We start from the raw sequence: 144,179 nt of genomic DNA, 5'->3' as shown, positions 1-144,179 counted from the left end.
GACTGGACAATCACTCCAAAACAAATAGAGCTTGTGGGGTCGATTGAGGCCCTTCTGTATTGTATTAAATTCTCACCTACTTTATCCTTCACTGGAATATTAGTGTCTAGACCACCAGACTCTCCAGCAATACACCTTCCTGACTTATATGATAATATTGCAGATCTCTCTCTGAAATACGTCAATCTTACGGTACGTGCGGACTGCAATGTACATTTGGACAATGAAAAGTGCCCTCTCGCCTCCAAAATGACAAATACTCTCAAAGGGTTAAACCTAATACAAAAAGTTACATTACCCACACAAAAGGCTGGACACATATTAGATCTAATCTTTACTAATGATCTATCTCTAGAGTACCCCTTCAGCTAATCTGGTCAGACCATCGACTCATACATTTCAATTTGACCCGTATCTTCAGCCCTAAACAAGGGGACCTCACCTATGGGACCAGAAGGAACTGGAATAATCTTGAAGTGGAATCATTAGAGGGAGAACTATTGAACACCCCTCCTAACAGGCGACCCTAGCTAGGATAATTCTAGTCTCTCTACTGGGTTACATCAGAACTGGATAATCTTATCCCTTAAAAGCCAGTAAATTGTGCTAGTAAGGAACCTTCTGCCCCCTGGTTCTCCACAGAACTTCAGACATGCAAAAGTGCATGTAAAAAATTTGAGCGTACATGGAGAAAACACTACGATATTGCAGCAAAAAATACATATAAAATAGAGCTAAAGAAATTTACAAAACTCAAACATCATGATATTAGGAATTATATTGCAGAACATATTAAATCCTCCAATAACTCGACTACAGAGATTCTCAACCTAGTGCAAGGATTTGTCAAACCTCGGGCATTAAATAGCTCGGTCACCTACTCTCTTTGAAGACCTAGCCAGCTATTTCCAGGGGTAAACCCAGGCAATTTATAGTTCCTTCAGCAAAACACACAAGGTGATAGACGGAATGTTGCACTTGGCAAAACATTCACCCCCAGTCATAGATCTGGGTTTAATCGATCGTTATTTTGCTCACCACGCCACCCCAGTTCAGACATAGCCATATGCAAATCAGTCTTGACCCTGTGCCTCATGGGAATAGTCTAGACCGAACTGCCAAGCCATGTCTTCCCTGTACCAGAATCAAGAATCCTAGGACCGGTTTCTGGCTATCAGCTGTTATCAGCTAGGATAGCTTGACTCTAGTGGCATAGTCAGCACGGGACCCATGTCTGGGCATACCCTTCCCACATAGGGCGAACAGCTAAACACACAAGGTGATTGCCGGAATGTTGCACATTGGCAAAACATTCACCCCTAGTCGACAGTAAGGAGCTTTTCTTGAACTTTTCTTTTTGAATCGTAGATCTAAAACTTTTATAGCTGACGCATACTCGTCGATATCGTTACCTTCACCCATAACAGGTGCAACAGGAAGATGTTTAAAAAATGTCTACCTTCAGTACCAAGAGAATAGCGTTACATGGCATATTTCTTTTTTTGAGTAAACACATCACCTTCAATAGCTTCCAAATAAGCTTCAAAACCCTCCTTCCATTGCTCCCCTTCAACTAAAGGTAAACCAGGAGATGAAAGAAAAGGAGCAGGAGGATTCAAAGATTGTTGCATGTTGAAAACAATCATTATGCATGTACATGTGCAAAAGTATTGCTAAAATTACAGTAAAACGTAAGAAATGTTACCTAATTGGAAATTGTAAATAAATAACATGTAATAATTTAATTTTTAAATGATGTTACAAGAACTGTGCTTGTTGAAATTGTATAATAGCTGTACTCAAAACATTCTAAAGAAGTTTTTTACATAAGGCCCGTGGCTATCGCTGTATTTGTGTAGTGCTGTTTTGCCGATAGTCTTGTACATAAGAGGTGTGCCTATCGCCGTATGTGCAATGTTGTTAGATCCAGAAAGAATGCCTGGGTGGAAATGAAGGGCTCCTTACATTAAAGGCGTGCCTAGCGCCATAATACAGATTTGAAACAAAGTCTCGATGTAGAATAAGTCAGCCTTAATATGGCGGAATGGGCGCACACAATGTGCCTTTCAATGACTATGGACGTTGGTGAACACGTGATGATGAGCAGTTCAAATGGGTTCCAATGACGAAAGCAAATGGAGGTCGGAGCGTTTCAATGACGCTCCGTTAAATTAAAATGTCTTTCTTTTTAGGCAAGGCAAGCGGAACTCACCGTGATACCAATATCGAAATGCTCATCGATAGAAGAAAGCAGAGCTCTGGAGTGGGTCTGGACAGCGGTGATGAAGCGAGCCAAAATCGAGCCGAAATCCACTCAAACAGAACTCACTGCTGGCATGGAAGAGGCCCTTCCGGTCCGGTTACACGGTCATCGCCAATAAAAAGATATTGTTGGAAATGAAGAGATGCTTTGCTGGTAGGATTTACTTTATTCCTTCATAAGCATATAAGTACAACCAGCAAGGCAGCCGGGAAACACCCAACTGACGCTGCCGCACATGAAAACAATTCCACATACCAGATTTGAAGACCCAACACTATTTTTCCCAGTCATTGGGGCCCACTCAGACAGGCACAGGAGGGGACATGGCTCGGACAAAAGATGACCATTTGGCAGAATATAGCACTTTACAACGCAGATTTTACACCACAATGCAATCACAACACGGTTGTTACAACGACTGCGTTGTTACAACGCAGTGCCGTTACAATGCAAGTTGTTACAATGATTTGCACTTGATCGAGCGCTGAAATTAGGAATAGTATAATTTACTATTCCAACTCCAGTGTGTGCAACAGTAGGGAATGTGTTGGAATAGTAAATGAGACTATTCCTTAGTCTAGGGTCATATCTAGCGCAAGTCGTTGTAACAACCTGCGCTGTAATGGCCTTGCGTTATCACAACGCAGTCATTGTAACAACCACGTTTTGAATGTATTGCAGTGTAAAATCTGCAATGTGAAGGTTGTTTGCCGTTCCGGCATCGCTCAAAGACTTTAAAAATGAGCTTAGGCAAGAGCTAAAGTCTGATCTCACCTCATGATAAGACACCCTAAGATGTAACAAAGGCTTTTTTGTCATCCCTTCAGACTGAAGTAAACTTAGTAGGGGCAAGAGCCCTAGATCTTGAAATGGAAAGACTTGAACTCGAACAAAGGATAACTCTATTGTATACAGATACAGAACATGTATGCTCCCAGCTGCAAAATGCAAACCTCAAGAGTGAGAATTTGAAGAATCACTCCAGATGTGATAATATTCACATACAAGGCTCGGCAGAGGGGATGGAAAGCCAGATCTAGAGGCATGTTCTCAAATATCATGGGTGCCGCACTGGGAAACGAGGCAAGGTATGCCTGCTGTATAGTTCTCTTATGCCGAGGAGGTATCTGGAACTTAGACAAAAGGAGAGGCTCACATAATCAACATGGAACTGTTTTAAGTGCCTGGCCTGGACATTGGTTTTGATCTAGGCGACCTATCTGAGGTACTAAAGTGTGCGGACCACTTTCACCAGTAGAGGCTACTCAAGTGGGATGTATTGCGCTCTTATTTGCCCTATTTAGTGCCTGCCCTCAAAAGCTTCTGAGATGCTGATATGCAGTGTGTGCAGGGCGTCTACGGAACTGGACCACAATCCCCACATTTATGTTTCAGCAGATAAGTGTATTGAATGTTGAGGGGCTACAGCTCCTAAGTTTGTTAAAAAAAATCTTTTTAGTTTTCTGACTGCATGTTCAGAGGTAATGAGAGGGACGTGGGGAGAGATTTGTGGGGGGGTCCTGATGGCCGTGGGAGAGTTGATTCTGAGGGTTCCTGGGGATTTGCGGGGTAATGTAATCCTGAGCAGGGAAGGTTCAGAGTACATGGCGGGGCTGAAAGTTAAATTATCTCATGGCGGTTACACTAGGTACAAGGGATATCAACGGCCTCGATTTCATGCACAAAAGATGCAAATTCTGAAAATATATTGTGAATCACTGGTTCGGGATAGTGGCCCTAGAGAAAAATTTAAAATGCACTGAGGATCATAGACTACGACATAGATCCTATGAATTGATTTACAGATCATCTGCAATTTCTGAACGCAATGGGGTAGCCCTGTTATTTCACTCTTATTTTAAATTTCAAACTCTGGAGTTTAAATCTGACAAGGAGGGGAGGATGCTAATGGTTAAAGGGATCCCTCATAGACATACATGTACTATTGCCACAATTTATACTCCAAACTCAACTCAGAAAGCGTTCCTCCTCTCCTTTCTTAATCAACTGGCAGGATTTTCAGAAGGTGAAATTATTGTTTTGGGAGACTTTAATTTCATTTGGGATCCATCTCTGAATAGTATCCACCCCCAGAGGGTACACACTGGTATCTTCTCTCATCAGGTGAAGCAGGAATTAACACAGCTGGGGCTGGTGGAGGCTTTGCACACATTCAATCTCACCACTGCAGCTTTCACTGTGTTTCATACAAATAAAACGTATTTCAGAATAGACCATATCGTTGTAAGCCAAGCATTGCAGTCGACCAAAACAACCACTAAGGTCCACCCAATCTCAATTTCTCATTATGCATGCTTAAAATCCCATAAGTTTGGCCTGGTGTGACGTCCCCTTTCCGAGTTCCTTGATACATGATCGTACATTTCGAGATGTTCTTAGAACAACAATTAGGCAGCATTTTCAAACCAACCACCCCAAGACAGTAATTACGCAATATATTGGGATTCCTTTCAATCGATCAATCAATCATGGGTTTGTTAAGTGTGACTACTCACCTGTAAGGGTCTTAAGGTGCTGGGGTGGAGGGGAGGTTGGAGTTCTGGACTTTTTTGGTTCCGTCCAGAGGTGTCAGGGAACAACACCCAAAGACCCCGGAGTTCCACCTGTCTTGGTGCACAAATAAACAGAAACACGGGCTTCTCGATGGTGGCGTCAAAGACCAAAGGTTTATTACTGCAGGGACACAGAAGTCACAGAAACTACGCATGGGCAGTATCTAGGAGCCTGTTCGATTTCTACAAAGAGGGTTGCTCCTTATATACTAAATTTTAAGCTGGAGGCAAATTCTTTACATGTAATACATTCCCAAAACCTTTGTGCCCTAAACAATAAATATTTGGCGTTGCACAGGAACCGTCGATAATATCTGATGCCAAACATCTACGAAGAGGGGTTCCCACTAGTTCATCACAATCCCTTGTCAATATTGCATTCAAGAGCCGGACCGCCTCATCGTAAATTTCGTTGCCTCCCCCTAATAAAGATTCAGAAAGAAAGGAACGGAGCCAGGTGTGGAAGATAGAAAAGTGGGATAAGGGATGTTTGTGGGTTGTAAATGGGCAAGGCTACCGGCTTCGGCCGCCTAATCATGATCGGGACAATGGACACGAGAACCAGTTCAGTAGGGCTGGCCTCGGGCAGAGGAGGCAGCCTTTGTCGAGTCATGCAGCTACAGCGTGTTCTGGTTTAAGCTGCATGTGTCATGAAAGAGGTGAAACTCCGGCTAAGGCTACGTGTCCTTAATTGAAATGAAGTGATCAGAGGTTATTGCGTATGTGAGGGCAAGAAACACAAAATGGCCGCCATGATCTAAGATGGATGCCATGGGTAAATCAGAAATGTGTTTGTTACAGGAGTACTCTTGCTCGTAGCATAGCGAAAACACCAGGATATGCTAAATGGATCATTTGCGGTTCGCTGATACCAATATTATGTATTTCCGACAATATTGAAAACACGGGTTCAAATCGTCACGGAACCTCAGACCCTCCTTTTGCCCTTACATAGGCAATTACTCAGTCTATGTCAGAATCTAGTTCTATGCTCATCAGGTCAGTGACATGTTGTTGTATCATCATCCTTTCTCGTGCCTTTTCTCCAAACGCAGGTGGTTTTCTAAGACAAGTTGCAGCACAAAGACTACACAGAGCAGGACCACACTGGATAATCAGGCAGCATGAGAATAGGAATACTAAGATGACACCAATGACCATCAGAACCTTCCATCCCCACGCGGATATCAGAGTCCAAAACCACTTCATGAAGGACCAGTTTCCCTTGTCTACATGAATAGAGTCGGAAATCTTGTGTAGCTTCGAGATCGCCTCATAGACTGTTGGAGCATTATTAGGAATAAAGACACAGCAGCTCGATTGGATCATTCTGCATACCCCACCCGTATCTGCAAGTATTACGTCTAGAACCATACGGTTCTGTAACGTCATGAGTCTATCCGCCTGAAGCTCAGCTGTCAAATTGCTAAGGGCACCAGCAGTTTCGGTGATAGTAGATTCAACTTCCCTTGTTAGTATGTTTCTACTATTGGCCATAGGCCCCCAGAACGGAAGGAAGCCTTTGAAGAAGTCTCCAGCTTCCTGACCAGCGGTATCTTCCTTGCTGAAAACGCCTCTTGCTACTCTGGTCTTGTGGTAGTCAGATGAAGCAGTGTATGTTGGAGGCAATAATCGAGCAATATAACATGAACCTGAAAAGTCAGCAGGTAACCATGTATACGCTCTGTCTAGACAGATGAAGTAAGTACCCCTAGCAGTAAGAAAGGCAGGGGAAGAGTTAGCCGGAAACACGTAAGTCTCTACGCACTCACTCCTCCCTAGCTGAGCTCTCGGATTTCTCCCATTACCTTGCAAACAGACTTGACCTCGGTGTGGTACGACCCAGATTGGAGTTGAGCTTTTACGCTTGCTTTCTCCCAAACTAAGACGATACTCTGAAGAATTCCAACTTAAATATACTCGCAATTCATCTCTAGGATAAGATAGAGTATTATTGACGTCCTTTATCATGTCAATAATTCCCTGGACTAAAGCTTTGTTGGCAGAGTTTAGTGGAACGTGGTGGACGCGGTGGATAGGTTTCAAGGGCATAAGCAAAGATGGTTTGAAAGGCCTGAAATGATCCATTGTAGCTGAAAGGCAAAACCAGATAGGGAATACCTTTATCCATAGTGTGGGGTATCAAGCCACACACCCAGCAGTCTGTAGTGTTAACTACCAGTTGGTGTTGGTGCAAGAGTTGTACAAAAGTATTATTAATGAATTCTGAGCGTCGAGCTTGCTCATGTTCAGGGAACGAGTGAAAAGAGTGTATAGAAGAAACAGTAGAAGTAGCAGGATCAAGGGGAGGTACTGTAGTTACTGGCACAAAGATCAAATTTATACCAAAGACGATTCCACCCACCAACGTTATCAAAACAATTAGAAATGTAATAGCACATTGCATTAGGAAACATTTACTATGAAGAATTCTGTAAAGTCTGTTTCTGCGAACATAAATCACATTTTCTCGTTGCAGCACAGGAAGCTCCATCTTCTACAATCCGCTCGCGACCACTGATGATGTGTACGTAGATGAAAATGCCTCTATCAGCCCTGGGAGTTCCCCGAACCAACAGAAAGATCGACCTTGTGTCAGACCCCCGCAGATTCAACTAGGCACACAGCCACGACCCTACGGCTACCCAGACGGCAAGGCAATTTTAAAAACAATAAAACAATAGCAAACTTCCTGGCTGAAGGCAAAAGTTCAAAATTTCAAAATATCACAATAGGCAGTTGCCTGCTTTATTTGTCCATATTACGAGGTCGTAAATTGTATCTTTGCTTTGCAGGTACTGTTTGATCGGCAAATAGCATATCACGAGTAGTTGTTGCAGTGTTCAAGTTCGCAGATGACAGAATTTTTTCTGATGCAGAGGACGAATGTTCAGAGTTCAGAGGAGTCTTTTCAGGAGGAGAGTCAGAGTTCAGAGTGTCGGTAATCAATTCGGCATCGCTGAAAGGGATGAACTTTGGCGTTTGTTCAAATTCGGAGGCACCAATTCCCTTCTTCACCCAGTCGTCGTAAGGAAGTGGTAAAGGTACACGTTTGACATGAGATGCATGAATCCAGTGCTTGCGACCAGCTACACGAACTGCGGTTCTTGTCACAAGCAGGACTTGGAACGGGCCGACGAATTTCGGTTGAAGGTTCTTTGTCCTCGCAAAGTTTCTGACCACAACGTGGTCGCCGGGTTTCAGCTGATGCCCTGGACTCTCCGGAGGCTTTGGCAATGCATCGAAAACCTGTTGGTGAATAAGACTCAATTTAGCAGTCAAGTCGTAAAGGTAATCAATCAACATAGGATATTCTAGAGAACAAAACTCCTTTGGCCTAGGCACACCCCACACATTTGCCGGGCGGCCAAAGACAATCTCATAGGGACTAAGCCCTACTCTAGAATGTACAGTTGCTCTCGTTGATAACAAAGCCAAGGGAAGTGCGTCTGGCCAGGACAAACCCGTGGATGCCTGTATTTTAGCTAGTTTTAATTTGAGTGTGCCATTGTAACCCTCAACTAAACCAGCAGACTGGGGATGGTTTGCACTGTGAAACTTTTGTTTGATGCCCAGACCGGCACACACACTCTGCATGACTTTCCCTATGAACTCACTTCCGTTATCTGACCATACAATCCGTGGCATTCCGAACCTAGGGAAATATTCTTTGAGAAGAATTTTGGCAGTTGATAGGGCAGTATTGTCCTTTAGTGGATATGCTTCGATCCATCTGGAAAAAGCACAGACTACCACCAGGACGTATTTCAAATTATTACACCGATCCATGTGAATGAAGTCTAACTGAATCACTTCAAAGGGGCAGGAAGGAGGAGCGAAGTGACCAGCAGGAGTTGGAGTTCCCTTGCCAGGATTATGCATCAGGCATACCATACAATTTTTCACCACTCTCTCTGCACATTTACTGATCCCATCATTCTTCCAGACTGGAGCCAACATCTTACAGATTCCTTTAGAACTTATATGCGCTACTCCATGCGCCATCGTCACCACTGCAAGCACATACGCATCAGGCAACATCCAACGCTGCTGTTCTGACAAATCAATCCAACACCCACTCAAATCCAACTTGCCCGTACTTTCTCTCCATAGACGTTTTTCCTCCTCAGTTGCCTCTTTCTGAATCTCTTTCACACTTTCCATTGTATCCTCACACATTCCAGACTCAGAAATCCATCTTGCAGACGTAGCAACATACATTCTACTCATCATGTCTCTAGCTGTCTGTTTAGCACTTTCATCAGCAAAAGCATTCCCACGACCAACATCATCCGTGATTGCTTTATGAGCGCTGCACTTCACAATCGCAACTTCAGTCGGCAAGGTTAGAGATTCCAACAGGTCGTTAACTAGCTGACCATGTTGAATCTTAGTCCCATGGGACGTAATGAAACCTCTTTCTTTCCACAAACGGCCAAAACTATGGGCCACGCCAAATGCGTACTGACTATCTGTGAACACATTCACTCTCTTTCCCTTAGCTAAAACACACGCTCTTGTTAGAGCTATTAATTCTGCAGCTTGGGCAGAATTCTGACTCACTCTTGCAGTCTCCACAATCGTTCTCAAAGTCGTTACCGCATAAGCAGCAGTTACATCACCATTCTCCAATTTAAAACATGACCCATCCACATACAACGTGCCATCTGGATCTAACAATGGAGTGTCTTTTAAATCAATTCGGCCTTTTGTCTCTTCTTCCGTTCTAAAATAACAATCATGAGGCTCGGAATCACTCGACTCTTGATTAGCCGGCAACAACGTTGCTGGATTCAATACATTACATCTTTTGATCTGAATATGACTCGCTAGCAATGTCAGCTCATAACCAGATAATCTCGCACTGGTAAGGTGTTGTGTCTTGGTTCGATTCATGAGTGTATCAACAGCATGAGGAACCATAACCACCAGCATGTTGTTCATCACCAAACCAGCAGATTGTCGAATGGAAGCCGCAGCTGCCGCTGTAGCTCTCAAACAACTAGGTAACGCTCTAGCTACCGGATCCAATGTTGATGAGAAATACGCACAGGGGCGTTGTTTATCACCAGATTTCTGTGTCAGAAAACTCAACGCGCAACCTTCTCTCTCGTGAACGTATAGCGTGAATGTTTTGCTGTAATCAGGTGTACCCAATACAGGAGCTGAACACAATGCTTTTCGTAACTCAGAAAAGCTCTCCTGACATTCATCAGACCATGGCACCGGACTCGGAACATTTTTCCCAGTCAAAGCTACCAATGGTTTCGCTAAAAGAGAAAAATTTGGGATCCACTGCCTACAGTAAGAGGTAATACCTAAAAAGGCACGCACTTCTCTCTGTGTGCGGGGAACACTCATCTGCATAATTGCTTTTATTCTCTCTGGGGTCAACTTCCTTCCCTCCTTTGACAAGAGATGACCTAGGTAGGTCACTTCTTGGCAGCAGTATTGCATTTTCGAAGGTGATACCTTGTGATTCAAATTGGACAAATGATGCAATAATGAAATCGTAGCTGCTTTGCAAGTTTCCTTGTCATCGGCAGCCACTAGAAGATCGTCTACATACTGCACTAGTGCAGAGCCTGGAGGAAGGACAAAGGAATCCAACTGACTTTTTAACGCTTGACTATAAATAGATGGGCTCTCACAATAGCCTTGTGGAACGCGTTTAAATCTGAAGCTTCGACCTCCTAGACAGAAGCCGAAAATATCTCTGCTTTCTTCGGCTATCGGAATGCTGAAAAAGGCATTCTTCAAGTCGATGACTGAAAACCATGTGGCTGTAGCAGGAATCAATGTTAACAAGGCAGTGATGTCTGGAACCACAGGAAACTGCGGGACCACAATCCTATTAACTTCCCTGAGGTCGATGACAAACCTATATACTGGAGGTTTCGTAGGATCAGTTCGTTTCAAAATCGGTAATACAGGACTGTTACAAACATTTCCTCTAGTTTCTTCAACCACACCTTTCTTAATCAAATCTTGCACAATCATTAAAAGTGCACGTTCACCTTCACTAGAAATTTTATATTGAGGAATTCGTGGAAATTTGACATTTGATTTTAAAGTGACTACATATGGTGGTATTTCCAAAAGGCCTACATCGTTAGGACCAGTCGCCCAAAGAGTATCAGGGAGTGAACGCAGCTCTGGCGGGAGTGCATCCATTGACAAGTACATCGGAGAGGTGATTCTTTTACCCAATGTAAGCTGTACTCCTTCCGGAGAACAGTACAATGTCGCATATAGGCGTTTTAACAAGTCTAAACCAAGCAGATTTTCATTACAACCCGTCGTCAAAATCAAGGGTGCTTTCAATTGACACGGTCCAACAGAGATAGACAAAGGACCAGATATTGGGTTGTAAACAGGGGCGCCTGAAAAACCTACAGAAACATTTGTTAAGCCAGACAAAGGTGCGCCAGGGAGTTTCGCATGAATGATAGAACTTTTTGCGGCACCAGTATCCAACAGAAACGGTTCGACTACACCTGATGTTGCTACTGCGACATAAGGCCCACTCTGATCCACTGGAACTGATACTACTCCCTCTCTCTGTCCATGGCTGTCCTAGTACCCATTTTGCTGAAATCCCTCATCCACTTCACAATAGTCTTCAACAAGATATTGTTGAGATCTATTTTGCTGGGCAGACTGTCCATTACGTTGATCAAAGTGATTGGAAGGGCGATCATTCGTCTGTGGAGGCATAGCACCTCGCCCTCTACCTCTAGAATTTTGCACAAAACCACCACGACCTCTCTGAGCTGCTGCTGCATTATTTTACGCTAAAACTGGACACTCATTCTTATAGTGACCCTCTTTCTTACAGTATGCACATTGATTCCATTGATATTGAGGCCTAGGTGAGTTATAATCTGTCCTCTGATACGAACCTTGCTGTGTATTAGTCTGATTCGTGCGAGGCGGATACGCCTGCTGCAAAAGAACTTTAGTCTTTAAGTCTTTCGTTTTCTTTTCTGATTTCTCTTTCTCCTCTTTATCCCTATTTTCATAATACTGTGCAGTTGCAAGTATTTGCGCAGTTGTAGAGACAGCCCACGCACTCTCTGAATCCTTTAATTTATTGCATAACTCAGGTAACAAATTATGCACGAATTTATCGACCAACAGTCTCTGTCCTCCTTCTGTACTCATATCCTGACCACTGTGATCTACAAAAGTCTCTTCGAACCTCGTGAAAAAGTCGGAGACACTTTCGTCTTTCTTCTGCCTGCATGCGGACAACTTGTCCCTGTTAACGCGCAATGCTGGCATCAGAGTCTTCATCAAGTCGATTATTCTACTTGGAAGATCAGCAATTAGAGGTTCGGGTTTGGAACCACCTATTTGCTGACCATCCGCTGCAATGATAGCTGCCCAATCACCACCTAGAGCAACTGGATGATTCTCTTTACGAATCTTAGCCCAAATTGGTTGCGGAACTACATTGCCAAATAACATGTCAATGTCCGCCAAATTCATTATACAGGCCTCAACTGTCTGTGTTAATTCCTTATAGTATCCGGCAGGATTTTTACGCGGGTCTGGCAAAGCCTATTTTACTGCTAGCACTTCGGCTCGTTTCCATGGAATGTGTATCCACGCTCTCTGGAATTGCGCCGGAGCAGCTACAATACCATTGGCATTATCAGCTTCCACAGCTTCGCGCCAAATTGGAGGAACCTCCCTCATTGGATATTGGCGACTTAGCTTCATCTTACCTTTCTCTAAATCTCTTGGTGAACGAAGAGATGGATCATTTCTAAAACTTAAGATCAGTTCCATCGCTTCTTTTATATCTTGACCTACTATCATTCCTGCAGCAAACTCTTTCTGAACCTTAACTAAATCTTCTAAATTCGATTCAACATCATCTTCTTCTATTTCCTCACGTAAAAGCGAGCACATCTCATCAAAGACATACCGTTGCGTTGGCTCCTTCCATTGCATAAATGTATCTAGCACATCTCTCGTACTATATCTCCTACTCTTCGAAATCCATCTAAGAGCCGTGGAATCCAAGATTCCCCGTTCCTCAGTACTTGGGAGCTGACTGCGTCTCTGTACAGAGTCAGAAGTAGGAGCCTTAATTAAGGTTTTATAGAAAGGAGACAGAATATTAGAGACGGAATCAGTGATTCTTCGACGAACAGAGAGCGGAGTCAACATACTGGCAGATGCAGAGAACACAATAGAAGTAGGAACAGATAGCGGAACAGTAGGAGTATCGAGGAAGATAGTTTGTGGAACAGTAGGTGTAAGCGAGACAGGTATAGGTAGAGAAGTCGGCAACCCGGGAAGAGGAGGTGCCGTAGGAACATTCACATTAACCACAGGAGGTACAGGAACTTGATTCTGAGGGGCAGGAGCAGGAATACCAGGTTGTCCAGCAACCGGCAACTGAACATTCGGTACAGGTGGAGCCACAATACCCTGTGCATACGGTGGAGGTGACTGTAACAAATAAGACAACAGAGGATCGTTTTCGGGGTCCTCCAGTATCTTAGTTGTACTGGATGGCAAGGCAGGATAGCACTTGTCGATCCTCAAATTATGCTCTCTAATGGCCACCTCTACTGCCTTCTCAGATTCGTTGACTTGCAGCTGCTTAACAGCCTGCTCTAGAGTCAACTCTTCTTGCTCTTTCTGTTCCTTCTTCAATCTCTTAATCTCTCTCTGTTTGGATTCTTTTCGCCAGTAACGGAAAGAATCAAACATTGCCGGCCGGGCTTTCTTCCTAAACAATTTCGCTTCTAAATTATCAAGGATTTCAGGTTCAAAACTACCATGTAGTGGCCAACTAAGGACACCATCTTTCTCAGTGTATCGGACCCACACCTCATTATAAGAGATAGGACCCACACCATGTTTACAGTACAAGTCATATAAGGGAGTCCCAATCGGAGGAACCAGACATGAGTCCTCCAATCGTGAATCACTGTTGCAACCAAAGCACGACAACATACAATTTCTCCGACTTACCATTTTGCAATCCGGAACACAGAACAAACAAAACACAAAACAGATATGTGCACCTGAACCAAGAACTTAGGCCTACTGAAAACGAACTGATGTATCTATACCCAAACTAAACCAAATAGGTTATCGTAACCAGAACAACCAGTGATAATCTTACGAAACCAAACCAAACCAAGGACCAAAAAGGATTTTAACAACCCTCACAAAGTAACCAACGAGCAACCACTAAATACTTAACTGAGGCACTGAAGACGTCACCAAGGAGAAACCCGTCACGTTTCGCCGTACTAAGGACTGCACCTCGGGTCCAAGACAGGGCGACGGTCAAGGCAACGGCCCACTGCAGCCGTCCTGAACGGGAACCCTCGTGGAAGAGAACTTCGGGCCACTTTTGCGATATGCCGGGATCGATGAAGTGGGGCGCCTCCCTCAGGAATCTTCACACGAAGCTTCTCGAACTCTTCAGGCTTTTGGACCGGTACCGAATGACGTCGCCCCACATTGGGCGCCAATTGGAGTTCTGGACTTTTTTGGTTCCGTCCAGAGGTGTCAGGGAACAACACCCAAAGACCCCGGAGTTCCACCTGTCTTGGTGCACAAATAAACAGAAACGCGGGCTTCTCGATGGTGGCGTCAAAGACCAAAGGTTTATTACTGCAGGGACACAGAAGTCACAGAAACTACGCATGGGCAGTATCTAGGAGCCTGTTCGATTTCTACAAAGAGGGTTGCTCCTTATATACTAAATTTTAAGCTGGACGCAAATTCTTTACATGTAATACATTCCCAAAACCTTTGTGCCCTAAACAATAAATATTTGGCGTTACACAGGAACCGTCGATAATATCTGATGCCAAACATCTACGAAGAGGGGTTCCCACTAGTTCATCACAATCCCTTGTCAATATTGCATTCAAGAGCCGGACCGCCTCATCGTAAATTTCGTTGCCTCCCCCTAATAAAGATTCAGAAAGAAAGGAACGGAGCCAGGTGTGGAAGATAGAAAAGTGGGATAAGGGATGTTTGTGGGTTGTAAATGGGCAAGGCTACCGGCTTCGGCCGCCTAATCATGATCGGGACAATGGACACGAGAACCAGTTCAGTAGGGCTGGCCTCGGGCAGAGGAGGCAGCCTTTGTCGAGTCATGCAGCTACAGCGTGTTCTGGTTTAAGGTGCACGTGTCATGAAAGAGGTGAAACTCCGGCTAAGGCTACGTGTCCTTAATTGAAATGAAGTGATCAGAGGTTATTGCGTATGTGAGGGCAAGAAACACAAAATGGCCGCCATGATCTAAGATGGATGCCATGGGTAAATCAGAAATGTGTTTGTTACAGGAGTACTCTTGCTCGTAGCATAGCGAAAACACCAGGATATGCTAAATGGATCATTTGCGGTTCGCTGATACCAATATTATGTATTTCCGACAATATTGAAAACACGGGTTCAAATCGTCACGGAACCTCAAGGTGCAGGATCCTGTCCATCGAGGAGGAGGTTTATCGAAGAGCCATGTGAAGATGGGGAGTAATGTTGTCTGTCTGAGGTTGAGCGGGATTGCGTTCCAGGCTGTGGCCCTGAGGAAGGAGAAGAAGCAGCCTCCTGATCTGGACTTCCTGGTGTGGGGACCACGGCATGGGAGAGCTGGACTGATCATAGGGCCATTTGGGGTGCGTGGAATTTAGGTCGGCTGTTCAGGTATGCTAGTCCGGTGTTGTAGAGGGCTTTGTGTGCAATGGTGAGAATCTTGAAGGTGATTCTTGCCTTGATGGGGAGCCGGTGGAGTGTGCACAGGTCCTGGGAGATGTGGCAGTGTCATGGCAGGTTGAGGATTAGTCTGGCAGCATCGTTCTGGATGTTTTGTAGCATATGGGTGAGGTTTTTGTTTATTCCGGCACAGAGTGCGTTGCCGTAGTCGAGCCTGCTGGTGACGAGGGCGTGAGTGACGGTCTTTCTTTGTTTAAGGAGGATCCATTTGAAGGTCTTGCAAAGGAGGCGAGGGTGTGGAAGCAGAAGGATGCAACAGAGTTGATCTGGAGGACCATTTTGAGTTCCGGGTCCAGGATGATTCGGAGGTTGCGTGTGTGGTCTGTGAGGGTGGGCGGGCTTCCGAGTGCAGGGGGCCACCAAGTGTCGTTCCAGGTGTTGGGGTGTGAGCCCATGATGAGTGCTGCTGTTTTGTTTGTGTTGAGTTATATACAGCTGCTCTTCATCCATTTGGCGACTGCTTCCATGGCTTATTGCAAGTTGTGCTTGGCTGCGTTGGGTTCTTTAGACAGGGAGAGGATGAGTTGGGTATTGTCTGCGTATGAAACAATGTTGAGTCCATGGGTTCTGACTATGGGGGTGAGCAGAACCATGTAGACATTGAACAGCATGGGGCTGAGGGAGGATCCTTGGGGGACTCCGCTGGTGGTCGGTGGAGAGTTCAAGAGGAAGGGAGGTAGTCAGACTCGCTGTGTTCTACCGGAGAGGAATGAACAGATCCAGTCGAGGGCCTTGTCCCAGATCCCTGCTTTGTGAAGTTTGTGTGTTAGGGTGCTGTGAGAGACGGTATCAAAGGGCACTGATAGGTCAAGGAAGATGAGGGCTGCTGTCTCTTTTCTGTCCAGGAGGGAGTGGATGTCTTTTGTTGAGGCAAGGAGGGCAGTTTTGGTGCTGTGGTTCTTTAAGAAGCCTGATTGGGAGTTGAGGATCTTCAATGATATGGCGATTTGGCTGTTGATCACTTTCTTGATGACTTTCGCTGGGAACGGGAGCAGGGAGATTGGTATGTAGTTCTTGAGGTCGGTGGGGCCCACCGAGGGCTTCTTCAGGAGAGGGTTGATGTCGGCTTGCTGCCAGTCATATCAATCAATGCATTTATATAGCACACTACTCACCCGGAGGGTCTCAAGGCGCTTGGGGAGTAGGGGTCCGCTACTGCTCGAACAGCCAGGTCTTGAGCTGCTTCCTGAAGGCGAGGTGGTCTTGGGTCAGGCGGAGGTGGGTCGGGAGGGAGTTCCAAGTCTTGGCAGCCAGGAAGGAGAAGGACCTTCCTCCTGTGGTGGCTCTTCGGATGCGGGGGACGGCGGCGAGGGCGTGGCTGGTCGATCGAAGCTGGCATGTGGGAGTGTAGAAGTTGAGGCGGCTGTTGAGGTATCTTGGGCCTTGGTTGTGTAGGGATTTGTGTGCGTGGGTGAGGAGACGGAAGGTGATTCTCTTGTTGACCCGGAGCCAGTGCAGGTCTCTCAGGTGTCCAGAGATGCGGCTGTGTCGGGGGATGTCGAGGATGAGTCTTGCTGAGGCATTCTGGATCCGCTGGAGTCTCTTCTGGAGCTTGGCGGTGGTTCCGGCGTAGAGGGCGTTGCTGTAGTCCAGTCGGCTGGTGACGAGGGCCTGGGTGACCGTCTTCCTGGTCTCGGTGGGGATCCACCTGAAGATCTTACATAGCATGCGTAGGATGTTGAAGCACGACGAGGAGACGGCGTTGACATGTCTGGTCATGGAGAGGGAGGAGTCCAGAACGAAGCCCAGGTTGCGTGCGTGGTCTGTTGGTTTGGGTGCGATTCCCAGGGCGGGGGGCCACCAGGAGTCGTCCCAGGCGGAGGGTGACGATCCCAGGATGAGGACTTCCGTCTTGTCTGAGTTCAGTTTCAGGCGGCTGTTCATCATCCACTCGGCTACATCTTTCATCCCTTCGTGTAGGTTGGTTCTGGCGGTGGCGGGGTCGTTGGTGAGGGAGAGGATCAGCTGGGTGTCGTCGGCGTAGGAGATGATGTTGAGGTTGTGTTGGCGTGCGATGGCCGCAAGGGGGCTCATGTAGATATTGAAGAGGGTGGGGCTGAGCAAGGAGCTTTCAGGAACGCCGCAGATGACTTCAGTGGCTTCTGATCTGAACGGGGGGAGGCGGACTCTCTGTGTCCTTCCGGCGAGGAAGGAGATAATCCATTCTAGTGCCTTCTCCTGGATTCCGACGTTGCTGAGGCGCTGCACTAGGGTGCGGTGGCAGACAGTGTTGAATGCTGCGGAGAGGTCCAGGAGGATGAGGGCCGCTGTTTCTCCGTTGTCGAGCAGGGCTCGGATGTCATCGGTGGCTGCGATGAGGGCGGTCTCGGTGCTGTGGTTGGCCCGGAAGCCAGACTGCGAGAGGTCAAGGGATCCGTTTGTCTCGAGGAAGGCGGCCAGCCTTCATAGGGGAAGGAGGTGTTTGCGAGGGAGCAGCGAAGCATGAGTGCGATAGTGTTGGTGGCTCTGTTGAAGATGTGGTGGGTGCAGGGGTCTATGGGGGCCCTGGAGTGGATTGTCTTCATCGTCTTCCATGTGTCTTCGGTGGTAAGGGCTGTCCCAGCTGTCAATCATTGGCTTCAAGGTGTCTTTGGTGGTTGGTGAGGGTTCTATGTGTTGGCTGTCTTTGTCATAATTGTCGTAGATGTTCTTGATTTTGTGGTGAAAGAAGGTGCTGAGATTATCACAGAGGTCGTGTGAGGGAGGGATGTCTGTAGACTCTCTAATGGCTTGGGTGAACTCCTTGAGGATGCTGAAGAGTTCTTTGCTGTGGTGCACGTGTGTGGAGATTCTGTCTTTGATTGCTTTCTTTCTTGTATTTCTGATGAGTTGGTGGTGGCCGTTGGTTGTTCCTCTGAATTTATTGTGGGTTTCTGTAGACTTGGAGTTCCTCCAGGTCTTTTCGAGGTAGTAGCACATGTGAGTCCGGATTCTCGGAATTCGGTGGTAAACTAGCTGGCTTTCCTCTCATGTGTGTTGTTCTTCTTGAGGGGGGGTATGGTGTTAGCGCAGTCGGAGATCCATCTGTGCAGGGTTCGGGCTGCAGCTTTGGGGTCATTGTCGTCCATGATGGTCGGGGTGGAGTTGCCGAGTGAAGAGGTGAGTTGGTCGTCTGTGGTTTTGGTCCAATTTCTTCGTGAGAGCAGGTGCTGCGTTCTGTGGATGGTGGGTGTTCTGATGGTAAAGTGGATGCAGCAATGGTCTTTCCACAGGAGTTTGGTGGTGTGGCTGAAAGTGATGGAGTTTCCTGTTGTGAAAATGGGGTCGAGGGTGTGTCCTGCTGAGTGCATGGGTTCAGTCATGATCTGGCGGAGTCCTATCTTGTAGAGGTTGTCCAGGAGGGATGTGGTGTTGGGTTCTTGTTGGTTGTCCAATTGGAAGTTGAGGTTTCCCAGCATGTGTAGTTGGTCGATACAATGTCCTGCGGGGTGCTGTTGTCCGTGATGGAGTTGGTGAATGGACCGCTTGGGTTGATAGATGAGGGTTTCCCGGAGGGCGGTGCTGGGGCTGGCTTTTATCTTGAATTGTAGGTGTTCCATCAGGTATATGGGCTTGTCTGGAAGTGTGCCCAGCTGGAGGGTGTATTTGTGGACGAAGGAGATTTCCCCCCCACGGGACACGGGTGGGGTCCTTCCGGGTGATCTTGTATCCTTAGTTAATGGCGATGGCAATGTCAGGTCCCGCGGTGGTGTTGGTCCAGGTTTCAGTGAAGAATGTGACGTCCATGGTGGTTCTGTCAAGGAGGTCCCAGATTTCAGTGGCTTGTTTATAGAGGGATCGGACGTTGAGGAGGATGCATTCCAGGTTCTTTGGTGCAGGTGTGTTCTTGCAGGTGGGTTGTGCTGGATCTATAGTCTTGGCGGTGCAGCAGGAGTGGCAGCGGAAGGATCCGTGGGTGACGGCTGGTGATGCTAGCTTGCAGTTGTTGCGGCCTTGGTTGAGTGCATAGAGTGCCGCTGAGTTCTAGCTTTGGCGGGTTGAAGGTCCAGGGTTTCTTTTGCTGGTCACATTCGGGATGTGGATGGGCACAGACTGGCTTGACTTCGGTGTGCCATTGGCGCATCAGCTGCGCGCGACCATCATTAAGTAGGGGTCATGGAAGGCTGGACAGCTGGGAGGCAGAAGCGGGGAGGGGTCATTTGTTTGGGCTGGTTGTGCTGGGGGAGGGACCGCAGGGGCAGCAGCATGGGGAAAAACAGCAGCGAGGTACCCAGTAAAAGGAGCAAAAACAGTGCAAAAGTTGAAAATCGATCAATAAATCAATCACAACACTTGTAAAGCGCACTACACACCCGTGAGGGTCTCAAGGCACTAGGGGTGTGGGGGATCCTGCTAGTGATCAAAGAGCCAGGTCTTGAAGAGTCTCCTGAATGCCAGTAGGTCCTGGGTCTGTCGTAGGTTGATGGGAAGGGTGTTCCAGGTCTTGGCGGCGAGGTGGGAGAAGGATCTGCCGCTGGTGGTCGTTCCTCGGATGCGGGAGACTGTGTGGAGGGCGAGGCTGGAGGAGCGGAGCTGGCTGGTGGGGGTGTAGAAGTTGAGTCGAGTGTTGAGGTATGTTGGGCGGGTCTTGTGGAGAGCTTTGAGTGCGTAGATGAGGAGCTTGAAGGTTATTCTCTTGTAGATGGGGAGCCAGTGCAGGTCTCTCAGGTAGGGTGTGATGTGGCTGTGGCGGGGGATGTCGAGGATCAGTCGTGCTGACACAATCTGGATGCGTTGCAATCAAGAACGCCTCAGCGAATATTAAAAATGATAGAAAAGTGATAGGAAGAGAGTAGAAGGGTGAAAAACAAAGGTGAAAGTAAATAGGATAAATAATGAAGGAGGCAGAATAAACAGAGTGAAAGAAGGAGTGAGAGGTCCACTGGACCACCAGGGATGAGGCACAGGTATAGCCTGCAGATGGAGGAGGGCCTCAAACACCAACACTCGAGAGTGTAGGGGATCAAGAAGGCCTCACTTGATGGTGGAGCTGCGAGGGTGGTAGAGCAATTTCACTGACAGGGAGTAAGGCAGTAGTATGAGGGAAATGAAAATCTCTTATAACTACTCTGATGAAGGAAAATAACAAAGAATAAATATCACTAGAGGACGAGCTGCTCTAAGCTAAACTAGCCCATAGGGAATCACCCACACTTCTTCAAAACAAGATAACGGCACTTAGGGGAAAGCTAACAGCTGTATATTCCAGTAGAGCAGAACTCACACTGCTATGCCTCAAACAAAATAGGTATGAGAGGGGAAACAAGGTGGGCTCTCATTTGGCCAGACAGTTGGGGGTGAAGCAGGAAAAAGATTATATATTCGGGATGCGGAGAGGGCTTTGATTTATAGCAACGGAGGGAAGGCGGGGGTTTTTAAAGGGTTCAATAAGACTTTATTCTCTAGGGATAACCAGCTATATGAAGTCATGTTGGATCTGGCATACTCTTATCAATCAGGTTTTATCAAGGGGAGGCAGACTCATGACAATCTGGGACAAGTCGTCCAATTGTTGGAAAAGGTTGAAAGGAGGAACACACCTGCAGTGTTGTTGGAGTTAGACACCGAAAAGGCATTTGACCGAGTAGACTGTCCATTTCTCTTTTTCTCTATACCAACCCTCGTTTAAGTGTAATGATCAATGGGATGGTTTCCATTTTTTCCAGTTGGAGAGCGGAACACAACCGAGGTGTCCCCTCTTAGTTTTGCATTAATTATCGAACCTTTAGCTGCAATGATAAGGGTCTCCCTTCTGATCAAGGGGATACCTTTTGGGTCAGTCAATCTTAAGATTTCATTATTCATTGATGCTGTGCTCCTGATGCTCATCTTCCTACAGACTTCATTACTAGCTCCACAAAGTGAACTTCAGGAGTTAGAACTGTTGACGGGATTCACAGTAAATCTGTCAAAGTCTTTTTTTACAACTTTGACAGACCCTGTGGGTGAAATGGGGGACTTGGCCTCTAATGCACCCTTCAGAGTGGCAAATAAGGAGATTACATATCTAGGCAAACAGATCACACCTTGGGTCGAAGACCTTCATAAGGAAGACTACCCTCCCCTCCTTCGCCAGCTACCACAGGATCTGACGACATGGACCCCACTATACCTGACTTGGTTGGGTAGAATTAATGTTATTACGATGACTGTTTTGCCACAAGTGCTCTATCTCTATAAGAGTCCCCCTGTGGAAGTGGGCAAACAGTTCTTCACCTCCCTGTGTTCGCAGCACACTACTTTCATATGGCAGAAATGTACAGCATGTCTCTCAAATAAATTATTAATGTATCCTAGAAGTAAGGGAGTGCTTGCATTTCCAAATTTTCTGTTGTATTATAACCTCAAATCTTTAAACATTAATATCTTATTGAAGTGTTGTCATTTTGGTATCATTGTGTTTATCACATTTACTCTATTTTACTAATTTGTTTGGGATTTTATTATTTGATGTTTAGACTTTAATACTCTCTCAGTTCTGCATATTTACTTTACACATTCCCTGGGTTAAGCTTTGTCAGGCTGACCTCAGGTTACATTAGTGCTCTGAGAGCTCACTCTGACAAGAGTTGTAATTATTCCTTGAGTGAGCATTTGCCCATCTCAAATAATAATCCAGTTTTTCACAGATGGCATTTGCAGAACATCATTAATGCTGCCCCCTCTTTTCCACAGAGAGTCTCACCGGTGTCAAACTGAGATGTTTCCTTTCTGTAGAGCACACTGTACTGTTCCTGCAAAGCACTCTGTCTACTGCTCCTGTTCAGCACTCTGTTTTGTTCCTACACTCTGTACTTTTTTTATGCAACACTCTGTGCTGATCACGCACAGCACTCTGTACTGTTCCTGCACAGCATTCTATAGTGTTCCTGAATTGCACTCTGTACTGTTCCAAACACTCTGTACTGCTCCTTCACAGGAATGTGTACCGTTCCTACACAACACGTTGTTCTGTTCTAGCACAGCACCATGAACTCTTCATGCAGAGCACTCTGTACAGTTCATGCCCAGCTCTCAGTACTGTTCCTGCACAGCACTCTATACTGCTCCTGCACAACACTCTGTACTGTTCCTGCGCAGGAATTTGTACTGTTCCTATACAACACGTTGTTCTGTTCCAGCACAGCACCATGAACAGTTCATGCAGAGCACTCTGTACAGTTCATGCCCAGCGCTCAGTACTGTCCCAGCACTCTGTACTGTTCCTGCACAGCACTCTATCCTGCTCCTGCACAACACTCTGTACTGTTCCTGCGCAGGGATTTGTTCTGTTCCTACACAACACATTGTTCTGTTCCTGCACAGCACCATGAACAGTTCATGCACAGAAATCTGTACAGTTCCAGAACTCTGATTATTAAGATGAAGGAGAGTAGCGAGAGCATGAGGATCACCATAAGAAACACAAGTACCCCCCACAGGATCAGGATGACTAGGAGGAGGGAAAGGAGCAGGGATAGGACCAGGAGGAAGAGGAGGACATCTCGTAGCAACAGGATGACAAGAATGATGGAGAGGAGCAGGAGGATGACCATGAGGAAGAAGAGGACCTCCAGCAGCACCAGGATGACACGAATGAGGGAGAGGAGAAGGCGGAGAATCACAAGATAAAGGAAGAAATCCTGCAGGATCAGGTTAACTAGGATGAGGGTGAGGAGCAGGAGGAGGAAGAGAAGGAAGAGAAGGACCAGGAGGAAGTGAATGACCTTCGGAAGCATCACAGTGACTAGGATGAAGGAGAGGAGCAGGAGAAGGACCAGGATGGAGAGGAGGACCTCCAGCGGTATCAAGATAACTAGGATGAGGGTGAGGAGCAGGAGGAGGAAGAGAAGGAAGAGAAGGACCAGGAGGAAGTGAATGACCTTCGGAAGCATCACGGTGACTAGGATGAAGGAGAGGAGCAGGAGGAGGAGGAGGAGGAAGAAGAGGAGGACCAGGAGGAAGTGAATGACCTTCAGCAGCACCACAGTGACTAGGATGAAGGAAAGGAGCAGGAGAAGGACCAGGATGGAGAGGAGGACCTCCAGCGGTATCAAGATAACTAGGATGAGGGTGAGGAGCAGGAGGAGGAAGAGAAGGAAGAGAAGGACCAGGAGGAAGTGAATGACCTTCGGAAGCATCACGGTGACTAGGATGAAGGAAAGGAGCAGGAGAAGGACCAGGATGGAGAGGAGGACCTCCAGCAGTTTCAGGATGACTAGGATGAGGGAGAGGAGCAGGAGGAGGAAGAAGAAGAGGAAGACCAGGAGGAAGCAAATGACCTTCACCATGACAAATATGACTAGGAATAGGGAGAGGAGGAAGACCAGAAGGAAGAGATGGACGTGTGGCAGGACCAGGATAACTAGGATGAGGGTGAGGAGCAGGAGGAGGAAGAGAAGGAAGAGAAGGACCAGGAGGAAGTGAATGACCTTCAGCAGCACCACAGTGATTAGGATGAAGGAGAGGAGCAGGATAAGGACCAGGATGAGAAGGGCTGCTACAAATAGTATTTTGTATGTTAACAAAAGCCTCAGTTATGCCGTAGATATTGGATTCGTCCAACTCACTGGAAGACAGAAACAGGTGGAAGAAGAGCGCCAGGAGGAAGAGAAAGGCCTCCAATAGCTAGGATGAGAGAGAAGAGCAGGAGGAAGATGCAATAGATCAGGAGAAAGAGGACAGCCTCCAGCAGCACCAAGATGACTGGAATGATGGAGAAGAGTAGGAAGATGACCAGGAGAAGAGGAAGACCTCCAGCAGGATCAGGATGACTAAGATGAGGGAAAGGAGCACCGTATTTTGTGAATACAGAGCATACCTGTGTTTTTAAAATGTCATAGCTTGGCAATACCAAATTTGACCCAGCTCTGCGCTCTGATATTTTCTTGTGAATATGCCCGAATGTTTCTAAAAAAATGCCTTAAAATAGCATTATCATTATTTCTTATTTCTGCATTTTTAGAGCACCTGGTTACACCAGTTGGTGTGGCCCCGCACTGTAAGACCGCTTCACATCCCTAGAAGTCTGTATCTTCAGTTTAAGTGCTGTCATGATTCTTGTGCATGCAACCATGTTTTTATTTTTTTCTGAAAGAGTTTCTCCTATGGTTCCCCCCTAAGGGTCTGGGGGAGGGAGTTCTAGCTTTTTGTTACCAGATAGCCGAAGGATTGTGCTCCCATTTGTGCCCTCCTAATCTTTGGTACTTTCACCAAATGTGTCCCTGTGGATCTCAGTTGTCTTCCAGTGCACAGGGCCTTAAATTTGATTTGTTTCTGGATTGGTAACCAATGTAATGAATTTAGTGCCTTCTTTGAGGAATCTCTCTTTGGCAGATTTAACACAAGATGGGCTGCTGCATTCTGGACAGATTGCAGCTTTTAGAGCCCTCTTTTCTTTGCACCAAGGTACAGCAAGTTTCCATAATCTAGCCTGGAATTGCCTAGTGCATTGCATTATTACCTTTGCAAATTGTTTAACTGCTATGTTTGGTTCACCATCAGCAATATCTAACTGTGAACTAATTATGGTAATTACCTTTGGAAGGGGTGCAGAGTGACTCATTGATGACATTAGCTGTTATTTCCTTTTGTCAAACAAAGAATGTTTGGGAACATAATGAAGCACTAATGTGAGCCTTGGCTAAGGCTTTCAGTAAACCTGTTAGCCAAGGGCAAGCCTTGAGGGAGTCATCAAAAGTATCAGGGCACGGTGGATATATTCTATCAAGAAGTTATTGAGGGGACAGTTTCTTGGACGTATCTTCTAATTTTTAATGATAACTATTTACCAGAATACGTAAGGACATCAATACAAATGATAGCTTCAAAATATTCATAATCCACATATTCTCTTTAGGTTGAATCTTTATTATAGGCACAGGCCAAAATGCGTGGGGTACAGAGGGATAAAGTCATTTACTCATGTTCAGTTGATTGAAATTATTGCATTTATGGAACTTTTTAGTATCAATTCACATAGTTACTATAGCCAGCAATTTGTGAAAATAATAAATACAGTCAAAAGTGTTTCTACAAAGAGCACACCACCCTATAAACAGATTATTAATTATTTCAGTAAAAAAGTAGGTGAGAATGAGACCAAAGGTTTTCACGGTTTTCTGCAAAAGAGATAGCGTCCTAGAAAGCGCAAAGTGCAGGACAGTTAGTCCTGGTGTGTTTTTGAAACTTAAGGTGCTTAGAAAGTGGGTGCATCAGAGTACCACTCAGGGCTGATGTAACGTCCCTGCCCCGGTGGGTGAGGCCCTCGAGGATGACGAAGGAAGATGGGTGGTGCAAGATAGTCATCTTGTGGTGCGTAAAAACCATGGAGACTCAAGGACCGCTGCGTGGGGCCCTTGCTGTAGTCAGTGGAGGCCGGCTGTGACTCCTGGAGGATAGACGAGGAGCATGTAGTAATGCTAGTGTCACCCTCCAGGGGCATCGAAGAGTGTGAGACGCATGGAGTCTGTGTCTAGCTAGGGTTCTTGGTGCATTGTCAGAGAAGTACAGATCCAAGGCCTCTCTGCACTGTCTGATCCTATTGGCCCAGAACAGGGAAAGATCAAGATTCTTTGTGATAGTTACCTAGCCTACATGAAGTTACCTCTGTGTTCCAGTGCTAGTCCGGGTTGAAGTCAGAGTTTGTCACAGTAATGAGCCTCATGTAGTGGATTTTTCTGTGTGCCTTGACAGTAGGGCTGGGCCTTCTCCCGGATGTAGGATGCATCCGATGACTCAGTGGTGGTGCTGCAGCATAGAATTTCAATTTTTCTGTCTTAAAGGAGGTTTGCATTACTTGCCTTTTCACAGCTCTTTCCCAGACTGAGTATGGTATTTCTTGGATGTGCAGGTTGACAGTTGTGATGTTCACACTGCTGATTGTTAGGGTTAATTGGGTTTGTCATGAGGTGCCCTCTCCTTCAAAGATTGATTTGAGATGATGTTTTAGGGAGGGCTAGGGGGCCTGCAGGACCCTGAGGCAGTATTTTATTAGCTGCCCCTGGCACAGAAAGTCAGTGCTCCTGAGACCCTACACCAGCCTTCTTCCGGCCTGCAGGGGAGGGAACAGGAATTTAATGTATGACATTCTTGTACACAGTGATCTGGAAATTTTTAGTAGCATGTTGAGGGCTCTGGGGTGGGCTAGGTGGCCGTAGATAAGAGCTGGGATCAGATTTGTACTTAGGACTGTCAGCAGTTGGGTTTTGTCAGTGGTTGCGTAGGCATTTCAGACTGTGACTAACTTGTGTCTGAGGTGCCTTAAGAGGTCTGCCGGATTGCCCCCTTCCGTGAACCAGTAACCAAGGTAATTCTAAGTGAGTTGCCATAATTTGTAGGTCTACGAGCTGCCACCAAATTGTTTTTTTGTTATTAAATTTAGCAAAGACTGCAACCTTTAATTTTATTCTCCTGGTTGTAACTGTGACCAGCATTGAGGGCTCTCTGTAGACTGTCTCTGGTGTTGTTCATGATAGCAGTGTCATTTGCCTACTGCAAGATGGGAAGGAACACACTACCCAGCCTTGGTGTTCTTAAGCTGGCACCTTCCAGGGCAGTGCCAGAGAGTAGGCAGGGGCTTTCGTGGTCTTCTTACCTATTCCTCATGGTCGTGAGATTCTTAAGGATTTGAGCCAAACTGACTGAAGGTGTTAGTGGGTTCAGTTTGAGAAGACATGCCTTTCCTGTATGTTGTTTACACACATTTAGTTGTGCCCCCTAAGTTCACAGGACAAGAGCTCAAACCCCTGAATAAGTCTCAAAGCTCCCAGCTCCCTACACTTCAAGCATCAGTCACTCAAAACTAAACACAAGGAAATGGGCTTTACAGAGTTTAAAGTTTGTCTCTTAAATAATGCAGTTCACAAAATTGGGTCCCCGTCTAAAAGTCTTTTGCAAGTTCACGCAGGAAACAGAGTGGCACAGAAACAACACACATCTCAACAGACGTAAGGCAGCTTTCAAACCTCCTCAGATCCCATAGAGAGGCTCCCATATATGTCAATGATTGACAAATATTGACCATTTGTTGTCTATAACTGACCTCAATGGGTTCAACAGCAAGAGCCATAGCAGTCCTATGTTACTCTTCTGTGGGGTTACACTTACTGCCTCAAATACTTTAGAGCTTTTTGTGTAGAAGGATCCCACAGAAGACTCATGTGCAGATTCATCCTCCAAGAAACTAATGTGATCTCATTACTTCATGACCCACATATTCACAATTGCCTACTTCTGGCAGCCAATAATTATACGAGTCCATTGCTTCATGTCGTACTTCTTCATCATTGTCTAATGCAGGTAGACAATCATCAGAGAGTCCACCACTTCATGAGCTACATCTTCACCATTGCCTAACGCGGGCAGCCAATAATTATATGAGTCACCCCTTCATGAGCTACATCTTCACCATTGCCTAACGCAGGCAGCCAATAATTATATGAGTCACCACTTCATGAGCTACATCTTCACCATTGCCTAACGCAGGCAGCCAATAATTATATGAGTCACCACTTCATGAGCTACATCTTCACCATTGCCTAACGCGGGCAGCCAATAATTATATGAGTCACCACTTCATGAGCTACATCTTCACCATTGCCTAACACTGGCAGCCAATAAATATATGAGTCACCACTTCATGAGCTACATCTTCACCATTGCCTAACGCAGGCAGCCAATAATTATATGAGTCACCACTTCATGAGCTACATCTTCACCATTGCCTAACACTGGCAGCCAATAATTATATGAGTCACCACTTCATGAGCTACATCTTCACCAGTGCCTAACACGGGCCGTCAATAATTATATGAGTCACCACTTCATGAGCTACATCTTCACCATTGCCTAACGTGGGCAGCCAATAAATATATGAGTCACCACTTCATGAGCTACATCTTCACCAGTGCCTAACACGGGCCGTCAATAATTATATGAGTCACCACTTCTTGAGCTACATCTTCACCATTGCCTAACACTGGCAGCCAATAAATATATGAGTCACCACTTCATGAGCTACATCTTCACCATTGCCTAACGCAGGCAGCCAATAATTATATGAGTCACCACTTCATGAGCTACATCTTCACCATTGCCTAACACTGGCAGCCAATAATTATATGAGTCACCACTTCATGAGCTACATCTTCACCAGTGCCTAACACGGGCCGTCAATAATTATATGAGTCACCACTTCATGAGCTACATCTTCACCATTGCCTAACACTGGCAGCCAATAATTATATGAGTCACCACTTCATGTCGTACTTCTTCATCATTGTCTAATGCTGGCAGCCAATGATCAGGAGAGTCCACCCCTTCATGTCCTACATCTTCATCAGCACGTAATGCTGGCAGCCAATGATCAGCAGAGTCCACCACTTCATTTCCTACTTTTTCACTGTTGCCGAATGCTGGCAGACAATAATCAGACGAGTCCATCACTTCTTGTCCTACATCTTCACTGTTGTCTATTGCTAGCAGCCAATATTTAGGAGAGCCCTAATCCTACATCTCTACTATTGCCTAACACTGTCAAAGAATATTCAGCTTGCCTAATGCTGACAAGCAATAATCAGGAGAGTTCATATTTTTTGTTCACAAACTTTTACAAACATGATTAAAATGTCATGACATTATTCAAATTTATACGTTTAGGCCTCATTATTAGTTTGGCGGAACCTCTTTGGGCAACTACATGTTTTAGTATGTTCAGGTAAGGCATTATTGTAGCCTCAATTTACTGACCTAATAACTCTGGGTTCCTGGGATGATTTACACCCTGTGGTCTATACGTACGATTGATGATACAATTGACGTCCAGATCAAGCATCTTTCCCTACTTCAGCTGGTAGGAGAGGACATAGCTGAATGAGGTTTCCATTATGAGGATGTTCAACACTGGTGCAGTGACCAAGTGGTGAGCCCTGATGAATCTGCCAATAAATGTGTATGGCAGTGAAACATATTGGCTGTGGGTATTGGTATACGATGTTAAGCTACCAGCCTTTTTAGTTCACCAGTACACACCATAACTAATAATAAATCTGTAATTTTGGTGTGACTGTTGATTTTAATCACTTTTTCTGTTCCATACCAAGGAAGTGCTTTCTTGGATAGTTTTGTCTTGCACCTGTCTTCTTTGCACAATACACGAAGGGTTTTGCTTGTGGACACTTTATTTTCGAAGAGGAATGGTGACCGATGATGAGAAAGGGGCAAGAAACTGGTAAACATCTGCCAAGGGCCCCGAGGGTGTTCTCCCGTGAGGTGCCTTCCTCTTCACCACATATTTTCTATTGCTGTTTCGCTTTAAGTGTGGGATCACTTACTGTCTTAGTTGGTTATGTCAAGTTGAAAGCAGATTTGGACTCTCCCTTCCTTTTTTTAAGGTTAAAACAATATTTTGTTTTGGATGAATAGGCATTGTTGAAGACAAACACTGAACTCAATGTTGAGTAGGCTAGTGACTAGGGACCCAATTAAATGTCTCCCAGCACAGAAATATGCCTCATTAGATGAACACTAATCCGTGTCCAGGATACTGGGATCTTTTTGTATTGTTGCTCCGATCCTTGACCCAGTCCTGAGGCGGAAGCCGGGAGCTGGAGGTACTCGAACTACTGCATATTTGTTAGTTTTTAAAAAAATTTGTGTGGTGTCACTTTCTTGTGTTAAAAACTCTGTTGCTTTTAATTCACAAATATCGCTGTCTGCACGCAGCCGATTTCAACGCTGTCGCGCATTTCTTCACCCCCCAGCCGCCGCCATCAGCCCAGGCGTGCGAGCCAAGCCACGCCCACTTTCTAGGCCACGCCCATCTAGTCGCCTATAAATACGCTGACAACAAGCGTCCACTCACCGATCCTTGACCCAGTCCTGAGGCGGAAGCCGGGAGCTGGAGGTACTCGAACTACTGCATATTTGTTAGTTTTTAAAAACATTTGTGTGGTGTCACTTTCTTGTGTTAAAAACTCTGTTGCTTTTAATTCACAAATATCGCTGTCTGCACGCAGCCGATTTCAACGCTGTCGCGCATTTCTTCACCCCCCAGCCGCCGCCATCAGCCCAGGCGTGCGAGCCAAGCCACGCCCACTTTCTAGGCCACGCCCATCTAGTCGCCTATAAATACGCTGACAACAAGCGTCCACTCACCGATCCTTGACCCAGTCCTGAGGCGGAAGCCGGGAGCTGGAGGTACTCGAGCTACTGCATATTTGTTAGTTTTTAAAAACATTTGTGTGGTGTCACTTTCTTGTGTTAAAAACTCTGTTGCTTTTAATTCACAAATATCGCCGTCTGCACGCAGCCGATTTCAACGCTGTCGCGCATTTCTTCACCCCCCAGCCGCCGCCATCAGCCCAGGCGTGCGAGCCAAGCCACGCCCACTTTCTAGGCCACGCCCATCTAGTCGCCTATAAATACGCTGACAACAAGCGTCCACTCACCGATCCTTGACCCAGTCCTGAGGCGGAAGCCGGGAGCTGGAGGTACTCGAACTACTGCATATTTGTTTGTTTTTAAAAACATTTGTGTGGTGTCACTTTCTTGTGTTAAAAACTCTGTTGCTTTTAATTCACAAATATCGCCGTCTGCACGCAGCCGATTTCAACGCTGTCGCGCATTTCTTCACCCCCCAGCCGCCCCCATCAGCCCAGGCGTGCGAGCCAAGCCACGCCCACCTTCTAGGCCACGCCCATCTAGTCGCCTATAAATACGCTGACAACAAGCGTCCACTCACCGATCCTTGACCCAGTCCTGAGGCGGAAGCCGGGAGCTGGAGGTACTCGAACTACTGCATATTTGTTAGTTTTTAAAAACATTTGTGTGGTGTCACTTTCTTGTGTTAAAAACTCTGTTGCTTTTAATTCACAAATATCGCTGTCTGCACGCAGCCGATTTCAACGCTGTTGGGCATTTCTTCACCCCCCAGCCGCCGCCATCAGCCCAGGCGTGCGAGCCAAGCCACGCCCACTTTCTAGACCACGCCCATCTAGTCGCCTATAAATACGCTGACAACAAGCGTCCACTCACCGATCCTTGACCCAGTCCTGAGGCGGAAGCCGGGAGCTGGAGGTACTCGAACTACTGCATATTTGTTAGTTTTTAAAAACATTTGTGTGGTGTCACTTTCTTGTGTTAAAAACTCTGTTGCTTTTAATTCACAAATATCGCCGTCTGCACGCAGCCGATTTCAACGCTGTCGCGCATTTCTTCACCCCCCAGCCGCCCCCATCAGCCCAGGCGTGCGAGCCAAGCCACGCCCACCTTCTAGGCCACGCCCATCTAGTCGCCTATAAATACGCTGACAACAAGCGTCCACTCACCGATCCTTGACCCAGTCCTGAGGCGGAAGCCGGGAGCTGGAGGTACTCGAACTACTGCATATTTGTTAGTTTTTAAAAACATTTGTGTGGTGTCACTTTCTTGTGTTAAAAACTCTGTTGCTTTTAATTCACAAATATCGCCGTCTGCACGCAGCCGATTTCAACGCTGTCGCGCATTTCTTCACCCCCCAGCCGCCGCCATCAGCCCAGGCGTGCGAGCCAAGCCACGCCCACTTTCTAGGCCACGCCCTTTCTCCCTCTGCAGATATGTGCATGCACAGGAAGCGCAGCGGACGAGCGCAGCGGGAGCGCCGTTTGCACGCCGAAGGCGCGCCTAAGGCAAGCCCGTCTGTGCCCGTCTGCGCCAAGACCGCGCCAGGCGCAGGAAATGCTGCCCAAACTCCCACCCTCAGGTACCTCCCTGAAGACCTCTACCGTTTACAGGCTTCCAGACATTGTCCCTGTATATTCGACCCAGCTAAGCTGAAGGGCGCTATCAGCTGTACAAACTGCCACTGGACGACCACTAATCATCCAGCCGACAGACCCACCTCCCTATCACAACCCAAGGCCGACAGAACGCCATTCAAAGGAGGCCTGATCAATGCACGATCTATGTGCAAACATAATCAAGATATATGTGACCTCATTCGCGATTCTGATCTGGACTGCCTAATGATAACCGAAACTTGGTTGACAGAAGACAGCAATCCGGATATTGCTACCTTCCTACCTCAAGGTTTCTCTTTCTTTAGACAAGATAGACCGAAAGGCAGAGGTGGAGGGGTTGCCATTATACTTAGGAACTCCTTTCCCTGCCATACCTTCAATCTAGATCCCCTGAAAGGTACAGAGGGCCTAGGTTTTCAATTAAATTGAACAATCAAACCTCCTTTTCCGGTGGTCTCATCTATCGCCCGCCTGGGAATGCCACTGAATTTCTTGATTCATTATGCGACTCCCTGGGAAACTTCCTTCTCCGATACCCACATTTCACCCTATTAGGGGACTTCAACCTACACCTCGAGTCCAAATCTGATGCTCAAGCCATCAATTTCTCTCAAACACTAGAAATGTTTAACATCCAACATCTGGTCACCCTTTCTACCCACCTCCTGGGTCATACCCTGGACGGTGTGTGTACCAACCTATCCTCTCTAACCATCCTGCCCCCTCTTCCGCAAATTTGGTCGGATCACAGCTTTATCCCGTTTCACATCCATAGCGTGCGTTCCCCTTCCCGCAATAACACTAACCCCCACCCCACTAATTCCGTCAATTGGAAAAAAGTCCAAGAAAGCTTTACTCTTAAGCCTATGAATCCATCCCAAATCCCCACCCTGTCTGGAAACGTCGAAAACGACGCCGACCTCTTCTACAACTGGCTCAATCAGGAAATGAAAATGAGAAACCCTCCCAAACGCCAAGGCGCCTCTCATAAAAAATCCAAAACTAATGCCCCTTGGTTCACCTCCGATCTTGCTATCTCTCACCTACTCTGTAAGAAAGCAGAGCGAAAATGGCGCAAGTCTTATGACGATGACAACCGTCTCTCCTATATTCAAATTAGGAAAACCTATTTCTCAAAAATCAAATCCGCCAAAAAATCCTACTATGTGAACGCCATCAAAGAATCCCAGCAGAAACAAAAGACTCTGTTCACTATAGTAAAGTCATTTACTCAGCCCAAAGCACTTCAACCAGAAATACCGCCTTCACAAGACTTATGCGACAAAATCTCCGACTACTTCGAAGACAAAATTGTCTCCATCCAGAGCAATTTCCCCCCTTTTTGTACTTCCTCACTTACCCCCCCCGCCCCCGGAATCTCTCCCTGGCAACTTGAAAAGTTTTTCCCCTGCAACACTGGCACAAACCAGAGAAGTCATCCTGGCCTGCAAATCGGGCTCCCCGTCTGACCCCTGTCCCCCCAAAATTCTTCACCAACTTATTGAGGTGTTAAACCCTACAATCAACGACATAGTCAACTCGTCGCTTAGGACAGGTATCGTCCCCTCACGATGGAAGAAAGGAACTGTCAAGCCCCTCATGAAAAAGGCCAATAAATCACCGTCTGACCTGACTAATCTTCGCCTGATCTCACTACTCCCAGCCTTGGGAAAAGTAACAGAACAACTGGTCTATAGAGAACTTAGACAATACCTGGAAGCAAATAATATACTTCACCCACAGCAGTCGGGTTTCCGTCCCAAACACTCGACGGAGACAGCGCTGATAGAACTATCAGACACGATCAAACTGCTCCAAGATCAGCGAAAAAACTCAATCCTCATTCTTCTAGACCTGACCGCGGCGTTCGACACCATTTCCCACTCCATTCTTATCAGTAGATTGATGGACATAGGGATATCAGACTCCGCTTTATCTTGGCTAAAATCCTTCCTTGCTGACCGATCACAGACCGTCGCCTTAGGCCCTTTCCACTCTAAAGAGAAAATGATCACCTCAGGCGTCCCTCAGGGCTCAATCCTCAGTCCCCTCCTTTTCAACATCTACCTCATTCTTCTCCTGTCCTTGATCGAATCTTTTGGAATTCCAGTAACCTCCTACGCCGATGACACACAACTCATCGTGCCCCTGGATGGGAACTCGAACAACTCTGAGCTCAACCTTAAGAATTGCCTAACGGAGGTCTTCCAATGGATGAACACTAACCATCTAAAGTGTAACTCCAACAAAACGGAGATACTCCCGATTGGTAAAAACACCTCCTTTTGCCCATCCCTTTGGTGGCCTGACGACTCAGTCGCTCCCCCTCAAACTGTGACTATGGCTAGGAATCTAGGGGTCACATTCGGCTCAGACCTCTCCTTCGATCAACATGCTAAGATCGTTGCCGGCAAATGTTTCGGAATTATAAGATCTCTAAGAAAGTTCTTCGACTTTCTCCCTCTCGACGCCAGGAAGACCGTGACAGTAGCCCTCATAATTTCACGATTGGACTACTGCAACGGCCTTCTTGCTGGAGCAAAAAAGAGCACTTTAGCGAAACTTCAGAGCGTGCTCAACACTGCCGCTCGATTGGTACTCAAACTGCCCCGTAGATCATCTATCTCCGCAGCTCTTCGATCCTTACATTGGCTGCCTCTCCACAAGAGAGTTCTCTTTAAAATCTTGATCATCGCCTTCAGAGCTTTTAATAAAACCGGCCCTAAATACCTGTACAGACGTTTTCCCCACTACACCCCCAGTCGATCCCTCCGCTCGTCCCTGGACAATCTCATCCTCCCCGCAAAGTATAATCTTAAGACTAAAGGAGGCAAAACCTTAAGCTTCCTAGCCACCAAAGCATGGAACAACCTGCCCAAAAATCTTAGGCAACAAACCATTGAAAAACCGTTCAGAAAGCTCCTGAAAACATGGATCTTCAACCTCTTCGATGACTTCGCCAAGGCTGCCATCTAACCCCCCTCTGTTTCCGAACTGGTTATCTAGGATTCTCAGCGCCAAGATGCTCCCTCCGGAGCGAACGTTGCGCTCTATAAATACCCCCACAAATACAAAAATACAAATAGAACTCTGGAACCATCAATACTAGACCTGAGACTAGTGAGGAGCCCCTGCCTGGCTTTACACTTCACTATAGGAGGAGCTTTAAAACTCTCCAGCTGCTGAAGACAACATTGGGTTCTCGGCCACCCCCTCCTCCAGACCAAGCAGGGCCAAGAAAACAGCCCCAGCAGTACTGTAAGGGATCCTTGTTACAGTTGATTACACAGAAAGACTTTGTCATTCATATAACGCTGAACAATGCTCCGGGTGCCTGACCTTAGCTTCTCCTTCATTCCACTCCTGTCCCCCTTACAACCCCCTACACACACTCAAAGGACCTCACATGTATGTTCCACATGCTCCGAGCAGGTAGAAAATGTTGGTGTTACGATCAAGTCCCACATGCTAATTTCATACTCCTTTGGCTTCAGCTAAGAATAGCATGGTGTAGAAATTGAAGAAATTGATGTACATGAACAGCACTCATTTCCCTTCTTCTCCCACTCCTCTCCCTGTGAGCACCATGAATACCATAAACTATTGACCGTATCACTCTGCCAGTAAGAGCCCATACCTATATGCATATGCACAGCCATTCTAGGCACCATGGCCTTTTTACCCATTGGAATCCCCGGCTTCCCTCCTGCGCGTATCTTACACCCCCTCTCTCTCATGCATAGGCCATGAAACCCTCTCCCTCTGCGCGACCCTGCTGTGAAAGGCAACTCTCCTGCTTGACCCGCACAAAACCCCCCATTCCCACTTGAAGAGGCATCCTTCGCCTTAGCTGACATAGCCCTCCCCAGCTGCACCTGATTGCCCCCGCTCTCTCATGTACGGGTCATAAGATCTCTCTCTCTTGCTCTCTCTATGTGACTCTGTCCCCGTGTCCACCCTGGCTCCCCCTCCCTTCTCCTCACATGAGCAGGCCATAAACCTTCTTCTTCTGCAAGACCCTGTCCTTGAGAACCACGACCGCGCCTGACCAACACCTCCTTTCCTTCCATGAATGCCCCTCTGTTGACAAGCCTTCCCTCCGCGCTCGATTGTCCACGCAGCATGAATGCCACTCCTTTGATGACCCCCTTTCCCCGAGCCCGGCTGACCACACATGTCCGAGGCCATCGCCTAAGCCAGGAGATACCATTTACTGCCCTTATTGTATGAAGTCACTCCTCTTCAAAGGACTCACTATTGATCCTGGCCACCCCACCCCCTGGCTATGATTAGGCGCGCACATCCTAAACTGTTGATGAGACACTCAGCTGCGTGATTGCCCTCCCCTCTTATCAGCAGGTCAAGGGTCCCTATTGTGAACACATGTGGGGTGGGATTGACACGAGGATTAAAGGGTTATCTTTCCTTCGTTTCACAATGCTGTGACTGTAATGCCAAGTGTTTTGTAAGGTATAAAAGGTTGAGTCTCAGCTCACTTGTTAGAGCACCTCCTGAAAGACACCGTGTTTCGTGTCCGAAATGACTGGCTCTCCTCATGAGAATTAAACTCTGTTCTTGATTCCTGCTTCCAGCGCCCGTCTCTTTATTTGGTAACTATTCAACATGGGAACTAAGAGGCGGTTTGCGCCAGCAGCCTGGGCATCGATAGAATTATGGGCTCATTTTCCACAATTGGCGTCCCAACGCGGGGTCCATCAGTGACATAAGGTTCGGTAAGAAAGATCCAGACGAAGAAGCGAACATCTAAAATGATCGGAGTATACCTGCCTTGAGAGGGCCCTAGCCCGGCTGCCGATCAAAAGAACTTCGCCAATTCTGAACGGACCTCTCTTGAGTGACCTATTGTCCTGACTGGAATCCCACAGGAATGCTACATGGAGTAAGAGAACGATCGGGCGCTGGAGGAGGAAGTCGAAGAACTGTCCGTATGGTCCGGTCCGGGTAAGATTAAGTAGGGTGTTTTTACGCCTGATTGGTAGGATGGTTTTATCCATCTGATTGATTGATTGATTGTATTGGAACCGGTATGTGTATACTGGCATCGTTGGTAATGGTTCATTTAGCTTTGAATGCTACTTGAAATATTGGTTCTCTTATTGAGAACGAGACATTCTCTGTTTGCAAACAGCGACGAATAGGAACGTCGTCCCTCTTTGCAGATAGAGAAGGGTAGGTAATGCAGACTTTTGTCCCCGTTGTAATCCGTCATGCCTACTTTTCTCCCCACTGATTGTTTTGAAGTCGATTAATAATCGATTGTTGCTCTTTGAGATCTTCCCTGTCCACAAACAGAGACGAATAGGAATATTCTGTTTCCTTTATGGATAGCGAAGGGCAGGTAATGCAGACATTTGTCCCCATTGTAATCCGTCATGCCTGTTTTTCTCCCCATTGATTGGTTGGTTGCCTGGACATTGTTGTTCCAGGAATTGTTTCGTTTGAGGTATTTTCTATTTGCAAACAACGTGGAATAGAAATATTCTGTCTAGTCTTTGCAAGTAGTAAAGGGTAGGTTATGCCCCTTTGTGAATTCGTCAGTCCTACCCACTCCCCACTGGTTGGTTATTGGGGGGTAGCTCGCATGGTCCGCCCAGGAGACTACCCTTATGGAGGACATATGCTCTCCACTCATGGGCCATTTAGTAGAAATAGACCGACTGGTCCGTCCAGGAGGCTACCCTAGTAAGTGGAAGTACATCGCTCGGTCTGTCCAGGATGATACCCTAATGAAGGAATATATGTTCCCCTTTTTGATCGATAATCTCGTTCCACCCCGGACCATTTATTGGAGGGAACTCGTCTGGTCCGTCCAGAAGTACCCCCTAGTGAAAAGGACACATAAAAATATGAAGTGATCACCGTTCCCTACTAACAGGAAAACTTTAGCTCGAAACACGCTAAAGAAGAGAACGAAAAATAAAAAAAGAAATCAGGCTAAGTCAGTAACCCCCTGATGAGCTTTTGACTTCACTAAAAATAAGAAACATTAGAAATAGTTCGTAATAAGAAATATAAAATGGCGAAAAAGTTTGACAGCAAAGACAACCACGAGGTAGCTAGGTTTCACTGCCTATTCCTGCTCCCAACATGTCTGCCTCATTGCCCACCACGCCCAAATAACGGTCACACGAAATAGAAACAAATTCAATAGGTACCTACCCCCATTCCCGGAAGCTCCCGAAGTGCAACAGGTCCGCGGTCACGCCCATCCGGAAGGCGAGGCCTCGAGGCACGAGGGGCTCGCCTGGCCACGGTCGGTAGGAGATGATGTTGGGCAGGCGGTCCAAAGAATGACAAGGACCTCTCCATCTCTTCTCTTCTGCCGCCCTGCGGGCCGCGGGGAGAGAGGGGGCTGTCTTGCCTCGGCCACCGACCACCCCTCTCTCTCACCCGATCCGGCTTTCGTCGAAGGCCGAAGCCAAGGCGAGGATGACGGCATTTCTTTGTGCTATAATGGCCGCAACTACACCCAACGCCTGATAGTTGCAAGTAGTCCCGCCACATGCCATCGCCTGCATAGTGACAAGTAGTCCCGCCACATGTCCACCCCTGGACAGTTCCAGGTAATCCCGCCACATGTCAAGAGAAAAGGGGGGGGGCTGTCTTGCCTCAGCCGCCGACCACCCCCCCCATCTTCAATGGCTGGCACGGCCAATATCGAAGCGACGGAGCCGAGGAACGGCGCGGGGTCGCTGGAAGGGGGAGGCGGCGCGAACGAGCCTCCCCCACCTCCCTCCAGGTGGAGGCTTCCAGCGACACCCCAATGCTCTTACTTAAAGAGGGTCAACATCAAAAAGCGGTCTTCTGCCCAGGACGGGCACACGCTCCATGCCTTCTCTCCTCAACCTTGAAGATTCTATAAGAACCGGGGGGCACCCTGATCCCTCCGCATGGGCGCCCCCGCCCCCTTCACTGGGAACCACGACATCGGTGCAACTCCTGCCGGCGCCAGCCTCGGATTGGAAATGGCTAAAATGCAGCCACGGCACAGACTTGTTCAGTTCCGGAGGAACACCAGAATGACCCGGTAGGAAAATTGTTGCCGCCCTCCCCACTCTTTGACTAATGGTCCATATTTGTTAGACTGTTAACCACATAGCACAAAACTTTTTGAACTGCCAACGGAAGGTTCTGGGCCAACCATGCGAGACTAGAGACATTCTGACTGTGCTGGAACTCGCCTGACCCCACCCAAAATGGCGCCAATACACGAAACGGAACTTTCGAACTCCCTGTTCACCCGGATTGCTCGAATATTGATGCTCTAAGATATGTATGTATTTTTGGATAATGAAAATTGATAAGATGGATAGTGATTATGTGCTTATAGAGGAAAAGCAATGCCGATATTGATCACGTGTTTGGACAATGAACTGATTTAGGGTGGGTACCGATTATGAATGGGAACAATGAATTGGTGTAATTTAGACAGCGAGCGAGCATCTGGATAATGAATTAATTTATTTTTTGACTGAATACTCGACATGCATCATGCTTGCTCTGTGGTAAAGCTCGATACGATTTTATTGCACTGCCGCACTTTATGCAATGAACTGCCATCAACTTCTTTCTTCCTATGTACAGTTCCAATCTGCTCCGTGGCTGGTCCACGGGATTATAGGCCTGTATTTATACCTCAACACCTTTTTTTTATTAAAAGTATTTTGAAAACGAAAGCATAGTTGTAGCGGTTGCATTAATGAGTTTTGAATGTATTACTACTGTGAGCAACGAGAAAGTATGATGAAGGCTGAAGGTTAAAAAGGACCCGATATTTAGCAGCCACACTATGTGTCACAGGCAGCCGGAAAAGTGTTTTAGAAGCCTTAAAGCGACACCACAGAAATGCCACCTGACCGCCACCCTTGTACCCGACCAAAAGGGGTTACGACCAAGTAACTCATGTAGATACGCAGATCGTCAATGATCATCTATCTGACATTACTGGTCCCTCTGGGCTTAAACGCCGAGATGGTAAAGAAATGCAGTACGTGGAGATAGGTCGAGTATGTGGTAGGTAAAAACATTTACGGACTACTGCATGCTGATGTACTTTGAATGCTGCCCCCCCACCCCTTCTTTTCCCTCCCTTCTGCAGGTCACGTCAGAACGTCGGCTGAAATATGGGAAAGCGATGGTCGAACCACCGACGAAAAAGGGAAGGAGGGAATATGTGCATAGTCCTCATAACGATAAGTTCCTAAAAAGACGTAGATTTGACATGACTGTATCTCCCCAGAACATAGTGACTGGGAGGATGGACTGACATAGAAACTGGACAGGTACTGAATGACGAAAAAAAATTGACTAGAAATGACGCGTTAAATAATGTAACTGGACGTTTGACTAGGTAGGGAAAGGACAAAGAAAAATATACGGGTAAGGGTTACCACGGCACCACCCGTCTGGGAAGTTAGAAATGTTGCTGGTGTTCAAAATGCACTGCCCCCTTTTTCACACTCTTATAGATGTAGCCAAGCTGTCCGACTGTTCTCCCGATCAATACTTGCCGTTGCCTCAGCCTGGAGAACTTCCCACCAAAGGAAGGAACTGAAAAATGGTTTAAGATCCAACCATGGGTAAATAGCACGACCAGGCTAATTTCTGACCGACCAACTGAGGTGTAAGTATTGGCAATTGAGAACGCTGGCCGACATAACTAGCGAGAAGGAAAAGGAGGGAAGGGTAGAAAGAGCTAAGCACATAGATAAATAGGATAGTAAAGATACGTAGGATATAATATGGATTTTGTTGGCCACCTGTTGTTTCCTGTCCTGTCGTGAATGTCTTATATATGTGTAATGCATGTGCCGTCTTCCCTGTCTGAGTTTGTGTGTGTGTAATGTACGGATTTATGTCTTCCCTCTGTCTGTATTTGCGTGTTACCTGACCTTTGCTGTTCTGTGTTGTGAGCGCACTAAATGACCTATTTTCGTACACGTCTCTCTCTCTCTCTCTCTCTCTCTCTCTCTCACCACCCCCTTATCTCTCTCTCTCTCTCTCTCTCTCTACATGTCATACGTGTACCGAATGGCTCGTTTAGATTGCGGACGACTCTCAATCTCTATGAGAGTCTCCCTATTTTCTCTCCCTCTTTTTGGTAAAATTGTGCCCCACCGGCACCAGTCTGATTTGATACATATTGAACGCGAAGGTGTTCAGCGAAATTGACCGAAACTAAAATGATTGTATCTCGCCATATTACTGCCTCTCCTTTCTGCAAAATGAATGAACTTGAATTGGCTGAGAAGGAAAGGACAGGTAAGACGACTAAAAGTCCCCCAAATCTGGCCATTTATAGGGGAACTGTATGTCAATGGCACCTTATTTTTCCGTTCATCAGAGACGAACGCCAACGTCTAGATTGACCCCCAATGCCCAGATTGCCCCACCCCTTTGCACCCAAGCGCGAGCGCCCGAAGTATCCCCTCCCCATTTGACAGGCCCCAGCTGCTGTCCCGGATATAAACATGATGACCACGAGTAGCTGTTGACCCTCGAGAAAAAAAAAAATTGTTTTGCCTGACTCTCGATGATGGCATATGATGTAATGCACAGTTGATGGGAATCTCATTTATCCTCACTTGAGTTATAAATAGGACGATGAATAGACCTGCCATAAACTCAGTAGGAATACTGACACATGCACTGCCTGGTAATGAACCTCTGACTGTGACCAGTGAGCGTATCTCCCAAATGCGTAGAATTGAGGGAGGAATTCACATGCGTAGATATCTTCTTCTGCCATTTCTCTAAAACCTTGTCTTGTACCTATTCAAAGATTCACGATCACCGAAGGAGATGGGTCAGATGTGACGTACAGCCTGACTGCAGATCTTGAGACACGTACGACCTCGACCAAAGGTGGAGCTGCAGAGCAACAAGGTACGGGACGAGACCGCAATTTCAACGTGGAAAATGAAAAATGACGGGCCGCCTTGAAGCCCTCCGTCTGCTAACCCACGTGTGCCTGGAGTCTCCGTCCCCCTTCCTTGGGCCCGATTGATGGGCCTGCCTGCTTGTTATCCTTTGCTCCCTTGGTCCCTTTTGTGTGTCCCAGGAACTCTGACCCAACTCCGCTCTCTCTCTCTCCTATCGACTATTTGAACCACACTCACCCTCTATTCCACGTGACTTTTTGCCAAAGGAAAGAACTGCATTTATATGGGAATAGGGTGTTGCCACGGAAAATATGGGTGCCGAGCATAAGGCACCGCTGAACGGATTGTTTAGGGAACAGGACTGTGGTCTAACAGCAGAGGACTGACCGCACCCTGCAACGCGTAAGGATAGAACCGAGCTGGACCTATAGCTCCACCGCCGGTGCTCAACAGCGCCAACGAAAGTACCCGGATTAGAGCCTACCAGTGATGGCTCGCTGATAAAAAGACACTGTGACGAAGAGATCTTGTGTATTGAACTGAATTCCGCTCTCAACTACCTGGTCAAAACTGTTCATTGGTCACATTTTTAAGTTAGAAAGATTTATGCTATGTAGTGCGTTTAATTGCTAGGAACACAACGAAATGCAATTTCCTATGTGCTGTATTCTGCCCATCACCTCAGCTGTCTATGATTGTACGCCAAATGTTAGTATCGACAAAATGCTAATTCATCAACGATGCTTGTCTGCCTGTAACCCCATCAATTACAAAAACGACTGCTGTAATGTAAAAGGGGCGACTGTAGAAATTGAAGAAATTGATGTACATGAACAGCACTCATTTTCCTTCTTCTCCCACTCTTCTCCCTGTGAGCACCATGAATACCATAAACTATTGACCGTATCACTCTGCCAGTAAGAGCCCATACCTATATGCATATGCACAGCCATTCTAGGCACCATGGCCTTTTTACCCATTGGAATCCCCGGCTTCCCTCCTGCGCGTATCTTACACCCCCTCTCTCTCATGCATAGGCCATGAAACCCTCTCCCTCTGCGCGACCCTGCTGTGAAAGGCAACTCTCCTGCTTGACCCGCACAAAATCCCCCATTCCCTCTTGAAGAGGCATCCTTCGCCTTAGCTGACATAGCCCTCCCCAGCTGCACCTGATTGCCCCCGCTCTCTCATGTACGGGTCATAAGATCTCTCTCTCTTGCTCTCTCTATGTGACTCTGTCCCCGTGTCCACCCTGGCTCCCCCTCCCTTCTCCTCACATGAGCAGGCCATAAACCTTCTTCTTCTGCAAGACCCTGTCCTTGAGAACCACGACCGCGCCTGACCAACACCTCCTTTCCTTCCACGAATGCCCCTCTGTTGACAAGCCTTCCCTCCGCGCTCGATTGTCCACGCAGCATGAATGCCACTCCTTTGATGACCCCCTTTCCCCGAGCCCGGCTGACCACACATGTCCGAGGCCATCGCCTAAGCCAGGAGATACCATTTACTGCCCTTATTGTATGAAGTCACGCCTCTTCAAAGGACTCACTATTGATCCTGGCCACCCCACCCCCTGGCTATGATTAGGCGCGCACATCCTAAACTGTTGATGAGACACTCAGCTGCGTGATTGCCCTCCCCTCTTATCAGCAGGTCAAGGGTCCCTATTGTGAACACATGTGGGGTGGGATTGACACGAGGATTAAAGGGTTATCTTTCCTTCGTTTCACAATGCTGTGACTGTAATGCCAAGTGTTTTGTAAGGTATAAAAGGTTGAGTCTCAGCTCACTTGTTAGAGCACCTCCTGAAAGACACCGTGTTTCGTGTCCGAAATGACTGGCTCTCCTCATGAGAATTAAACTCTGTTCTTGATTCCTGCTTCCAGCGCCCGTCTCTTTATTTGGTAACTATTCAACATGGGAACTAAGAGGCGGTTTGCGCCAGCAGCCTGGGCATCGATAGAATTATGGGCTCATTTTCCACAATGGTACAAGCGCTGCATTTCCACGCAGTAATATTGATTTCACATGCACATTTACCACTGCGCTAGTACCATGCATCTTGTATTCAATCCCTAAGAAGTAACACGTATAAGGCCCACATATGTGTCAGATGTATCTCAAGAGAAATGGGCAAAACAGCTGTAGGATGTTGAGCTGTTCTGTGGAAACAAATTACTAATGCAAATAATACCAGTTGCACATTAGAAAGGAAATTATATGGGACATGAGGCTATCAGCCAATGTACATGAAGAAAGGGCAGAGAGGACACAGCTTGGCATGCAATGAAGTACCTCAGCTGCACAAGAATCCTTCTGAGTATTGTTGAAGGGAGAACCAATCATGAACTGTGATGAAGCTAGTGTGTCTCCAGGTGTAGCCCCTATTGTGAGAGAAAGGAGACTTAGGGGTAGAGGAGAATTTTACAGTATCATTAACAGAGAAGAGGTTCCCAGGATGACCTGGAGGACTAGTAGAAGGCTGTAAGAGGAAAAGAAGGAAACAAGATGGAAAAGCAATTGCACAACCACAATGTACCTAGATTGACCAGGTGAGCATAGAAAAGCAGGTTTAAGAGTGAAACACCACTACTGAGGGGAGTTATGGAATGGCCATGATGAAGGATCTAACAAATATTAAAACAACCGAAACGTTAAAAGTGAGGTATTCTCAGGTGAGAAAGAATTGAACTTTGATTTAGGACTGATGTATGTGCTGGACCAAACTCATCATATAACATCCCTCTACTCACCACACGATTAATTACGATGGAGCATTCATAGTGTAGTTTCCCCCTACTACAAAAGAACAAATAACAGTGCTGTAGTACTCAGATAGGACAGGAGCGACATCAGCAAAGAGGGCACAGATGCAGATCAATCACCAAGCATATTGAAAAAGCACAAACAAGACTTTAATTACTTCTAACAAAATTGAACATATAAAGTAAACCTATATTGTCAGCCACACATGTCTAAAGAGGGTCATCAGATAGCAACTTGGTGACATTCTCCAAAAAAAACAAAAGAAGAAAACACACAAAACTATCTTCCTAACAAATACTTTTAATGAAACACATTTTGTTCCTGCTTAGTAACCAGAAAGAAACGCTCTCTAGGTATTTTAGCACTCTGCATCTCGGATGGAAAAGCCTTAGGTTTCCTTTAAATGGTTTACCTATGACATATATGTTATGTTATGTTATGTTATAAACCGTTTTGTAGCGCGCTCTGCTACTTGTGAGTATCCTGGCGTGGGGAAGGGATCAATCCTGGCGCGGGGAAGGGATCAGGGCATTAATGAGGTAACTTACAACAACAATTAAAGGTCACAATGCTGCTAGAAGCCCTCATCTGAGAAGCGCTTTTAGGATGTATTTACCCAAGATGTGTGCATTACATTAGCTCACAAACTCTGTTTTGCAGAAGGGCTGTCTCAGGAGCACACCAATCACAGTGAGGGTCATCAGTTTTTTTACCTTATGGGCAGTTTAGGTAGCCCCTGACCGCCCCTTTCTGCAGTATAAAAAGCCCTGTCCTCAGCAGTGGATGAGTAGAAGACAAGCTCAGCTGCTCCAGCCCACACTCTGCCACCCAACCTACTCCAGTGCACCATGAGGACTCTCCTCACAGCCACGGTGGTGATCTACGCACTCATTGCTGGAGGTAAGAGGACTCATTCATTCATTCATTCATGTCCCCCACAGTCGTCCAGGAGCTCCACACGGACAAAGTAATGATTCAGTGCTGTTTGAGAAACTCATGAGACAGCCAAAAAGGTAGGGTTTCCCTCTCACCCCTTTAGGAACCTTTAAACCTGTACCTCTCATTTATACCCACTTCAAGGTAATGGTGAGTCCTGCCTTTGGCATCCAAAAGGCTCTTTTCCAATTTAAAGCCCCATCCTTTATATTATGTGAGAAGAGAGTCTTTACTCTTGATATGTGCTATGGCTGAGCTCCCACAGAGTCAAACTAGTCTAGCTCCTAGAAGGGAACTGGTTTCAGTGAGGACACTCAGCTTACACTTGTTACTCTGGATTTATCAAACACCCAAGGATCATACACGTTGGCCATGCATGGCTTGATAAATCACATTTCAAGGGTTGAAAAAGCAACACAACCCTTGATAAATATGTGCCCTGGCCCTTAATGCCAGGATACCGTCGCTGGAGACCCCCAGCACTGCATAGACTTGCATGTCCCTTCCTTGTCCACCAGGGAGGGTCTTTCCTGGATGGCACCTCAGACTGATCTGAGCCTGGGTCAGTGGTGTCTAGTTAACATTAAGTTTTGTGGGGGTGTTCCCCCTTCATGTGTGCGCCTCAGATTTTGAATATCATGCAGGTGTTGTAGTTTGTCTTGTTGGTGATTTGTAGTTGGTGGGAGCTCGGTAAAGCTGTTAATTGTCAACAATTCCCAGTGTAGGATCTATTAGGAATCTCTGTCTTATGCTAGGTGACCGGTCAAGTATATTGTCCAATCCCCATGGGTAGCATTTGTGGACTGCTTAACAGTTGTTTACCCATCACCCTCTTTTCTCTTCCACTCAGACACAATATTTCCCCCCTGCTTCTTTGCTATCTCTTCCATGCTGCCTAACTCCATTCTCACTTGTGAGGTTGGATGGGAAGAATTCATATTTAAAGAGCAAACATCTCCATGGCTTGAAATCTTTTCAGACTTCTCTCCACCATATATATTTGGACAGGCCTAACCTGACAGCATCTATTTGGGGAAATAGTGGGGGTGCATTAATTATCGCACAACTCGTTATTCTAGAGAAAAATGTACAACCCAGTATGTAATTATTGCCACAGGCAGCGTGCTATTTATGACTCCTTAAATAATTTAAGGCTCCAAGGGTCCAATCTACAGCACATTCAAAAATCTGTTCCTAACAATGGGCAAACAAATGTAGAATTCGATGCATTATGCATCAAACTCCCTATATCCGGGTGTTTCTCATTCATTTTTCACCTGTCATATTTCGGCAGGTTTGCGGTGCTGAATTACAGTGAAGTGTGTGGGCTTTGAAAGTCAGGGCCAACTCTAGGACAGTGCGACTGGTGGTACGGTACGAGGTGCTAATTGCAGGTGGAAATGGGGAGATAGGTCCTGGGACGTAGGGTCAGCTGGACCATATAGTACTTGAGGGAAAAACAGAGTGCTGGCCCTACCACTACTTTCTACAAGCTCTTGAATTCGAGCGACAAATCAGGCTTATTTCCAGATTTGTACGGTATCATTTATTTATACCTTTTACTTTTGCTTTACTTTGTTATTTTATCAAACAAATCAAATTGCATGAAAAAGATACCACATTAACATTTACAATTAGGACATTAACATAACACATTAACACAACAATTCGTTATATACACATATATACAAATTGCACCATTTCTATGCAGCAAATTCAAAATCTTTGCATTTGTGATTCAACAAATCATAATTCCACAATGCTTGTAAAGGATAAAGTCGCTTTCAACAAGGAGGCAGAAACAAAATGAATGACAAAAAATCAGTGAGAAGAGTAAATCTCTGACTATGTGAATTATTCAAAATTCTAGTCAGTCCAATCATTTGGTTTGTTCCTTCCTATTAAGAATCAATTGCCTCCTTTATTGCCGACGCGTTTCAAACTCGCTAATTCATTTGGCGAGTTCTCATCAGGGCTTTATCTCTTGAAGTCTGCAAATTAGGTACAAAAGAATCTTCTTGAATTTTTTAGAGCTTGCAACTAGAGAGAAAAAGACAAGTGAACCCCGGAAACTTGCTACAAATCAGGGTAAAGTTATGCATTTTTCCAATCAAGAAAGATGGTGCAATAGATAAGGATTTCCAAGATCATTTAGATATTAAGTTTTCTTCTCTTTTGTTCCTAATTTGCAGACTTTAAGAGATAAAGCCCTGATGAGAACTCGCCAAATGAATTAGCGAGTTTGAAACGCATCGGCAATAAAGGAGGCAATTGATTCTTAATAGGAAGGAACAAACCAAATGATTGGACTGACTAGAATTTTGATTAATTAGCAATGGTGCAATCTGTATATATGTGTATATAACGAATTGTTGTGTTAATGTCTCATGTTAATCTCCTAACTGTGAATGTTAATGTGGTATCTTTTTCATGCAATTTGATTTGTTTGATAAAATAACAAAGTAAAGAAAAAGTAAAAGGTATAAATAAATGATACCGTACAAATCTGGAAATAAGCCTGATTTGTCGCTCGAATTCAAGATCTTGTAGAAAGTAGTGGCAGGGCCAGCACTCTGTTTTTCCCTCCAATTTCAGGTGGAGGCACCGTGGGCAACATTTAATAATTTTTGGCATAGAGCAGCGCCGCAAGCCGTCCTGCAGCGCTCTCCTATGTCTCAAGAAAAGGGCAGGAATGCACTGTATCAATGAGAAATTATGCATTTGTGTTCTCTTTTACTCTGCAGTTGCAGAAATGGCTGTTGAGCAACAACGCAGGCACCCTTGCACAATAGTGAATGGGTGTCTGCATTGGAATCAGGTTGATTTTGTGCAAAAAGGGACACCTTCCTTCACAAATACAACTGTTGTGCCACCCTTGGAGAGGCCTAGGCATGCAGTCCCAGGTTTACAGCATGTTATCAACCTGGGAATATGTGAAAAGCCAGGGGTGTTATGTGGAAACACCCCTGAAAACTACCATGGCATGACTCCCTATCGCTGTGTGAGGTAACGCACTCAATATCTATGAGGCCATGAAAAGCCACGCAGTGTGGTTTTTGGTGGCTTCGTAGATATGGCTCTGCATGTGCGCTGCCGTAGCTTCATTAAAAGTGACGTTCCAGTGGCACGCGGGGCTTGTAAACAAGCCCCTGTGTCTTTCATTGTCCTAATGTTGGGAAAAGGGTTCATTTGGGTAGACATCAATTCTTTTTATAATAGAGAACTTCCAACCATGATGTTGATTTTTAAATTCTGAGGTTGTGCTTCTCCAGACCAAGCACTCTTAAACTATACTGTCTGCCTTGTAGTCCTCTGAATCATGTAACATTTCCTATAGACTGAGTGAAACACATAGGATTCATTGTCTCTGTGTAGTGTGTATGTGAGATAAAGTGCTCTGAAACCCTCCAATGGTATGAACGGCACTATAATACTAACACAATTAATCTGAGAGTGATTATGGAGACTTGAGGGGCTCTGTTAAAGGGTGGTAGTGAGTTAATCTGGGCAGAGGTGGTTACTGGGGGAGTCAACAAACAATGGCACCCTGGGGGGCACTGGCGCTAAAGCCAGCCCTTTTGAAAGTCTGGGACTCTTAACTTTACTACACCAGTTGTACTTGTGTACCCATTGGGACCAGGGCTTTCAGCTATGATCCCAAACCCATCAGTTGCCTTAGTGACAGGGAATGAGGCATGGTCCAATGAGGTGATCACTGATACCTGCTGCTTTGGAAGAACAATGGTTCAGGGTAGGCCTCAAGGGGTCCTTGGTAGAAAAAAGAACAGGGAGCGAATACTTAATAAATCGCTTGGGAGCAGAGGTAGTAGGTACAAGTAGGAGTATTTTATTTTACTCTTTTCTCAAGGATATACATAAATAGTCATACTCTTTTTCAGGTGCTCAAGTGAATAGTGTGGTGCAGGAAGTGACATAAGTGATCAAAGTGAACGGACTGTCACACAACAACAACAAGGATAAAAACACAACAATTATATACAAATAGAACTAGTGAAATTCTTATAGTTTCAGGAGGCTCATCTGTCCTGATGAAGATCTAAAAGCTATATAGATCGAAACGCCGTCGACCTACCCAAGGAATTTCACTAGTTCTATTGTTCTTCCAAAGCATCTTGTTACCCCAGGTTCTACTGTATGGGGTCCCCTTGTTTCTAACAAACATCACTGATACCTGCTGACACCTCTTTTCTACATCTGTGATTTATTGTTGAATTGTTACAGTTTACAAAATGTAAGAGTTTCTACTTTGGAACAAAATAGTTTGTAAATGCTCTTTTTTAAGATATGTTTTATGTTACAATAAAAAAACTTTATGTACAGAAATCTAGAAAAATCTAGAAAAAATGATGTTAATTATATACATAATTTACATCTGTCTAGCATCGGCAGATGTAACATCATTAAAATGTTATTTTTCCCTAAATTTTTATATCTTTTACGTGCAATCCCGCTTGAATTTACAACCAATTGTCTAAAAAAAATTAAAGATCTATTTTCCTGATTTATCTGGGCATCCGCTAAGCCAACAAGGGCATATAAATATCTTTCTTTACCTAGGAAAAGGGGAGGACTGGCTCTACCAAGTATAAGACTCTATTATTGGGCCACTTTACTTCTATACAATTTAGTTCTAATACAAGAGAAGCCAAAAGTTAGCGCGTTTGAAGAAGTACCGACCCCCTTATAATAATAATAATAATAATCCACATTTGAAAGCGCAAACAATCACCCGTAAGGTTCTCTTGGCGCTGGGGGCCATCGGGAAGATTAAGCAAGCTATTGCCCAGAGTCACATGCTGGGCTAATCTGTGGTTGGGGATCGAACCGTAATCCCCAGATTCCAGCATCAGTTGACCCGCCTGCGGTGCCACACCTCCGCCCTTGAATTTCTAATGGGGGTGGAAGCGTGGGGCTGGGCTTGGTGATTATGAAATGACAGCCACTGTAAGAAAGTTAGCTTGAAAACTGTACAAGGGCGGCTTAGAATCTGGAAGTCAGTTTTAAAACTAATCAGTATGGGTCGGTTCAATTACTATACACCACTCTGCAATAATCCCAATTTCGCAGACATTTTTAAAGACCCAATCATTCAATGATGGTGCGACGCAGGGCTGACCAAGCTCAGAGCTTTTTTCTCTCCAATAGGTCTGGCCTCTTTCGATAATCCCAACGAATGGTTTGAGCTGGATCGGAGGGATTTTTACAAATTCCTCCAAATTAGAGATTTTTTTACATAAGAAAGGACACAAGGGGTAGGGAGGCCAATCCGATTTGCTAATAACTATATCATTGATAAATTGAGAAGGAATGGAGACCCATCTATACAAGTAGTTTACAATCTTTTTAACTCACGAATGAAAGATGATATGGGTGAGTCGAAACTGGAGTCTCAGAAAACCAAGGGGCATATTAACAAGGGTTTTATCTCAGCTTTTTTGGCTTTAAAAGCCAAAGAAGGGGAGATTAAAATATCGCCCTATCAACAACAGGGTGCTAACATGTAAAATTGCATGTTAGCACTCTTTTTCACTACGCTTCCCTTTGCTTCTCTAATGAGATGTAAAGTGGGCAACCCAGAGCAAAATAATAGGAGAAATGTCGCTAAGCGACATTTCTCCTGTTATCAAGCTTCACGCTAACCCTGTTAAAGACAAAAAAAGCAGCGCTAACCACGGTTAACGCTGCTTTTCTATGTCTGCTAATTTTCAGATTTAGCCATGTAATCCAATGGGTGGTGGGATACATGGCTAAATCCACCATGGGCTATCAACAAGGATATCCCTATCCTTGTAGTTTTATTGCTGCATTAACAGCGATAATCTCCCAAAATGCTACAATCGCTGGATTTTTTAACACCCAGGCGGTTAGCGTTGTTAATAACGCGGTAACCAAGCGATATTATCCAGCAATAGCGGGCCCCTATTTTTTCGCTCAGCCAAATTAGCACGGAATATTTTAATCCTGGCTCAATACTACAAAACATTCTTCTCGCTTAAATACACCCCTAAAAGAATTGCCAAATGGGAGACGGGGAGTGGAACCTTTTGCTCCTGGTGTGCCTTATTTCAGCCAGACCTGATTCACATCTTTTCCTCCTGCGATGACTTTAGTAAACTCAAATTAGAGATTACCAACTTTTTTAAGGAGTCGACTGTGTCCTCTCTCCAAACTTGAAACGACTTGTGGTAGCACTCAGGGGAAGCTTGGAGAAGAACTAGTGTTCATCGGCTTGGCAATCCTCTATTTATGTCTGGCATACCCCGGGTTCCTGCAATGTCTCTCTCTTTTATTAGCAAACTATAATCGGGAAAAAGCCAAGAAGGGGGCTATGCCCCCGAACAAAGGGCCTAAACATCTGGGCACCATTGACAAGATTGATTGAGAAGAATGGGCCAATTATTAAGTGGAAAACAAGGAAGAATCCAAACTAAGGATAACAGATCGAGACCAACTCCCACGGGGTGGGTAGAGTGGGGGTTGGGTGGGTGGGTTTTTGTGAGGAGGGCTTAACAAGGAAGGGTTAAAAGGGGGAGAGTAATGCATAATTGTGATTTTCCTTGTTCTTTTTCTTTTCGGCTTCCCTCTGACTATGAATCTTAATTGTTCTGTATATTATCATTTACATTTCATTCTTAAGAAAAAAAATCTAGATAATGAGGACTATATTTCATTTCAGTGAATTGCCTACTTTGTGAGAAGTGTTTCTTTGTGGGCACCTCCACCTGCTCCGGCATTTACAGTCTTTGCCCCGCTGACGTCACTCACTGCGTTCAAGGTCTCGAGAACTCTACAATAGGTAAGTGTCAAGAGCCAAAGAGTGGGTGTGTGAAATGTAGATGCTGGGGCACCCGTAATGCCGTGCACAGCTCTGCTGCAATATTCTGTGTGATCTTCAGCATGCTCTGCTGCTTATCCGTGTCACCTCTGATGGTGATTGGTTAATATGCACTCTGTGGCTGATCTCTCCTTTACTGCCCACAGTTTCGCATTACCCCAGGGTGAGGTATTTACCGCAAACGGTAAATCCCTCCTATGCAGAGTTTTCAGCAAGAAAAGGAGGCATACCATCAGTAGTCCTCAACAAGCCACCATCCATGTGATGGCCGCCGTTCCTAATGGGTCTTGAGTTGTGACCTACCTCATTAATATTAATGCAAAAGGTCTCTTTGTGACCCATTAGGTATCGCTAAATAAAAAATACATTGTTCATACATTAGGAATCGCGATTAACCAATAAACATTGGAAGAAAAAAACATCATTTGCATCTCATCCCCTCCCACCCTCCAGCATCAGCTCGGCTACTCCTCCCCCAGGAAACATGCAGCTCTGCCAATGCATCTCATCCCTTCCTTACAGCACCTGCGCTATTCCACCAATGGGACACACGCAACTCTGTCCATGCATCTCATCCCTTCCTTACAACACCTTTGCTATTCCACCACTGTGACACACGCAGCTCTGTCCATGCATCTCATCCCTTCCTTACAACACCTGCGCTATTCCACCACTGTGACACACGCAGCTCTGTCCATGCATCTCATCCCTTCCCTACAGCTGCAGCTCCACCACTCCTCCACCAAGACATACGAAGCTCTGTCCACACATCTCATCCCTTCCTCAAAGCACCTGCGCTATTTCACCACCGGGACACACGCAGCTTTGTCAAGGCATCTCATTCCTTCCTCACAGCACCTGCGCTATTTCACCACTGGGACACACGCAACTCTGTCAATGCATCTCATCCCTTCCTCACAGCACCTGTGCTATTCCACCACTGTGACACACGCAGCTCTGTCCATGCATCTCATCCCTTCCCTCCAGCTGCAGCTCTGCTGCTCCACCACCAGGACACACACAGAGCTCTGTCCATGCATCTCATCCCTGCCTTGCAGCTGCAGATCTGATGCTCCACCATCAGGACACACACAGCTCTGTCCATGCATCTCATCCCTTCTCTACAACTGCAGCTCTGCTACTCCTCCACCAGGACACTCGCAGCTCTGCCAATGCATCACATCCCTTCCTTAAAGCACCTGCTCTATTCCACCACTGGGACACACGCAGCTCTGTCAATGCATCTCATCCCTTGCCTACAGCAGCAGCCCTGCTACTCCACCACTGGGACACCCGTAGCTCTATCCATGCATTTCATCCCCTCCTTACAGCACCTGCGCTATTCCACCACCGGGACACATGCAGCTCTGTCAATGCATCTCATCCCTTCCTTACAGCACCTGCGCTATTCCATCACCGGGACACAAGCAGCTCTGTCATTGCATCTCATCCCTTCCTTACAGCACCTGCTCTGTTCCACCACTGGGACACAGACAGCTCTTTCCATGCATTGCATCCCTTCGCTACAACTGCAGCTCTGCAACTCCTCAACCATGAAACACGCAGCTCTGCCAATGCATCTCATCCCTTCCTTACAGCACTTGCTCTATTCCACCACTGGGACACACGCAGCTCTTTCAATGCATCTCATCCCTTCCTTACAGCAGCTGCGCTCTTCTACCATCGGGACACACGCAGCTCTGTCAATGCATCTCATCCCTTCCTTACAACACCTGTGCTATTCCACCACCGGGACACACTCAGCTCTGTCAATGCATCTAATCCCTTCCTTACAGCACCTGCGCTATTCCACCACCGGGACACACGCAGCTCTGTCATTTCATCTCACCCCTTCCTTACAACACCTGCGCTATTCCACCACCGGGACACACGCAGCTCTGTCATTTCATCTCACCCCTTCCTAACAACACCTGCGCTATTCCACCACCAGGACACACACAGCTCTGTCCATGCATCTCATTCCTGCCTTGCAGTTGTAGGTCTGCTACCCCCACAAAGGGACACACGCAGCTCTGTCAGTGCATCTCATCCTTTCCCCACAGCATCTCATCCCTTCCCTGTAACAGCAGCTTTGCTGCTACACCACTGGGACATCTGAAGCTCTCTTAATGCATCTCATCCCTTTGCTCCAGCTGCAGCTCTGCTACTCCACCACCAGGACGCCTGCAGCTCTGTCCATGCATCTCATCCATGCCTTGCAGCTGCAGCTCTGCTGCTTCACCACCAGGACACACACAGCTCTGTCCATGCATCTCATCCCTGCCTTGCAGCTGCAGCTCTGCTATTCCTCCACCAGGACACACACAGCTCTGTCCAGGCATCTCATCCCTGCCTTGAAGCTGCAGCTCTGCTATTCCTCCACCAGGGCACACACAGCTCTGTCCATGCATCTCATCCCTGCCTTGCAGCTGCAAATCTGCTGCTCCACCACCAGGACACACACAGCTCTGTCCACGCATCTCATCCCTGCCTTGCAGCTGCGGCTCTGCTACTCCTCCACCAGGACACAGACAACTCTGTCCATGCATCTCATCCCTGCCTTGCAGCTGCGGCTCTGCTACTCCTCCACCAGGACACAGACAACTCTGTCCATGCATCTCATCCCTGCCTTGCAGCTGCGGCTCTGTTACTCCACCACCAGTACACACACAGCTCTGTCCATGCATCTCATCCATGCCTTGCAGCTGCAACTCTGCTGCTCCACCACCAGGACACCTGCAGCTCTGTCCATGCATCTCATCCATGCCTTGCAGCTGCAACTGTGCTGCTCCACCACCAGGACACACACAGCTCTGTCCATGCATCTCATCCCTGCCTTGCAGCTGCAGCTCTGCTGCTCCACCACCAGGACACCTGCAGCTCTGTCCATGCATCTCATCCATGCTTTGCAGCTGTAGCTCTGCTGCTCCACCACCAGGACACATACAGCTCTGTCCCTGCATCTCACCTCTGCCTTGCAGCTGCAACTCTGCTGTTCCACCACCAGGACACATGCAGCTCTGTCCATGCATCTCATCCCTGCCTTGCAGCTGCAACTCTGCTGCTCCACCACCAGGACACATGCAGCTCTGTCAATGCATCTCATCCCTGCATTGCAGCAACTCTGCTGCTCCACCACCCGGACACACACAGCTCTGTTAATACATCTCATCCCTGCCTTGCAGCTGCAACTCTGCTGCTCCACCACTGGTAAACACACAGCTCTCTCTACGAATCTCATCCCTGCCTTGCAGCTGCAGCTCTGCTATTCCTCCACCAGGACACACACAGCTCTGTCCAGGCATCTCATCCCTGCCTTGCAGCTGCAGCTCTGCTGCCCTACCACCAGGACACACACAGCTCTGTCCATGCATCTCATCCCTGCCTTGCAGCTGCAGCTCTGCTATTCCTCCACCAGGACACACACAGCTCTGTCCAGGCATCTCATCGCTGTCTTGCAGCTGCAGCTCTGCTGCCCTACCACCAGGACACACACAGCTCTGTCCATGCATCTCATCCCTGCCTTGCAGCTGCAACTCTGCTGCTCCACCACTGGTAAACACACAGCTCTCTCTACGAATCTCATCCCTGCCTTGCAGCTGCAGCTCTGCTATTCCTCCACCAGGACACACACAGCTCTGTCCATGCATCTCATCCCTGCCTTGCAGCTGCAGCTCTGCTATTCCTCCACAAGGATACACACAGCTCTGTCCATGCATCTCATCAATGCCTTGCAGCTGTAGCTCTGCTGCTCCACCACCAGGGCATACACAGCTCTGTCCATGCATCTCATCCCTGCATTGCAGTTGCAACTCTGCTGCTCCAACACCAGGACACACACAGCTCTGTCAATGCATCTCATCCCTTCTCTACAGCTCTGCTACTCCTCCACCAGGGCACACGCAGCTGTGCCAATGCATCTCATCCCTGCCTTGCATTTGCACTGCTGCTCCACCACCAGGACACACACAGCTCTGTCCATGCATCTCATCCCTGCCTTGCAGCTGCAACTCTGCTGCTCCACCACTGGGAAACACACAGCTCTCTCTACGAATCTCATCCCTGCCTTGCAGCTGCAGCTTTTCTGCTCCACGACCAGGACACACACAGCTCTGTTCAGGCATATCATCCCTGCCTTGCAGCTGCAGCTCTGCTTCCCTACCACCAGGACACACACAGCTCTGTCTATGCAGCTCATCCATGCCTTGCAGCTGCAGCTAACAGTCAAACTAACACCAACTGGTCACCGCTCACCGCACTGACCACTTCCGCCATCATGTTTTCCATCTACTCCAGGATGCCCACCAACCCCTGCACCCACCACCTCTACAACCTCACAACGAACCCAATCAGCAAAAACCTCACCAGCATCCTCAACACATCCATCTCCATAGCAATCTCCCTGGTCAGATGGAAGCATGCAGATGTCAGATCCCTCTGAAGGAAAGCCTCCAGTGACCCCAACATTCTCAAACAATTATCTTCTGCTCTCCCTGCCCCCCGTTCTGGCTAAAGTTTTTGAGAAAGCCATCAACCAGCATCTCACAAAATTCCTAAAACAAAACCACTTACTAGATACCTCCAAATCAGGATATCTTAATTACCACAGCACTAAGAATGAACTGATTGCTGCCTCAGATGACAGCAGAACACTCCTCAGCGGTAGAGCAATGGTGGACCTGATCCTCACTGACTTCTTCGCTGCATTCAACATAGTATCTACCAGCATCATCAACAACAAATTTGAAAACATAGGCATACACCAAGACTCCCTCAAGTGGATCACCTCCTTCCTCCCAGGATGCACACTGAGTATCTGACTGCCTCCCTTCACCGCCGCACTCAAAAACATCATATGTGGCATACCACAAGGATCATCCCACAGCCCCACCCTGTTGAACATCTACAGGGCCACCTTGCCCATGTCGTCGGACCCCACGGGCTCAACATAATCTCCTACGCAGACAATACTCAACTGATCCTCTCGCCCACCGAGAATGCCATCAACTCCAAAACCAACTTACGCAAAACGCAAAGACCAACAAAGCCTAATGGATGAGAGCCAAGTGCCTCCAACTTAACTCCCACAAAACTGTAGTTCGGATCTTCGGGAAGGACACTTCTACATGGGACCACAGCTAGTGGAGTGCTGAAATTGGACCCACACCGATGACTACGCATGCAACCTCTGCATCATCCACGACAGCCAACTGACTATGAAATAACAAGTTAGCGCAGTTGACTCCTCCTGCTACCACACTCTTAGCATGCTCTGCAAAAGCTCCAGATGGAACCCAACCAACACCAAAAAGACTGTCACTCATGCCTTGTCACCAGCCATATCGGCTACGGCAATGCCCTCTACACCGGCATCTCTTTCAAACTCCTCAGAAAATGTCAGACCATACAGGCCACAGTGACCAGACTTATCCAGGACCTCCCCAAATTAGCCCACATTGTCCCCCAATTGAGAGAGCTCCACTGGCTCCCCACCCAGGAAATATGCTAGTTTAAGATCCACATGAACACCTACAAAGTCCTCCATGACCTTAGACCAGCCATCAATTAAACTTTCAGCAACCCACCAGACACCTACGCTTCTCTTCACTCACCCTCACAGTCACACAACCTCTCCATCTGCCACATCCACAGTGGTGGCTTTTTCTTCTCCTACATCACAGCCAAGACCTGGAACAACCTTTCCCTCCAGCTCCGTATGCTCCCCTTTGCTAACAGACTACCGAAAAAGACTCCAAAACCTGGCTCTTCGACTGAGACACAGAGCCCAGATACCCCAGGGGTGACAGTGTTGCGCTTTATAAATGCTGACTGATTGAATTATTGATTTATTTTCATTCTAAGTGTAGCATAAAGTGTGTGTGCCTTAAAGTGCTTTAGAAATAACTTTTAAACATAAAAACAATGAGTAGATAAATATGTATTGAGTTTTATTCTGTGAATTATTGAGTTTTGAGTTTCCGACCCATGAAACCTTCTAGAACGAGCCTTGGACTGTTCTCAGAGTGAGGAAGGGCAGTGCTTGCTTTTTGATTTGGGGCAAAAATAGTTCAAGGAATTCTCCAAGGACCTCTTGAAGCCACTGGTTTAATATCCTAAGGCCACAGAGATACTCCCATAACATTCTGAGAGAATAAACAAATGTTTTACCCAAAAAATTTGATTAATTGAAAATATTAATAATGTGTGTAGGAGAGTAGGGTCTGCTATCCCATGGTCACCCCAAATTTTTTCTTTTTGCTTCACTGGTTTATGACTTAATGTGGCTGTGGGCCTGCTAATCAGACCCACAGCCTGCTGTTCTCTCTCTAAATTAATGCCAATGCACTCTAGGTGCATTAAGAATTGGAACTGGTTCACCTTATAGGCCCCTGTGACAGTGTACCATAGGTACCCAGGGCATAGGTGTATCCAAGGCCTACCAGGGGCTACAGCATGTATTGTGCCACCCCTGGCCTGGCCTCCATATTTGACACAACTGGCTAATCACTCAGCTGGGGTAAGTTGGTGTAATCACCTCTTACTTAGGTATAGTATCCCTATATCTAACCCTAACTGGACACATGTTAACCTATAAGCCACTCCTATGGAAGGCCTCAGCAATCCTGGAGGCAGAGTTCTTAGTTTCATGTGAGATGACGCTCTGGCACAAGCCGAGCCCGTCTGCAGCTTTCGGGAACAACTCCCTTAGCTGTTCCGGGATATTGCCATACCATATACTCTTAGGTGCATTAAAATCCTCGCGGTTATATGCTAACTTTGGTTTGGCTTTATCAAAACATGTCGAGTAAGGTGTTATACAATTTGGAATACTATCCCCTCGACAGTCCTGTTGACGGGGATAGGATTCCACACTTCTAGAGGGACAAAACATGTACATAAGCTGAACCCCGGTTAAAGTTAACCCGAGCCTCAGCATCACAAAATGTATGCTGCCACCACAGACACAAGTCTGACCTCCTGCTGCTGGGAGTCCTTCCAGCGAGGGAGGCTTGGACAAAGGGTTTCCTGCCTTGGGAGGTGCGAGCATCACCCCAGACAGGACTTTGTGTATTGGGTAGGACAGGGCTGAATAGATTGAGACATGCCTGGGGCACACAAGGTGTTCCTGTGCATAAGCCAGTCCAAACCGGTGCTGGGGCTTTCCAGCCCCAGTCCTGGCGCGGAGCTGGACAAAGAAAAGGGGTAGTAACCACCCCCCTTCCTGGTCCCACCCAGAGGAGGGACCTAGCAGGTGATCCACCCCTCAGATTGGGAATAAGAGTGGGAGCAGTGCCACAGCACCTCAGTTTATCCTGAAATCAACTTGAAACAAAGAAGAAGACTGGACTTCGACATTCTGCTGGACAGAAGACTGAAGAGTATCTCCCTTTTGGCCTAGGAGTGGCCACCCTGTGAACACAGGGACCATCCAGCAACTTGACGTCTGCTTTGCCGCTGCCTCCTGCCGGGGCCCGAGCCCAAAGCCCAACGAGACCCAAACTCCCAGACATCACAGAGCTTGATCCACAGTCCCTGCAAAGAAGAGACCCATGGAGGCACCGAGAGATGTGGGACCGGACATCTCAAAAGACCCCTGAGAAGCTGACTGCGTAGCACCCGAGGCACCCTCAATGCTGTGCTTTAGGGTGTGAGAAGCCCCACCACCGAGCAGCATTTGCACTGAAGATCAGCCCCCCAGCATCTCCATGATCTACGTGGGGCCCTTTTGCACTTTGCCACTCAACGCGCCATCCCGGCCACTTGCCACGTGGCTAGCAGCCATCTTGGCGACAGAACCTACAATCAACACTGCGGGTATGGTTGCTCCAGACCTGCCCTCGCTCCCCTGAAAAGGAGCACACGCTCTGACCTTGCTGGTCCGAGTGATAAGCTTTCTTCACTTCCTGCATGGCTTGCATTAGCCAAGGCCTGTTTGCTCCAATCAAGTTGCCGAAACCGCCATCAGCTAGAACCTTTGTGGGACAGCTCGTGATCGACTCCTGGACGTCCTCGACCTCTTCGTGTCCACATGGCTGCAGAGACAAGCTACACCTCATTGCCTGTTTGCACCCGACATCGCCTGGTTCTATCCTGGTTCCACGGTAGTCACTGGCTAGTGACTTTGAACATTGTTCCCTCTGCTTTCAGGTCTTCACCACTTCAGATCCACCCTTGGATCCACTGGAACTCTCCTCGACGACCCGCCTGCAGCATCTTCATCTTCAGGCACCATCGACCTGCGTGACGAAACCCGACACTACTTTGCACCTGTGCTCCCGCTTCCTGTGGGTGAGGTAACTCAGCAACGTCGGTGTTCCTACACTGGTACACACCTCTAGTGTCTAGGTCTTAAGTTTTGTCCTTCTAGGCCACTCGCAAGGTTCCTTAAACATTAACTTTATAACTTTTACGCACAATTGACATTGCATTGGTGCATGCGTGTGCTTTAAGCGCTGCACCCAAGACCCGCGGGCCTTTCCCGACTTCTTCACTGTTAGTCCCGAACAGCTCCAGCGATTCCCCAGGCCCTAGGCCTATTTCCTTTCAGCTAGATGGTTCTTATACCACTATTTTAGGATATGGTTTAGGTGGCCCCTAGGGCTCATTCATATTGTACAATTTTTGTATATTTAAACTGTATTTTGTTGTAACGCATTTGCTTCTGTGCTCATAAAGAGTATAGGGGATATTTGTAGTAAATAAATATATATATATTTTCAATATATATCTGTGTAGTGTCCTTTCATTTGGTATTCAAGGGGATTGTGTTTGGTAAAACAGCTTGCTTCACATGCCTTTACAGAGTTTAGCCTAAGACTGCTTTGTCCACGTTACCCTTAGGATAGCTGGTCTATAAGGATGACTTACAACCAATCATCATAAGGGTTGCTTGGCATGGTACAAGGTGATCACTAGAACTAGTGAGCATCATATACCAGGCCAACTTCTCACAATGTGCATCAATGTTTGTACTTTGAAAATAAGCATATAAGAGACCTGCATGAAATTCTAAAATACTGGTAACATCAGATCAGCCATGCATGTCCAGATCGAATCCGGCAGATTAAATCTTTTTGCTAATTGAAATATATATGTTTTCTAACAGGGAGCAAGAACACTCTAACTGCATTTAAGGATTGTGGTACTCCCTCTAGTAGAACTGCCTGTGGTAAAACCCTCTCCTTCAGGGCATCCATGACTGTGGTTCGGATAAGTAGAACATGCTGCGACTCTGACTACTGCAATGGTGGAGATATACAAGGTACGTATAGGCTGAGGCGTCGACTACCATAACACTGCAGCTATACAGGGTACGTACAGGCTGAGACTCCGACTACCATACCACTACAAACATACAGGGTACCTATAGGCAGAGACTCCAACTATCACAACGCTGCATATATACAGGGTACATACAGGCTGAGACTCCGACTACCACAGCTTGCATAGATACGGGGTATTTAAAGCCTAAGACTCCAACTACCATTAAACTGCAGACATACAGGGTAGTTACTGGATAAAAAGCATTTATTAGGAGTAAAACCAAGAAAACAGATACTTTTTACAGATCTAATTTTTAAACTTCAATTAAGTATAAAATGAACTATTGTATTTTGGACTTTTAAATTAAATTGAATATTGGAAATCAGTTTTTATATATGTACTTTTACGGACAATTTGTATTTGATCGAATAAAGGATTTTAACTAGGATTATGACTACGGGGTATGTACAGGCTGAGGCTCCTACTACTATAACATTGCAGATATACAGGGTATGTACAGACTGAGACTCCTACTACTATAACATTGCAGATATACAGGGTATGTACAGACTGAGGCTCCTACTACTATAACATTGCAGATATACAGGGTATGTACAGACTGAGACTCCGCCTACCATAAAACTACAGGTATACAGGGTGAGAATAAGAAGAGACTGTAGCTATCACAACACTGCACATATACAGGGTACGTAAGGGCTGAGACTCTCACTATCATAACACTTCAGATATACAGGGTACGTACAGGCTGAGACTCCGGCTATCATAACACTGCAGATATATAGGGGACGTAGAAGCTGAGACTCCGCCTACCATAAAACTACAGGTATACAGGGTGAAAATAAGCAGAGACTGTAGCTATCACAACGCGCAGATATACAAGGGACGTAGAAGCTGAGACTCTGACAATCATAACACTGCAGATATACAGGGTACGTACAGGCTGAGACTCTGAGTATCATAATGCTGCAGACATCATGGTATGTACATGTAAGACTCCAAATATCATAATGCTGCAGACAACAACACATGTACAGGCTGAGTCTCCGACTACCATAAAACTGTGGACATACAGGGTATGTACAGGCTGAGACGCTGACTGGTTTGGATCAGTAGCACATGCTGCAACGTTTACTTCTGCAATTGTGGAGATATACAGGATACATACAGGCTGAGGCTCTGACTACCATAACACTACAGATATACAGGGTGAGTGTAGACAGAGACTCTAGCTATCACAACGCTGCAGATATCCAGGGTACGTACAGGCTGAGACTCCAATTTCTATAACACTGCAGATATACAGGGTACGTACAGGCTGAGACTCCCATTATCATAATGCTGCAGACATACAGGATATGTACAGGCTGAGGCTCTGTTGCATTCTTTATTTATTTAAATTATGTTTTCTATGTCTATCTTTGTTCTCTGGTTGCTGGAGCCTGGAATGCATGATGCGTGCCTGCATCTGACATGCTGGGTTCCAGATTGTATATTTAACTGTTTTATTCAAGATCTACCTTGTAACAGACGTGCTGTGCTTCTTCTGTTCATCCTAAAATAAATACTTGGTTTTATTTATTTATTGAGCATCTATCTTTTTAATATTGGCGATGGGAATTCTGCTAAATTTATTTGGACGGACAAACAAGATCTTGCTTTTAAGCAGATTAAGAATGAGATGGTCAACGCTCCTACTCTAAAATCGTTCTGCATTAATGAAAAATGCATTACTACTGTGGATGCTAGTCTGTATGGGATTGGAGGAGTTCTGAGTCAGTGTTCGGGTAAAGATGAGTGGTGTGTGGCATTTGCATCCAGGACTTTGTCTTCCACAGAAAGAAGGTGCTCAGTCATTGAAAAAGAGCTGCTAGCTTGCATTTGGGCTGTGGAACATTTTAGAAATTATGTGTGGGGAAATAGGTTCATTTTGAGGACATGCCACAAACCATTGGTGGGTATTTTATCTCCTGGTGGTGGATGGAACTCTACTGCATGGATAGCCCGGTTATCTTCACGTCTTCAAGAATAGGATTTTGAAATTGTTTATGTACCTCAGAAGAGTAATGTCACGGCGGATTTTCTTTCGAGATTACCCTGTAACGACTATCGTGTTTCAAGTATTGAACAAGATGTTGATGTTGTCGCTTCCATTGGTGATTGTGTTTCTCAAGAATTTTTAACTTTTAAGTGAAGTAGAGTGGTTTGAAGAATTGAGTAAGGATGTTGTGTGCCAGCAGATTTTTGACTATGTGAGGGAAGAATGGCTGAATATTAAATGTATTTCTGCAGATTTGGATTCTTTTTGTCAAGTTGCTTCTGAAATTGAAGAGTTTGGTGGTCTTTTGTTTAAAGCTGGTAAGATAATTCCTCCTTGTTCATTACAGGAGAAAATTTTGTTATTATCTCACCAAGGTCATATAGGTATGTCCTCTATGAAACGACTAGTTAGGGAAAAGTTTTGGTGGCCTGGTATTGATAAAATGATTGACAGAATGGTGAGGGATTGTTCACATGGTATTAGTAGTGATAAGATGCTTCATCTATCCTCTGCTCCTCTTAAGCCTGTGAGTTGGCCTATTTTTCCTTGGCAGAAGGTAGCATTTGATATCTCGGGCCCTTTTGGACATTTGCCGCTAAATGCCCGTTATGCTTTGGTTTTGGTTGATTACCACTCGAAATGGCCCGAAGTAAAGTTTGTTGGTAATGCCTCATCACAAGTAATTATTGTTTTCTTGAAGGAGATTTTTGCTATGGAAAGTTTCCCAGAAACATTTATCACTGATAATGGTACGCAACTTAATTCTTCTGACATTGAAGAATTCCTTAAGAGTTGTGGTATTAAACATCATACTACGTCCTTATATGAGCCTAGGGAAAACGGCCAGGTTGAACGTTTCAACCGAGTTCTTAAGGTTTGTATTAGCAGTGTGAATTCTTCTGGTGGTGATTGGTTGGAAGCAGCCAGGAAAAGGTTGTGGACATATCGCATCACACCTCATTCTGTCACTGGTGTGAGTCTTTTCAGACTCCTTAAGGGAAGAGAGCCCTCCTCTGATATTTGTCCCTGGTGGATTAAGAAGAAAAACAAAAATAGTTCTGTTGTTGAACTTGAATGTGTTGCCAAACGTGTTGAAGATAAACAACAGAAAATTAAGATCTCGTTTGATTCAAAAATGAATGTCAAAGTTCATGATTTTGTGGTAGGAGAATGGGTGAGGATTAAAAAACCTGGTTTTCTTGCCAAAGATTTTTCTAAATGTATTTCTCCCATTAAGGTGGTTAAGGTTTTTAAAAATAGTGTGGTCACTCAAGATGGAATACTTTGGAATGTTCGTAGAGTCGCTAAGTCTCCTGATACTTACAAGCCGTTTAATTCTCAGATCTCTTGTCCTGATAATAACCTGGGAAGATTGGTACACAATTACAAAAAATGTCCTCAAAACTTGGTACAAAATGAGTTATCGATTGCCTCTAGAGTTAAAGTTAGTGTTAGACCCAAAGAATACCCAGTAGATATTTAAGTACATTTTTTTGTTTAGGGATAAGGTGTGTTGCATTCTTTATTTATTTAAATTATGTTTTCTATGTCTATCTTTGTTCTCTGGTTGCTGGAGCCTGGAATGTATGCGTGCCTGCATCTTACATGCTGGGTTCCAGATTGTATATTTAACTGTGCTTCTTCTGTTCATCCTAAAATAAACACTTGGTTTTATTAATGTATTGAGCATCTATCTTTTTAATAGGCTCCCACTACTATAGCATTGCAGATATACAGGTTATGTACAGGCTGATACTCCACCTACCATAACACTGCTGATAAACAGGGTACATACAGGCTGAGACTCCAACTATCATAATGCTGCAGATATACAGGGTATGTACAAGCTGAGCCACCTACTACTATAACATTGCAGATATACAGGGTATGTACAAACTGAGACTCTAACTACCATAAAACTGCAGGTATACAGGGTGAGAATAGGCAGAGACTGTAGCTATCACAATGCTGCAGATATACAGGGTACGTAATGGGTGAGACTCCGACCATCATAACACTGCAGATATACAGGGTATGTACAGGCTGATACTCCAAATACTATAACACAGCAGATAAACAGGGTACGTACAGGCTGAGACTCTAACTATCATAATGCTGCAGATATACAGGGTATGTTCAGGTCAAGGCGCTACTACTATACATTCCAGATATACAGGGTACGTACACACCGAGACTCCGACTACTATAACACTGCAGAAATACATGGTATGTACAGCCTGAGACTCCAACTGCATAAAACTGCTGACATACAGGGTATGTACAGGCTGAGGCTCCTACTGCTATAACATTGCAGATATAGAGGATATGTATAGACTGAGACTCCGACTACCATACTACTGCAGATATACAGGGTGAGTATAGGCTGAGGCTCTGACTATCAAAACACTGCAGATATACAGGGTACATAAAGACTGAGGCTCCAACTATCAAAACACTGCAGATATACAGGGTACATAAAGACTGAGGTTCCAACTATCATAACACTGCAGATATACAGGGTACGTAGAGGCTGAGGCTCTGACTATCAAAATGCTGCAGATATACAGGGTACGTAAAGGGTGAGACTCCGACCATCATAACAATTCAGATATACAGGGTACGTACAGGCTGAGACTCTGACTATCATACTGCTGCATACGTCATAGTATGTACATTTGAGACTTCAAATATAATAATGCTGCAGTCAACATCATATGTACAGGCTGAGACTTCGACTACCATAAAACTGTGGATATACAGGGTTTACAGGCTGAGGCGCTGACTGGTTTGGATTAGTGGCACATGCTGCAACAATGACTACTGCAATGGTGGAGATATACAGGATATGTACAGGCTGAGCCTCCGACTACCATAATGGGGCGGACATACAGGGTACATATAGGCAGAGACTCCAAATATCCCAACGCTGTGCATGTACATGTTGCATAGAGGCTGAGAATCTGCCTACCATAACGCTGCAGTCATACAGGGAATGTACAACCTGAGACTGACTACCACAACATCATGGACATTCAGAATATGTGAAAGCAGAGACTCCAACTCCCATAACGCTGCAGATATGCAGGGTATGTACAGGCTCCAACTCCGACCACCATAAAGCTGCAGACATGACATACTGGGTGCATACAACTAAGACTTCAACTACCAGAATGCTGCTGATATACAGGTAATGTACAGACTGAGAGTCTGACTGCCACAACACTGTGAATATACAGTGTGCTTGCAGGCTGAGACTCTGACTACTACAATGCCACAGATATGCAAGATATGTACGGACTGAGGATCTGACTACCTTAATGCTGAAGACATACAGGGTATGTACAGGCGGAGACACCGACTACCATAATGTTGCAGACATACAGGGTATGTGCGGGATGAGAATCTGACTGTCACAACGCTGCGGACATACAGGGTACGTACAGGCTGAGACTCCAACTACCATAAAACTGCATATATATAGGGTATGTACTGCCTGAGGCTCTGACTACCTTAATGCTGCAGACATACAGGGTATGTACAGGCTCAGACACTCACTACCATAACATTGCAGATGTATGGGGTACGTACAGGCTGAGACTCCGACTACCATAACACTGCAGATATAAAGGGTACGCATAGACCGATACTCTGACTAACATAATGCTGCGGACATACAGGGTATGTACAGGCTGAGATTCTGACTACCATACTCTTGCGGACATAAAGGGCCGTACGGGGATGTGAATATGACTGTCAAAATGCTGTGGACAAACAGGGTATGTACCACCTGGGACACCGACCTCCATAACACTGCAGCTTTACAGGGTGCATAAGGCTGAGACACTGACTAGCATAACACTGCAACTTTACATGGTGCGTACAGGCTGAGACTCTGACTACAAAAAAACACTGCAGACATATAGGGTATGCGCAAGTTGAGACTCTGACTACCACAACATCATGGACCTGCAGGGTACTTACAGGGTAATGTAGTGATAATACATGGTACGTACTGTCTGCCACTCTGACTGCTACTACTTTAATGTAAGAATGATACATGGTTCATACAGACTACAAGTTTGACTACTACTAATTTAATGTAGGGATTATACAAGGTATGTTCAGTCTACCACTCTGATTACCACTACTTTAACGTTAGGACAATACATGTTACGTGCAGTCTTCGACTCTGACTACAAGTACTTTATTGTAGGGATAATACATGGTAGGTACAGCCTGTAACATTGACTAAAACAACATTAATGCAGGGATTACACATGTTATGTGCAGGCTACAACTCTGACAACCACTACATTAATGCACTGATGATACATGGTACATACAGTCTATGACTGACTACTACTACATTAATGTAGGGATGAACATGGTATGTACAGTCTACAACTCTGTCTGTTACTACTGTGAATGTAGGGATGAAACATGGTACATACAGTTTACAACTCTGACTACTAATACTTTAGTATAGTGATGATCATGATACATGGTACGTATAGTCTGCAACTCTGGCTACGACTACATTAATGTAGGATGATACATGGTACGTTAGTCTACAACTCTAACTACTACTACTACCTTAATGTAGGGATGATACAAGGTACGTACCGTCTTCGACTCTGACTACTAGTACATTAATGAAGGAATGATACATGGCACGTAAAGTCTTCAGCTGATTACTGTAATGGTGGGGATGCAGCAAATGATTACCTGGTTGCACAGGGTATTTACAGTCTGTGCCTGAGACTAGTCTCAAGAAGGGGATGTACATGGCCTACAAGTGATGTTTGTAGTTATCGAGTAGCAGACGGTACCTACAAATGATGTTTGTAGTTATCAAGTAGCAGACGGTAGATGCAGTCGACGTCTCTGACTATCGCAGCAGTGAGATTATGCAGTGTTCATAATATATGCGACTCCAGCTGCTGTACTGGATGCACTGTGCAGGATACCGTTAGTCTGCATCTGACGTTTGTACTTGTGGTTTTAAGTAGGATCTACAGTATGCGACTCTAACTACTGTGACAGCGGAGTTAGGCAGGGTAGGTACTGTCTGTGACTCCGTCTTAGAAGACGGAGATCTCACTGCAATGTCAGTTGTTACTTCATAGGTTATTACATTGGGAACCATTTCATTGCAGTCGTTACATCAGCAGTATTTGCACACTGCATAATTTATGGTGGAAAGGATTTGAAAAGTTTCCAAACTTTCTTCTACTGCCCAAATAACCAGAGGAGAACACTTCAGAGCCCCTAGAACCTCAGGGGAGGCCCCTACAGACTCTTAGTGTGCTGTCAGAGGAGTCATCCCTGCACATTCAGATCAACCAGTCAATCAAAGTGATCTATTGTGTAGATCCTGGGAGCAATATCACATCTCATTAAGGTCATTAAGGTCAAGCCTTTGACAGCTGCTGGAGGGTTAATGCTCTTTAGCTTCCAGGAGCTCATTAGCTTCCAGGAGCTTCAGTCTGGTAAAAGGTAACATTCTAAAAGTTCATAAATATGTAGCTAAGATCCAACTTCATCATTGAATTGGGTGTTTAATAATTGTTAAAAAAGAGGTATGTTATGTTAATATTACTTCTTATAGCTCACGTCTCACCTGGGGGAATCTCGGCTCTGTTGCAGATCCTGACAAGAAATGTTTACCTGGAAGATTAGAATGGGTAGGCTTTTAGTAATTTCCTAAATTTACAGTATGTAGGAGTCTCTCACAGAGTTAAAGGGAGTTTGTTCCACTATCCTGGGGCGAGATAGGAGAAGGCCTTTCCCCCAGTGCGTGTTTGATGGATTCGGGGCACACACAGTGGAGCTTGGTTGCTGCACCTGAGATTTCCGCTGGGGACTGAAGCTGTTAGCTTACTTGGAGATACAGCGGCCTTTGCCTTGTAAGGCATTGTACGTGAGGTAACAGATTTTGAAGCAGGGGCACTTCTTCACTGGTACCCAGTGCAGTACTTTCAGCAAAGGTGCTGAGGGAGTTCCTGCAGGACGGTTTATTAAAAGTCTGGCCGCAGTCTTCTGGACCACCTTGAGCTTGGAGAGCAGTGTTTTACTAGCTTCTGCCAAGAGAGCATTTCCATAATCCAGTCTTCTTAACACCAAGGCCTGTACCAGTGTTTTACGGACATTCGTGGGGAAAATTGGGCCAATTTTGAGCAGAAGTTGCAGATTGTAGTAGCATGCGCTCGTAGTTGCTGCAATCTGATCTTTCATCATTAAGGCTTGATCTAACTTTATTCCCAGATTGCTTACAATTTGTTTGGGCACAGGGGTGGCACCAAATTTGTGGGGCCACCAATCGTCTGACCAGATGTCTGGAGCTTTTCCAAGTAGAATAATATCCATCTTTTCTGGGTTTAACTAGAGACAGTTCTCCGTCATCCAGTTGGAGATTGCTAACATTCCAGAAGCAATACCTTTTATAATATTTACAGGTCTTGGCCTATAGCAAACATCAACGTGGTGCCATCAGCGTATGATATGATCCCAAAGCCAAAGTGCTCTCAAGCATGAGCCCTGTGGTACACCCTTCTCCAAGCGAATTTTGCATGAAGAATATGGGGCCAGGATGACCGTCTGCTGTCTATATGACAGGAAATGCTGAAGCCAGCTTGGTGCCAGCCCCTGCACAATGATTGCCTGCAGCCTTTTCAAGAGCCTTGAATGAGAGATGGTATCAAAGGCTGCCAACAGATCTAATAGTGTCAGTACCACGGTCTGCCTGCATACAGCCCCTGGTTCAGCGAATCTGTCACCGCCAGGAGTACAGTCTCTGTACATTACCCAGGATGAAAACCCCATTGTGAGGGATCGAGGATGTGATTGAGTTCAAGGTAGGGTCCCACCTGCTTATTTATTAGGCCTTTAAGTTGTTTTCCCAGAAGTGGTAGCAGGGATATTGGGCAGTAGTTGCTGAGAGATTGTTGGTCCAGCGTTGCTTTTTTTTAATATTGGCCGTACGCATGTGTGCAGGGAATGTCTTTTTGCTTCTCTTCGGTTAAGATGGTGGTCTCTATGTCCTGCAGAGGAGCAGTAGGAAGTTTTGAGTAGATGTGGGATATCTATTCCTGAAATAAATTAGCCAGAGAGTCACAGAGCTCCTTGGATTCCACAGGAGATTTTCTGCATGCTTGAGGGGAGATAAAATCATGTACTATACCGAAAAAGCCTTGTAGATGATAATATTGTGATGGGATCGAGCAGAACTTGTTTGTACTGTTCCTTATAATGGGGCTCTTTCCTTTTACTCCAGCGTCTCTCTAGTTCTGGCGTGACCCACAGGGCTGAAGGTCGTCGATAGGTGCAGCCGTGATTCTTAAAGGGAATCATTGCTTCCAGTAGAATTATTGTTCTAGCTGTTCCCAAACTCAAGTTAAACGAATTAGCAGCATATTAACAAGCCCCGATCGTGACCAGAACGTCAATTGTTTTGACGTTGTGATGGCGATTCGGAGTTTGCTGTTTTTATTTGTGCAGCATTGTGCAATACACATAATGACAGCAAAACACCAATGATTTTTTATGTGCAGGTAGCTACCTGCTGTCCTGTGTTTCCTGCTGTCCCTGTGGTACCTGCTGTCCCTGTCCCTGCTCTAACCAGTACAGGTCCCTGCCCGGCACCCAGGACCACTCCTCCCCATGATCCACCAGAGAACCCTACAGCTCCTGACACTGACACTTCTCCTGCAACACAACTTAGATCCCACACCACTCATGCCCACGAGACAAATACACTGCAACTGCTCAACTCCTGTTCACTCTGCAATCACACCACCTAAATCTGGGACACTAGCACCATCCTCTCCATGGATGTCTTCTTCATCACCCAAATGTGGATCAACCACTTCTCAATGCCTGACATCATGACCGCCACTCCTGAAGCTCCTCAACCTCTCCATGGCATTCAACTAAGCATGGGCGGAAAATCCGTTCCACTCGCGGATTTCGCGGATTTTCGGTAAATTCGCAATCCGCGAGATTCGCGAATTTCCCGCAAAATCCGCGAACGGAACGGATTGGATCAAAAGTTCAAGCTGACTTTTTTAACTCTTTTAGAATGGCGCCGGCAAGCTGCCAGAGCCATTCTAAAATAGTTACAAAAGTCAGCTTCAACAGGAAGCTCTAATAGATAAAGTAAAGCAGGTGCTGCTCAAATTCAGTTACACAACCATTAATCACCCCAAACTTGGGGTGATTAATGATTGTGTAACTTAATTTGACCTTCAACTGGAGCACCTGCTTTACTTTATCTATTAGTGCTTCCTGTTGAAGCTATTTCTAGCTATTTTAGAATGGCGCTGGCAGCTTGCCGGCGCCATTCTAAGTGGGGCTGAGGGCAGAAGGGCACAAAAGTGGGACAGAGGGCAGAAGGGGACAAAAAATGAGTGGGGCAGAGGGCAGAAGGGCACAGAAACGAGTGGTACAGAGGGCAGATGGGCATAAAAAACGAGAGGGTGACAGTGAATAAGCAGGCAAAAAAAAACCCCGCAAAATTGCAAAGCGCCTCGCGAACACCCGCGAACACGCAAAAACAAAAAAATCCGCAAATTCACACGAATTTGCTAATTTTGCGGATTGCCAATTTGCAAATCCGCAAAGTCACGAATTGCCAATTTGCAAAATTCGCCCATGCTTACATTCAACACAGTCTCCCACAACACTCTCATCAACAGACTCTGCAACATAATCTCCTACATAGACAACACTCAATTGAGCATCTGGCTCATTGAGGACCCCTCCAACACCAAAACCAATTTCTGCAACATCATGAGCCATGTAAACAAATGGATGAGAGACAAATGCCTCCAACTAAACTCCGCCAAAACTGAAGTACTGATTTTTAGGAAGAACACCTCCACGTGGGACCACAGCTGATGACCTGCAGGACTCAGACCCATGCCCACACTGACCGACCATGCATACAACCTCAGCATCATCCTTAACAGCCAACTCCTCATGAAAAGACAAGTTCCAGCTCCTCACAAGACTTCCTACCATACAGAGCATGGCAGCCAGACTCATCTGGGACCTCCCCAAGCGAACTAGCATCACCTCCCACATGAGAGACCTTCACCTGCACCCCATCCACAAAAGATACTAGTTCAAGATCCTCACACACACATACAGAGCCCTCCACGACATATTACCGGCCTACCTCTAGACACCTGTGCTCTTCTTCGCTTGCCCTCGCTAGCCTTCTGTATCCATCGCAGCAACAGCTTTATTGCTTCCAAGACTTGGAAAGATCTTCACCCCCTCTCCACCCTAGCTCTATACAGCCCCCTCACTGGCAGATTTCAGAAAGAGACTCAAGATCTGGCACTTCAACAGAGACACAGAGCCCAGACAGCACTAATGGTGACAATGATGCACTTGATAAATGAAGTTTAGCTGATTGATTGATTGATTGATTGCTTTTATTGATTTTTCAGAGGTATAAAGTGCACAGTGTTTGTCTTCTCATTTGTTCCACTCTCTGTTGTTTTAGCACCCGCTGTTGACGAAAGCCCCAATGGATATAAATGTAGAGACTGCTCCAATGACAAGTCCGCAGATGCCTGCACAACCGAAAAGGAGATTCTGTGCACCGGGCAGGAGAAAGCATGTGCCTTCCTCTCTGGTACAGGGGCCATTCCAGGTGACTTATACAGTTTTTTCTCATTTTGAGTTTTCAAAGCCACTAAATGTCCAAACCAAGTAGCATTTTGTAAAATTGAAAGGCATGTCCAGTTCTCACAAAATATGGATAATAGATGGTTTTCAAGAAAAATCCATTCCTTCTGGAAGGCTGGAAAAATCTAGCTATGTTGTCATTCTCATAAATACTGGTTGAACATTGCAAAATAAGTAAGGATGGCCCCAACTTGCGTAAATCAATGTAGCGTAATCATGCCGAAAATACCAGAGAATTCTACGATTAACGCTATTTCTTAGCACACATATGCCTCCTTATGGACAAAATTGGTGTGAGATTGGTGTGAGATTTTGGTGCAAGAGATAGTGCATAACAGAATGTAACAGAATACAAATAGCGAGTGCAAACTGCGGCTCATGCTCACTAAACGTGCCCTTGCGGTAGAATGGTTCCTCAGCTGAATTCTGGATTTTACAGTTCTCTTCTTAGTCAATATGTCCCACTAGCATTCAAAAAGAGGATGCATTTTGTGCTAAGAAATAACACTAAATGTGTTCTTGTACTTGGATTTCCCCCCAACTTACTCCAGCCATTTAGCTCTATTTGCTTAGTGCAAAATGCACCCTATTTGACTTGCTCTTTTTGGCGGGTTCACCCCTGAACTTTTTGCCATTAAGCTCTGACATGGTGGTAGTGGTTTTAGGCCTCTGGGCACTTTAGCACTGTGGCCTAGTCTAAAGTGCGTGCTCTCTCTGACTGCGTGTGGTGAGATAGACCTGCCCTCCCGTAGGAATGCATAGGGAATATGTGTGTTCATGGTAATTCCTTTTGTGAGAGGAGTGCAGGGTCGAGTTTAGTAAATGCGCAGATTTATGGTGGAGAAATGCCACTTTTAGAAGTTGGCATTTCTGTTTGCTATGTGTCTGCCTGCCTGATGTGAATTGCATGGCTGGCTTGTGATTGACAGGAGCTGAGAGTTGTGGGTGGCTCCAGGTGGGGCTTTCCTAGTACAATGCTGGCTCCGCCCTTGTGGTGTGCCTGATCACTAAGCCCCCACCTGACAAAGGGAAAGAGGAGCTTCGAAAACAAAGTGCTGCAAAGCCCCTCTAAACCAGTTCTGACTGGTACCCCCAGGCCCTGCACTTTTACACAAAGGGAAATGCAGTATAAATTTAGGAGCTGTAACCCTATGAAGATGTTCTGAACCTGGTCCTAAACCTGCGGGGTGTGCTGCTGCTGGGGCCCAGGAGGACCTGCCAGGAGGGCTACCTCCCTGGGCCCAGCTGTCCCCATGGAACCTTTTGCCTTACTTTGTTATCCTTAAGGACTTTGTGCTTTTAGCTCTAGCGCCTGAGAGTGCTTTATCTTCATTTGCCCTACCAAAGAAAAGGAGCCTGGGGGCTGCGCAGCTCTGAGCTGCAGCCCGTGGTGATGGAATCCCCATAATAGGAATTCCCCTGTTATGCTTTTTATTTCTTGGGGTGCCCACCCTGCTTATAATTTGATTCAAATGCGGGTGCCCACCCCGCCTCATATTTTAATTTAGGAGGGAGCCTACCACTCATTGTCTGCCTTATATTTTAATAATGAAGCGGGAGCCCACCCCGCGTTTCACAGCCGCAGCCCTAGCCATTGTGGAAGCATTCTCCGGGCCGCTCTCAGAGCAGCCTGGAAGTCAGGCAACCTTGTCTGGGATGTGGGCAGGGCCTGTTCACGAAGCAGAAGAGCCTTGCAGCCGGAAGACCCAGGCGGGAGCCCACGCTGTGCTGAGAGGTGCCAAGAGGAAGTCTGCAGCCTTGCAGGCTCCAGGTTCATCCCAGCAGGGGGTCATGGAAAATAGAGAGACACCATAGGCATGTTGTGGAACATTTTAGGACCCTATTGTAATTTTCTCTATTCATGCCCATATATAGGTATAATTCACTGTATCCTTATATAGGCATAAGAATCATAACCATATTTAGACATAGCTCATGCAGTCCAAATACGGCAGGGCTACTTCCACTAGTTCCGAAAATCTACATTGATTTCTTGGAAAACTCAGCCAGAGCAGCTATGGACTTTCCCTTGCTCGAATACTGACTTGTCCAAGAACTCCTGGAGTTTTCAAAGAACTGAGAGTCTTTAATGACGTTATTATGTCCACCTTTACGTCAAACTCGGCAACTTCAGGGTATAAATATACCCACACTTACCTTAGAAAACACACAGTGGTTTGGAGCAGTTCGACTATCTACTTGCCCAAAGCGCCCTGCTACTGCATGTGCCAAAGGAAGCTGACCCTCCAGCAGAGAAATCCAGCTCCAGTGTTTCCAAGCTACCCTTGCGGGTTGTTGGGAAAACCAGCTCCAGTGTTTCCAAGCTACCTTTGCGGGTTGTTGGGAAATTGAGTCCTGAGCCTAACTTCTTCATTCCAAATTAAGGTACAGAGCTGATTAGACCCTAAGAGAAAACTTGGACAGATTCTTGGCAAAATCTTAATATATTTACTCCACACCTCACTTACTTCTTCCCTCATACTAAGCTTAGGTTAGGTACATTGGGGCAGGTTTATCTTAGAAGCACCAGTTGAGTATTTTTAACCTCTGTTATTTATGTATGTATTTATCTATGGTTTAGGAACCATACAATGCTCTTACAGTATTATTTAATTCTACTCTTTCTACTGTATGCATTATATTTTGCAACCAGTTTTACGATTGTAGCAGTTCACTTCTTATGCTTGAGAAAGAAGACTGTTCAATAAATCCTTTTTATTGAAAACGTCAGTCTATCTATTTTCTCTGCACCTCTGGTGAAACGAAGCATGCACGATTGACTGAGTGAAATATCTATCTATTGTTTCCACAACTCTGATGATCAGTTTTATCTTGGGGAAACAAAGTTGTCATGTTTATGTGGTTGTCAGAAACTAATCCCTTCTTGTGAACTCGAGAAAGTTTCTAGTGACCTCTGAGCTAGCTGGCACTCACAATTAAGTCTAATATATTCGCTAGAGACCTAGTAGACATAAGTCCTATGTCACATCTATAGGATATATTATCCCAATGTGCAGAGCCTATTGGTAATATAGGAACTACACTACAGGCATACACAAGCCCAACCCACCTGCGTAGATGCAGCCAGATGCAACGCAGGGCTCCTCTGAGCACGGGGGAGCCATGCGCGCTGCAGCATTGAACCCTTCCCCCATAGACCAGTGAGTAGGGGCTTCTCCGTGATGTGTGCCTGTTCGGGGCACACGCGCCAGTGTGGTCCATAGGGGGCACGATTTGTTTAAAGCTCCCATGCGCTCCAAGAGCGGCTATTCGTGGTAGGGGCCCAAGTGGGGGTCCCAAGGATAAGAAGGGTCCGTGCCTCTACATGCTGGTTATTTGTACAGCTGCCCACCTGCTAGGGGGCAGCTTCACATATGGGGGCTAGTTTTGGTTCAAAAGTCCTGGAGTGGGGCCTTAGAGGACATGTGTACCGCCAGTGATATGCCTCCAATGTTTGGGGGTAATTGTAGTTAGAGAAAGCCCCAGTGGGGGCCTGGAAGGCACAGTGATGCTAGGCCCCTGTACTTTGGTCATTTACAGCTGCTGCGCTCTAGCGCGGGCAGCGGCACCATTTTGTGCAAATTTGTCAGAGGCACATTGTGTGCCCGGGCCCACGTTCAGATTCACAGCTGCGCAGCACTTAGTGCCAGCTGCTACATTTAGGTGTGCGAAGTGCGCACCCTTGACTTCTGCTGCATTGGCAGCTCACCCTGACTTTTGAACATAGGGCATTTGACCCCTTTTAAGATGGCCAGTTGGCCAGGGGGACTGTTAGGTTTGTAGGGCACCAGGCCCTATTGTGGTTTATGTGGTACTAGGAAATTAGATTCATGTAGTATGGTTTCCGCACCCTGCTTGGTGCCTCTAAATGTGGGTTTTATGATTATGAGGTTGTTTGCGTATTATGGTTTATGCTAGTGAGATTATGTTCCACTGAGATTATTTCCTAATGTGAGTTATGCTTAGGAGGTTAGGGTCTTATGCGTTTAGACTTCTGAAATTATTGCATAATGTGTTTATGCTAGTGGGGTTGGCGCAGAATGTAATTTGCGCCTAATAAGATATTATGCATAATGTAGTGTATGATACCGGCTGATGCTAAGTACAGTGGTTACCAGTGATTACTGGTTGTACGTTTGTGATAGGCTTTACTTTTATGAAGTTCACTCTGTGATCATTCTGACAGTGGTCCAGTGGGCCCTGTCAGGTGTATATAATCCCTTGCAGATGTGACCTAGTGCCAGGTGGCACAATGTATATTATGTGAGTACTATTCTATTGTGTTATGAGAATTCAAAGGCTATTTTTGAAATACCCTTGTGGGGAGTTCCTTTTGTAGTGTGCCTGGGATGTTATTGCTGTGTGCGTGTGCTAGACCGCCGAGCATTCATTTTAACAAGTAGCATTATTTTAGAGAAGCGCCGAGTGTGTGCTGCCTGACAATACATTATTGCCTGCAATTGTGCTGTGTTTTTGCATCGCGCTCGCCTCCATTGTGCCCTTGTGTTGTTTAGCTATTGCCTGTTTACTGCTGCCATTTTGTTTGTTGTTGACTCCACCCCGCCTCCCTGCAGACCCTCCCTCGCCCCTCCCCTTCCGCTATCCACATATGTCAGTAACATTTGCGCGCAGCGTTTACGCGCAGCGACCGCGCCCAACCCGTGCTGAAGGTGCGCCAAAGGTAAGCCCGTCTACGCCCGTCCGCGCCTGGACCGCGCCCAGCGCCAGACCCCCTGCCCCCCGTCCCTCTCAGCCCCCCCGCATTACCTACGACGCCTCCACCCTCCTAGCCCTTAACCCCGGTCGCGCCCCCAACTGCGTCCAAGCTGCTCCTGGACACACCCATGGACCTTTCTCCTGCTACTCCTGCAAATTCATCGGCACCGACAACATCTCCGCTACGACCACACCACAGACTCCTAACCCCAACCACCTACAGTGCATCCTCCTCAACACCCGCTCGGTCCACAGGCACGCCATTGACCTTTGGAACCTACTAGACACCATCTCTCCAGACGTCGCCTTCCTAACAGAAACATGGATGAACGCTTCCTCCGCCCCAGACATCACCATTGCCATCCCCGAAGACTATAAGATCACACGCAAGGACCGCACTGACCACACAGGAGGTGGAATCGCTATCGTCCATAAGAAATCTATCCGCATCTCAACCAGTTCCGACGCCAACCTCATTAACTCCGAACACCTTCACTTCCAGATCCACATCGACCCCAAGACCACACTCAGAGGCACCCTCCTCTACAGACCACCAGGACCCGCGCAAAATTCAGTGAAGACATCACTGACTTCATCACTCCTCACGCGCTCCCCTCCAAAGACTACATCCTTCTGGGAGACCTCAACTTTCACCTTGAAAAGATCAACGACCGCAATACCACCACCCTCTTGGACAATCTCGCCAACCTCGGACTTAAACAACTGGTCACTTCCCCCACCCACATCGCAGGTCACACACTCGACCCCATCTTCACCTCCAGCAATCATGTCTCCTTCAGCCACACTACGGATCTCCTCTGGACTGACCACAGCTGCGTTCACTTCACCTACAACAAACCCAAACCCACCAACCACCTCCAACCAACTCTGCAAAGAAACTGGAACAAAATCACCACGGACCAGATCTCCGCATCGCTCCTTCTAAACACCCCAGCCCACTCTTCTAACGCTAACGAAGCCGCCGCCAACCTCACCCTATGGTTATCCAACACCGCCGACACCTTAGCACCACTGAAGAAACGTCAAAGCAAACCTGGCAGCAAAAAGGCCTCATGGTTCAACGATGATCTTAAGAAGTCCAAGAAACTCTGCCGCTCCCTTGAAAAGGCATGGAAAAAAGACCCAACCACTAGCACCAAGGACGCCTTCAAAAACGCTACCCGCACTCACCACCAACTAATCCGAAAGGCCAAGAAAACTGCATTCAAGGATCGACTTGACAACAACGCCCACAACAGCAAGGAACTTTTCAACATCGTCAAGGAATTTTCCAACCCCTCGGCCAACTCCAACGACATCACCCCCTCTCAAGCCCTCTGCGACTCCCTAGCCTCATTCTTCCACAACAAAATTGCGGACATCCACAACAGCTTCGACAACGAACCCGGAAACCAACCCACCCTACCATTTGCTGAACATTCTCCCCCCGTGAACACCCTTACCGACTGGAACCCAATCTCCACTGAGGACACAATCCGCCTGATGAATTCCATCCACTCTGGATCCCCCACAGACCCATGTCCTCACCACATCTTCAACAAAGCAGACTCCGTCATAGCACCGCACCTCCGAGACGTCATCAACTGCTCCTTCAACTCCGCCACCTTCCCGGAAAGCTGGAAACACGCTGAACTCACCGCCCTTCTGAAAAAACCCACAGCGGACCCCACCGAACTCAAAAATTACCGCCCCATCTCGCTTCTTCCATTCCCGGCCAAAGTCATCGAGAAAGCCGTCAACAACCAGCTCGCCGCCTTCCTCGAAGCCAACAAATCCCTCGACTCCTCACAATCTGGCTTCCGAGCAAAACACAGTACTGAGACCGCCCTCATCGCAGCCACAGACGACATTCGAACTCTACTGGACAATGGAGACACAGTCGCCCTCATCCTCCTCGACCTCTCTGCAGCATTCAACACAGTCTGCCACAGCACCCTTTTACAACGCCTCAATAACATCGGAATCCAAGGAAAAGCACTTGAATGGATCACCTCGTTCCTCACTGGAAGAACCCAGAGAGTCCGCCTCCCACCATTCAAGTCTGAGGCCACTGAAGTCATCTGTGGCGTGCCACAAGGATCCTCACTCAGCCCCACCCTCTTCAACGTATACATGAGCCCCCTCGCGGCCATCGCCCGCCAACACAACCTCAACATCATCTCCTACGCGGATGACACTCAACTGATCCTTTCTCTCACCAAGGACCCCAGCACCGCCAAATCTAACCTACACGAAGGAATGAAAGAAGTCGCCGAATGGATGAAACAAAGCCGTCTGAAACTGAACTCAGACAAAACAGAAGTCCTCATCTTAGGTACTTCCCCCTCTGCATGGGACGACTCCTGGTGGCCGGATGCCCTCGGAAAAGCTCCCATCCCGACAGACCACGCACGGAACCTAGGCGTCATCCTGGATTCTTCACTCTCAATGAACAGACAAGTCAGCGCCGTATCCTCTTCCTGCTTCAACATTCTTCGCATGCTCAGAAAAACATTTCGCTGGATCCCCACCGAAACAAGGAAAACAGTCACCCATGCTCTGGTCACGAGCCGTCTGGACTACGGAAACACTCTCTAACCAGGCACTACCGCTAAACTCCAGAAGAAACTCCAACGAATCCAAAACGCCTCAGCCAGGATCATATTAGACATCCCACGCCACGAACACATCTCTGGTCACCTTAAAGACCTCCACTGGCTACCCGTCAATAAGAGGATCACTTTCCGACTGCTAACCCACGCACACAAATCACTCTACAACATCGGACCAGAATGCCTCAACTCACGACTGTCCTTCTACACCCCCCCCGCCAACTACGTTCTTCCAGCCAAGCCCTCGCCACTGTACCTCGCATCAACAAGACCACCATGGGAGGCAGATCCTTCTCATACCTGGCTGCTAAAACATGGAACTCACTCCCCGCTTACCTTCGCCTTACCCAGAACCACCTAGCATTCAGAAAGCAACTTAAAACGTGGATATTTGACAAGTAGCCCTCCACCCCTTTCTAAGCGCCTTGAAACCCTCTGGGTATGTAGTGCGCTATATAAGTTTCCTGACTTGACTTGACTTGACTTGACTGTGCAAATGCATTACACATGGCCTCCGGGATAAGCCTGACTGCTCTTGCCAAGCTACCAAGGGGGTAAGCAGGAGTTATCTTTGGCATTTAACTCCCTTGCCCTGACTAGAGTGGTGGTCTCTGCCTGGCTTTGACCAGAGATCCCATTTCTAACACACCCTCACATCCAAAATGGGCACAGGAATGCATTTTACACAAAGAAATTTCATAACATGCTGTGGAAAACTAGTAGGAAGTGAGAGCGAATGCTCAAGCTGGCTTAATGTGCTCTAGCGGTCGGATTCCCCTTCACCCCTATTACTCATAATAACATGATCAGGACTAATCACCAAAACACACAAGATGATGGACGGAATGTTGCACAATGGCAAAACATTTACCCCCAATCACAGATCTGGGTTTAATCCATCGTTATTTTGCTCACCAAGCCACCCCAATTCAGACATAGCCATATTCAAATCAGTCTTGACCCTGTACCTCCTGGGAATAGTCCAGCCCGAACTGCCAATCCATGTCTTCCCTGCACCAGAATCAAGCATCCTAGGACCGGTTTCTGGCTATCAGCCATCATCAGCCAGGATAGCTTGACTCCAGTGGCTTAGTGAGCACGGGACCCACGTCTGGCCATACCCTTTCTATATAGGTTGAACAGCAAAACACACAAGATGATTGACAGAATGTTGCATAATGGCAAAACATTCACCCCCAGTCACAGATCTGGATTAAATCCATCGTTATTTTGCTCATCAAGCCACCCCAGTTCAGACATGGCCATATGCAAATCAGTCTTGAGCCTGTGCCTCATGGGAACAGTTCAGCCCTATTACTCATAATAACATGAGCAGGAGTAATCACAACATTTTTGTTAATTCAATATCAAAATATTATGTGGAAATTACTCTAATTACTCCAAAGAAGTTGAAATTCCTTGGTGGCCTAAAAATACAGCACAGGCGGGTTATTGAAAAAAAATAATGCCATGCCAAAATATTGTGTCCAAAATCTCATGATATTGAAATATCGACAGTAAGGATATCATTGTCATAAATATTGATTTTAATGTAAGTAATAAAGATTTTTAAAATATCAAATTCTTTTGCAAACATTTAGTATCCTATTACTACGGAGGTCTGAAAGCTTTCCGACCCCATCTTAGCTTTCATTTCAGACCGGATAATTATGTATCAACCATCGGAATTGAAACCGGCCAGATTCCAAGGAGTTCGACGGCAATTCAGAACCTGCTCGTAATCCCAAAGGATGAAGCACAGTTTCTGGCATGGTTTGCATTCTAGCCTGTCTGACATTGAAACCATGAAGGAAAGCATATTTGGGGGCCCACAGGAGGGCCCCCTTGTGCGTGTGGCCTCCCATTGGGGCCTAAAGGGGCACCTGTGGTGCCCCCCTTTTGATACCTGCACCCCATGGCAGGCAGCTTGAGGTGCCTGCCACGGGATGCAGGGATGAACAACACCTTCCATTTCCCTATGGAAGCATGTGTTACCGCCGGTTTCCTACTGTAATGCATGCTCCTATAGGGAAATTTCAGAATGCGACTGAACAGTGTTCGGTCACTTCCTAATGAGGCGGTTGGGACCGTCAACCGGAGGTCAGTTCGACCTGTTTACGAGACGGTGTCGGGCAGACACAAGTCCGACCGACATTGTAATCTTCCCCACAGTATTTTAAAATATAATTTATGTTATGTATTTTTGAATATATTTTAAATGTATATGATGTGAAATTTTTGTATAATTTTTATTTATGTTTTTTAATATTTTTGTTACATTCTTAGGACCAAATTCCCATGTTGTTCGAAAAGCCTCCGAATCGGATTTGGTTTTTCCAGATCTGATTTGTAGCCCATGTTTACGACCGAATCGTACACAGCTCGGAAAAACTAAGTACAATGCAAAGATCGAATAGTTTCCAGACTAGAACTGCCCTGTACGTCTCATTCGTAGCCGAATCGTGCGGTGCAATGGATCCAATTACTGATCGACCGAGTATGATGCAAGATTTGAACAGCCGCTCTGCCTCGGTCTCAGCGAGATGAAGCAGCTTTCGGAAGCGTACTTCTGGGGGCTGTAGCAGGCCCCCATTTATCCAGGGCCGTCCGAATCTGTCACAGGGGGTGCCCATGTGTCCATCCTAATAGAAGCTCGCTCAATGAGGCGGTAACCAAGGGGTGTCTGCCACAGGGTGAAAGCTTTTCCCCTCCCACCCCTTTTTTGCTATGGGAGCTTGTGTACTCATATGTACGCAGGCTTCCATAGAGTTCAATGGAAGTCTGAGCGAACCGAGTCCGTACGCTTACGGACGCATCAATCTCGCTTGTTCGGACTTCCGGAGCACGTTCCGTCCCGCAAGCCCTCCGGATCTGAGTCCCACGATCCAAATGAGATCATAATCGGGCCCTTCAGTAGGTATTAAATTAAATATAATTCTTTTTGGTGATTTTTACTGCCGTAGCGGGTTGTAGGTTTATAGGGGTATAAGCTGGAAAGTAATTTCATTATAATACATTAATGATTATTTTGATCTAATAATATATATTTAATTACAATTTAATAATGTTAATAGTGCTAATATTTTTTTATGCAAATTTAATGTGCAGGTTGTGGGGCTTATAGGGGTAAAGTTTGGGAAGTAATATGTTTCTAATTAAATAATAATTTGTTAAATAATATAACATAATTAAATGATAATGAAATATGTTAATTGTATAATTATTTCTCTTTTTGGGGTTTATAGTGGGCAAATGTGAGAAGTAATATATTTTTTGTTATTTATTAATTAGTAGTTAAGAACTGTTTGTCAGCTTTTTTGGAGTAAATGTTGTGAAATAATTTATTTGTAATTAATACATAATGAGTTGTTAATTTATATTAATGAATTGAAAATTAACTATGTTAATTGTGTAGTTGATAATTTTTTTAGGTGCGTGTTGTGGGGTTTGTTGGGGTAAAGGGTGGGGAGTAAATTCATTTAAATTAATTAATAATTATTTGGTAAATACTATTAATTATTTTATTGCCAATGAATTTTTTTTAATGTGTAATTCAGTGTTTTAAAGTTTAATTTTAGGTGTGGTTTGTGGGTTTAATTAGGGTAAAGGAAGGGAAGTTAATTAATTTTAATGAATTAATATTTGGGGGTCCATTAGGATGGTCCCGTGTTGGGTAGTAGAATGCGCCCAACACTTTGGCATGCGCATCCTGCCTGTTTAGCATTTTGGCGGGCAGTGCCCTCAGCACCGCCCCCCACAATGCTAAACATGCATGTGATACATTTACATAAACAAAGCGGCAGGCACCGCGCGGTGCCTGCCGCTTTGTTTATGTAAATGCAGGGGGGTACCACAGGTACTTCCTGTGTGCACCCCCTCCCTCCTTCACTTTGGGGGCCTGCTTCGGGCCCCCAAAGTGAAGACCGCATGCCTTTCTGTGGCGGCATCGCCGCCACAGAAAGGCATCTGTCCTGGCCCATCGTAATATGGCTGGAGGTGTCTAATAGACACCGCAACCATATTAAATTAATATTTGGGGGTCCACTAGGATGGAGGGCGGACTTAGTCCGCCCTCCATCCCATCGGTGATTGGGACCACCCGCCATAAGGGCGGGGGTCCCTTGGGGGTTGGTAGGACGTGCCGGCTACTGTGGCAGGCGCGTCCTGCATGTTTAGCATTGTGGCGGGCGGTGCCCGCCACAATGCTGAACATGTATGTGACGCATTTACATAAACAAAGCGGCAGGCACCACGCGGTGCCTGCTGCTTTGTTTATGTAAATGCAGCGGGGTACCACAAGTACCCCCGTGTGTAAACTCACCCCTCCATTACTTTGGGGGCCCACAGGGGGCCCCCAAAGTGAAGACCGCATGCCTTTCCGTGGTGGCATCGCCATCACGGAAAGGCATCTGTCCTGGCCCATTGTAATTTGGCTAGTGTTGTCTAATAGACACCGTCACCATATTAAATCTTTTCTGCCCCGGCCGCAAGGCGCACAGGAGTAAAAGAGGCGGACGGGCTTTCCGTCCGGCCCAGTGCCCCCGCCATACTAATATGGCGGTTGGCATTCAGGAGAGGATGGCGGGTGGATTGCCCCCGCCAGGTCGGCGGTGGCTACTGCCAGCCTGGCGGGGGCAATCCGCCCGCCATCCTAATGGGCCCCTTAGTTTTTTATCAATAATATCTGTCTAAATGATAATTATGTTAATTGTGCAATCACATTTTTTTGTAGGGGCATACGGGGCTAATACATTAATTTAAGTATATTTTATATATTACCTACTGGTGGTCGCAAGTTGGTAGTTATAGTTAAGACCTAGTTACCATAGGAACATCACAACATTCTATTCCCAATAACTTTAGCACCGATTTAAAGAATCTTCGCAAAAAGTTTAAAACTTATGGCCTGCTCCGGTCAGCTCCTATTTTGAAAGTATTGGGGTGATTCGTCAAGGGGGGAAAGAAAAAAGGGGGGGTCCCAAAATGTGTTTTCCCCATGCAATTTTCCATAGGACACTTTAGACATGGCTACAGCCCAAACTGCTGAATGGATTTACTCCAAATTTGGCAAAAGGGTAGCTCTTGCATCAGAAAGAGCCCTTTTTTGTTAAATGGTGTAAATGCGTTCAGTAATTTTTAAAAATATTAATGGAAAAAGAAACATATATATCTTGGCAGAGCCTAACCACTCATCTCATCGTGAGATCTGATTGGCTGTCAGCACTTCACCCAAGAAGTGTTGGCAGCCATCTTCAGACCAATATACATGATAGTACCTGATTAAAAAGCTTTGAAGTGAATAGAAGGTTTTTCGTTATAAATTATTTGTTGATGGTACCATACTCAAGTTAGGAATTGTGGTGTGTTCTAAGGTTATTTTACCATGTGAAAAAGCCTTCTGCTGGGATATCATGAGGCATGTTTGAAAGAAAACTATTTTCTCATGCTTTTCCTACAGAGGTTTGGAAGGTGATCTATAAGCTAAACTGAGGTCATATTTTCTGTAAATTCACATTATCTGTCTCAGTCATTCTCAGTAAAAAATGTACCCATAAAACCCGACCTCCTACACTACACATAAAGCACTGCACTACTCTAAACCCTAAAACACTACCCACAGCATGATCCCTATACTACACAAACACCACTGCACTACCCTAAACCCAGAAATGCTACTCCCTACACTACACAAACTCCACTGCACTACCCTAATCTCTAAATTACTACCGCCAGCATGAACCCCTACACTATACAAACACCACTGTAGTACCCTCAACCCTAAACACTACCCCCAGCATGACCCCTTCACAAAACAAACACTACTGCACTGCTCTAAACCCTAAATCTACTCCCAGCACAACCCCCTACACTACCCAAACCACACTGCACTACCCTAAACCCTAAAATTCTACCCCCAGCATGACCGCCTACTCTACCCAAAGACCACCACACTACCCTAAACCCTAAAACACTACCCCCAGCACTACCCCCTACACTACACAAACACCACTGCACTACCCTAAACCCTAAAAAACTTCCCCAGCACTACCCTCTACACTACCCAAAAAACTGTACACCACCATAAACCCTAAAACTATAGCCCAGCATAACACCCTATACTAACCAAACACCACTGTACTATAATATACCCTAAGTCTACCCCAGCACAACCCCCTACACTAACCAAACACCACTGTACTGCCCTAAACCCTAAAACACCACTCCCAACATGACCCCCTACACTACCCAAACACTGCTGCACTATAATATACCCTAAGTCTACCCCAGCACAACCCCCTACACTAACCAAACACCACGGTACTGCCCTAAACCCTAAAACACCACTCCCAACATGACCCCTACACTGCACAACCACCACTGCACTACCCAAACCTAAAAACACTACCCTCATCACGACCCCCTACACTACACAAACACCACGGTTCTACCCTAAACCTTAAAACACTACCTTTCAGCATGACCCCCTACACTACACAAACACAATTGCACTACCCTAATCCCTAAAACATTATCCCCAGCACGGCCCCCTACACTATACAAAACACCACTGCACTGCCCCAAACCCTGAAACACTACCACCAGCACGACTCCATACACTACCCAAACACCACTACACTATACTAACCCCTAAATCGACCCCAGCATGACCTCCCTCAAAATAAACATCACTATACTACCCGCAGCACGAACCCCCACACTACCCAAACACCACTGCACTTCCCTATACCCTAAAACACGACCATCCTACACTACACAAACACCACCGCACTACTCTAAACCCTACAACACTATGCTCAGCATGACCCCCTACACTACACAAACTCCACTGCACTACCCTAATCTAAAACACACTACCCCTACACTACACAAACACCACTGCACTACCCTGAACTCTAAATTACTACCGCCAGCATGAACCCCTATACTACCCATACACCACCCTAAACTCGACTCACTGCCCCCAGCATGACCCCCACACTACCCAAACATCATGGCACTACCCTAAACCTCAAAACACTACCCCCAGCATGGCCCCCTACAATATACAAACACCACTGTAGTAATATCAACCCTAAAACACTACCCCCAGTGTGACCCCTTCACAACACAAACTCTACTGCAATACTCTAAACACTAAATCTACACCCAGCACAACCCCGTACACTCCCCAAACACCACTGCACAACCCTAAACCCTAACATACTACCAACAGCACAACCCCCTACTCTACCCAAACACCACAGCACTACCCCCAGCACTACCCCCTACTCTACTAAAAAACATCACAGCACTATGCTAAACCGTAAAAAACTACCCCAGCATGACTCCCCACACTACCCAAACACAACTCCACTACACTAAACCCTAAAACAATAGCACAGCACAACTCCCTACACTACAGAAACACCACTGCAATACCCTAAACCCTAAAACAATACCCCCAGCATGACGCCCTACACTACCCAAACACGACTGCACTACCCTAAACCCTAGGTCTACCCACAACACAACCCCCTACACTACCCAAGCACCACTGTACTACCCTAAACCCTAAAACACTACCCCCAGCATGATGCCCTACATTAACCAAACACCACTGCACTACCCTACACCCTAAAACACTACCCCAGCATGACCCCCTACACTACCCAAACACCACTGCACTACCTGAAACCCTGGAAAAGAAACCCCCACCCCATGCCCAATCAACCTTACCTCTCACTCCTCGTGGTTCCTCTCTCCTTGTGGTTCCTGCTTCACTTTGCCTCTGAGAGGCGGTGCACTTTGTTGTGAGGAAACAGAACAACCTTTGTTTCCTTACACAATGTGAATCGTCTACATGTTTTTTAGAACACATAGTAATTTACCATACATACCTTTATAAAGAAATTTGTTGTAAAAGCATGCATGGTAAATGACCATGCGTTCTAAAAAATGTGTGGTAATGACTTTGCGATGTACAACGCATGTGTGGTAATGAATGCATTGTAATGGTGTCGCAAAGTAAAACGGCTATTTACCGATCAAAGCTGCCCCTGTTCTTCAGTGAGTTAATTATTTTATAAATTAGGAGGAAGGAATGTGTTTTTTTTCTGGAACATTTGTTTGTATTGTGAAAGTGTCTGCGTGGCCTGGTTTCACTTCCAGTACGAGAGTGAAAGAGTCTCTTTGGATCTTAAGGAGTTCTGTTGTTGGACGGGGCCAGCGCTAATGCAAAGTGTCATCCCTGTAGTTTTGAATAGTGCCATTAGAGGTTAACGAGTGTGCATCCCACTGCAGTATGACCGCTTGTCCCATGTGCTGCCTGCAGGGTATGGGAGGCAGAAGCCAGCACTAATTCTACATTTTGGAACTATGGCATTTTAACCTTGCTTTTCCTGCCAGATACAAAAGGAAGATCCTGTATTATTCAGTGCCCTTGTTACCTTTTTTGTGGGTTTGGGTGCCTGTCTCTTTGCTGCCCCGCAATTGCACACAACTGGGCACCCCACCTCGTGTGCCATTTGCAGGGCCTCTGCCCTTGGATCACTGGTTTCAGTTTCTTGAGTGGCAACATAAACAGTTGCTCCCAAAGGACTAGCCTGAACACTTAGGTGAATATCCCCTGCACTAGCATTCCACAGAAATTCTTTCCTAGCTCTCCCACGTCGAAGAGGACGTCATAATAGCACGGCTCCGCCCGCGACACCGTATAATGTCATCGGAGCAATAAGAGGACCTTGTCTGCATGCTGACTTCAAATCCACCCATTTTTTTCATGCCACTGAGGCAAGCAGGCAGACTGAGACATTTTCACATGTATACATAGTATACTAAGTATATATATATTTACTGAAATAAACATTTGTTTTACAGACGTTATAGTTAGCTGGACATTTCACTAATACAATACCAGAAAAATTCCACTGTTATAGTTACTTCCGCTAACTATAACTCGCGCACACACAGTGCACTGCTCATGATGTCACATATTAAATCATTCATGACATGGTCATTGATATCACTGATGACATCTCAAATGATATCACTGATGACATCAGTGATTACATCATGCTGTGACTGTGTATTTCTGGAATTTTTAAATATGTTTTGTATATATGTTCCTAGGTGTATTGAAGAATAAGTGGGTGTCTAAGTGTCTGGATTGACGATTTAGTTGGTGGGTGACTGTATAAGTGAGTGATTAAATGTGTCTTACTGAATGCATGGGTTAGTGACTAAACTGTGTGAATGTCTGTATCAGTCTGTCAATTGTTGTGCAAGCTGCTGCATGGGTTGGTTAGTAACTATATGAGTGTCTATATAGGTTATTGATTGGTTGCCTGGAAGACTGAGTGTGTGTGTGGGTGCATGGGAGGTGTGTGACTATGTGCATAGATGTGTGAGTGGTTGATTCACTTGGTGTATTGGTTCAACAGTGGATGTGGAAACAACTGTATGGGTGCATGAGTGTGTGTATCAGTGTTTTGGTGAGTGAATGGATGTCTCAGTGGTACATGTCCAAGTAACTACATATGTAAAAGGTAGTGTATGTGAGAGTTGAAGTATATAAAGTACTGTACATGATAGTTGGTGATTTTGAGACTGGTTGTATAGATGAATGTGTACTTGTATCACTGATTATATAATAGAGTAAGTATGAATTAGTATCTTTGTGAATAAGTGAGGTTGTGTGTGTATAATTGTCTAGGTGAGTAAATGAGACTGTGATATATTCTTTGCATGACTAAGTAGGTTTATGAGTAACTGCATAGATGTGTGGCGGTGTGTGATTGTCTGTATAGGTGTATGAGTACACCTATAAAGACAGTGTTGTATTTATGAGGGACTGCATGTATGAGTGTTTGTATGGATGAATGAGTAGATGTGTGTGTAGACCTAGCAATCAGTGGGTTTGTATGTAGTAACAGGTATTGGTGTGTTAACAATTTTGAAAATGGTTGTCTTTATTTTACAGTGGGTGTATTAACGGTTATATTAGAGTGTGAGGAGATGCATCAGCTTTTCATGTGGATGATGTCATCAGCGATTTCATTTGAGATGTCATCAGTGAGGTGTATGAGTTATAGTCAGCTGAAGTAGCTATAACGGTGGAATTTCTCTGGTTTTGTATGAGTGAAATGTCCAGCTAACTATAAAGTCTGTAAAACATATGTTTTTTGTCAGTGAATATATATATTCACTGAAAAAAACAGAGGTTTCAGCCACGTTTTAGTTAGGAATTAGCATTTAAAAAACCTTAGAAATTCACTGAAAAAACCAAAGGTTTCACACATGTTATAGTTCGCTAGACATTTCACTCATACAAAACCATTGAAATTCCCCCGTTATAGTTAGTTCAGCTAACTATAAATAGAGTACCCTCAATCCACTGCTGATGATGTCACATATTACATCACTCATGACATGGTCAGTGACATCACTGATGACATCACTGATGACATCTCAAATGACATCACTGATGGCATCACTGATGACAACATCCAGTGACTGTATGTTTCTGTAAAGTTAAAATATCTCTTACATATTGAAGAATGAGTGGATATATAAGTGTCTGGATGAAGGATTTAGTAGGTGCATGACTGACTGTATGAGTGAGTGATTAAATGTGTCTCACTGAGTGCATGGGTTAGTGACTAAACTGTCTTAATTTGTGCATCATTATGTCTGTTGTTCTGTAAACTGTTGCATGTGTTTATAAGTAGCTATATGAGTAACTATATGGGTTATTGATTGGTTGCCCAAGTATTTGTATGGGATACTGAGTGTGTGTGTGGGTGGCTGGGAGGTGTGTGACTCTGTGCATAGATGTGTGAGCAGTTGATTCACTAGATGTATGGTTTCAAAAATGCATGTGGAAACAGCTGTATGGGCGGTTGACTGTGTGCATGAGTGTATTGGTGAGTGAATGGATATGTCAGTGCTACATGTCAAAGTAAGTACATATGTAAAACACAGTACATGTGAGAGTTGACATATATAAATAACTGTGCATAAGAGCCAGTGAATGTGTGAGTGGCTGTATGGATCATTGTGAACTTGAATCAGGGATTGTATAATAGAGTAAATATGTGTTAGTATATGTTTGAATAAGTAAAGTTTGTATAACTGTATAGTTGAGGAAATGGAGGTGTGATTGATTCTTTGCATGACTGACTAGGTGTGTGAGTAACTCCATGGATGAGTGACAGTCTGTGAGTGTCTGTTTACACTGATTGTATCTAAGGTTATATTAGAGTCTGAAGAGGTTCATCGTATTATCACATGAATGATATCATCAGTGATGTTATCAGTCATGTCAAATGAGATGTTTTCAGTGATGTCATCAGTGATGTCATTTGAGATGTCATCAGTGATGTCATCAGTGAAGTCACTAACCATGTCATGAATGATGTAATATGTGACATCATCAGCAGTGGATTGCGGGTGCGCGATATATAGTTAGCGCTTATAACTATATATGGAATTTCAATGGTTTTGTGCGAGTAAAATAAGGTATTGTAAATGCAAATCCCTAACTATATATGGCCTAAAACCAATGGTTTTTTCATTGAATTTTCAAGGTTTTGTAAATGCAAATTCCTAACTATATATCCACTATAACCTATGTTTTTTTTCTGTGAATTTCATTGGTTTTTTAATAGCAAATATGAAAAGCTTTAAAATGTCAAGTACGTGATAGATAAAAACATTTTCGTATTTATGCACGCTGATGTGCTTTGAACGCTGCACTCCCCCCCCCCTCTTTTGTCTTAGTAGTACTCTCTCTTTGCAGATACTGAAGGGTAGTTAACGCAGGCCTTTACCCCCGTTGTAATCCGTCGTGCCTGCTTGTCTCTCCATTTGATTGATTGTTGTCCAAGCATTTACTGTTTTAGAATTGGTTCTCTTTGGATCATTCTCTATTTACAAACAAGCACAAAGTCGCAATACTCTGTTTAGTCTTTGCAGATAGTGAAAAATCGTGTAAAAAAATAAAAGTAATCGAGCAAAATCAGTAGGCCACTAATTGGATCTCTTTTTGACCTCGCTAAAATAGAAATATTAGGAACAACCCTTCATGAGAAATACGAAAATAGTGAGATGAACTGAGCTCCACACCATGAGGGCTGCAAGACAACTCGGCTCCATCACCCATCCCGCACAAAATAACGACAAACCCTATGCAAATATTAAAAATATAGACAACACACCAGCAAAGAAACAGGGTAAAACATTTTATTAAAAAACTATTTACATAACGTTGGTTTATAAGATGATGTCAGTAGTGGACCGATGTGTGAATAGGTCGAAAGCAGCACAAGGCTCCAAGATCCGGATGGCAACCTCCTGGATGTTGGGTGCCATAGTTCAGAGTTCTGAGTTTGAGCCTTTTTCAATGCCTGTGCTTTGTTGAATCAAAATGGCGGCTTGACACAAAGCTGACTCAAGCGTTGCTACTGATGCTATGCAGACCAAAACTGGTTTTCAGTTTGTACATTTTTCTAGATTTTTCAATCCAAGTTTGGTTGACTTTGTAGAACGATGGCTTCAAATTTTCAACATACGGTGTGGTGGCGCTGACTGGGAGGGGGCGCTTCGCTCCTGCCCCCTCCCCAAGTAAGATTTTCATACGTGAAAGTACGTTAATGGTTTTGGTCCCTGAGTTGCTTCGATGTCACTGCCATTCTCAAATGGCATAAGTTCTGGATGTTGGGTGCCATAGTTAAGAGTTCTGAGCAGTGCTTGTAACACTGTCTGAAGCTTATTTCCACCTACTGCAGCTTCACTATTTTCAAAGTAAGTGAGTGTCGTTTGTGGACCTGACTGCATTAGAAAACAATGTGATATGTTACCTTCCTAAACAGCTTGACGGAGGCCCCTGAGGGGCGGTGTGATGGCCATGGACTCGGAGAAGACGCTTGGCTCCGACACCCTCCCCAAGTCTTATAGCACTGGTGTAGCCTGAGATCGCCCCCGACATAGGCGGCCGGCTCCCGGGGTCCGGCAGAACTTTTTGCCTTTTGATGACTCTTCAATTCTGAACCTTGTCCCACAATCCGTTTGACCTGAAGACACGCTGTAGTGGGGCGCCCCTTTACCGTTTCAGTTGCCATTCCGCCCGCTTTTGCTACACTGTGCCTCTTCCGCCATTCAGCTGTTTACCGCCCGCTCTTGCGACTACAGCGTCTCGCTCATCATGTAGTTGAGTTGCTCCCGCTCTTGCGGTGCAGCGATAGGCGGCTGCCACAGGACTCTCAAAATGGCGGCCGGCTCTTCGGTTTTGGGCCTGGTCCACTAAAATGGCCCTGGGACACCTTTGAACTCGGACGCTTCCCTGATAGGGCTTGGGTCCCATTCTCGAAAAGCATCCCCTCAGCCGTGAAGATTCTACAAAAGTCTTGGGGGCCTCCGACTCCCGCAGGCTTCTGGTGGGGAGCGGCTGCCATGATTGCTCGTGGAATGGCCACGACGGAGCTACGAGATGGTAGTGGTCTCATGCTGACGCCAGCTTTAGTCTGAAACATCCAGAAACACTGTAGACTACCAATTCGATCAGTTCCGGTAGCGCCCCAACATGACCCGGAAGAGAAGAACTTGCCCTCCCCTCTTTGACTGATGGTTCTTGTTGCCTGTCCCCTCTGTTGTCATTTAACAGAACTTTTTGGACTGCTGAAAGGGGTTGTGTTCCGAACGCTGGTTGGTGGAGACATTTTGACTATATTCTTGACCTACGTTGTCGCGTAATGCGTTATATGACACGCCGCGTTAGCGCACCCGGAAGTGATCCGAGGCGCGGCGCGCAGCGCGTAACGTAAGCATAACAGGTCATGTGACTTGTTAATAAAACTTTTCATTGGTTCATTTTACTTTTGTTAATTTAATGATGAAAAGCTTGATCATATGACCTAAAAATTACGCTTTTTATTGTTTTCGAACAATATTTTTTTTTCAAACATATGTTATAATATTCCAGGCTAATGTACTTTCCCGGAAAATTTACAACTGTCTTGCAAGTAAAATATATTTCTTTTTCGAGAAAAAGGGCGTTTCTTCCTTCCATGACGGAGCCGTTGAGTAAAAGAGATTCGGCCTGCTGTCTTAGTCGCCGATACGCCTCATTATCAGATTCTTATCGATCACTTTATGTTGCAGACATGAAAAACACAACTGCCCTTGACCATTTATCTTTACTGCGTTCCTACATATTATACCTTTTATCCGTCATGTAATTGGACTGCTTTATTTCACTTGCCTTTTACTGATTCGAAAACAGTGACTAAAAGTAAAAACTTTACCAATGTAAATACTACTACCGTGTTTTGTTTTAAAAACCTTTATTGTGAAAATGTCAGTATACAAATACGGGCCTATAACCACGTGGGCCGGCCACGGAGCAAACTGAAATCGTATATGATGAGGAGACATTTACACTGCAGAAGAACGTAACGAGCGGGCCATTAGGTTGCAAGAACAAAGGTGACTAACAGTTGCGGAATCGGTGGACGTACATTTTGTAATTAAAATACGACAGGGCCACTTACAATAACATTTTCTAGATATACATTTGCGGGCAAGGAGTTACGAGTCCCATTTATACCGGCGCCATTTTGGGCGAGGCCGGGCAGGTCCAAGATATAGTCAAAATGTCTCCACCAACCATCGGCCAGACCAGAACCCCTTTCGGCCCTTTATGCTACAAGATGGTGTCTTCCATTCAGAAAATATTGTTGGCAGCATTTTGAAAGGAAACAGAAACAGCCGTTCTCCTAGTGAGTTTCACATTGTTACATTTAGGAAGAATGTTGAAGAGTAGTATGTGGAAAATCTGAAGCCATTTTTCTACAAACTCTCAATCAGACTTGGATGGAAAAAAAAACCTGAAGAATGTACAAACTGAAAACCAATTTTTGTCTGTATAGCATCAACAGTAACGCTTGAGTCAGCTTTGTGTCAAGCCGCCATTTTCATTCAATCAATAGCGTCCCCCTGCACACATTCAGGGACCTGGTCGTGTCTTCAGATGAAACGGATTGTAGGAAAAGAAGCAGAAAGGAAAAGGAAAAAAGTTCCGCCGGACCTCGGGAGCCGGCCGCCTATGTCATGTGCGACCTTTGGCCACACCAGGGCAATAGTGAAGCTGCAGCAGGTGCAAATAAGCTTCAGACAGTCTTACAAGCACTGCTCAGAACTCTCAACTGAGGCACTCAACATCCAGGACTTGCCATTCGGATCTTGGCGCCTTGTGCTGGTTCCGACCTATTCACACATCGGTCCACTACTGACATCACCTCATAAGCCAACGGGGCACCCTACACTGACTTTCGGCGCAGCATTGTAGGATGGCCACACCAGTGCGGCAACTTGCTGGACACGACCTCGGTGCCATCCGGATCTCGGCGCGTTCGAGTCACTGTACCGCAAGAGTGACCGGAACTCAGCTGAACACGCCGTCTTTCGGCGCAGCATTGTAGGATGGCCACACCAGTGCAGCAATTTGCTGGACACCACCTTGGGCAATAGTGAAGCTGCAAAAGGTGCAAATAAGCTTCAGACAGTCTTCAGCTTACTCTGATTCTTATAATAAACATCAGATAGTCTTACAAGCACTGCTCAGAACTCTCAACTATGGCACTCAACATCCAGAACTTGCCATTCGGATCTTGGCGCCTTGTGCTGGTTCCGACCTATTCACACATCGGTCCACTACTGACATCACCTCATAAGCCAACGGGGCACCCCACGCCGACTTTCGGCGCAGCATTGTAGGATGGCCACACCAGTGCGGCAACTTGCTGGACACAACATCGGGGCCATCCAGATCTCGGCGCGTTCGACTCACTGTACCGCAAGAGTGACGCAACTCAGCTGGACACGCCATCTTTCGGCGCAGCATTGTAGGATGGCCACACCAGTGCGGCAATTTGCTGGACACCACCTCGGTGCCATCCGGATCTCGGCGCGTTCGAGTCACTGTACCGCAACAGTGACCGCAACTCAGCTGGACACGCCGTCTTTCGGCGCAGCATTGTAGGATGGCCACACCAGTGCGGCAATTTGCTGGACACCACCTCGGTGCCATCCGGATCTCGGCGCGTTCGAGTCACTGTACCGCAACAGTGACCGCAACTCAGCTGGACACGCCGTCTTTCGGCGCAGCATTGTAGGATGGCCACACCAGTGCGGCAATTTGCTGGACACCACCTCGGTGCCATCCGGATCTCGGCGCGTTGTGCTGCCTTCGGCCTATTCGCACATCGGTCCGCTACTGACGCCGCCTCACGTGCCAACGGATTTTCTACGCTTTTTGTAGCCCTATGCCGCATAACAGGTCATGTGACTTGTTTATAAAACTTTTCATTGGTTCATTTTATTTTACTTTTGGTTTCCTAAAGATGGAAGTCTTGGTCATATGACCTAAAAATAACACTTTTCATTGGTTTAGAACATTTTTTTTTCCCAAACGATGAAAGCCCCACCTTGTTTCTGGATCATTCAGACTGAAGCTGGCGTCAGCATGAGAGCACCACCATCTCGTGGCTCCGTCGTGGTCATTCCGCGAGCAATCATGGCAGCCGCTCCCCACCGGAAGCCTGCGGGAGTCGGGGGCCCCCAAGACTTTTGTAGAATCTTCGCGCCTGAGGGGACGCTTTTCGAGAATGGAGCCCAAGCCCTAACAGGCAAGCGTCCGAGTTCCAAGGTGTCCCAGGGCCATTTCAGTGGACCAGGCCCAAAACCGAGGAGCCGTCCGCCATTTTAAGAGCCATGTGGCAGCCGCCTATCGCTGCACTGCAAGAGTGGGAGCAACTCAACAACATGGTGAGCGAGACGCTGTAGCCGCAAGAGCGGGCGCAACTCAGCTAGATGGCCGCCACCTGGGGAGGCCCGTTCACGCCGCCTCCCCCACGCCCCCCCCCCCCGGGCCGCCGCACGCCAATTTTCGGAGCAGCATTGTAGGATACCAAAACCAGTGCGGCAGTTTACTGGACATCACCTGGGTGCCTGTCGTACATGTTGTGTCAGCCATGGGACACTGGACACAGTCCCATCAACATCTCAACGCGTTCTGCTGCCTTGGGACTATTCGCACAACAGACCGCTACTGACGAGGCCTCCCCCCGCACCACCCGGGACGCCCCACGCTGTTTTTCTGTGCTGCATTGTAGGATCCCAAAACCAGTGCGGCACCCAGGCGACATCACCTGGGTGCCGTCCAGAACTCTGCACGTTGTGCTGCCTTGGGACTATTCGCACAAAAGACAGCTTCTAACCATTGTTGCTTTTTGAGTTGAAAAATGTTTAAATGTTTTTAGTTTTTGGTCCGTTCATTATAGTTAAAAGTTAATAAAGTTTTATAATCTTACTTTGTTGGAGTGTTATCTATTTTTTTTAAAACGGGTGAATAGGGCCTTGAATCGGGTTATTGTCATGTGTGGGCTTTGGAAGTGTGCTGCTGCAGGATCGGACATTTCAAACTCAAATGCACGTTCTTTTTCTTACCTTTCCGAAGCATGGAGCGCAATAGCAGGCAGAGAAAGGGTGATGCACGTGTTGAACACTACCTGACCTGGCAAGTTGCTGGCAGTGCCCCCCCGCCCGCTCCTGAAAGAGGGCACACACACACCGCCGCCCCGAGTACTTCACAAATCTTTAAAAGACCATGCGCTTGTTCATGAGGCTTAAATGGTTTATCACCTCTTCTAGAACCCCTGCATCGACCCTCTGACGTTTCCTGGAAAAATTACCATGTAACACAATACCAAGCCCTGTCAGCTGAAACCCCCAAGGAATCGTGGGGCATATTATCAAGGGGGTTTATCTCCGCTTTTTTGGCTTTAAAAGCCATGAAAGCGGAGATAAAATTATCTCCCTATTACCAAGCTGTCGCTAACACCAGTTAGTGACAGCTAAAAGGAGATAGCGACCATCTTGGGCCCCGCTTTGCATGTCAGTGATACTTATCACTAATAACATGCAAAGTGGCGTGCCAAGATGTTAGCGACTGGAAACAGCCCCTAACATCGCTTTCTCCTATTACCAACTTTTGGAGATATTCGCGCTAAGCGCGAATATCTCCAAAATCTAACACCTGCCCTGAGCAGTTCTTAGCCATGTTATCCAATGGGAGGTGGATAACATGGCTAAGAGCATTTGCTCGATAATACATGAATATCGCTGACTTTTCTGCGATAATAGCAAGGTTTATCTGCGATAAAAATCGCCAATGTGCGGCGATAATTTTTGTCTCTAAACAAGTTAGAGACAAAAATTATCGCTAGTTGTTCGTAATATGCCCCCGGGTTTTTGCTTGCAGAAATCGGGAGGCGGGAGACTAGCACTGAAATCAGTAGTCACACGCCTGAATCGGGAGGGTTGGCATGTCTGAATTCTCTACAGCTGGGGCCATAAACTACATCCGCAGGGGTAGGTGATAGCCTGGGACCAGCCTGGCATCTAAAATGGCTGCCGTGCACGACAAAATTGTGGCATTGGAAAAAAGGCAAGATGGCGCAGCCGCTGGAAGAGATGTATCAACATATATCAGCCTCCTCAGCCACCCTCAGGAAACATAGGGGATTAGGATACGTCTCCCGCACCCCCTTATACCTAGTAATTTAATTAACGAAGCACAAAATGGCGAATTCCCATTTCGCTACCAGTTTGCGGCCCAGTTCGCGGCCCGTGAAGCGCTTCTACCGTGAAAAATCATTTTTTTTTTCTTTTCCCCACGGGACCCTTTAATAACCCCAACAACATTCCTAGGGGGTCAAGAGGGGGATACCTTGCCCCCTTTCATTAAATTCCCCCTTCGTTTTTCACCTCTTCTTCTCTCTCGATCCTACCGAGAGACAAGATGGCGGCCGCTCCGGACTGTCACGCAGCAAAAAAAAAAAAAGCTCACGCACAGCCGCTGGAAGAGATGTATCAACATATATCAGCCTCCTCAGCCACCCTCAGGAAACATAGGGGATTAGGATACGTCTCCCGCACCCCCTTATACCTAGTAATTTAATTAACGAAGCACAAAATGGCGAATTCCCGTTTCGCTACCAGTTTGCGGCCCAGTTCGCGGCCCGTGAAGCGCTTCTACCGTGAAAAATCATTTTTTTTTTCTTTTCCCCACAGGACCCTTTAATAACCCCAACAACATTCCTAGGGGGTCAAGAGGGGGATACCTTGCCCCCTTTCATTAAATTCCCCCTTCGTTTTTCACCTCTTCTTCTCTCTCGATCCTACCGAGAGACAAGATGGCGGCCGCTCCGGACTGTTTAGAATGTTGACAGACACCGGAGAGCCAATCAGCTTTCTGCGCGCAAAGTTCCGAAACGCGAAAAGTAAGCGGACCGGATCGCTGCCCGGAGCGCTGTTACAGATATATATCTTGATTTAAACGTTAATTTCTCAAAATCCACTGAAGCACATATATTGAGACCTAGCAAAGGCACATCGGGCTAACAGTCCCTACAATTTTGCCAAGTTTCGTGCAAATCCATTCAGCCGTTCGAGCTAAAAGTGAGTCCAACCGCCCTATGGAAAACTCAATGTAAAAAACGCGTTTTGGGACCCCCCTTTTTTCTCAGCCCCCCCTTGACGAAACCCCACCAAATTTTCAGGGGCTGCTCAGAAACAAAATGTGCCATTTTCCTGAAAATTTCAGCCGATTCCGTCCACAAACGCCAAAGTTATTAGACATAGAATTTTCAAAAATCCCATGGGGAATTAATCCTAACTATATATACCTACTGGCGATAGCCAGTAGGTAATATATATATATATATATATATGTATATATACCAAAGTGTATTGAAGAATAAGTGGGTGTATCAGTATTCGAACGGATGATTTAGTAACTGCATGACTGACTGTATAAGGGAGGTATTAAACATGTCTTAGTGAATGCATGGGTAGTGACTAATCAGTGAGAATGTCTGTATCCATTTTTAAGTTGGTGTGTAAGTGGCTGCATGGGTTGGTGTGTGGCTACAAGACTGTCTATTAGGGTTAATTCCTTGTCTGAGTATCTGTGTGGGTGGGTGTGGAGTGTGTTACTTCCTGCATGGATGTGTGAGTGGGTGATTCACTGGGTGTGTGGGTTCATCAGTGCATCTGCGAGGGGCTGTATGGGTGGATGAGTATGTGTATGGCTGTGTTGGTGAGTGAATGGAAGTCTCAGTTGGTACATGTGTCAGTAACATGATATGTGAAAGGCATTATATGTGATTCTTTGAGTTTATAAATGACTATGCGAGACTAAGTGATTGTGACATTAGCTGTATGGATGAGTGTGTACTTGTGTCAGTGATTGTAGAAGAGAGTAAGTATGGGTTAGTATCTGTATGAATAAGAGAGTTGGTGTGTGTGTATAACTGTATAATGAGTAAATCAGAGTGTGATTGATTATTTGGGTGTTTGACTAAGTGTGTGAGTAACTCTATTAGTGAGTGGTGTTGTGTGAGTATTTTCACCATGTGTATGAGTGCATATATCAGTGGCTCTATTGATGACTGACTGCATGTATGAGTGACTGTTGGCTGAGAGAATGTGTGTCTATACCTATGACTCAGTGAGTAGGTATGTAGTAACTGGTATTTGTGTGTCTATGGTTTCGAGACAGTTAATCTGTATTTTTGAGTAGCTGTATGGAAGTTTAATTTATGGTGTGACGAGGTGCATTAGATACTAAGTGGATGTTGTCATCAGTGATGTCATCAGTCATGTCATTTGAGATGTCATCAGTCATGTCATCAGTGATGTTACTGACTATGTCATGGTTATATGATATATGACACCATCAGCAGTGAATTGCGGGGGCATGAGTTATAGTTAGCTCAACTAACTATAACGGCTCAATTTCTCTGCTTTTGTATGAGCAAACTGTCCAACTAACTAAAAAGTCCCTGAAGCCTGTGTTTTTTCAGTGAATTTCTAAGGTTTTTAAAATGCTAATTCCTAACTATAAAGTCCCTAAAACCAATGTTTTTTTCAGTGAATTTCTGAGGTTTTTTAAATGCTTATTTCTAACTGTAATGAATGAATGAATGAATACTTTATTTGTGAGGTTACTTAAAACCATTACACAAATAAAAATTTTATAATGACAGTATAAAATCTACAAATCTAAAACACAATGTTAAAATTCTCTTTTGCTTTGTTAGGTAAAAACAATCAAGTAATAATCAGTCATTTATATAAAATTTTGAAGAAGTGGCCAAATGGCAACTCCAGCAGTGCCCATCAATTGTATGTGAGTGAAGTGGACAAGCTTGCCAAAGTTGGCCATGTTCTTCACTGTGTCCATCGTAGGTAGATTATGCGGAATAGATGCAGTGCCGGACAGCAGGATAAAATATGGGCCAAGGACTCACATTTGTAGTTGAAAAGGCGGCACTCCATAATAGCTGACCTTACTTTCCTGGTTGGATAGAGAACTTTAAGTGGGAGAGGATGTAATCTTGCAACTAGACTTCTACATAGGGCTTGTCTCCCCACAGTCTGCGTAAGATGAAGTTTGGGGTTTGGCAGTGTGTGGGGGAGGCTTTGGGTCTTGTGAACGCCTGTTGCCTCAAAGGACTCCACATCCAAGATGCGAGACCGTAGTCGTACTTGCTTTTTTATTGTTTTTTTAATGGTGGAATACTTCATTATGCTGGGGTCCCAGTTCTCTGTTGCGAGTTGCAGAAGGTCTTTGGCAGAGACAAGACAAGCAGACCAAGGATTGCCAGGTTGTTGAAAGATGCATTTTATGAAGCCCTTCATTGAATTCTCCGGCGCCACCATTATCTGACAGAAGTATATACTCACAGTTGTCATCTCTTCCAATTTTTGTTGATTGAGATTATATTCTAGACAAATTAAGTTGTTCCTGGTAGGCGAAATAGCTTTTTATAGGCTGTACAGTGTATTTTCTCTAGATCATTCCCAAATATCCTTAGAAAGGCCTGTTGGGCATAGTTAATGGATGGTAGTAGTTCCGCCCTGAGTGCTCTTTGCATGGCCAATGTTGTTGGACTTTCTAGGGTAGCGTGTCATTTGCAGAGGGCGTAGGTGACCCTTTTCCCATTCTACTGCAGCTTGTGGAGGTGAACTAGTGGGCAGCCTGTTTCACTAAGCCATGCCCCGAGATAATTATAATGTTGTACACAGTCCAAAGTCAGCGGACCCAACCTCCACCTGGCCCTTTTTTGGGGGGAAGTGGCCAAAAATTACTATTTTAGATTTGGTTGGGTTGGCAACAAACTTATTTTTGGTGTTGTAGACTGCGAGGGCTGTGAGTGTTTTTTGTAGGCAAATTTTGGTATGATCCAGAAGAACCAGGTTGTCAGCGTATTGCATCGGTTGGATCTTTGTGTGCCTCAGCCCGGGTGTAGCTAAAGTGGCTCCTTGCAGGGCTGCACCTATGTCGGCTGTATATAAATTGAAACGATCGGGCCAGGACACAACCCTGTTTTAGCCCCCGATCCATGGCAATTTTCTCTGTGGCAAACTCACTCGATAGTTTGACTCTTACCCAGGCTTGTGAATACAATAATCTAATTGCTTGTAGTAAAGACAGACTGATATTCCAGTGTGCCAATTTCCGCCAGAGGATGGTGCGTTCTACCCTCTCAAAAACTGCTGAGTAGTCAATAAAGTAGGCGAATGGCGGCAGGGTTTGATGGGCCAACAATTGATGGGCTAGGCATGACAGGGCAATAATGTTGTTAAATATACAAAGCCTCTGACACCATGGATCACACAAGTTATTTTCTGTTCACGTCCTATTTATTGACAGTGAATGCTCTTGTTTTTTAGCACATTATTTAAGGGTTCAAATGGGTACACATTGGGTGTGAACAACTCAATTTTGATTATCTCCTTACATCATAAAGTACATTCAATATTTACAGCAAATAGCTTACTGGCTATTAGATAAATCAACGTGAGAAAAACACAGTGACAAAATCAGTGGAAAAATTAATAGGTTCAAATATAAACAATCCACAAAGAAAAGAAAAATGAGTTCGTGTATCAACAATATCTTATTTACAATTGGTGTTTCAGGGTCCTACTGTAAATCTAAAGGAGATTGTATTGATATCCTAGGGGGATGTTATTGGTTTGTCCCTCAATGGGAAAAGTTAATTGTCCTGTATCGTGCCAGGGAAAGTCATGTATTCCAAAAGGTATTTAATGCCTAATGGTGAGATGCGTCTCTCACTGTATGTCCCAATTATTTGGTTAGATCATATGGCATATATTTCTCCTGGCACCGAAGTTGAGCCTACGCGTTTCGACCTTGGTGAAAATCTTGACAGGGTGAGAACTTTGTAAAGGTCTTCATCAGGGCTCGTAGTAGGTGAGGAGGAGCATCATGTTGCACCTACAGGAAAATTTTTGGGAGCATGTTTTAGTGGTTGGGTATAAATTATAGGACCGAATACAGTGCTTATAAGTAAGATTTACAGGTGTTGGTTATCTCAATTAAAAAATCACGTACCCAAGGGTGGGAAAGTCAGTACTGCATTCGATGAGTACAGTTGAGTTACAGAAGGCGAGGTGATGATTTCTCACACGTCAATGTGGTGAAGCTGTGTGTCCGCAGTCTTTTTTTATTTTTTACTGTGGAGAGAAGCAGGGAGAAAGAGTTCAGACCTCCGTGTTAGTGAACTGGTCTTGTGAGTTTCTCTTAGATATGAACTTGGCGCCTGTGTCAGGGTGCATACGAGCAAGCGCTATGGTCAGCCTCATCTGTTGTACGGCTGGCTTGAGACTTGTGCACTCAGTAGTTAGTTGCAAGGATGGGGTTTTAGCCTTGCTATATCTGTGGTGGGCTATGGCGTCTCGTACCTGCGGTAGTCTGAAGGGTTCTTTATCAGCGCCACAGCGTCGTCGTTGCGGGACGGATTCTCCGCAAGGTGAAGGAGCAGGGGTACATCACATTCCCGGCGTCTCCTTTCTCTGGCGTGTTGCTTCTTTCTCGGCTCTCGCTATAGAGGGTTTGCACAGCGTTCGGCAGGCGTGGAGTCTTACGTCCTGGTCAGAGATGAGAGCGGAGCTGTCATAGGCTCGTTCTCCGGCATTAAAGTCTTGACGCTCCTGATAGGGCTGTGTTATCGCGTCATGTGCACGTGATCCTGTTGCTAAGCGATCGAGACGCTTTTTGCTGCAATGGAAGCATTCGGTCATCGCGCTGAGGTTTATGTTGTGTTTAACACATAAAACTGGAAATTTCCGCTAATTCATTGAGTCCATGGTTGACAGTATCTAGATACATGATAGTCTTGGCTTCCTGTTTAAACAGGTTATCGGCTACATTTTTACCTTTCACCTGTTTCACCACAGTCCATTTCAGATCGTCTGGTCCATGTTGTTTTTCAATGAAGTGGAGACCATGGGTGCATTTTCCTTTTTGCATCGAATTCTGGAGCGATGTTGTGATATTCTTGTTTTTATGGGTTGGCTTGTTTTGCCAACATACGCAAGTCCGCAGGGGCATATGGCACAGTAAATAACGTTGCTGGTATTGCAGTTTGTAAATACCTCGTGTTTGATTTGTTTATGCCCATAGTGAAAAATAGTTCCTTCAATGGTACTATTACAGGAAATGCAGTTGCCGCATTTATGATGTCCTTTGACTGGCGGAAGGTTCAGGAGTGACTGAATTGAGCTATCTTGCCTCGGTAATGTTGTGTCAGCTCGAACCAATTTGTTTCTCACACTCTCATTCTTTTTGAGTGCGAAGATGGGTGGATCTTCAAGTGGTTTCAGGCTCCGTACTGTATTCCAATTTTTGGTGACTATTTTCTTGATTTCTGTGGTTGCTCCAGAAAAGGTTGTCACACATACAATTGGGGTGTCTTCCTTATTCTTATCTTTGGGAGTCAAAAGGGTATCTCTTGGGATATACCACGCTCTCTTCATGCTTCTCTTTAGCAATTTCTTGGGATATCCTCTTTCAATTAGTTTATGCATCAGTTCCTGGGCGTGTTGGAAGTAGTCAGGTTTCTTTGTGCAATTTCTGCGCAATCTCAAGAATTGGCTGAATGGTAGATTTTCTCGGAGATTGCGTTGGTGAAAACTGGAGAAATGCAGAAAGGTATTTCGGTCGGTCTCTATGGTGTATAATGTGGTATACATGGTGCCCTCTTCATGTTTGACCATTAGATCCAAGAAGTTTATTTGTTTTTTACTGTATGACAGGGTGAATTGGATGTTGGGATTTCGATCGTTGAGCCAGACAGCGAATTCTTTCAATGTTAGTTCTTCGCCTCGCCACAGCATGAAGACGTCGTCTATATAACGTCGCCAAACTTTTATATGTCCATCAAATGGATTGTTGTTGTGAATCCAAGTGGCTTCATATAGAGCCATGTACATTATAGCCATTTCCGGCGCGAAGGGACATCCCATGGCCGTCCCCATAGTTTGGAGGTATTGTATGTTATTGAATTTGAAAAAATTGAATTTCAGACAAGTTTCCGCTAGTTTGATTAGGAAATCGGTTGGGACATTGTGTGGCCGTTCTCTCTTTTCGAGGAAGAATTCAAGTGCTTCCAGGCCGTCTTCTTGCGGGATGTTGGAGTATAAACTCACGATGTCCATAGTGACCAGAAATTCCATTGATTCATCAAAAGGTTGGCCATCTAGAAAATTTATCGCTTCCATTGTGTCTTTAATGAAGCTTGCAGTCTGGCCAACAAGGGGTTTTAGAAACGTGTCGACGTATTTAGCCGGTCGTTCCAGTATTGAGTTCACCCCCGATATAATCGGGCGGCCAGGAGGGTTCGTTGGGTCCTTGTGGACTTTAGGTAGAATGTACATCAAGGGCGTACGTGGGTTTTTGTTTATTAGATATTCTCCCTCCTTTTTGGATAGCCATCCTTCTTTTCTGCCCAGATTGACCAGCGTTTCTAAACGATCTTTCAATTTTTCATTCCAGTTGTCATTCGTTTTTTTGTAGTATTTTTCATCCGTGAGTTGACGTAGGACCTCAGCTTCATACATTTCCCGCGGGAGGATAACAATCCCCCCGCCTTTGTCTGCCGGCTTGATAATGAGACTTTTGTTGTCTTGAAGTCCCTGTAGTGCAATTTTTTCGTCCAATGTTAGATTCCATTTGATGTATCTTTTCTTCCTTTTCTCTAACGTGTCTAGGTCACGTAGCACCTTCTTCTCGAACGTTAGTAATTCAATGGGCATCTGACTGGAATTCGGAAAAAAGGTGGAAGGATTTTTCAGTCCAGAATAGTTTCTGGTAGTTAAATCTTGCTGGTTTTCAAAGAATATTTTAAGTCTCATTTTTCTGAAGAGTTGGATGAGTTCCAATTTAGCTTGGCAAATATCTGGACGGACAGTCGGAATAAATGTGAGGCCTTTCTGTAGCACACTTTTTTCACTGTCAGACAAGGTATGGTTGGACAAATTGAAGACTGCGTTTTCGTTCGGGTTTACCATCGGTAAACTCGTCTCCTCGTTGTGATCTCCCCTTGGTATTGTTTGTTGGGGCGATTGAACCACCTGTTGCCTCTCGGGCGGCCACGAGATCTGCCTCTGCCTCTGTCGGAAAAAGGTGCCTGTTGGTAAAATTGGCGGGCTTGGTCGTCTCTGTTGCTGGTGGAGGCGTCAGCGTCACTTGAATTGGTTGATGCAGAGGAGTCTTCTGAGAATGTTAGAAATTGTCTTCTACTTCTACCCCCGTATGTGCGTAGGGCACTGGTATTCTGTTGTTGTTTGTAGTAGTCCTTATCCAGATATGGGTACGTTTTTTTCTCGGAATAGTTTGTAATGTCTTTCAATAGTTTCTGTTTTTTGAAATACAATAATCTAATTGCTTGTAGTAAAGACAGATTGATATTCCAGTGTGCCAATTTCCGCCAGAGGATGGTGCGTTCTACCCTCTCAAAAACTGCTGAGTAGTCAATAAAGTAGGCGAATGGCGGCAGGGTTTGATGGGCCAACAATTGATGGGCTAGGCATGACAGGGCAATAATGTTGTCCACAGTGGAGCCCCCTGGTATGAACCCTGTCGGAAAGTAGGGCAAGACGCCTTCATTGGCAAACCAGTCTGGGAGTTCCGCCTGAAGAGTGCTTGCCCTCAAAGTCCAACAAGGCAGTCATGCGATAGTTCTTGGGGTTGTGGTTAGGCCCTTTTAAAAATATTGGTTGCAGCAGTGGTCCCCTCCAGGAATCTGGAACATCCCCCAGGAATCTGCATTCGGCGTATAGCTGAGCAAGAGTTTCCATCCAGAAGCCAGGCAGGTGCTCCGTTATGTGAAATCATTTTTAGAATTGTGCATACTAGTCCTTTACCTGGGAAGGTTGAATTATCCAACAGTAGGGTAGATTCTGATGTAAAATTGCTGGTTCCCTCCTCTGGTGTTGTGAGGCTGATTGGAGTTATTATGTTGAAGTTGTCCGAATACAGGGTTTTCACATGGGCTACCCAAGTGCCCACATCCAGTGGCTTCTCTCTGTTAGTGACCCCGTGGGTTAGGTTGTTTAAGTATTGCCAACGTTCTTGGGATATACTCAGTGCCAGCAGCTCAAAGATATTAAGTCGTTTTGCCTCCGTGCATTCACGTTTTGATTACCAGAACAGTTTTGAATGGATTTTTGTACCTGATTTAAATTGCATTTTGGCAGACTCGGATCCGGATTTCTGATAGACTCTGAATTTGGTGTTTAATTGTTTGGCACTTTCCTTGATCGCTAGTACGTGTCCTACAGTTTGCGATGAGTCTGTGATGCTCCCCCAAAACAATGAGGCTAATTCGTAGGCGAGATAATCCCATTCGCCTATGATGTCCCCATTATTTGATCCATTTTGCCAGCCTGTCCATGCTTGTTTCCAAGAATGCAAATCCAAGAATTTCTAACTATAACGTAGGAGTTGCGTTTGCAGAGTGGTGCATAAGGGGCCTGGGCCTCCGACCAGTGCTCAGGAATTCTGCTGTGTATATCTTACAGGAGTTACCAGGAGGGCTACTTGGCCGCCAAAGTCCCTCAGGAGTAAAGTAGACTTCATCCCCCAACCAGTACTGTGCCAGGATGTTCGTTTGCCGAGTGATGGAGAGAGATGACTGTGGCCTCTGAAGACCTCTTAGCAATCAAACTATGTGGTACTTACTGGAGGTAACAAGAGGGGTAGTTGGCCCACTTTCTACGTCACTATGCAATCAGGCCTCCTGGTACCCTGCTGCCCGGGGGATGAAGTCCACTTTAGTCCTGAGGTCCTCGAGATACAAGAGGAACTCTTCGCCCCAGCAGTGATATGCCAAGAGGTGCATTTGCAGAGTGGTGTAAAAGGGGGAATGGCTCGGACAACCTCTCAGCAATCCAACTGTGTGGGGCTTACTGGAAGTACCTGGTGGCTACTTGGCCCCAGGGATCCTCAGGATTCAAGGGGACTTAATCCCCAACTAGGAGGCGCGTTTGCAGAGTGGCACAGGGTGGGGTCCGCAGTAAGATGCTCCCTTTTATTTTTTTTGTTAGAAGGGGACTGTGTGGCCCCCCTTCTCCTAATGTTTTGTGGGTCATAGGGACCCCATCCCCCAGGGACTGACCCATTTTACAATTTTTTTTTAAACAGGAAGGGTGCGTGCAGCTCTCATCTGGAGGCTTATTTCCCCCAGGGGACCCCATCCCTAGGGCATGGCCTTGTTTATTTTTTTATTTTTTCATGGAAGTGGGGCTGCATGGCCCCCCTTCCCAAGGTCACTTTTGGCCCCAGGGACCCCATCCCCCAGGGCCTTGTTTTAAAAAAATATATATATATTTTGGGAGGGGGACCGAATGACCCCCCTTCCCTAGGCCAATTCTGGTCTCAGGGACCCCATTCCCTGGGTCCTGGCCTCATGTTGCCCCCCGCAGTCCCATCCGTTGCCCCACCTCCTGCGGGAGCCGGCATTGCTTTAGGACAAGCGGAACTTCTGAAATGCAGCTCCTGTTGTCCAAAAGCAATCTTCTTTGCTTCATGGAAGTGAGAGCATGTTTCCTGCTCTCACTTCCATGAAGTAAAGCAGAGTTTGCAAGGACAGGGTGGGAGCCATGCTCCCGCCCTGTCATTGCAAACTGCAGTGTCCCAGGGGTAGGCACCCCGGGACATTGCTGAAGCCGGCCCTGGGGGTGACGGTCCCCAGGGCCAACCAGGGCTCCAGAAGGGGGGCTTGGTGCCCCCACTCCTTCTTATTTAAAGCCTGGTGAGGTGGTGTTTCCCCGGGCTGGGGGTCCAGATCGGATCCCCATATTTAAATAATTATTGCCCTGGGGAAGTGGTGGTCCCTGGGCCAGTGTGGGGGGCTTTTAATTTTAAAACATTTATTTTTTTGTTTGTTTATTAAAACTTTTATAGCGCGCTCTATTACCACGGGGTATCCTGGCGCGGTGAGTGATTTGACAACAGGAGTAATGGATCAAAACCAGAACGAACTGTTAGAGAGGGGCATTGAACAGATGAGTCTTAAGTTCCTTCACGCCCCGGGAAGGTGGCGCTCCCGGAGCTGAGGGGTGGGAGCAAGATCCCCACCCCTAGCAATTTGTATCTGAAAATTAAGCACCCGGGAGGTGGCGGTCTCCGGGTCTGAGCGGGGGCGAATGCCCCCATACATCATTAATAAAGCCCCAGGGAGGCGGCGCTCTCCCGGGCTGCAGGCGACTGCGCGGCCCCCGCACATATTATGTGCATTGCCCTTTGCAAACCCCGTGAAAATTGTTATATTAATGTTTTTTTTTGGCCCTTTGGGACCCCTTGATCAGGCCTAGGGGTCATAATGTTTCTACTCTGCCCCTTTCCATTTTTTCACCTTTTTTCTTGTGACTTGGTTCTGGCTGCTAACACTTCCTGGTTTGAAGTGTTGGCAGCCAATCAAAATCAAGCTTTTGCTCAGGATGTTTTGCAGATCCACTGCCGTCAACGGATATATAATAATTTTTAAATATGAATTTATCAGGAACCTAGAACGGATGTACACCATTTAACAAAAAGAACACTTTCTTAACCAAAAGCTACCTTTTTGCCAAATTTGGTGTTATTCTATTAAGCATTTTGAGCTGTAGCTTTGTCTAAAGTTTTAATGGAAATTAACGTGGAGAAAGCAAGTTTTGAGACTCCCCTTTTTTTTCAGCCCCTCCCTTGACTAATCCCCCGGATGCTTTCAGCACAGGAGCTGACCGGAGCGGGCCATTAGTTTTGAGAATTTCACAAAGATTCGTCAAACGGCGCCAAAGATATTGGCAAATAAAAAAAAACACTTTTCCTATTGAAAGTAAGTCTGCCAGTACAGTAGGTAATGTTTGTTATATTTTACATTAGTTAAACACTTTAAAATCATAATAGAAATTAAAATTATTAGTTCAATTACTGTTTTTGAAGTAGATATATGCAACTATGTATTCCCTATTATATTTGTGTTTAACTTTTTTTAATTATGTTTATTTATTGTATTTTTAAAATATGCATTAAATCTTTTTTATTTTTTTAATTAATGCTACTATTTAATACATATGACGATATGTTTGACGATGATATTTAAGTCACAATATTTTGGTTTGGGGATATTTTTATGTTCGATTTTCTGTCAGAAAACAGGGTCAGGGTCTTGTTTCAAATGTGTTGAGTGTGATCCTTAAAGTGGATGCAGAGTGTGCCTCCGAATCTGAGTCTCTAGAATCAGAAATACAGATGGGCAGGCATGCTCTGAATCATGTTTATAACAGGAGGGAGAGTAAGGGAATTTATGTATACAAATGTGAGGTGGGAACTCCTGGTCCCCGGAACTAATAGTAATAACAATGAAGGATGCCCCCTGAATGAGAGGAAAACAGCAATTTGCTCTCTCCTATTAGGTATGGCTAGGTAAGCACAAAGTGCCCCAAACCCGTTAACTGGACAGTAGTAGTCCTTTAAGAAGTCCCCTCACTCACCAACCTGGTTGGTGACATGCTTCATCATTGGGGTCCCACCCCATAGGCCGAATGCCTATAGGGTGTGCTACGACACCTGACTACAGTGGAGCGGGATATTGTTTATTTTTATATGTGCTAATTATAAATGAGTGAAGGTATATTAAAAAGGGTCAGTACTACTCCGTTCAAGATTTTATTCCTGAGCGTCTGAACCCTAAATAAAACAAATGTGGCACCTTTGCCCAACTAGGAAGGCTTTGGTGTCTCGATTTCGGATTACCAAAGCAAGCACCAGCATATGTGCCCCATTCCTTTTAGGACAAAGGATCAAAATATTATTCACTTGATCTTGAGAAACAATTACAATCAAGCTTTGTTAAAAATTGTTTCCAAAAGATAGAAAAAACTGAATCAACTGAAAGAAATAAAAATTTTACATAAAAGGCTCTATAGAGAAAATACTGTATTAATCTAATGTACCTATTAACAACTTAAAGTACATGAACCAGAGACATTAGATTCACATAACAGCTGTCTCTTAAAAGATAATTTTCTGTCAGCTGTCAGTTTGTAAACAAATCCAGTGCATTGGGTATTAGGAAATCTTTTCCGAGGGGAGCCCCGACATTTCAACCTCCTAGCAGCCTCCACAGGGTTTAATCTGGAACTGAGAGTTTCCATGCAACCAGGCACGGTTTCTGTCATAAAGACCTACGTCTTAACAACAGTTGACAAGGCTGTGTGCTAAAACGTACGCCATATGAAGCTGCCATTAAAAAGGAGAGTTGATTTTATTTCCACTAACGTTGAACTCTTTGCATGACCGTGCCACTGTACAGCACACATCCAAAGTGGGAAAAAGTTAGTGTTAGCAATATATTTAGTACTAAAAGGGTATCCTTCCTGTACAAAACCAATGCTAGACATGACGTAGATACGTTTGCACTATGGTGTGAAGGTTTGTGGGAGGCAAAGATTTATGCCCATTGCTAGTGAGAGAGCAGGACAGTGTCATATCTTAGTAGATATTGTGTTGTTTCTGCTCGTTCCCTCTAAAGAAACTCATTGCAGCAACTTTCTTTGCTGACGTGTGTTCCAAGACATGTTCGTAAATGTTGACCCCTTTGGGTCACGTGATCTGGAGCTCTCTAATGCCCTTTGGCCAAGTTAGAACTAAATAAATATTGAAAAAAGTATTTTTGTTAATGTGTGATAATCATCATTGAAGGCACTGGGGACATGTATCTGAGTTGACACAAGATTCCAGCTGTCTGCAGTATTTGGGCCCAAATGATAAGACAAAGGGAACTGCAGGGATCAGAGTGGGAGGGTCATCTGGAATAAGATAATGGAGAGACTTGTGGGAACAAGAGACTCTTCTAGGATTTCTATTCCAGGTTAAATGAATCATGGACTTTACAATCTTAAAGGGAGTCAAAGCACACAATGTAAAAGCTATGAATATGGTAGGGATGCTGCCGACATACTATAAGTTGTGGGAAGCCCCCAAAGGGAGGTTACTATATGGGGTGAGATAGCATACCTGGCACCATTGACACATTGTTTGGGGGTGCCCTGCCAAGGTCACTGGAGTCGGCTTTCCAAACCCCTAGTTAGAAGGACTTGGTAAATGCGTCAATCTGAATTAGGATCTAGTTTGCACTTCAACCAATACACAACCCATTGAGCAATACTGCGCAGGAAGTGATTACTGGAAATGATCATTCACACAAGATGAACTCAGGGACACAGTGGAGCTCCAACCACTATTTTGATAATGACTAATACACTCAAAGTACGAATTAGAAACATGATATGTATTTTAAAACTTTTATTTCAACGTAGTGTATGGAATGTGAAGGGAAACCATACAGAATATGAAAATTAATGCAGAAAAGCATTTTTCTCTCCAGCAAGAACAACAAGAAAATCTCTACCACTGGTTTCGAGCTCTAGAATCCTATCACCCGTTTGCTATTCCTACGAGATATGCGAAAGGTCAGAGATGGTCCACACAGCGTACTTGGGTTTTTGTTATGAAATGGCAAGTTAGTCATTCCCAAGTGCAGCTTGGGAGAGGCTGGCATATGAACAGCAATCATCTGACGGCCACTTCTCCCTGCTGTTTCCTCAGACTGAGGATGGTGCTGCAAACAAGGGGTGACGTCTGTTTTTATAGAATCTGACTGTTGATATGATCTTATAATTTGGAAACAATGAGGGGACTACTTGAGGAAGGTGACTTGGATGATTTACTTGAGCAGCAGAAAGAAGCAGCCTCCGTGGTGCACTGTCTGGTGCATTGGCGTTGATTTTGCAGCACAGGAGAAGCTTCTCGCACTAGAAATCAGCACAAGCAGCGTGTTGTACAAAAACCCTGCGGCTCATGGATCTCCAAAAACCTCACAGAGTTTGTGTTTGATTCCACAGAACTCCGCAAGAGAAACACTGCAAGGTTCACCCACCCCTACAAAGAAGCTAACAACAGATGCTTGTATCCGGTGAGTCTAGTGATCTCAGGTCTTGATTCTGGGATGAAGGAGGTGCTTAGGGTTTGTTCCAGGTAGTTCAGAGAGTGTATCAGAAGCTGAGGGTTTCAAGCCAGAGTGCCTGAGGACCTCAAATCTTGCATATGGTGAGTTTAGTGATTTTAGGTCCTGTTCCTAGACTCACCTGATGCAAACTCTCATATCCTCATGCACTCCAGCTGTAAACCCTAAGCGCCTCAGATACTCACTGAGCTACCGGGGACAAGCCTTAAGCACCTCTTGCAACCCCGAAACAAGACCTGTTCTCCCTAGACTAACCATATACAAGCTCTCAGGTCCTCAGGCACTCAGGCTGGAAATCCTAAACTTCTCAGACACTCTATGGGCTACCTGGACCAAACCCTAAGCTCCTCCTGCATTTCAGCAACAATGTCTCTGTTCTGTCATTGGCCAAAGAGGACTCTCTTAGCTTCCCAGGCTCCATATATAAGCCAAGAACTCCCCATGAAGATGAAGAACATGTTGGTTCACCCCAAAAGAACCCCTCAGCTGCTAAGTCATCTCAGAAAAACACTTGGGACTCCAGTTGTCCTAGGTGAGGGTTTGCATATCTGGGTGCAGTGTTTTCCAGATTTACCCTGCAGTTCCACAAGTTTGGCCGCTGTATGAATCTCTAATATGTAAAGTATAATGCTATGCTTGGAAGAAAGTATAATCTTGGTGATGTATTACAGCTTGCATCAACAGTTTAAGACATTGAGTGTACGTGTCCTGTAAAGGGCTACATCCTTGTCCATTCTTTATGTGTTCATCTTAATCGCAGCATTAGCCAATCACTAGATACATAAACAAACTTATGAATTGAATATGCTTTTCAGTATGGTTCTTTATTTTGTTAAACTCATGAGCAAAAAAGGGATGTGGGAGTCAAAATCTGGGCTTAAAACCAAGAATTCTGCTCTCCGTCACATGTTGCTTTTCTCTATTACCTCTTCTCTGGTTATGTTATGTGTATTTGTAAAGCACACTCTCAATTGCGAGTCTACTCCATTGATTCCCTGCATCTTTCCATTCTTCCTTCATCTTCTTTGCATCCCCCCAGGGTACTTAAAATGCAACCCCATTTGATGATGTTACTTTTATGTCCTGCTCATTTACCGCTACCCCATGTGCTCGCCCACATATATTGTCAGAATCCCTCCTATTCAGTGCCACTGGTGACTCCATCACCCAATTCCAGGCGCCCCTCCTTTTGTCCTTGGCATCAGACAGGATTGTGTAGAGGAGAATGTGCTGCTGTAGGTCTTCACCCCAAGGGTGCCCTTGTACTCACTGGTTGGAATCAAGAGCCTCTTTTAGAGGCAGTCATTAACCATGGAAAACCAGATGTCCAGGATGAGCGGACCCAGGGCTGGAACAGGGTCTGGCCAGGTACCGCCTACTGGCATTATGGATTATCCTGCATAATACTTATCTGGACCCCAAAAAGGGGCATGAGAGATGGCAACAGATACCTCAATTATGAAACACCTGTATCTAACAGTGCTGTTCACTTCTGACGGTGTCTTATCTGTTCTTCTGCAGGTGAAGCTGTTGTGAAAGAGTACAGCGTATCAGGATGCATGACCAGAAATTTCTGCAGAAAAGGCGCTTTCAACCTTCGGGGTATACAGCTGCTGGATTATGATTTTAAGTGTTCACCTGCCATCAAAGTTTGAGACTTCCTTTTTCAGCATCAACATGCCCTTGTGCCAGCCGAGTGTGTCTTATTACATCCAGTAAACATGTAAATGTATGTGCATGGCTCGTAACATGCCACCGAAGGCTTAGACATTTCCAGATTTTAGTGCTACAGACCCCCTTTAGCTACATCACTGCCCTTTTCTCCTCTGTGTCTTCTCAGAGCAGCTCCTACTGATCCGAGCTAGTTCCAGAACCATCTGAGTCGTGTCAAGGCCTTAGAAGCAAGCTAGCTGTCCTTGTTATAACACTGAAAAGACATGACATCATCTGGTTCCTAATCCCATCCCAAAGGGCATGACATCATCTGCTGCCTCCTCCCATCCCACAGGGATGGCCATTCAGTGACTACTCCCAGTGGTCTGCTCAGGAACTGTTGTTTCTTAGGCGATCTCCATGCTGCTTCTGTGGGATAGACCGTACCAGACTCTACTGGCTCCTACCGACTCCTTCAGGAGTCATCAACCACACTTGTGTTGACAAAATCCAAACATAAGGAGAAGGGTTTAACTGTTCATATCAAGTTTGCTCCAGTAGTGAGCTGGCATTCTCTGTCATAAATACTTTAAATGACAATATGTAGATTTGCATGACACTGTAAATGAATCAAAATTAATAAATATTCATTTGAACTAATGGAACTTCGACTCAGTATTTGTAGTCATTTAATAATAACTTTTTCAAAGGGTAATCCAGTTAAAAATAAATAAATTAGACCAATGGTTGCCTATTGACTGAAGATGCTGATGTCTAAGATAAAACATCGAAAGAGTGGACGCCCTGCTATTGAGTGCAACATGAAGGCTGCAAGTCTGTGAATGAACCACTCTCTGTGACGTACATGAGTCCCAGGGATATGATCAGTGACGGCTGCTCCGCTATGGCGGAGGAGCATCACCCGCTGCTCTGCCAGCAGTAGGTAAAAGAAAACTAAAATCATAACATGAACAGCCGACGTGTTTCATCCAAACAAAATGACTTCTTCACCACCACTGTTGATCTCATCCAACACGGACACTCTAACATTATATGTTAGGAGGGCTTCATCGATGCCCTGAAGAAGTCCTTTTATTTGGACGAAACACGTTAGCTGTTCATGCTAACTTGACCGTTTTTAAACTTTTTGAATGAATGAAGAATTTGAAGAATCAACTCTGAACACAGAACTGATAATTTGATATGTGTTTACTTACCTTTTAGTGGTGCACTTTTGGTCCTTACTAGAAGTTGTTAATTCCAGTATTGGATTGCAATGTGACAGTGGGTGTGCTAAATGCGTGCACACACTTCCTTGGGTACTCCCCAATATATGCATAATAAATAGGGATAGCAGGTCAGGTGCTAGTTCTTTGTAGGATTCCACTGTCAGAGTTTTTATTCTTCAGTATTGTGCACTGTATAGGAACTGTTGCACAATGCTGTGCATGAACAATTGGGAGTTCTGTTCTGGAAAGTATAGAGCGCTTTCAACAGCACAAAGTGCAGTGCATTAACAATATAGAATGCTGTGCAGGAACAGTACAGAGTGCTTTGAAGGAAAAGTGCAGAGTGCAGAAACGATACAGAGTGTTGTGCTGGAACAGTACAGAGTGCTGGAACAGTGTTGAGTTCTGTACGGAAACAGTGCAGTGCAGGAACAGCTCACCATGCTGCACAGGAGCAGTACATACTGCTGGAAGAGTATAGAGTGCTGTGCAGGAACAGTACAGAATGCTGAAACAGTATTGATTGCTGCACAGAAAGAGTTATGTGCAAGAACAGCACAGAGTGCTGCACAAGAACAGTACTGAGTGATGTAACAGTAGAGTGCTGTGCAGGAACAGTGCAGAATGCTGGAACCGTACAGAGTGCTGTGTAAGAAATGAATGGAGTGGTGCACAGGGACAGTACAGACTGCAGGTAAAGCAAGAGTGCTGCACTGGAACAATACAGAGTGCTGTTCAGGAAAAGTGCAGAGTCCTGTGCAGGAATAGGAGAGTGCTGTGCTGGAACAGTACAGAGTGCTGCACAGGAACAGTACATAGTGCTAGGACAGTACAGAGTCCTGCGCAGGAACAGTTAAGAATGCTGAAACAGTATTGAGTGCTGACCAGAAACAGTACTGTGCAGGAGCAGCACAGAATGCTGAACAAGAACAGTACAGAGTGCTGGAATAGTAGAGTGTTGCGTAGGAACCGTGCAGCGTGCTGTGCAGGAACAGTACAGAGTGCTGTGTAGGAATAGCACAGAGTGCTGGAACAGTCTATAGTTCTGTGCAGGAATGGTACAGAGTACTGGGACAGTATTGAGTACTGTGCAGGAACTGTACAGAGTGCTGTGCATGAACAGTTCAGAGTGATGTGCTGGAACAGTACAAAGTATTGTATAGGAACAGTACAGATTCCTGCGCCGGAACAGTTCAGAGTGCTTGGAACAGTACAGAGTGTTGTGCAGGAACAGTATACAGTGCTGCACAGGAACAGTGCAGAGTACCATGCAAGAACAGTACAGAGTGCTAGAACAGTGGAGAGTGCTGTGCAGGAACAATATAGAGTGCTAGAACCGTATTGAGTACTGTGTAGGAACTGTACAGAGTGCTGTGCATGAACAGCTCGAAATGCTATGCTGGAACAGTACAGAGTGCTGTGCAGGAACAGTACAGAGTGCTGGGAAGAAACAGTATACAGAGTGCTACAGAGGAACAGTACAGAGTGCAGGGTCCATACAGAGTGTTGTGTAGGAACAGTGCAGATTGCTGCTCAGGAGCAGAACAGAGTGCTGTGCACAAACAACACAGAGTGCAGGAACAGTACTGAGTACAGAATAGTAACATTATACAGAGAGCTGTGCAGAAACAGTAGATAGTGTTGGGCAGGAACAGTACAGGGTGCTTGAACAGTATAGAGTGCAGTGCAGGAACAGCATAGAGTGCTGCACAGTAACAGTACATAGTTCTGGAACAGTAGAGTGCAGGGCAGGAACAGTGTTGTGCATGGACAGTATAGAGTTGTCAGATTTCAGATTAGTCCCACCACAAAGCCACTAACCTTCAGGAACAAATCCAGCAGGGGCGATGTACAGGTCCCAATTCCCGCAGGCAAAGGGAAAGGGGAAATAGGAATAAAATAATAAAAGGTAGCGGTCCACTACTTAAAGAGCGTTTTCGATCCTCATCTGTAGAGAAGCGAACCTCCTTACTTGGAAAATCCCACAGCCACTGGAGGCACCATGCACATGGAAGAAAGGACAGCAGTTACTCCCATCAGACTCTCAGATGTGCCTAAGTAGAGCTAGAGAAGTGGTACCAACTCCCTACCACCCCAACAAAACCAATTACAAGCTGTACCATGATGAAGTGGTGTATGATAGTCAACCTGGCGTGGAATAAGCCACACTGGAATCCAAGGTACAGACGGTGCAGAGTCAAAAGACCCGAAAAGAAATAAATGTGTGGAACTCACTCTCTTCTTGAGAGTGCGCGCTTGCCTCACAAAAGAATCCTGAATCCACACCAGCAAGCCAAGCATGATTAGTCTCTCACACTATTGGTGGGATATTTATAATGCAGGGAAACATTTGATGAACAAATAGAGAAGATATTCATCAGCCAGGGCGTGAATAGATTGACTCAATACAGGGAAGGGTGACACAATCCAAGAGGGCTTTGTGGCCCAACATAGACACGTGCCAGGAAGGGTCACACGTAAGTCTACAATGGTGCAAAAATCAAGAGAAGACTGGTGCTCCTATCCTCGGAGCAGACCCGTACAAATTTAGTCATGAGTGGCTCAAGCAGGCTTACCAAGTGTGCTTCAGTTTTCCTGTCCTGTCTATGGAAGTGTCAGCAGAGACCTGGCAACAGCGAGGTGGCATCTCCCACTCCAATCGAAGATTGACAAGCACCAGTTCATCCAGAGGGAGGGGCGAAAGTGCAGAGTCCTGTGCAGGAACAGTGCAGAGTCCTGTGCAGGAACAGTACAGCGAGTTGTGCATGAACAGTACAGAGTGCAATGCAGGAAATGTACAGCGTGTTGTGTAGGATCAGTGCAGAGTCCTGTGCAGGAACAGTACAGAATACTTGGAACAGTACTGATTGTTGTGTAGGAACAGTATAGAGTGTCGCACAGAAACAATACAGAGTGCCCCATGGCATCTTGGTTCATTCAGTTCCCATGTGCACGTCTCTCCACGGAGGATCATAACAAGAGTGCAAGGCAGGAAAAGTACCACGTGTTGTGTGGAAACAGTGCAAAGTCCTGAGCAGGAAAGGAACAGAGTGCTGTGCAGGGACAGTACAGAGTGCAGGAACAGTACAGAGTGTGGTGCAGGAACAGTCCAGAGTACTATTAGGAACAGTACAGAGAGCTAAGTATGAGCAATACAGAGTGTTGCACAAAAAGAGTACAGAGTGCAGGAACAGTACAGAGTGCTGAACAGGAACATTACAGAGAGCTGTGCATGAACAGTAGAGAGTGCTATGCAGAAAAAGTATAACATGTTGTGTAGGAACAGTACAGAGTCCTGTGCAGGAACAGTACAGAGTGCTGTGCAGGGACAGTACAGAGTCCTGTGCAGGAACAGTACAGAGTGCTGTGCAGGGACAGTACAGAGTCCTGTGCAGGAACAGTACAGTGTGTTACACAGAAAAAGTACTGAGTGCAGAAACACTACAGATTGCTGAGCAGGAACAGCACAGAATGTTGTGCAGGAACTGTACAGAGTGCTTGGAACAGGAGGGTGCTGTGCAGGAACAGTATAGATTACTGCACAGGAACAGGACAGAGTGCTGACCAGGAAGACTACAAGGTGCTATGCACGAACAGTCCAGAGCACTTGAACAGTACAGAGTGCTAGAACAGTACAGAGTGCTCTACAGAAAGGAAAAGGGAAACATCTCAGTTTGCCACAGGTGGAAAAGAAGAATGTTCTACAAATACCATCTGGAAGAAACTGGATTATTATTTGATATGTGCAACTGCTCACTCAAGGAATAATTACAACTCTTGTCAGTACTAAAGTAAACTGAGCACCCCCTGCTGGAATCTATAGTACAAAGCAGGCAGGCTTAGCTTAGGGAATGGGTAAAGTAAATATACAGACCTGAAAGAGTAATGAAGTCAAAATATCAAACAATAAAATCCCAAACCGAATAAGTAAAACCGAGTAAATGTGATAAAAACAATGATACCGAAAGGACAACACTTCAATAAGATATTCATTTTTTAAGATTTGAGAAAAAATAGCCAATGCTTGCAATAATGTGGGCCATGGACACTGGGTGTTAGGCAGAGGCCAACAGCTGGGTCCAATCCTAGTCCAATTGCCACTAGTCAGCTGAGTATGCGCAAGAAAAGACCACTTGCAGCATTTGTTCTCCCTGTAGCCACAAAGAAGGTCAGCCAAGTAGCTCCTATGTCAGGGTTACAAGATGGGACAGGGCCAGTCCTTCATGACCCCTCTTAGGTCAATGACAGAAGGTCCGGTCCACTTCTGATCTTCTACAACTCCTGAAAGGTGTGCCTGGTGCTAACAAAGAAAATGAGCAGCATTCTGTCATTTCAACCCCAGGTATAGTATGTGATGTTATATATGCTTATAAATAAAAACAAAAAGGTGATGCCACATTCAAGGCCATCGTTTTATGCCCTTTGTGTGATTCTAGAGAGGGCTGACTTAAGCAAATCACCCTTGGCCCTGCTCCAATGGGAATAGTCCAGCGCGGACAACAGGGCCAGGTCCCCTCCAAATGGTAACACAAGCAACCCCAGACTCATTTCAATCTACTCAGGTCTCTCGGTGAGGTATGGCTTGAGTCTTACGGCTTGTGACCTATGGCACAGTGAGCACAGGCTCCACATCTGGGCATATAGCGGTTGCACTAGCGCGTTTACCGCAAAAACAGCAAGGCTATGGAAGGAATACTTGAGGTAATATAGGCCATAGGCAGTCACTTTGGACACATTCAAGACCATTGATTTTTGCCCACTGTGCCATTCTAGACAGACATGCGTCTTTTGTAAATCAGCCTTGGTTCTGATCAGTTCGGAACCATCCAGCCAGAACTGCCAGGCCAGGTCCCTTTCAGGTGGGAATACAGACATCCAAGAATGCTTTTGACCTTCCTAGGTCTCTCAGTGAGGTGTGGCTTGAGGTATGATGATTGGAAGCAATTCTTGAGATAATCTCAGCCACTGGTATTTGTCTGGAGCCACTTTCCCAGATCACTGCTGATTCTGCTTCAGTAGAAACAGTTCAGCCTGAACTGCCATGTCTCCTCTAGATGGGAAAAATAGCAGCCACAGACCGGTTTTGACATACATCGTCATCATGAGTGAGGTATAGCTTGAATTGCTTGTATTCCGGATCAGAGTGGACCTCGCCTGACCATTCTGGATGGACTTTTTCTATTGGAGCAGGTCCAAGGCTTATTTGCATCAAGGTCATGGCTGGGCCTAATCTCAGGTGACTTGGTGGGCAGAACAATGATGGACTAGGATGCAGTTGCAAGAATATCACCACTGGTTGAGAATAATTCAAGCATTCCAGCTATCCTTTTTAGCAATTTTTCTCCTATTTTTTTTAAGGCACAGGTACGCAAATCTTCATTGCCCCTAGAGAAGAAAATAACCCTCCACCCCTTTCAAAGAAACATAGAAAGTAAGAAACCAAATCTTTCATAAGTAAAAAATAAAGGGAGTTATTTACAACAAAATGATGCAGCTTTGCGCCGAGCTGCGTTATTTTAACAGCACAGGGATCTGTCATATATACAACAATATGACCCATCCCAGTGCCTTCCCCTGCACAGGAGCAACATTTGCTGCCATGCGCCGATGGAGGCAGCCTGCACCGTGGTGCAAGAGTGCCTGTGTTGCGTGTATGATTGTTTTTCTGCAGGAAGGGACACCTTCCTGCCCAAAAACAATCATTGATGGCGTTTCCTCTTTCTATGTGTGTTGCAGAATGCAGCACTCATACAAAGAGCAAGAAATGAGGAGAAATAAAAGTAGTAGGATTCTGACGCATTCCCAGGTTTACGAAATCTTGTAAATCTGGAAAAGCAGCGGAATCCATGTGTGTTGCGTGGGACACCCACAGCAACGCCCATGGCATTCCCCTTTCACACAAAGAGATGCGTGAAAAGGGTTCATATACGGTGGCTTTGCGTGGCCTTGTAAATTTGGACCAGCACACTGCACCGCTGGTGCATAAAAAAAAGTGAAGTTTGTAAATAAGCCCCAAAGTTTTAATTATTAGGGGAAAAGGTACTAGGATGAATGGAAGTCTATCTGTGTCTCAGACCTCGGCTGGGAATGATTGTCCCCAAATGTGGTGGTCTTGAAGTTGGGGATAGTGAGGGAGATTTAAACAAAGAGCGCATTAGGGTAAATAAAGATGGTTTCTATGGTCATGAAACAGGGCAGGAAATCACGACTAGCACCTTAAATAGTGCTCTTTTTCAAACCAGAAGCCAGTGGGGACATCTCAGAGAGGTGTGATGTGATCCCTGTGTTTGGGGCCTGTAGGGAGCCTGGTAGGCCCGTGCTGCACCAGCTGCAGTTTTCTTACACGTTTACCTAGCATCTAGCAAGATATCTCGAGTTAACTTAGGCAAGCAGTGATTGTCCCAATCAGTTAAGAGAAGTAATATGATGATCTTGTCAAAATAGGGCAGGATTTTACTAAATACAAACATTGACAGAATCAGGACCTGAATAATTTCCCCCCGGAACTCCAAGGACAGCTTTGCCTAAATCTAGATGCCAGGATTGTGGTCAACTTTGGAGGGGTAGGGTGAAAGGCCCATAACCTCTGGACAGACAGAGGGGCTCCATCTATTCAAGGTGCTTCGGGTAATGAGGAGATTTGTCATTACTGGATTCACTTTTACGAACATGGTGACTTACACCACAGCACCATGGCTAGAACATCCACCAGATGTTCACCAATGGATTAAGACCAGGAAATAAGATTAAAGGACAACCAGGTGTCGCCTAGAGACATATTGTATTGCACTCTGAGAGTGTGCAGAGGAGTATCTAATGGGATTGTCCAGATTTTGAACGAAAGAGAGAAGAGCACAGATCCTTTGGAGACACCACAGCTGATGTGGCTGGCCTGACACTTATACAACAGTGGTCAGTACCTGATCCCATGGAAAGGATTATGTCAACTTTGAGGAATTTCCTTCAAGACCATTTTCTTCCAGTTTGGAAAGGAGTAGGGAGTGGAGAATGGCTCCGTTGTCCACTCCCCTGCACTGGTCTTCCAGCACCAAGGTCAGTACCAGCTCAGTGCTGTGACCTGACCTGAATCTGGGCTGAAACGGGTCGGGATGTTATTGAATTCAAGAGAAGTTTGTAACTGGACTGATAACTAAACTATTCCAAATTTTTCCAAAGTTAGGAAAAATGAGATAGTCATTGTGATCATCAGAGGGAAGGGAAAGGGTTTTCGACCCGGCTTTCACCATTGCAGACTTTCATTGCAGAGGAAATTCCCTGGAGTTTCAGAAGTGGTCGAACAGGATATGAGATTAAAGAAGGACAAGTCTGATGAACTATTGTAGGCAGGTACATGCCAGCAGGTTAGCCTGATGGTGGGTAGTGGCAATGTTCTCTATCACAGCTGTTGGAGAGATCTCATTTTTTATAGTTCAGCTTTTTCACAGAATCAAGTTAGGTGAAGGGATGGTGGCTCTTCCTAGCTTCCTAACTGAAAACACATGGACTGTAGATTAAAAGAGGTCCCAGGAGGGTTCCACAAAATTCCACAAGCAGAAAAGGAATCCAAGATCTTTCATCACTGTAAGGAGTTCGTTTACCAGGTTTGGCGCCGGGGCAATCCAGGGTGATCGATAAACTAGTTGTGACTGTGGTATTTGTGGTTTGTGTGTCATCTGGACCAGAGACTGGCGTTTGGGGATGGCTAGCTATGTATCATTTTTCCTTTCTGATCTTCATGTTCCCAGCTTCCATTGGCCTAGCTGAGTTTAACCCACAAGTTGCACCCCGGCTTTCATTAAGGGTAGGTATTTTTACGGGCAGTTACATGGAGTTTATTGCTCACACTAAGGGCCTCATTTATGCGGTTCTGGCTTAGGGCAGCACAGCAAGTCACGCTATTGTGCTGCCCTATGTCATAGTGAAAGGGCAGGAATGCACCGTATTAATCCAATATGCTAGTTTTTTAACTATTGAACACCATTTTTGCCACAGTTTGGAGCACATTGGACAAACAATTGAATCCACAATTGTCATTGACTATGACATTGACTATCTGTCTATCTTGTGTGTTTGTTTTACTTGTCTGTGTTTCTTCCCTCTACAGGTGCAGATAACATCCTCAATCAGGATTGTTGGGTTTGGGCCATTTTTTGCCCTCCCCTTCGTTTATCTTTTTTCATTTTTTTCACTTAAATTGTGTTTTTCACTTTCACGTCCTCAAGTTAGGGTGGACGATTAGAGAGTCTACACCGCCGGGGTTACACTAGTCCTGATGAATGCCTGGTAAATTTAAACCACTTACAAGGCTGAAACATGTTGACTGACTAATAATTTGAATTAATCCAATTCATTATCTTTGGCTGTTAATTCATGCACACACAACCTTTTAATTGTGCCGTAGGGATCTACTAATAAATATTTTTTCAAGATACCCTTTAGACACGTTTTATTTGATATTTTTCACTGCACGCCCTATCACACAACCAGCTCCGCAGTCTCCTGGCGTCGTAGCACACCGAGGAGGCACTCGGCCTCCGAGGTGGGGCCCTATGATGAAGCATGACACTGACCAGGTCGGTGTGTGAGGGCTTTCTTATCCATCCAAATTGGATTGGAAAACTTGCTCCATCTCTGTGGCTTTAGAGACTCATAATAACCTCTCTTTTTTTGTTTCATATCTAAAAACCGGGGAATAAGAGAGAGTTCTTTAATCTCCCTGTCTCTCCCTTTGTTTTCTTACAATCTGAAATTATACATTAATAGATATACGGAAAATATATACCAATATGATATATATTTGAATCTAGCTAAAAATATCTCATTGAATTGAATTGAATTGAAACTGCACTTGTATAGCGCTATCTACCCGGAGGCCTCGTAGCGCTTATGACTGGAAACTTACTTAGTGCGGGCTCGGGCAGATCAGCAGGATTTAGCAAACAGGTGAGTTTTCAGGGCTTTTCTGAAGGAAAGATGATTGGTAGTTCCTCTGAGGGATAAAGGAAGGGTGTTCCAGAACTTAGCCGCGGTGTGTGAAAAGGAGCGGCCTCCCCAGCGGGCTTTCCTGACTCTGATGGAGGAGGCCAGCTGGAGGGTACAGGATCGGAGGGAGCGTGACGGAACATAGGGAGTGACCAAGGGCTGTAAAATTGCAGGGCCAAGGTGATGGAAGGCTTTTTGTAGAGTACACATAGCCTTGAATTGTACTCTAGCCGCTATGGGGAGCCAGTGAAGTTCCCTTAGGGCATTCCTTGCTGACTGCCAGCGAGGGAGGTTGTAGAGTAAATGAGCCGCACTGTTTTGGGTGACTTGGAGCTTCTGGATGACAAAGGAGGGGGCTCCCATATAGAGGACATTCCCGTAGTCCAGGCGAGATAGTATAAGAGCCTGGACCAGGATCCTCCTTGCCTGAAATGGAAGCAGAGGGAGCACCTTCCGCAGCATCCTCATCAATCCAAAACAGGTAGCTGCGGTCTTTGTGGCTTGGGCTGAGAAGTTCAGGGCTGTGTCGAGCCAAATCCCCAAGCTTTTTATTTGGGACTTGGGAACGGGAGGCGAGCCCAAACATGGTGGCCAGATGGATGCAAAGACAGAGGGAGAGGGGTTACCCAATAAGATGACATCTGTCTTCTCCCCGTTAAGTTTTAAACGGGAAGATTGCATCCATCTAGCAACAGCCTCTAGACAGGGGCCTAGGGTGTTGGACGATACCTCCGAGTGGTCTAAGGAGACCACCAGTTGGGTATCGTCCGCGTAGGTGACAATACGCACACCGATGGACAATCCTGTCTAGGGGTTCCATGTAGGCATTAAACAGGGTGGGGCACATCTCATGTGTCTATTATTTGTGTATCTTTTTGCTTTCAATCCTTTTTCCGGTGTCCTATTGACCACTTCCTGCCTCTAGTAAACAAACCGTTGACTGGCAGTAAAGAAAAGGTGGGCAAAGTCTTATTAGGTTGCACCTGAGCAGCCCTTGCACTGTGCTTTTGAAATCTCTAGTATTTAATATATCTTCAAAGGAGACTCAAATCAGTTCCCGATGCTGAATTACTGTGCTCATTTGTTTTTGTGTGGAACCTTTTTTGTTAACGTCCCATGTCCGCACACATTCACAATACTTCTCCTAAAGCTTTTCACGTCATTTAAGACCCATTCACTGTCAAAATAAGATCTCTTCCCACGGAAATGGCAGCAGCTACTAAAAATATACTGCAATGCTACCTTTTTATTGCTTTGTTGTGAAAAACAGATGATTTAGCCTTAGAACGTTTGCGGAATTTCCTATCCATCCCTCAGTACTTTTCTTTGCACTTTGTAGGCATTATTGAATTGATTTTTTCAACGCAATGTATTTGGTTATTATGATCAAATTCTAAATGTTGTAATAAACATTGAACATTAAAAATAAATCTAATATACAAGAGCTATGCTATATTTTACTACTAAACAGCCAGCCTCAAGTGCAGTTACCTTGTAGACAACAGGGTCACGATTGAAAGGGTGCAGTAGCTCAAAAGCTGTCAGTACTCCTATAAACACATAATATTGGTGTATTTGATTACTAAACAGGCAGTCACAATTGCATTTACCTTGCAGTTAAAAGGAACTTAATTTGAATGGTGCAGCAGGTGTAGTGCTGCCTGGAGCCAAAAGCTGTATGTGCCAAAAGCTCCTCTTCCACGCACACAACGCACTCCACAACACCGTACCAGCATACCTCAACAGATGACTCACCTTCTACACATCCAACCGCCAGCTCTGCTCCGCCAACCTCGTCCTCGCCATTATCCCCCGCATCCAAAGAGCGACCGCCGCCGGCAGATCGTTCTCCCATCTCGCTGCCAAGACCTGGAACACCCTCCCCATCCTCCTACTCAAGACCTTGCTATTCGAGCATTAGCAGCTCCAACCCCCAAGCGCCTTGAAAAACTCACGGGTGAGTAGTGCGCTTTACAAATGTTCTGATTGATTGATTGATAGGAACCCCATTAACCCAGATTATTGCTAAATTATACTACTAAACCAGACAATCACAAGTGCATTTGTCTATCAGGCAATAGGTTCATGATTTGAATGGTGCAGCAGATGCTGTAGCCAACAATTCAATCAGTCAAAGATCTCTAGTTCAGCCACTAGGACCATAAAAGCACATAACAAAAGAATAAAACAGTATATAAAATTTCTGTCAACATGCTTTAAAATATCTAAAAGATAAAAACCACAGATTGAATTGGTGAACAAGCACAAAGTCAGTAAGTACAAAAATACATCTCTTCAAGGGATCCGCGGACATAGTCCTAGTTTGTATAAGTGTTCCAAAAACTGCTACTTCTTTTCCTTTCTTTTATGTCCTGATAAAGTGGATAAGTTGGATTAAAATAGCAGTGCTAACCACGATAGTGCTTCAATTAAAAAAGTGGGGATATCTTAGAGTAACTTAAGAAAAAAGACACCTACATAATAGACTTGATTAAAAAAATAAGGATGTCCGGGAATAATATAGTTTTCCCATTCTTTCAAAATTTCAAGTTAACAAAAAAAGTGGCAAAATGCAATCCTATGAGGACAATCGCATGTTGCACTAGTTAGCAAGCGAGAGACCAGATACAGAGAGTTTACAGCAGTGTCAGGTATAACGTGTGGTGATTATTTATCCTTTAAAACCTAATTGTGTACAAATTAAGGAAGATGAGAAAAAGTAATCATGGCATAGTTAATAGGGAAAAGTGCCTGTCCTCTAATTAAATTCATTAATGACTGGTAATGGGCAGTTGTGGCCTACAGACTCCTTAACTTCATTTTCAAGGTAGTGCTACGAATATGCTACAAAAAATACAAAACGGGTGAGACAGAAAAGGCTATGGGCATTTGGGTGTCATACTTCAGCAGTCTGAGCGTCTCAGAACAGTGTTTGAGGCCCATAATCTTAAACAGCTGGACCAGCCAGCGGGACCTAGGCCTCCTGTAGGTGGGGCAAAAGAAAAGTATGTGCACTTTCGTCTCCTCCACGTTCGGACAATCCCGACTGCGGCTGCCCGACCACTTGGTGGTGAACGATCGGAGTGGAAGTGTCCTGTGTCTGAACTGGATGTACAATTTCTTTGCGAGGAGCGGTTGGATGTCGTCCAGGACTGGTTCTAGTGATATGCTTGTTTTATGTCCATGAACCTCTGTCATAAGCTCCCTGTGGAAGTGCTCCATAGCTGGGTCATTTTTAGCTCTTTGTAGTTTTCAATTAATGCCTTTCTTGAAGTCACAATACTAGAATCTTCGGCTGAGCTCCACACATTTTCCCTCCCCAAGGCATGGCATGTATTCCCTATGTGCGCTGACCAAGGCAATTTTCCTGCACCAAGCAAACTCATAACTTCCCTTAGTTCATCCCCATAAGGGGCAAGCTCTGGGGTGCTCCACAGACGTCGCCAGTAGAGAAGTGGTCTTAGAGCTTTTTCGTCTGCTATTGAGCAAATTTCAAGATCCAGCCTAAGGAGAATAAGAGGGGAGCTAACAGGAAGTTGTAGAAGCTGTCTAGTAAAGGAGTTATCTGTTGACGATAGGGGAGTGCTGGGGCGGTGTCCCCATAAACCTGCCCTGTACAAAGTTGCTCCTCTTGCCTGGACCTTATAAACTTCAGCTGCTGGACCTATTACCTTGTGAGAGCATTTGTTGTATACCTTTAGCATGCCCCCGATGCCTGGGCCAATTTTAGGTTAGCTTTTTTTGTTTGTGCCCCCCAGTCCATTTTCTCAGTTAAGATAATCCTGAGATATTCAGAAATCGTCACCCTTTCTAGCGCCATTCCTTCTAGAGAAGGGTTTGGGCGAGGGTGATTTTTTGCTTTGAAAATCATATATTAGTTTTGCATACCCATGGGGGATTTTATGAGTAAAAGTGTGCTGTCTGCGAACATCAAAGTGGGTATCTTGCGGTTCGCTAGCCAGGATGCGTCAATGTCTTTTTCTGCCAACAAGAATTCTAGTAAGCCATTAATAAAAAGGGAAAAAAGAGTTGGGCCAGGTCGCAGCCTTGATGTACACCTTTTTCAACTGGGAAGGGGGCTAATAGCTCTCTGTTTTTGCCATACCTTATTTGAGCATAGTTTTCTTGATGCAGACGTTTCATCTTGTGGTACAAAAGGGGGTGGTGAAAAAGGGGGCGGTGATGGACGGAACATCCAAACCAATCAAACACTCACACCCAGTCAACAGATCTAGGTCCAATCAATCACCTTTCTTTAGCCCACTCTGCCACCCCAGTTCATACATAGCCATATGCAAATCAGTCTGACCCTGTGCCTCATGGGAACAGTCCAGCCCGAACTGCCAAGCCATGCCTTCCATAGACCGGAAACATCCTGGTACCGGTTTCTGGCATTTCAGCTGTCTTCAGCCAGGCTTGCTTGAATCAAGTGACAAAGTGAGCAAGGGACTCACGTCTGAGCATACCCTGCCAACTTTGGCGAACAAAGCGGTACAAAAGGGGGTGGTGATGGACGGAGCATCCGAACCAATCAAACACTCACACCCAGTCAAAAGATCTGGGTCACATCCATCACTGTTCTTTAGCCCACTGTGCAACCCCAGTTCAGACATGGCCATATGCAAATCAGTCTGACCCTGTGCCTCATGGTCCAGCTCAAACTGCGAAGCCATACCTTTTGTACCGCAACGTTTCATCTTGTGGCACAGGTAATCTGGAGCCCGTAGATCCATTATTATCTCCCACAATGTATCCCTCTGAACTAATTCAAAAGCAGATTTAAGGTCCACAAAATGAGATAGAGGCTGCCGCCCTCTATACCCACAGTCTTCCAGAACAGAAGCTGTAGTCTGAAGATTTGATTGATGGTGGAGATCTTGGCCCTAACCCCAGCTTGGAGGGGTGAGAGTACATTGTGTTCTTCTATCCGAGCCAGTGTCCGGCCCAGAAGGGCTAGTGCATAGATTTTCAGGCTTACATCAATCAAGCTGATGGGGCGGTAGTTTGCTGGACTCAACGGGGAGCCCTTTATAGGGCTTGCCTACGCTGTGCGCATGCGCTGTTATGGAAAAAGACCTTTAGCCATGGCTTCACTTCTGCAGGCAAAAACTTGCACACGTTGCTTTGCTTTCAAAGGCAACGTGAGCCCGTTTACCGATTCCCTTTTGGGAGCCAGCAGGGGCCATCGCTTTGCCCATCTGTTTTTAATTAGTGCGCACCAGTTGCGTTAATTGGAAACAGATAGTCGCGTTCACTACTGTGGCTACTTGTTTTCCTCGTTCAATGGCTGTTGCTTCACTTTTGCGGCTGCTTGTTTTGTTTAAGGCTCATGGAAGTTGCCCTCGGTCCCAATGTGACTTCGAGGCACCGTCAATCTTATGCTGTGTCTTGTCAATTTAATTGGGGGACATTCACTGGTCCCCATCCTGTTGTAAGTGTGGGTGAATGCTTGCAAAAATATGCGATATGCATTTTGTCTTCTGGTTAAAAATACATTTTGCAAACCCTTGCATGTTTCATGTTTCCTATAACTGCATGAATGCAGCAGCGCTTAAGTAACTCAGATCCGTAGAAGGCGACCTGCGTATTGTGGAGTGTACCAATTAACTCCCACAGCACCATTTGTTGTGCGCTTAAAGCATCTTTTCCCTGTGAGTGAGGAGTAACATTTTCCATCCACACTTGTGTATGGAAATCAAGGTGGAGTCCGCAGTCGGCCAAGGCTGGTTCCACGCGGTGGGCTTCAGGCTTTTCTGCTGCGGAGCAGCGGGTGCGCTCTGCGACACTGGAACTCTGGCAGAACCACAAAGGGGCATCACACTGACAGCGTAGCAACTACAGGGGCATTCTACAGCTCGCTTTCTACACACCAGTTTTATCAAAAAGATTAAAAAAATCTGGAATTTGTACATAACACACTAGTTAGATGGCGATTGGCACTAAGGAACGTGTGTTGGCCAGTTCCTTCCACCTTCATTCCCCACGGGAAACAGCATCTAGGAAGCTAAGTGACAGAAGCTGCCGCCCATCCCAGGGCCTGGATGGAGACACAGGCAGAGGCCTGGATCCTGCCAGCAAATAAGAATCAGGAGGCAGGTTTAGACTCCAACAAACCCGATGCAATGTGCACAGGATGTAACGTGACTTTTACCACTGCTCGCCACCATGAAGCAGATGATGCACCCAGGACTCTACACTCACCCTCAGTCCAGGATGCATAGATCTGCACCTTTATGAGGGCGGGGGGGAAACAACAACATTGGTTCCTAACACCCACACAGAGCCCCCCTGCAGCCTCACTTCCTCTAACGGACAGTCCCAAACATAAGACCCCACTGACTGATGGGCTTGTTCTATTACATCGTACCGTCCGGCAACGCATTTGGCTGGCGAAATGGATTCTTGGCTTGTCCTTTAAGACGTCATCCGAGGAGCTTCCTCACTTCTCACTGCAGCGTGTGGGGATTGACAGTTCTGTCAAAGAACACTGAGAGTTAATCAGGCTGAACTTTGAGGCCAAATAAAAAGAGGTTTCTGGCACGGCCCAGAACATCTGTGTTATATTTTCGTATCTCAGTGGTGTCAGGGTGACATATGCCATTCCTCATTCATGTGGCTAACCCCACAGCCTGATTTCCGTTTTGATACCTGACATATTGCGAGTTTGCTTCATCCCCAGGTTGGCAGGCCTGTGCCCTCCTGGCCATGTTCGAGGGCATGGGGAAGGGTGCGGGAGTGGGTATGGGGGAAACTGTATGAGTTGCCAGTGAACACGTCTAGCACTGGGCAGTGGTGGGAGTGACCGAGAAGCGTGTGTTCTTTGTAATTTTGCTCTAATATCTAGGACAAGGATGCATCTCAGTGAGTTGAGCAACAAAAGGAAGTGTATGTATGTTTGTGTGTGCATATCTGTGAGTATGTGTGGGTGTGTATGTGTGCATGTGTGTGTATGTATGTGTGTGTTTGCATGTGTATATGTGTGTGTGTGTGGGCGTGTGTGTCTTTCGCTGTAGATCATAGGTTCCCATTTTTCCAGGGCCCCCTCTGCCTTTCATCCTTTTTCGTTTGGTGCCATCCTCCCTCTGACACGTCATTGCAGTACCCGCTGCCTGTGTGGGGCTCAGGCCCCTGCCACAAACCCTAGAGACTGAAAACACACAGCAGCAGTGAGTGCTGAGATGCTGAGCAGTCTATCTGGCAGCACAGTCCCAGCATGCCATCGGGGTGCCAGTGACTCTCCTTCAGCTACACTGGCTCCCAGTGAACGCACAAGTCTCCTTTAAAGCAAGGACTGTTGCCTTCTCCCAGCCTTTTATAAAAGTGGCCCAAGTTACCTTCTGAACAGGACAACCCCCCCGCCCCACATACACACCTCTCCAAAAGAGCCCTACACTCCCAGTCGGCCTATTTCCTATCCATTCCATTCACCATTAGAAGGAAAACGGCGGGTCTGCTGCTCCGTGGTGGCAGCTACACTCTGGAAGGAGCTTCCCTTCGCCCTCAGATGCATTCCGGATCACAAACAATTCCACAAACCATTGAAAAGCCGCCTGTTTAAGGGATTAGGTGCCTCCTACCCTCTCTCCTGGCTCTGCCCAGTGCTGCGTCACACTCATAGTATCCAGGCACTCTACAAATCCTGTCATACATTCAATCATTGGGGTGCTATAGAAATGGTTGTTACTGAGGTATGTAAAGGTACTGACAGGAACAATACCCTTCACTATTTCAGCTTCCATCAAGAATCTACACTTCAGAAATTCACTACAGTTGATTCCAAACAATATCGTGGAACCCGCCCCTGTTTGCAATGAGGCAACTGCAATAACATCATGAGAGGCAACCAAATAATTAATCCAAAGAAGGGTCATAAAATCAAATTGAAAGTCAACGCGACCTGATATACTTCTAATTTGATGGACATGCTGAAATGCCCATGCGGCAAGGTATACTTCGGAAAGACCGAACGCAAAATAAAAATCAGACTCAATGAACACAAGTCGAACATAAGAACTAAAAACTTGAAATCAACAGTAGCGACTCACTTTTCTGAAGCTAACCATAACATTTCTCAACTCCGGTACGTGGTACTTGAAACTATTGAAAAGATAGAAGGCAGAGACAATAACCACTTTCTCTTACAAAGAGAGAATCATTGGATTTATTTACTAAATTCCAGTAAACCGTACGGTCATAATGACCGCATCGAATTTGCATGCTATCTATAATAATGACTTTTGCTTGCTAATCAATATGACCTTTTTTCTTTCGTTGGAATTTAATGGTGGCCGATCTGTATATCCCATTACATTTTTTTGACCATGTGTTTTACTAGAGTTTACTTCAATGTGGATCTATAGTGGATTTTTTTGTTTGTAACGCAACTGATACACACTTTCTTTTGTTATGATTTTATAACATTCATCACCGATTGGTGGACTCCCGATCACATGATCGGAACTTCAACCAATCACGTTGCGTCTTACTTGAAAAAGTAAATTCACAGGTATCTTATACCCGACGTGAATAGCTGTCACTTCTGTGACTGTTTCGCGCCAGACGCGAACGAGAATTCGTTTGAAACACACAGGAGACGCTATGCGTACACAAAGTAAGTTAACAACCCATTGCAGTCAAGTCTTTTCCCGTTATAAGTTTTAGTTCATATAGAATACTTAATTATTTCCATGCTTAACCCCTAGCACTACTCACAAAGTCCGAGTGAGGTAGAAACGAAGAACACATGAGTTATGGCGATTCTGAACAAGTTTTGAATGCTCGCACATTAGAGGAGAGCACAACGTTTTTGGGCACTTCTTGTATTTTTAGTTGTATACAGGACATGAAATGTATATGTTTTGAAGAATAGAATATATGATGTACAGCGATTTGAAAAGTATTTTTTGTCTTGCTTCTAGCTGTTGTCCCGGATGAAGGGCAATTAGCCCGAAATGCATCGGACTTGAAAATGTGTTGTTTTGACTTTGAACATTACCTAATGAACTTTACAATTGAATGAAAAATGTTCTACAACTTGAATCTATGAATACAAAATAAGATTCCGTACAATCAAAACATTGTATGAATTTTTCTTTGAATCAATATGAATTTATCATAGAGTGGAGCGCCAGGGGATGCTTTCAATTCCTATTGGAGGCACAATTTCATTGTTTACGGATCGTCCTTGAAAAGAGACGCCTCCCGGGCAGCAAACCTCACGAACTATGAAATTGTGAACTCACATATATCAATCTTCATAATTGAATATAGCTGTGCGACTTTCCATATTTTCCTTAGTTTATAACTTGCCCTAGTCACCTTGATTTGTGATCTATTATTTGCCTTAATAGCAACTAGGAGGTCTGACTTAGCTATTCTACAATGGTCATTATACCATGAGCTATGTGGATTTCTATTTGGCCTGGCCTTTCTACTAGTAGCAAAAAGGGAGCCAGAGTAGTAAGCATGTCTTTGTGGTTATTGCCAACTATGATCTGGGAGGTTGGATGTCAGTCGTTTGTGAGTGGGAGTGTGCTACAGTAAGTAGGGGAATGTTTTTTTGGTATAGAGAGGGGAGCTTGGTCTGGGATTGCAAGAGTTCCCCCCAGTGAATTCTCACACCTCCATTAGCCTGAGTAAGTCTATGGGTAGGTTGTGAAAGCCTTCCTGGAGAGCTTTTATCATATGTGGCAAATACATCAAGTTCAAGAGCATTGTGGTCGCTTTCATGGTGGGGAATGATCTTAAAGTCTAACACCTTATGCCACGATTTGGTGTCCACTAGGATGTAATCTATGATTGAAGCATGCCCTGTTATAAGTGTGCTTAACCAGGCTGTCTGATGTTAGATGGCCATGGCATGCCCCTGGTGAGTGTCTTAACGTAAGTGTGTGCACGTGTAAGGCCAACGGGGTCCAGGCCCGTATGGGCGGTATGTTGCAATCTGGAATTGCCCAAACTGAGTCCCCCTCACTTGAGATTCTACTGGGAAGTCCATTCAGGGGTTCAAATTGACAGAAGAAAGGTAGACAGTGTTTCAAGAGTGTTGGAGGTTTGGCCATAACAGACCGGGCGTGGGTAGACATTAACCAGGGCGATTTTGTTTTTGGCGGAAACTTAAAAAAATGCAAAGGATGTCACAAGATAAAGTTTCTATATGTTTGACCTCACAGCCAATGTGAAGACCGTCACCCAGGCCCTCGTCACCAGCCAACTGGACTACGGCAACGCACTCTACGCCGGAGCCACCGCCAAGATCCAGAAGAGACTCCAGCGCATCCAGAACGCCTCAGCCAAACTCATCCTCGACATCCCACGACACAGCCACATCTCCGGACACCTAAGAGACCTGCACTGGCTCCCGGTCAACAAGAGAATCACCTTCCGCCTCCTTACCCACGCACACAAAGCTCTCCACGACCAAGGCCCGAGCTACCTCAACAACCGAATCAACTTCTACGCTCCCAAACGCCACCTCCGATCCGCCAGCCACGCCCTCGCCGCCGTCCCACGCATCCGCAGAGCCACTACAGGAGGAAGGTCCTTCTCCTACCTGGCCGCCAAGACCTGGAACTCCCTCCCTGCCGACCTGCGCCTGACCCAAGACCACCTCTCCTTCAGGAAGAAGCTCAAGACCTGGCTGTTCGAGCAGTAGCGGCACCCCCCCCCCCCCCCCAAAGCGCCTCGAGACCCTACGGGTAGGTAGTGCGCTCTATAAATGTCTTTGATTGATTGATTGATTGTGCCAACCCAGATAGTTAGATCTCCAAAGGGCCTACCCCTCTCCCCCTTATACGCTGGAATACTACAGGATGTGCATCCCTGTCTATGTGTTGTCTCTCTAGCCCAGGTTTCATTGAACATGCATAGCCCATGTTGATCAATAAATGCCCCCCAATCTGGTATATCCAGTTCAGAGGTGAGTCCTGCTATGTTCCAGGATAATATTTGAAAACCTGTGTGTCCATCTTGATTGCTGCAAGGGTGGGGACTGGGGAACTGGGAGTTGGGTCTGCCCAATGTTGATTATTAATCCCCATCTTGCCCGTTGCCCCTTGGTAATAGTCTGAGTCGCTAATACTCGTTGCTATCAAGGGGAGCTTTGTGGAGGGGGTGTGGGGGAGATGTTTTCCTTCGGGTTGTGTTGGGGTCATTCGGGGGTTGGATGTTCCACCTGTGTTGGTCCAGAGTTACACTCAATAGATCACTCACCTCCCCCAATACCATTCTCTGATCCTCCCCTAAGCTTCCCGGGGCCTCCTTGATGTAAGAGAGCATCCAGGTGGAATATTTTGGCCTCATTTTCTGCTTGTGAGCTGGAACTTTGGTGAGGAGGCCCATTCAGTCTATCGAGTCTAGGGGACTACATCTGTTTGCTATACAGGGTTGTCGTCTGGGGTCCCAATTCTGGCTGAGTGTTGGCCTATCCTCCATCCTCGCACCCCTGACACTAGCAGTCCTTCTCGTGATCTGGGGGTTTAAACCTGCGGGTAAAAATATCCCAGGAGGATGGAGGCTACACCCCCAATCTTCCTCTGGCTTCCACACTCTAAGAGAGACAACACAATCCACAGGTCCCTGAAGTTTATCACTATACAGTCCCCGGGAACATCTTTTGGTCTCCAGCCCACCCAACATACCCTACGAGTGAAGAGTATTTAGTTTACATCTTTGTATAAAAATTGCCTGTGTTTGACCAGCCAGAAAATATATTTATTTTTTAGTTCACAGTAGGACTCTCTACATCCCTTTCTCACTTCTGGTACTCCTACTAATACAACAACATTTGGAGTTGAACCCGGGGGGAGAATAATACGTGGAGAAGCAATCTCTTCTGCTGAGACTTTTTCAGAGATTGCTAGCTGTTCCCTATTCCCAGAGCCTTGCTGCCAAGAGAGCTGATTCTACTGCCGTGTCTGGGTGTGGTCTGGAGAAGCTCCCCATGGTGGTTTCTTATGGCTAAATTCTGGCAAGATGGATTTTTCCATGTGAAATCTGCTATGTTTGAATTCCTTTTGAAGAACGCTAAAGCAACAACCTCACCTTGTGCTGCTGGTGGGATTGTCTCCTCGTTGCCACTGTTTGCCGCTGCGACTTGCCGGACCCGCTTCGCGGGTCCCGCTGCGCGGCCGACAGCCTTGCCACTGCTACTCTCACCTTCCAGGGGATTTGGGCGTTGTTACTGACCGGCAGGGCTGCGAGCTGTTAGCGGGAGACTCCGAGGTCCAGGAGTCCCCGCGCGCCCGTCACCACCTGGGCTGCTCTCCCTGCCGGCTCCACCCCCTTATCCACCAGTCTTTCAGGCATAAAAGCACAGTATCGCCCCCGCACCGCGGGAGCGCGCGGGAGGGCGCCGGGAGAAGCCCGGGACAAGGGCGGGACCGTTTGAGGCCGTTCGAGGTCTGAGAGGACTGGACTGGGCCAGCCCTCTAAGCCCCCGTAAACGGCCTCTTCCCTGCAATCACAAGGAACTATGTCATCTCGTGAGTATAAGGAAAGGGCGGCCAAATCCAAATTAAAAAACGGAACCCTAGATGACTTCATTACTAAAACACACTCTGCAATAGACAATGAGATCGCCAAAATGCAGCGTCGAGTTTCATCCGAACTGGACGCTGCAAGGAGGCTGTCACAGGAGATAGCTGCGGCAAAAAAATCCTCCCTAGGTGCTTTTGCCTTTGCCAAAACCCCTGACCGTTCTATTGCCCAACCTTTAAAACTAATTGAAACAACTGTAGACATCCATCATCAAACGGTGCCTATCACACACACCTCAAAAGAAACTTTACAATCACCCTCATTATTATCCGATGACCCCTTACAAACATCTAAACTTGGGGTAATGGAGGAGATAAATGAGTGTAACAGAGATGTGCCAGTATTAGGCTTAAAATCAATTTCTGTAAATCAGGTTGTGGGAGTTCCTAAAAATAAACATCAGGGGACATACACCAAAAGGAAACGTGCTAATCAAACATCATACGCTAGGAAAAAAGTAAAGGTTGCAAAGTCACAACTATCTACCAAGTTGCCATCCCCGTCTCCAGCAATTAATACTCAACCTGCTGACCCCACAGCAGAGGCAGTTGTGGATTCGCTAGAGATAATCCAAGATAGGGATAGATTGACAATAGTGAAGGAGAATAATGAAGTACCACTATGTGTTATAAATGGGGGAGATGTTGAATTTCTGACCGTAGTTTGGGAAACTCTTAAAAAGCTTTTAAACCCCTTTGAGGACAGATTATTGCAGATAGGATCCCAACTCTCTAATATTGATAAAAAGTTTTCACATTCAGGGAAACACCCCGGTAAGGAAGACAAAAATTTATTGGTCGGTGTTGAGAAACTTATAAAAAATTTACTGAACCCCTTGATGGAGAAAACTCAAATAATAAATTCAAAATTAGATCAATTGGAGTTTTTAACATCTAAGAACACCACTTTACTGGAAAGTCTGGTAGGAAGTAAAAAACAACCCCCCACTACTGTTGGTAAGACTAGTGATAACACCAGCTCAGGGAAAAAGGGCTTTGAGCCTAACTTGATATCGCAACCTCTATCTAGCGGTACCACTTCCAGCACTACCCCCTCCTTAGTACCAACACCATTAATAAAAATCAAACAGGTGAATACAGCGGGCCAAAAGCCAAATAATCCTCTGGTGGTAACTACACCAGTCAATACATCTGCACCGGCCCAAATTAATAAGGAAGTGAAAGAAACACCGTCAAGTAAACCTCAGGCACCCAGTAAAACCCCATTACAGGGTAGGGAGATCTACATAAATATACCCCCAGAGTCCGCGCCTTACATGGCCATCCTGACAGGCGTTCAACCCATCCGAGAGAATAAATATGAGAAAAATGAGGACCTCCTAAATAAAACAAAATTTTGGCTAAACACAAATAGGCCATTGACCGAGGACACTGCCACAAAAATCCTCAGTGTTCGTAGGGTTCCCTGGGTTGGACCAAGCAAAAAAGACCTGGAGGGTGATTGCATTCTGATAAACTTTAGAGATAGTTGGGTTAAGGATATCATCTGTAGTAAGGCCAGGTTTGGGAGGATGGGGGATATCCAGTGTATTGGTCTCGAATACTTTTATCCCAAACTCTGTCAGTCTAACCCTGAGCAAAACCCTTTTCATCAAGGACAGCGTACAAAGGGTGGATACCAAACGGGTTGGACACGCAATTTAAATATGAATCAAGACCCGTTCCACCATTATACTCCTTGGCAAGAGACAGTTCCCTTTATGGGGCCGCCTATCATGGGTGATTTTACACAAGTTCCTTACAACCCACGACGATCTAGGTTTAGGGGCCCAGAATACCCTGGCTGGTTTCCAAATATTAACAACTATAACAACAACATCCCATTGAGGAATCGCTTTGACCCTTTTATGAACTTGGATGAGGTTGATTGACCACCACTTAGGATTAAAGGGACAATATCTACAATACCAGGTGGGGGAACGAAAGAAGATCAAGGTATATGCCCTAATGATGTTGAGCCTGTGAAAGTAACATGTGAGGGTAATAACATGAGTGCTGGATACCTACAGATGGGCTCCGCTGCTATGCCAATGGTCACCTTAGATAATGGCCACGAACAGAATATGTCACCACTGCTCAACCCCAACACCACTGTCGTAACAGATGCCTTGGGAAATAGTCACGGACTACAAGGGTCCTCATCATCATCATCATCAGCACTAATATCTCTATTATCCTGGAATATCTCTGGAATAGTGAACAAATTAGATGATGAGATATGGTTAGATTTTGTGGAAACCCATGGAATCTTGTGTCTTCAAGAGACTTGGTCTAGGACTACCTGCAATATAGAGGGCTTTCAATCACTTGCTGTCTCGGCTGTCCCATCTACATCGGGGAGGGCAAAAGGTGGTATATTGACAGCATTGTCAACAACACTACAGAACCTTCGTACCACGACACTGGTAGAGACAAATTGGTACCAAGTATTGTTATTGGAACACCTATTCCCTGAAGCAGTGTTACTCATTAATTGGTACTACAATATCTTCAATGTATATGACACTTCGGTAATTGAAGACTTGGAGTATGCTCTAGGTAAAATCCGCTGTAAGCATCCTTCCTCGCCGATTATATGGGTTGGAGATTTCAATTGTACACTCTGCAGTCATGGGGGTTCAAATGTATGCGGTTTGGAGGATCTGAATGCCCAGCCCCTAAACCACTTTAGGCACACTCCGCAGGGGGATGCCTTGAATAAAATAATCGTAACCAATGATCTATGTGTGGTAGACCCCTGGTCCCCCCCAGATACCCCGCACATTCCAAGTTTCCAGGGCTTGAGGGGAGAAATGAGTACAATTGATTTTGTTCTGGTATCAAGTACCTTTCTTAAGTATGTGGAAAAGCTGGAGGTGGTGGCAAATCCCACTAGTGACCACAACCCTTTATTATTATCTATATGGGTTCCTACACAAGAACCACCAAGGAAAAGGGAACAACCCATTGAGTACAACAAAAATAAGGGTGTAACCCTGAAATGGGGGAAGATAAATGTGCACAAGTTGGAAGAGGATATTGTTGTAAACTGTAAAAATGATATAGAATTGTGTTTAGCAGGTTCCGATTCACAAAATGTTATTGAAAGTTTTGAGAAGTTGTGCTCCTATATAGGACAGTGCCTAAAAAAGCCTACAAGAAAGGGAGGCCAAAAGGCCTTTAGATGGTTTGATTCTGTATGTTCTGCCACACACCGATCATTGAAATTAGCATTGTGTGAAAAGCCTAGAAATAAAGAGCTTGTCAGGACCAGTAGGAAGGCGTATAGAGACGCCATTACAAAAAGAAAACAGGATTTGAAAACCAGGGCTTGGGATGACCTCGAAAAGGCAGCAGAACTGAAAGACAATAGGCTATTTTGGGAGGTAATTAATCGTCCCCTTTTTAAGAGCAATAATAATGAAGCTATAGCCATCCAGGTTACCGCTGAACAATGGGTCCAACATTTTAGTAAGATTTTTAACCCTAATTCGTATTCATTAATGTTAGACAATGAGGGGACAGGGGATGTGGTGTCTTCATCTCCCTCGGCCCTGACCCTCAGCTCTTCATTCACTTTGACTGAGATTGAGGAGGCCCTAGGGAAAGGAGCACCATTAAAAGCTCCAGGCCCAGATGCTGTCCCTCTGGATCTTTTTAAATCCAAGGTTAGTTTGTGGGCACCTATTCTATTGAATGTTTTTAATGCTGTAGTGGTTGGCCGTATCCCTGGCACATGGAAAGAGGCAACGGTAGTGCCAATTTTTAAGAAAGGCAACAGATCCGATCCTTGTTGTTACCGCCCGATTTCTTTAATAGATGCCGCATGTAAAATCCTAGGTAGAGTAATCTTGGCGAGATTGGAAAGTTGGGCAGATTCTGTTGGATTGATAGTTGACTCTCAATATGGATTCAGACACGGAAAGGGGACAAATGAGCAGTGTCTTAATTTGGCACTAATCATGGGAAAGTACGTGAAGGCCAAAAAATCTTCTATTCATTTGGCCTTCATGGACTTGACAAGCGCTTTCGATACTGTATGCAGGAATAAGTTGTGGAGGATGATGATTGACATGGGCTTTGAAGAACCTCTAGTGTCCTTGCTTCGCAGGTTGCATGAAGCAACCAATGTGTCCATCAGGTTTGGCACTGGGGGGGAAATAACGGAACCAATTCCTTCTACTGAAGGAGTGCGTCAAGGATGCATCTTGGCGCCTTTCCTCTTCTTAGTTTATACAAACGGACTTGAACAGTACCTACTAAATCAGGGCTGCGATTTCCCAAAAATTAATGGTAAAAGCGTCCCTATGCTTTCATATGCGGACGATACTGTCCTAATGACATTAACAGGAAACGGCATGCAAGTGTGTTTAGACGCATTTAATAAATTCATGCTTGATCTAGATCTAAAGGTAAACTTTGGAAAATCCTTTATAATGTCCTGTGGCCCCAAGGGGTCGTCTGTTAGGAAGTTCGTGGTAAACAACCGCACAATTGGGAAAGTGGATAATTTCAACTATCTTGGTAATCTGTTTGATAGTAAACTAAGATGGTCACCGGTAATAAAGGTTCGAGCCCAGAGTATGACAAGGGCGATAGAGGGCATTTTCCGCTTCTGTAGCAAACTGGGGCAGAAACACATAACGCATCTTAGAACTCTCTACACTTCAAAATGCCTATCTGTAGCTACCTACGGGGCAGGGGTGTGGGGGACTGAAATGCCTGCCGCAATACAGGTGGTGGAAAACAACTTTATAAAAAGAGTCTTGTCAGTCCCAAAAAGTACCTCAAACATTTTTTGTCATAATGAACTTGGCATGGTTAGTGTCTCTGATACAATCTGCTTGTCACCTTTACTGTTATGGGGCAAAATCTGGCAGTCAGAAGACCTGCAATTAACCAAAGAAATTATTACTGACTGCATGGCTTTAGATAACTCAAAGCAGATACCCTGGTTGTCCTATGTTTGTAACATGTTGAACAAAATCGATCTTGGTTCCTATTTTTATAGTCCCGGGAAAATCGAGGGAAATTACAAAATGGACATAAAGGCGAAGTATTTGATGTCTGTGAACCAGCTTTGCAGGGACAACATAATTGATAATGATACTATCCGTATCCGTAAACCCCAACCCCAGTATTATTTAATATTTACCCATAATGTGCAATGGCGATTCCTTTTAACAAGGTTTAGACTGGAGACCCTACACTATC

The 144,179-nt window shown here is 45.6% G+C and overlaps 1 protein-coding gene across 1 annotated transcript; it reads left to right on the top strand.

The window, feature by feature from the left end:
- Window positions 1-45,840: 45,840 nt before the first annotated feature.
- Window positions 45,841-116,220, top strand: LOC147718111 (uncharacterized). The gene is made up of 5 exons (XM_086919191.1): window positions 45,841-45,892; window positions 52,626-52,745; window positions 61,891-62,046; window positions 73,616-73,765; window positions 116,087-116,220. Exons 1-5 carry the CDS (start codon window positions 45,841-45,843, stop codon window positions 116,218-116,220), a joined length of 612 nt encoding a protein of 203 aa, XP_086775317.1.
- The last annotated feature ends 27,959 nt before the right edge of the window (window positions 116,221-144,179 follow it).

Source organism: Lissotriton vulgaris, chromosome 4_2 (genome assembly GCF_964263255.1).
Source record: "Lissotriton vulgaris chromosome 4_2, aLisVul1.2, whole genome shotgun sequence".
Lineage (NCBI taxonomy): Eukaryota > Metazoa > Chordata > Amphibia > Caudata > Salamandridae > Lissotriton > Lissotriton vulgaris.
The sequence above is the reverse complement of the archived record's forward strand: the minus strand, read 5'-3'. Positions and strand labels throughout refer to the sequence as shown.

Coding starts and splice junctions, on each gene's coding strand:
- LOC147718111 (XM_086919191.1), top strand. CDS start 45,841: ATGAGGACTCTCCTCACAGCCACGGTGGTGATCTACGCACTCATTGCT. Junction 45,893..52,625: donor CTACGCACTCATTGCTGGAG/GTAAGAGGACTC, acceptor ATTTCATTTCAG/TGAATTGCCTACTTTGTGAG. Junction 52,746..61,890: donor TCTCGAGAACTCTACAATAG/GTAAGTGTCAAG, acceptor GTTTTCTAACAG/GGAGCAAGAACACTCTAACT.